A 144,179-nucleotide genomic window follows, 5' to 3' on the forward strand; every position below is an offset into this window, starting at 1 on the left:
TGTTGACTTGACCCACAGTAATAAAAAAAAATTGATTCAAACCAGACATCTTTGTTCCTCCTTGTCTATCTTATACAAACATTCTTTCTACCCTCGAATATGCCAAAACTAACGCGTGCATTCCGCACAGTTTTTAAACTAACAAACGTTATCTCTAAAAGAGTCTATATGTACTTGCATGATCGTAAAGTAACGTTTTTCGCTGATTTCGTAGTAAATAATTCACAATTGTCACTCCTTATTGTTGAACTTCACAATAAGCAAAATTGTGTCGGAGCCTTTGACTCGTCATCCTCGCCACTATGCAATTTAGATATCTTTGTTTTTCTTAAAAGTATTACGTGTCATTTGTAAGCTAGTCGTTTGCATTGCTGATAAGCCGGTAAAAAGTAATTCCATTCTTTTGGAATCAACGTTTTATGGCGATAAAAATCGATATATCGTTTTATATACTGCGTTATTTTACAGTCTGTAACAACCGTGAGGCTGCTTTTTTGTGCATTTGTTACTCCAGAAGAAGCTTCGCTGTTATGAGTTTGTTATGAAAAGCCGGGTTTGTTGAAGAGTTTATCAAGGGTGACTAAAATCGTCTTCCTTGTCTATGAGGTCACTCAGATTAAGAACTTAAAATCACATGCTTTTTTGCGCGTAAAAGTTGATGACAGCTAATGAATGGCATTCAAATTATTGGCAACCTTACCCCATTATTGTATTCTTGTAGGCAAATCCATAACTCGATGAAGCATTCTTCCCATTTCCTAGAAACAAAAAAAAAAATGTGAACGTGGCTTGTATTTGTAATCAAACAGAAATATTTACTCTCTCTACGCAGTTTGTGTTATTGATAGGGTCTCCATTTGATTCAAGGCTATTCAAGCGAGAAATGAGGCAATAATGAGCTAGAAGAAAAAAAATGCTTTGGCTTTTCTTGGTTATTCATGGAACGATCTCGCACATGAAAATGCCGGCCGGTACTCACCTTTAGTATTCTTTGGTTTGGCGCCGAGGTAGGCCAAGTTGACGTTTGCCGTTCTTCCATCGATAACCGGTCTCTTGTTTACACACGCTTTCTCGGCGCAATCTTTATCGTGAAACGTAACCTACAGACAGAAAATCATTTAGAAGACAGTCAGACTGGATTGGGAAATCATAACGGTACACTTCATTTTGAACCGCAAAAGCGCCAATACTTACAAATCCATATCCTTTTGACGCTAGAGTCTCCCTGTCCCGAATCACTACAGCCTCTTTGATCGGTCCATACTGTTCAAAATTACATCGCAAAGAATCATCGTCTGTGTCGTATGGAATGCCTCCCACGAACAGTTTGGTTAGCCTGGTGTCTTCGTGTCGAATCATTTCTGGCTGTGTCTTTCTTCCGTGTACCTCTGTGTGCTACGCGTCTGATCTAAGCTGACTTCGCGACAGGGCTCTGGTACTTTGGTGCCTGATTACCGGCGCCGTTAGGGGTCTTTGTTAAATATGCAATTTACAGTTTCAGTGTGTACATATGACTAATTTTCACGTGTATGATGTGTTATAATAGTGCTTGTCCACCGGGTCCCTTGGGTCAGTCTTATGAGATTAGGTGTTCGGCCAATGAGTCTTGCGGTTGCTTTCTCCAAACGAGTCCAATGGGACGTGTTGATTGATGGAGTGTCGAAATCCAAGCTAATTAACAGTTTTTTAAATCCCTCCTGACAAGTTTGATTTTTAAGAAGGCCTAGCAGCACGGGCGATAATTGTGATATGAACTCCTCTGCACCTCTACGCTCGTGACAATGGTTTCGAACATGACCGGGACTTGGGTTTCGCAATGCCATTCAAGTTCACCCTTAGGCACCACTTAATGAAACACTTCTAAGCACCTTTCAAAACACAATGTTCCTCTGTTATGCTAATGTACTGTTCAAATCACAGCATTGCTGAAGCAAAACGATGTCGTTGACTGAGTTCCGCAACAGTGATCTTAAAACTTATCTTATGCTCTTAATTGGTCAAGATCGTGACGATTGACCGGGAACGACGTTTATTGTGAGAAAACTGAAGACCTCTTTCGAAGAGGTCACGTTTCGATACTATGTATATATCAATGTGCCGGTGAAAAATGCTTCAAATCAATTCTAAACACAAGGCCTAATTAGATTAAACAAGCAAAAATGTTTCTGTTCTGTGATTTGCTGAGATAAAAAATACCGAAAATTGCAGACTTCGTCAGTGAACCGATATTCGTGATATGCTGCATGTTCTGTTCCTGCTCCTGGCATTTTTTCGTCTGAGCTCGTTTTGTCTAGGTATCGCATTAAGAAGTTGTTGATTTTGCATTCATCGCGGTACTATACAAATTAGTCACTACACAATGTTTTTTTCTAACAACTGAATACTTTTTCGCAATGTTTATCAGCTTACACTTGTACGTGTCCAAGAAAGCCGGCATGCGAATGCGGGCAGCCATTAAAAAGCCGGCAAATGTTCACAAAGTTTCTGAAATTATGGTAATATCGCAGTTCGGCTGAAGCCTTTGCATGTTGAGAGCGTCTTTGTTTAATAACCTTAAATAATAGGAGCAAATATTGGCTGAGCACTTTGTTTGTCCTAATTGCGTTGGGTGGCTTGTTCTGTCGACATTAGCATACGTCCATCTTCTTGTTCCAGAAGACAGTGGAACGAACTTAAATTTATATAATTATAGAGCCACGATTAATGGCTTCATAAGTCAAATCATAATAATGGCGAGAAGAATTTAAAAGACTAAAATCAATATTATCTTTTGAGAATGCTGTTGCTAACCAACCTTATCGAACGGATTTTACGCATGTCTGAGTTTGGTGACAGCAAATAGTGTCATGTCGCAGTAAGCTATTAGTTTGTCCATACCAAAACTTATCACCTCGTTGTCGTGCAATATCAAATTGTTTTTAGATGGTTATATGCCATATGTTTATTTTTGAGGCGTTATGCATTCCTTGACGCATTGAGGACGGTTGGCACGCCATTTTTACATCATACCATAATGAACTACTTTTGTAAATAACTTACACATCGCGAACTCTCAAGGCCAGTTCGATTAGTCTGTTTGGATTAAATTTAGTGAAGCTTGTCTCGAATTTTTCCTAAGTTATTGAAAAAGAACAATGTCCATTTTTAGTCTCATTTTCTTCTAGATTTATTTGTTTTCAACCGTTTGGAGCGTGAAAAAGTTACATTTACATCGTCTAGAACTTTCAACCTCTTCAGTCTCCTTGCTGTCTTTCTTGTAAAGAATGAAAGCCTCGAAAAACCAGCCGTCTATTTGAATACAGTGATTGTTGTCATTCAGTGAACGTTCGTGTACAACACGATTAAGACTCAATAACATTATTGACTTGGACCCACAGTTGCCTTAAGCTTTTTATTGCGTTTTTATCGACTACAAAAGCGGCTCTAACATTTAATCATCAAATAGGAATCTCAAGTGTGACTTTTGAGATCAAAGTCTTTAATAAGGATTTGTTTTATTATGATCAAAGCGGTGTCTGATTCTGTCGGTCGAGTGATCATGTACATTGCCCGGGGGAGGGGGGGGGGGTACTCCCTATAATGGCCTATATGGGGAGGCTCCGCCCGAAAGGGGTACCTTTTTCAGGCTTAACCCTATTCAGACCGGGCTTTTTCTGGTCTTTTCAGACCGGGGGGGGGGGGGGGCGGATTCCGCCCCCCCTCCGTAACTTCCAGAATATTTAAGCAATCACAATGAAACTTACAGGATATATAGTATGTCCCAAAATCTATCTTTTGCTATATGTCACGTGGGATGATGACGTCACATCACGTGACAATGACATCATAATGTCAAAACAGCCGCCATCTTGGATCCGCCATCTTGGATTTCGAATTTTTTCAAAACGTCAGAAAACCGCCCAAAATTACTGGAAAATACTCAAAACCAATAAAAATGTGCTTAAAACCCGTAAACAGATGAAAATAATTGCTTTAAAGTTATTTTTCATTAATAGAAACAGGAAAATTACAAATTTGGGAAAACATGCCTGTCAAAATGCCGTTGCCATGGTGACGTCAAGTTCCTGACACAACAACCTACCCTACCAAATTATTCCCAGATAAATTTTAGATAAAGTCTCAAAGTTTGGCAGCGCTTGGTTGAATATTAAAAAAGTTATAAGCGTTCAAAGTCGGCGCGGGCACTTTCCGCCCCCCCCCCCCGGTCTGGATAGGGTTAAGGTATATGAAAGGGTAGGGATTTTACAAGTTTTGGTATACGAAAGGGTATGGAAATCTGTTATTTAGGTATTTAAAAGGGCCTTTAATTAAAATATTTCAAACAGACGCGATTTACGGCTGTATTATTTTAATGTATTAAGCGCTACGTGAAAATGACAAGAAAACGTCCTGTTCTAAGTCTATGCCCTGTCTTTTAGGTATATGAAAGGGGTACCCTTTTTCAGTTAAAGGTATACGAAAGGGGTACAATTTCTGTCAAAAATGGTATATAAAAGGGTAAGGGGTCAGAGCTCGGGGCGGAGCCTCCCCGTATAAAACTTTTTTGAGTGCCCCCCCCCCCCCGGTACAATGTAAAGTAACTCAACTTTTGGTCGTTTGAGCAAGAACGTCAAATTTCGTCTGCTTTTGAAAATGAAGCAAAATAGGTTATCACAGTTGTTGTTTATAACCTGACTCTCTGAAGCATCTTTTAATAAATTTATTAACGGTAGTCTTGAAATGACGTCTCGCATCAAAAACCAAAAGACGCCCAACAGCACGTCAACAAACATAGGAGAGTGTTTGTTATAGTTATTAATCTCGTGATATTGAAATTTTCTCAAACTATGCTTAACTAAACAAACTAAATATTAATTTGTAGCACGAGCCTGGGTGTCAGCTGTAATGTTTATAAAGTTCCCGATGTTAAACCCAGCTGTACCTAGCTGCAAAACCAGCTGGAATTATCATGTATCTACCACAACAAACAATCGGCCCTTTGGGATGGTCTTACTTTTGTCTGCAGTTCTGATCCATACGCAAAGGCAGAAAAAAAAAACAATAAGAAAAAAGAACAAGAAAATGCAAGAAAAAATAGCTTTTTTGGAGCAAAACGCTATATCGAAGAATTTTAGAAAGGCAGTGAACTGTAGTTAAGTTTTAAGAGTCTTTTAAGCCAAGGAATCTTTAATTACTGATTGTTACGTCGTAAGAAGCCAGACGCAGTAAAGCCTACAGGATTACGTTCATTATTTAAGGTAATCCTGTCGGAACAACAGTAATGGTATTGTATTTGGATTGTTCTTTAACGGTTTGCATTCGCTAAGATGTTTACGTCGTTATTTCCAAGTTTTAATTACTTGTTTTTAACAAAGCGTGACTCTGCAAAAACATGTGCAAATGGAGGCTTTCCATGACAGATATGCAGGAGATATGGGACTAATGCTTGCTTGAGACAATAATAAAATCATTTAATTGTTTTTCGTTTGGTCATTGAAGGATAGATAAACAAGACTTAATTCGAGAATGGAACACGTTAAAATCGTTACTATGATCTAATAGCTTGACAATCGGTTGTCATGGAAACTTTGAACAAAAATCGTCAAACAACCTACTTCTTCGACCAGTCTTTTACGGAACTTAAAATTTGGCTCAAACTTTCACGTATCATTTTCTCGGATCATATCATTGCTATTTTTACATTTTTAATCCCACTTTAGGTGATCAATGTGGTAGTACGTAAATACCAGTAGGTAGATGAGTTCAAACCAGCTTGCAAAAATAGGGAAAGCGAAAAAATATAATGTTTTGTTTTGGATTTTGTACTTTACATGTACCCGATGCAAAAAGTTTCGCAAAAATAAATACTAAAACTTTTGGCCGCCATTAAAATCAAGGTAGATGGGATAAGATTACTGGTTAATTGATTCAAGGACTGTAAATGTAAAAAGACGTTTTTGTTACGGTTTGTAGGATAACTACAAACAGAACTCAGCTATCCGAGATGAGGGCTGTCGATAATTCAAAACTCCATTTTTATGAGTTGGGCACAACAGTAGTTCTTTCTTTAATAAACCTCTTAGATCGTATTGTAACTTAGATTAAGAATAGGACAAAAGCAGTTGTTAGTACACTTAGTAAAGAATCTTTTGTATATTACCTACTTTAAAAATATATACCCAAGGCATTGGGTAAAAACTACTTTTTCAAGGTAACAATTTTCATTCAAACCCAATTCTTGGAGCCAAGGTCGTCATCCTTTGCATTGGCAGTTAACATGCACTCTGTAAAATTTGAATACGACGTTCTGTAATTATAGAATATCGCTCTGTTCTTAAATTATTAAAAAAACAATCTTCTGAATGGAAAAAAGGTACGTAAAGCCTAAATTCCAAAATAGATGTTCTTTATAAAATAAAGAGTAAGTTTTCAATTTTAAAACAAAGACCTTTTATTGAAAAACAAACAAACAAACAAAACAAGCAGTGTATATTGCATTCTTATAACTGTGTTGTCCCAATTTTCTGTCTAGGGCTAACTTAGAGGGAAATTCATTTGCTATTTCCAACAGTTCACTCTAAACTTCAAAGTTAAAAATCTCTAATTCGTCCACCTTGTTGCATATCAGTGGCACAACACCTGTAGAACCTGTAGGGTTACTCCCTATAGTGGCTGTGCGAGGAGTCTGCCCTCTCCCCCTAAAGGGGTGCCTATTTTAGGCTGGAGGTATATGAACGGTAAGGAATTTAACGTGTTGGAGTTTTGAAATAGGTATGTAAAACTGCCATTAAGGTGAATTAAAAAAGGGCCTTTCAAAATATCTTGAACCGATCCACCGGACGGTTGCAATTGATTATTCTAAGTATTTTTAAGGGGTATATTCAAGTGAAACCTAAGAAAATATATGCAGTATCGCAACGGAATTATAGTCCCAGCCACAGCTCCCATATGTTTCCATATGGAGCTGGAATTTAAAGCAACCTTCGGGTACGCCTCTAGAGTAGATTAAACGGCGGATGTATATGACCTTATGTGAGATCCTTACGCCTGGCTATGTCATGCTGATAAATCCTAACAAGGACGAAACAGCTCTCCATGGCTGCCACTCCACTGGTTATAGCCTGTGCGCATGCGTACGGGTCTAGGCCAGACCGTGGAGATGTGTAGTGTGACCATTTCTTTTAGATGGTTTATTATGTAAAAGGTTTACTATTTTCTGTCGAAGGTATGCATGTATGAAAGGATTACCTTATAAAATATTTCTGAGTAGTCCACCCCGGGGGATGAACACAACATTACAATAGGCCATTTCCGAGTTACCGTTTGCCTCTGTTCAAAACAAACAAGTGTAAGTGCGAAACCATTCAAATGAAAATGAGTTTGATTTGCATGAAAATGGACCTGTAGGCGAAACTCATTTTCATATGAATGGTTTCGCACGTAGACTCGTCATGAAACAGAGGCAAAAGGTAACTCGGAAATGGCCTATTGTACCCTTCATATCTACCTCGCCCCGACTTACCACTTTAATTACCATAATGATTCGATTTAGCGTCCGGGCGCTTATTTACTTTTGGCACCTCAAGGGAGGGCGCTTATTCGAGACAGGGCGCTTATTTAATTTTTTTTGAGAAACAACCAAATGTTCAAAACAAAACTTTAATAAATTTTAAAATAACTAACACTAACAGGAACTGTCACAGTAAACAAGTTTTTAAAGTTCAGTTACATTAAAAACAAACTTTTCATTTTAACAGTATATACATGTACGGTACTGCCTGAGTACGGTAAATGTTCATGAGTACAGTTTATTTACTTGACGTCGATGTCTTCAGTTGGGGGCAGTTATCCACAATCGGTAGCGCTTATAAGAATGGGGCGCTTATTGGAATAGGGGCGCGTATTGACAAAAACACATTCGAAGGATGGCGCTTATTTGGAAGGGGGGCTTATTGGAAGGAGGGCGCTAAGTCGAATCATTACGGTACCCACAAACGAACTGTTCCCGACAGCTCTCGAAGCACAGTCGGTAGAGCAATATGTTTATAAATAGTAAGGTAAAGACGAAAAACAACTGATGTCCCATTCACGTTTTATTTCCCATTTAAATATATATTTTAAATACATGAAGAACAATCGGTTTACAGTTGCTCAATTAACGACTTTATTACGAACACCACCTTTACTTTTGTACCATGTTGCATTTTAACTTTGAATCAGAACAAAGCCGATTGGCTGATTCATTTATGTTTAATTTCCCCTGGAATCGAACTTTTCAAAGATTTTATAACCAACACCACCTTTCCTTTCATACCTTGTTGCATTTCAACTTTGAATCAGATCATAGCCGATTGGCTGATTCATTCATGTTTAATTTCCCATTTAAATACATATGGTAAAGGGACACTGTCACAGGGATTTTTTTGCTTTTCAGAAAAAAGTGCTAAAATTGGCAAAGTTCTCTTTCTCATACACGAAATGCATCTAGAACACGAAGTTGAAGATATAAAGCAAATTGTGTTCAAGGAAGATGGAAGCCGTTGTAAGTTTTTAGCTGTTTTCCAGGCCACAAGGTTAGGACAGAACATGAAAAAATCAGCCTGACTTTTTTAAGTTAAGTTCAAAAGTTCCTGATGACATCACATAAATATCACTAGTTTATAGCTTCAGTACACTGGCATAGTAACTTTGAACAAAACTGGACCACTCTTCGTAGTCTTTAGGCACTTAAAGCTGATTTCCAGTCCGTACTGCGCAGACTCGGGGTTTGTTTTCGTTTTTGTTTTGAATTCGTTAAAACGTTGCACTTCGTTGACAGCATACATGAAGTGTTTTTAGTCCGCCATTACAGTTCGCTTCGTTCAAGAATTTCCGATGAGCTGAAACGTCGGTTTGAAATAGCGTCAAGGTTCTTCTACTTGTTATTATTTGTTCTGCAAGGATATCTGGCGTTATTAATGAAGAAACAGGTAAGTTTGTCACGTAATTTTTAGTTTTGCTTTGTTTGTGAGGCTCACATAAACATTGCAGCCGAGATTGCGCAGTACGGACTGTAATTCATCTTTAAATGTTTGAAGTAAAGCTCGCGACAGTGTCCATTTAAATCATGATACACAAGGAACAATCGGTTTACAGTTGCTCCTCTGGAATCGAACTTTTCAAAGATTTATAACCAACACCACCTTTACTTTTATACCCTTTTGCATTTCAACTTCGAATCAGATCATAGCCGATTGGCTGATGTCATGTAATATGCATATTACCAAGCTAGAAAGCCATCTTAGGTCTGAATGCCATTTGGCAACCACTTCGGAAGGAGATACGGATAGGTCAGATCACCATTCTGCTGCCGTTTCTCGTTCTCTTCTTCCAAATGAGGCTGAAGAGCGCCCATCAAGATATGATGGAAACGATTGACGACATCCCTGGCCTTGCCGTCCGGTAGTTGGTTGCCGTAGTCGTACAGGGTGTCGTAACGAAATGTTGCCAGGGAGGAAGTAAAGCTAGCCTGGAGCTGAAAAAATTTAAAACATAACCAGCCAATTAACTAGAGTTATAGTAAATGAAGAGAAGATCCTTGCAGTTATGAACACAACTTGAGCAATTGCGAAAAGGAAGCCTAAAAATATCTGGCTTGCCGGGACTCGAACCCGGACCTCTGCCAAACCAGTGCAGCGCTCAAAGCAATTGAGCTAACAAGCCAACTGGGAGCTGGTCATTTAAAGGGAAAGATGAATGAAATTTATCAATATATGAATATATGAAATCATATATTTGAACTGCAGATGAAGAATAAATGCATGAAGAGAAGATCCTCGCAGCTATGAACACAACTTATGCAATTGCAAAAAGAAAGCCTGAAAAAAAAAAAATCAGGCTTGCCGGGACTCGAACCCTGACCTCTGCGATACCGGTGCAGCTTGGTTCGTATTAAATACCCGGGAAAGAGTTATAGTGCTGTCTATTAAAGCCTGGTTTTCACTAGCGACGCAAGCTCATGCTTGTGCTTGCGGAAAGCACAAGCACAAGGATCAAAATTTGTCCTTTTTGCGTGATCGCACTTATGCTTGCGTCGCTAGTGAAAACCAGGCTTATAGTTCAGCACTAAAATTCCTTCGCCGAACGCTACGCTACGAACGTTTGTAGCGTAGAGATCGGCGAAGGAAATTTTGAATTTTCTTAATATTTTCTATCTTTCCCAAATTCAAATGGGTGCACTTTAATCATTTAGTGACGATACAAGCTACTCAGAAAAGTTCCGATCGCGAGCTGGACCAAAAGAAGTCTAACCTGTGAGCTCTCGATCTACGGGACACAAAGATTATGTTTTTAAATAGTTGCCGATCTTAGCTGGCAAAACCTGTGCTTTGTGATCATATCCAGATCTACGTAGTCTCTCCTAGTACCTGACTGTTGCTAAAGGCCTGGTAAAACGAGGAAACATGTACATTTGTAGCACACGCATGTTTCCCCAATTTTCCCCAGTTTTGCCATATGGGAAGCATTGTTCCCAGCTCCAATTTTGCTTCCAGGAAGCAAACTTTGCTTCTGCTACACGGCAGAAACATTTCGTGTTTCCGCGCGGCATGGAAACATGGCAAAACGAGGAAACAATTATGGAGATATGTTCCCAGAATTTTCTGGAAACAGGTTTTCTTGTTTTGCCGGGCTTTAAGTGGCTCAACCTCCCTCTAACAGAGCAAATACACGCGTAAACTATAAACTTACAGAAGCCGTGCCCCTGTTTGGTAGCCGGTAAACAGAGAATTCCCCTTCTTTCACTCTGCTGTCATTGTACATTTTGGTTGGTGAGTTGGGAATGTACGAAGCGTAGTCCACCAGCTCGTAGTTAACCGCAGCGTGCTGAACTGTCAAGTGCGAGATCATGCGGCTTAGAAAGTCACAGAGTTCCTTCTTTGTATTTAACCTTGGAGGTAAACCTCGAATCTGTAAGGAAAAAAATGGTAAGGAATGACACGATCTTCACCGTGATCCCACCCATTTAAGCAATTGGGGAAAAGAAGCCTGAAAAAAAAAAAAAAAAATTCAAGGCTTCAACGGGATCCGAACCCGTAACCACAGCGAATACCGGCCACGTGGCTAGTGCGAATCCCGTTAAAATCCTGAATTATTTTTTGGCTTCTTTTCCCCAATTGCTTAAACAGTAGGCTCACGGTGAGGATCGTGGCATTGCTCATTTCTTTCCGCGGTCCAAATAAGTTCATTTCTGTCAGAAAGAAAAGGTAGTTCGATGACGAATAAACTCTTCAAAAATTTTAATAAAATGCAATTACAAATAATTGAACATGGTGACTGTCAGGTGTGGGATTTCTCATAGCGAAAAACAGATGTTCAAGGAAAATGACGGAATCCCTTCTTGTAACGGCAGTGTATAGAATCTAATTTATGTTTAAGGTAACACGGAAGAAAAATTTGGCGTTTACGTTCCAAGTGAAATTGTGTGCAAAACGTAATGCTAATCCCAATGAAGTATATATTTTTAGAAAGCTTATGCAATATAGATACTAGTTTTGGATTTTGTTTTGATCATATAGACCATAATAAGCAACGTCAGCATTTTGTTTGCAATTATGATGTTGCGCAACATCAGGTTTATTTGAGAACGCGTTTCAGATGAGCGCCTAAACTTTTATGAGGAATTTGATCCACATATATTAGTCCAAAAAACGGTGTCTCAGATTTTTCATTTCTTGCGCAATGAATTGTCTATAAATTTTTAAATTTAAAAATGGCGTTATAGTGCTTCTTCAAGTTAGAAAATTAATTGTTAACATTGATGGTTTGCGCACAATTCCATGTGGAACGCAAACGCCAATTTTCCTTCTGTGATATCTTAAAGGCATCTTAGAAAGACTACGTTTATGAAATCGTTTTTTGACGTGGTATTTACCTTTCCGATGCCACCGTTCGGCCCAGAACCGCTTGCGGACAGCTCATTAATGTACGCCTGAAGTTCCCAGTCGCCTCTTACGTGTGTATCCCATTTATAATACCTAAAAAAAAACAATATTTTTATCTTCTTGAATGGTAAAACTATGGCGATGTAACTTCGAACGCTAGTGGCAACTATTCCACAAAAGATGGGTCCGTTGGTTTTCATGAAAAGTCCGAAAAATACCATGTTATGCCCAACAATTTTATCACGACACAAAAAATGGTTTAAACCCAGGAGTATAAGTAATTCGTATCGTGTGATCGGCCGGGTGAGAATAGTTCTGAGTCAGAGAAGAACTGTTGTTGGTAACTGAGGTTTCGAAAACCTGAGCGGAAGTCATCGTCAAGTTCAAGCGACTTGCCGTTCAGGTTGTCGAAACCACAGTTACCAACAGCAGTTCTATTCTGAACATAACTCTCCCCGAACGATCGCACTATACAAACTGCTATTATATCACAACAAATTTTTGCTATTCCTTGCAAACATTTATATAACAAATGCCGCTAAGGTAATTCAATGCCATATCAAGTACTTTTTTCAACAAACTACTGCGCTTCACAGAGAGCTGTTGCTGATGTGCTTTTATGTTGAATTTTAATTATCCTATTTCAATAGTCTAAGCTGGGATAAAGGAAACATACGTGCCATTCACATTAAGACGTGTTTTTTAATATATTGGGAAAATGACATAAATATATATGACTGGATTTATGAAAACCAGGTTAGTGAAATTTTCACCCTTGTTAGCGCAAAATCGACGTAAACGCGTTTTTTCTCGCCAGAAACTCCAAAAGTAGACGATATAAAAACTAAAGTGAATGTCAGTCTTTTTTCTCTCCTCCTCTCTCTTTTCTACCTTTCAGCGCTGTAGTTCATTTTTTTTTCCTTTCTTGGCATGTTTTTAGGCCACATCGCAGTGTAATGCACTTGGTCAAAAACACTCAGGTCACCGGCTTTTCTTTGACCACGTTTTCATAAATCCAGTTATATATACATAACTAAAAAAAAAAAAAAAATTAAAAAAAAAAACGGCAAGGGGAGAGTGCAAACGGGACGTGTGTACCCGTGCGAGGCGCTTCCAAAATTAAAAAAAACTATTTTGTCGAGAAAGCTGTTGAGAAAAATGAGACACTTGACATGCTAAAGGGGCGAGTAACTGTGCAGATAAGATTCCACAGCTTAACAATCCTGTTAAAGTAAGAAGCCTGAATTGATGTAGATTTGCAAAAACTAGCTTGTTTCACTTACAAGTTCACGTATTCCTCTACCATGTCCTCAATAACCTTTATGAGTTTCTCACCATCATCTCGGTAAGGGAAATACGGCAGGAGGTTCTTGTCATCCAGTCCGCGTTTCTTGTAAAGCAACAGACACGCAAACGTTAGATTGCTATCGGAGGAAATAAAATTGACAGACAAGAAAAGGGCAAAGAGACAAAGAAAATCGATTGTTACGTTGATTGGGATGAAGGGCACATTCAGAATAGATCGGATATTAATTATGGCTGGTGTGGTGATGGCCTATTAACATGAAGATTAAGGCGGATAAACTCAAGAGCGTTTAATCACCCTACAAGCAAGCACGTCATGCTACAAGACCATGACTCCTAGCGAATCCACAGCAACCCGAAGGCGCACCATTATGTTTTAGCGACATGGCAGAGAACTTGATAAAATCCTGAACAGTCAGTCAAATGACGAGAATGAAACAGTTTCCAAAAGCTCCGTTGTGGAAGAGCAGGTACAAATAATTGCGATAAGACAGCCAAGGCAAGAGATCTTACAATCGCTGCTATGTTTTCATCACCATAAATTATAATAAATTAAATTATTTATATAAAAATTATAATAAATTCCCGGCGTATCCAATCGAACGTTCTGTAATCGAACCTAATCGAACACCAATCGTTCGATTGAGTCGGTAATCGAACATAATCGTACTCACAATAAAATTTGGTCAAACGAACAAAATCGAACATTCGATTAACAAACAGTCGACAATCGAACAAAATCGAACATTCGATTAACGAACAGTCGACAATCGAACTCAGTAGAACTTTCGATTACCGAACCCCTGTTTGTTTATATTGCAGACATTTTGTACGGTGTACTGTCCCGCTAGTTAGTCCTGCGTGATTGACTTATCAAGAGACGGATTCCAAACAAAATCGAATCTGATCTATCAAGTTCCATTGCGTTCGATTGTGTTCGACTGGTTCGAAAATCGAACTCACAGCAAAACAGATGTTCGATTTTGTTCGATTACCGAACCCACTCGAACGATTGGTGTTCGATTGTGTTCGATTGATTTTTTGGTTTGATTTTGTTCGATTGGATACGCCGGGATTATTAAAGGCACTTTTCATTGCTGTCATACGTGGAGCCTCTTAAGTATAAGGCACTTTTCGCGCACGAATGGTCAACTATAGGATATATATAAAGAATATATCCTGTATGTCCCTCTATAAATTCAAAGTTTAGCTGCAATATGTTGTAAAGCGAGCTGTACCTTGATGTTGTTTCTGTAATCTGTCACGTCCCATGTCGCAAATTGCTGTCCATCTCGGACAAGTCTATTTGCTCCTTCAGCCCCATATGCAAAGAGTGAAGCCACGAACCCGATCTCGGTTGTGAGTGCAGGAGTTCCAAGTGTATTAGGGACAGTCACTTCACGGCAGTGAAACTTCAGTATTTGCTGCAGGGGGTGCCTGGGCGGCAAGGTTCGTTTCAAGCAGACACAGAATGGCTCTATGAAAAAGTGAACCTGGAACAAGGTCAAATTGAATCAGAGTTGCACAGCAACTGAACATGTTTAATTTAAATCATACGTGGCCATTGTAGGGAGCTGCATTCAAGAATTTAATAGTGTCTATAGGCAATTTATTAAGGGTATAAGAACCGAATTCTTATTGTAATTATACATTAATTCATAGTTAAAACTAATAGGGGCTCTCCTCGTAAAGCCCAAAAGGGTTTGTTGAGATTTCGTTCTGTAATTCTATTACATCACTACATGTCTCTGTAACAAAATGCTACAGTTAAAGCAAATAAAGATTGAATTGATTTGAAACAGTTACCTTATTATAGGAAATTAACGCGTCATGAAATTAACGCGAATTTCAAACATTCGCGTTAATTTAAGTCGCGTTATTTTCCTTTAACGTTAATTTCCGCACCGTTTATAAAGTGGAGTGTTAATTTCCATGACGTTAATTTTCATTATTTTGACCCCAATTTCTCGTTATAGTCGAGACGTTCTTGACTCCAAGGAAAAAGCATTATTTTATCTGCCACTATCATTGATACTGCGAAAAACGCTCAGAGTGGGAAAAGTACCATGAAAATTGTTTTCGTTTAAGATTATACGCCAAAAATTGTTGAAATAAACTTGTTCCTGTTGTGTACGTCGCGTTAATTTTCTTCATTTTGAAATGTTACCTCCTCTTTCGCGTTAATTTCTTTTATTGGGAAGTAATTTTTCCCTCAATCCGCGTTAATTTAAGTCGCGTTAATTTCAAATACCGTAATTAACACAAGCGTTAATTTCCTATAATAAGGTAATATGTACCTTATCAAGATGCTCGACAATTTGTGAATATCCCAGATCCGTAATTTGGACATTCAGTTTGGCAATCAACCAGTTGTCTCCATCTTTGGGAGAATAAACTGCTGAACCTGGAAAAAACCGTGAAAAGGAACATCGGAGACTGGTTTGAGGAAGATTAGTTAGAAGACACCACACATCTACTTGTCACATCACTAAATGGATACGAGCTCTTCGACTGAACAACAACAACAACAACACTGTGGGTTAATGTTACAGGTAAACTCTTTATTATCCATTGTAGTCACTAGCCGTCTTCTCATTGGCTAAGAGCCTACAGCTAATTCTGGGAATCCGCGCAACCTACAGATTAGTGAATAATCTCCTGGCAGAATATTCACTAATCTGTAGGTTGCGCGCGCAATGCATGACTTCCAAGAGCAATATGTGGTAGGCACCTGACGGCGAAGGAAATTCATAGTTCGTCCATTCGCTTCTCCAACTGGAAAATTTATTGACCTAAGTTGAAAAATTGCTGGACGATAAATTCTCAGAAAACTTTGAGGGAAAAACATTCAGAATTAAGGACGACAAACCGGAATTAGCACAAGTGTTGAAACAGGTTGAAATCGTTTGTCATTATTTTCTTTACAAGTAAAACAATGTATATTAAAACAATTATTAGATTCGGTTTTTGTGATGTTCGGAATAATCAAGGTCTCGGTAAGTGTTATCAGCCTTCGGCTGAGGCTAGCAGTATATTCGAAAGACATATTTGCATGCTTACATCAATGGAAACCTAAAAATAATGGTCAACATGACATAATTTTTGTTGGCTGTGACGTCATATGACGTCATTTAAGCCGCCGTCTTGGATCCGCCATCTTGCATTTCATTTCTTGTTAAAGAGTGTGGACATGAGTTAAATATGCACGATCCCAAAACGTCAGCCTGACTTTTAAAGCTCTGGTGTTGTGTCTTTGACTAGGACTGATTCGTCAAAAGCTAATTAAAAGCTGCAGTTTGTTTTCCCATTAGCATTTCACTTGATATCTTCCTATTGGTGCTGTTGGCGCATTTTGGGTATGGGCGAAAGTTCTTCAGTTGTCATAGTTATAGCGCCGTTGTGGCCAAAAATGCATCAAAATCCCCGTGAAAGTGCCTCTTCAAGCTGCAGCATTTCAAATCGCGCCAGTAGACGGACACTTTAATCTCAGTTCATCTGATCTGTTCTGATTGGAAACCTGTCTACTCCATTTCGTTGCATAGGCCACAGATCGAGAAAGTTATTTCAGCCCCCTCTGTCTCTGGCCAGCCGACTGGATTGTGCGTTCCGTATCCCTTTTTGCACTTTAATACATGTACGTTTTGATTGAACGTTGGTAAAATTGTCCATAATATTAACGACCAGAAGCTAAACTTTATAATTAAAAATATGATGAGAGAAACACAATTTTCTTGCATTGGAGTGAGTTTTACACGACAAGGCAAAACCTGTTTAATTAATATAAACGGGCCTTTGATACATTTCGGTAAAAGAAATTCTCACTAGCCTGGCTTGTAGTCCATTTGGATCGCAACGGGCACAAGATCATTTTGTTGACCATTGTTTGCAGAGGCAAAGAGAGCAATAGGAGAAAGAAAATCCCACATGGCCCTATGAGAACTGGAATCTGTTTTGTCCTCAGCCCGCTTCATGTCGTCACACAATTCGTAACGTAAAGCGTAGATGCGACCCTGTTTTATCGCCTAAAAAGTAATATTGCACCACAGTTAGTCCTTTTTTTTAGTGTTCACTCCTAGAGCAGTTTTCAATTGAGTGTCGTTAAACCAAAACCAAAACCAAAGTTATTACTTTAGCCAATCACAAAAAAACAACAACAGACAATTCAGTGAACCAATCAAAACTCAAAGCAAATACATGTAGCCGGCACGTAGCGCGGGAAAACGTGCGCGCGCGAGTCACGATTGGTTTTGGTTTTACTTCTGATTGGCTGAGAAAGTGGAGCGAGATTTTTAAACCAATCACTAAGCGTAGCAATGCAAAAGCAAAGCAAACGCAATTAACTTTCGACACTCAAGTGAAAACCTCTCTATTAAACCTACTGTAAAACAAATTTGGTTCTGTCTACATGGTACTGTTTTTTTCTTTTCTGTTTCTTTTTTTCATATTAATATGAAAAATATGAATTGAATGAATGATAAAACAATTATTGAATTCAGCTTCCGTATGATATAAAGAATTATGCAGATCTTGGAGGGTGTTATCCGTATGCTTTCGTATGATATGAAGAATTATGCAGATCTCGGAGGGTGTCATCCGCCGAAGCCGAAGGCTTCGGTTGATAACACCTCCTCGATCTGCATAATTATTCATATCATACTCTGCCTCATCCAATAATAGCTAATTATGCTGTATATAATCCATTTATTACTGGCAAAATAATTTTTTTTCACATAAAAATTGTCTCGCAATAGGAAAATGCCAAAAATGTTCTTCGATCAAAAAATTCTTGCCGTCCAACTCAAACAAAAAAATGTAGAATAAATACATCTTCCAACGAGTCTCCGGTCTTCAGAGCAGCTTGTACAGCAGCATCCCAGTCAAACTCAGTACTCAGTAATTCCTTTAATTTGTTCCAGTCCAGTCCCACTTGTTCTAAAGGAGAGGAAACGACATCACCTTTAATATCACCTTTATATTAAGACATCGCCTAAAATATTTCTTAATTATTCACTGAAGTGGAAGTGAATAGTGGTGGATATTTACCGAGCCACTTTCGGCTCGGCAAATAACCACCACATTCACCGACACTGAGGTGAATAATTGTTTAAGTATCATCACACTAGTTGAATAACTAGCGGACCAAAACATCACTATCGGTAAACAAAGAGCCACGCGAGGGCAGTTTGTTTCTTTTTAGCTGCTCGAAGGTGAATAGTACTTTTGCTAATCACCTCCGAGTTAACCAATCAGCGCGCGCGAATAGCACTATTCACTTGTGTGGTATATACTAATACTTAACATCTAACGATTGATGATCCGACTCTGCTCACAAGACCATAATCTATTTAAAGGAGCTACTTCACGAGGATTCTGCAATTTTTGGTGTAAACTGTCTGAAATCAGTGGTCTTAACCCATGAAAAACTGATATAGTGCCAACGCCAATTTCCTATTTTTAGCTAGTAAACAGCAATGAAATTTTTGGCCAAGAGGCCCCTCCCCTACGAAGTACTTCTTCTTATGCTTTTATAAACCTTTTATTGTAGATTTCATTTCAAAAATACATATATGAATGCTTTAAATTAGGCTTACAATTGTTATTTTTTTTTACCATCTTTTTAATACTAATAATTTACTTGGAAATTATTGCATGGAAAAATATTTTTCGTTCCCCCCCCTCCCCCCTCTCCCCCTCGCAGGGATGTAGCTAAGAAAACACTTAGCTGGCTCATGAACAAGCCCAGCTGGCTTTTCTGGCCTAGGCAGCTCTAAAAGTTTACCTATGTTTCTTTTTTGTTTCTGTTTCTGAAGATAGAAATCAAACTACGGCTATAAATATCGATTTTTCGAAGATGCGCGGAAACAACTTGAATAGTTTAGCTTTAACTTTTCAAGTTGCAAACCATTTCCATCCTAGCCATCCGCAGCCAAAGGCGCTTGTTAACAGTTCTATTATAGCAATTGTAAATTCAAATAGACCAGTATTTTTAGGTTCCCTGTGACACAAATGCAAATTTTGGCTTTTTAAAGTCCGTGTCAAAGCCCCTTTAACATTATTCCTTTTGCTTGCTTGTAAAACAAACACTTGAGAGCATTGGTTACCTAGGTAACAGCTTTATAATAATAATAATAATAGTAATAATAATGATCTTTTAACAGGAGGCTCCACTCACTAGTGTGGTTTTCAGGAAGGTCCTGAGATAAAAAATAATGGCATGAAAAATGAAAAAAAGAAAAAAAAAATGAATTAAAAATCGAAATTATTACAAAGTTGATTTTAAAAAAACCCCTAAAAGCTAATAACGATACGACTAAAAATATTTAAAATTGAAATTCGCAGGAAAATTAATAAAAATACAATTGATCATTAAGGTTAAAAAACTATCTAGCTTATACTTACCTTGCCCGTGAATGGTTACCCTTCTGATTGACATGGGGTTAGTTCCAGCCAGGCGCTGCTGAGTAAATAACTTGTCACTGATCCATTCAGTTTTGTCGTTATTAAACGGCTCATCTCTTGATGGCAGCTTCGTATAGGGCTGAATACAAAACGGGTGAAAAGTAAGATTTTTTCGCTTGGATAGATTATAGACGCAGATGAAAATCATAACGTTTAAAGGAGCTATGTCGCGATTTATTGTTGTGCTAAACTTGATCTCTATTCACGTCTCATTTATTCCTGTTTTATTCAATTTAGTTCCCAGTCGCCCGCAACAGAACCGGTCAACGGCCCATGACATAAAGCGTTGACTACGTCATCGCTTAAAAATCATGATAGATTTTTCTTGTGTGTCAGCGATATGACACGATCATGCGCGTTTCTTTTCTCTTGTATAATCACGCTATCAGGTTTAAGGTTGTCGGGTTTAGTCTCTCAACAACACCCATTGAAAGTGGCTTAAATTATTCTTCGCAAAGAACGTACACGTGCGTCACCGTTTATAGACCTAGTAAGGGTGCATTGTTTTGGGACTATTCTGGAATATAATGGGAATACTTGGAACAGTCGGTGATCGCGTTCTTTTGGGACCTATTCCCTTTTTTCGAATGGACGGAATGAATGGAATACGGTTTACTCGGAATCGAATAGGCAGAATATGTGTTCTTTCGGGACAGTTTTGGCGGGAAGTCATACGCGGCTGGTCACCACAGGTCGTTTTCCGTTTTTTCGACGTTTTTGCTTGTTTGCAAGCTAAAAACGTAGAATAGGGGTTATGTGGACAAAATTTGGAACCACATATTTGTAAACTCTCAGGGGACTTTTTTAATTTATCAAGGAACTGTTTTAATTTCTCAAGGGATTACTTTCCGCTGTGGGTGATCACTTGCGATCTCGTGAAAAAAACGTGACTTGTCACATTTACAAACGTTATATAACAATTTTAAAAGTGACATGTCAGCTTTCTTATCTCAACGCACGTGTGTCTGAAAGGCGATCTATAAAAAGCGTCGCTCAAACAATGGATTGCGTAGCTAAAACACGAATGAATAATCACTAGCACTTACATCGTTTAAAAATTACAAACGTCAAAAATAAACCATACCAAAAAAACTCGCTCTTTTCAAAGATATTTTTGAAGTTAAAACAAATGCAAGAGATGAGGGCTTCTTTTAGCTTAGGAGCGGTTAAAAATTAGGCCAAGTTTGGTCGCTACATGCAAGCGCAACTCTATTTCGTCATCAGCCTAGGTCGTTAGGGACGTGACCTCGCGTTGACAGGGAATGACAGCAATGTTGCATGAATCGGCTTTACAACATGCGATCGTATCTACGCAGTTCGAGTGGAATTTCAGTCAAAGACAGCAAAATTCTTTCGTATTTCATCTTCAAATATAATTCGAAACCATTCACTGTATATATGGCTTTTGTTTAATCCTGGGTCTTGATATCCGACCCTCGCAGAGCCTAGACAAAACGCAGCTTGAGTGTAACGATTTGTTTACGCCCCAATTATATGCGCAATGTTTTCTCCGACAGTAGTCGGAAATATCCGTATTTTTTTCGTGCTTTTTCGTGGAGCAATCGTTACGATACGGCCTTGAACACATTGAACAGCGGTCTACCCGGCTATAACAATTCAAATATGGCGTCGCAAAAACAAAGCGTCGAACGCATATTTTGCTGTTTCATTTGCTAATTTCGCTGCCGTAATCGACTGCCTCGAAAGGTCCTTGCAATTTTAAAGTATAGAATTGTCAGATCTCGGTGAAATTTGCACTGTTTATTTGTGTAATGTTAAGGAATATGTGTATAAATACCCGGCGCGAACGAGCCATTTTTGACAAAATTATATGGCTGCATTTCCTCCGCGAAGATAGGAAATTGTTAAACTAAACTACAAAGAAACTGTAATGATAAGTTCGAAGAACAATGCACAGGATAAACCTTCGACTCATACTTCATGCAAAAACGTCGACATCTCGAAGAGACTTTGATCAGAATATGCGTTCTCTGGGAAATTGATATTCCGTGCATTCTGTTATTCATAAACCGGAATGAGAAAAGCCCTAAACATGATTATAGATCAGGCACAAAGACCACGGAGCATTTTTTCAATTGGAAAGGCTGACTGGTGACTTGAAGTGGGGGGCTTTATGGAGACTCTTCTCTAAGTAAGTCTTTATTTTTTTGGAAATATTGGGGGGACTAAGTTCCCCCAGCTCCCCCCCCCCCCGGCTCCGCGGTCCCTGAGGCAAGAATTAAAATGAGTATTTACCCCGTTAATACGTGACTGGAAAAACTCTGTCATCGAGAGATATTCTGACATGTCGTTGATTTCCTTTCCCAAGTGTGCCAATGAATACACTCCTTTAGTTACTTGACTCGCAGTTATCATCAGTAGATAGTTAGTAGTGAAGTGGCTCGTGAACGGGTCAGCCATAGCAACGGCAGACAGCTGCACCGGGTTCATATTCAACACGGCAAATCCATGCAAATCCTTTAAAGTGTATACGAATTTGTTGTGGTTAGGAACGACACCCCTGAGGCCCTTACAAAAGAAGTGGTCGTGCTGAGGTAGAGAGATGGGACAGATAGCCGATGCATGTCTAGAACAATAAAAAAAGAAAGCTATATTAAAGTAAGTGGGAGGCGCGGTGGCCTAATGGTTAGCGAGTCCTGGCCGGGGCGCTGCGTTGTGTTCTTGGGCAAGACACTTTACTCTCAGAGTGCCTCTCTCCACCCAGGTGTATAAATGGGTACCGGCGAATTTACTGCTGGGGGGTAATCTCTGCGATGGACTGGCGTCCCATCCAGGGGAGAGTAGCAATACTCTCAGTCGCTTAATGCTACGGAAACCGGGATAAGCTCCGGCTGTATGAGCCACTTGGCTTGGACACAGACTTTACCTTTACCTAGACTATATTAAAGTAATGTAAAGCCTTCCGAGGTTGCGTATACGTTGTTAGAACATTGCATTCTTCACTTGTTTTGTTTCCCTTGGCTATTCTTATTTTTTTTTATTTTGGTGCTTATTAGCAATTGCGTTGGCAAAAACTACCTTAGACAACTACCAAATGAAAGAATGAACCATCTTACCTTGAAGTTGTTATTAAGCCTCCAATTAATGAGGCCAAAATAACGAGAAGTTTCATTTCCAAAGCTGTTGAAGAAGAATAAGTTACGGTTATCTAAAAGTGTCTCAAATAACCAGGGCAACCAGCCTACCAACCAGCTAACCAGCCAGCCAGCCAGCCAGCCAGCCCGTCAGTCAGTCAGTCAGTCAGTCAGTCAGTCAGTCAGTCAGTCAGTCAGTCAGTCAGTCAGTCAGTCAGTCAGTCAGTCAGTCAGTCAGTCAGTCAGTCAGTCAGTCAGTCAGTCAGCCAGCCAGCCAGCCAGCCAGCCAACCAGCCAGCCAACCAGCCAGCCAGAAATACAGAAAATAACGAAAATTGATACAAAATCCCGCCAGAATGCTTATGGATTGTAAAATGGAACAAATCGTACTATTTAATTTTATAAAAACCTGGAAAAATAAAGAAATATGTCAAAAATGATCTTTTTAGGTCAGACTTGCTTGCAGTTACGACGTTGTCATGGCGACGTCAAAGATCGTGGACACATGGTTAAAACATTATAATTTCTGTAAACTTAAGGATGAATAAAAGTTTAAGCATCAAAGGCTGATCCTCTTTTCAAAACCATGAAAAAACTTCAAAGGGAGGTGGGATGCAATCTTAGTTTATTTTATACACAGCGTCATCAGAAGTGCGCAAAAATTTTACATTCAGAGCAGATCTTTTTTTCTGTTTTCCAAAGTAGCTACAACGTTTCTCTTTAAAAGGAAGAGATGGAAATCACTGAGAAATTCAATTTGGCACTGGAACTGCGGTAAACATATGTTAGAATCAAGATCAACCGAGTTTTAATTTTCTCAAAGGACGAGTAAAATATTATCCTGTCTACCACAATATAGGCTAGAGTTCGACAACCGTTTATCAGGCTATTGGTTACATATGTAAAGCAAGCAGTCTTTTTTTTAAAAAGCCAACTTTAACACGCGATCACTCTGTTTCTTTAGAATTTAATCTTGAAAACTTCTCTCTCTGTAAACAGCCTGTTTTGCGTGTATAACGTATAACGTAATGCAAAGCTCTTGGTTTAAGAACGACAAACAGATATGGAACAGGGACATGATACATTCTTTATTTCACATGACTACCAGGCTGTTCCTGAGGAAAAACATTTGAATGTGGCCTTCGCCCAAAGCCCAATTTCGATATTTTAAAATTCAGCCTAAAACAATAGACATCACTACGAGGCTCCAAGGAATAAACCCCACAAGCTGTATAGTTTGAACTGTATAGTTCGGAGCCTGAATTTTAATATATCGAAATTGGGCTATTGCGGCGTGGCTGAATGTGTTAATCTTGATTGGTTTCAGTGGCAAATCACCTGATACGGCGATTAAGATGTTAGCTTACAAAAGTTAGGCGCGGGCACGTTGTGATAACATACGCAGAGAAGAAGAACAATTAAATTGAATTGGGAGGATTGAATTGATTTGCAAACACTTTTGGTCATATATTGGCAGACCCTGTCCGTTTTCTATCAATACACCTACGCTTTAAGTGGCGTTTTGAATTATGCATAGTTCAAAGATAGAGAGTTCTAAACACTGCTGCGTGTTAAGCATGGAACGGTATAACCACTAACGAGTTGCGTCAGAAAGAAGTAACTAAACCCAATGGGCTAGCTATAGTTAGATTGTTTTGTCTTTGAAATTCTTGCGCAAAAAAAATTCATAACCTAAGACTCCTACGTTTAGAAGAAGAAACGCTAATTAGGAAGGTGAAAACAAAATCCTTTATTTTTCATGATATACAAAAACAGATAACCAGTTCGTTGTTTGGCAAGTTCATCGACTGGGTAGTAGAGAAAACGTTTCATGTTTTGTAACCATATTCTTTCTTTTTAATTTCACTTGTGTATATATATTTGTGTTGGCAGCTCTTTTGAAATATGCATAATTATGATAATGTACTTGTTTACGGATTCTCGAAGCGTTTGGCGGTGTGACGAGTAGAGGTGAAAAATAACGAAGCCAGAAAGAAATAATCGTACTCAACAGGCTAATTAAATTTTTACCACGAACTTCTTTGCGTGTAAATTGTATACTCTAACGCTGTTATGGTAAGAAAAAATGCATATGAAGAGGGGTGGTAAAAAGGGCTGATTCATGTGTGAAGGGTTCTTGAGGAATCGTGAACGGTCTTAGACAGGGATATGCAGCATTTTTTGACAAAATAGCGCAAATTCTTACGTTTCTGATCAGTTTTATTCATTTTTCTTGTTTCAAAACTTTCTTTTCTTCAAAGCTTTTTCTTCTTTCAAAGCTTCTTCTTCTTGCGAAAGCGTGAACGGTCTTAGGAAGGGATGTTCAGCAATTGTAGAAGAATTGTGCAAATTGTTACTTTTCACGTCAGTATTATTCATTTCTCTTGCTTTAGAACATCTCTAAATGTATCCTATTGACCTCGTTTCGTTTGATTTGTTTTTGTCTAGAACTATGCGTCTTGCAATCATAGCCAAATGTTTTCGTGTTAATTTTCCGTAATCCATCAACAGCTTTTTTGTTTCTCCTCAAAACAATTCAAGGGCGCTCTGTACCTTGCTACAAACACTGTCGATCAGAGAAGGAGATGTAAGCGCTATGAGAAAAAGAGAAGTGCCATTATCGACTATTAAAGTCCAGGTTACACAGAGTTTCTTTCTTCTCGAAGGGTACTTAAAATGATCGAGCAAGTGGCTAAAGCCTAATAACTAAACTCAAAGACTGTTTAACAAAGTAATAGTTAAATATGAAAGGCAAACACTCTTTTTTACATTGAGCCAGTCCAGCACATGATTACTTACTTACCACCGGTGTTTCTTGAGGTTTTTTTTGAATTTCTCCCTACAAACTGCCTCTTCTCTCTTCTCTCCCTGTGCAGCGCCTTTACGATTTGCGTGCAATTTACCAAACGAAAGGCTCTTATGTTGAAAGCATGAAAGCATAATTTATGTATATGCAACAGGTAGACAAAGCATTCTTAAATTGTACAGCCTGTTGCTAAGAAAAGTTTGGCATTACACCTACGCTTCTGAATGTTTAAGTTTTTTAGTCTTTCTTTGGTTTAACCAATTCCCCAAATAGGACGTCTAAAGTTTAGTTTTTACCACATTTGGGCACAAGCACAATGTGATGACGTACATTAAGTAGAAAACAAAATCGAAGAATAGAACTCTTTTCATCACTGGTGATATTGGCACACCCGGTCCGTAATTTTAACCATACACGTATACCTTAAGCGCCCTTTTGAATTATGCATTGTTTGTTATTGAGCGTGTTTAACTAAACACGGTTTTGTCAACCTGACCGTGGGGGAGTGCAAAGAGTAGCGACCAGAAAGAAGGAAATAGCCACGCTCAGTGGCACTTTTGTTAACAACGACGCCGTGAGAACTTCTCAGTTCTTTTTTGGCAGATGGAACAATTTTGCCATAAAAAACAGTCCGCTATAAAACGGTGTATATTTTTGGCATGTTCTCAACTAAATTCAGCCCAGGGACGATTGTTTGCCAAGCTTATTGCTACGTATGTCAAACAAACACTTTTTTCACATAGCGTCCCTCGACATCGAGTGGGTAATTCAAACAAACAGGGACGATTGTTCAACTAGCTGTTGGTTACATATGTAAAAAAGCACCACTTTTGAAGGCCGATTCTGACACACGACAACGTGTCACTTGTGACTTGACACAAGAAAACCTGTTTTTTCCGGAAACTGTCTGTTTGGTGTAAAAAACCCCGAACTAATTACCAAGTTAAAGCAGCTCTAAGAACAGAAAATGTATATTTAACAGGTAGATAAAACATTATTTTTTCACATCACTACGTTTGCTCAGTATCGCACATGATTGTTTTACATTTTTGGTTTGGCAAATCCCCTGATGTGACGTCTATTGTTTTAGTTTACAAACTTTCGGCGTGGACATGTCCTGATAACGTTTTTAGGGATTAAGAAAACGAAATTTCAGAAGACTTTATTGATTTGCGTTCTCGTGATATTGGCGGACCTTGTCCGCCTTCTAACAATACACCTACGCTTAAAGTGCCCTTTTGAATTATGCATAGTGTGCAAACATTAGCGCGTTTAACTAAACGTGGCGTTTTGGACCACGATACAGTTGAGCGAGAAGTGATCGGTAAGAATGAGACTAGAAATAAATAACAACACTCGACGGGCTAATTAGATTTTTTATCATTGAATTCCTCTGTGCGTAAATTGCCTGATCTAAGGTTCTTAGAGAAAATGTTTATAATGGAAGAAAATTATCTATTTACTATTTCAACAAGTCCGTTTTAAATGCTTAATGTTTTTTAACAGGTTCACTGACTGGCTAACCTCACTGTAAGTTAGATTGTAATGTAACGATACGTGAAATTATTTCTACTTAGATGTTAACCCTTTTCGGACGAGTGGGGTCGAATTCGACCCCGTCAGAATCGAAACATTTTCCCCTCCCCTACACAGGTTATTTTTGCCTGTATGAAGCTGCAGTGACGGGAAAAACTATACAGCGGTTATCAAATTACATAAACATAGAGTCGGCCATTTTACTTTCAAGAAAATTCCCAATTTCTCTTCGCTGTTTCGTCGTTCTACGTTTGTTTACATCTGTGGAAAGGCATGGCGTCAGATTATTTAAATACTGAACAAGCTCTAGAAATGTTTTTGCGGGCTAGAAGTGATCTTGAGGACGAAGAAAGCTAGGAAGACGATTTTGACGATCGTGGAAACTGTATCTGGCTCGTTGTTCATTTATTTCGTGAGACGGACGTTTCTCTGAAGGATCGATTCAACCTTTGCCACCATGTCACAAGCCTTCGCTGCTAGAATAGGAGATAGAGCTAAGAATTCATTGTTTATTTTCTTTAATGTATTAGACGAACTTTAAAAATGGTTGTTTGAACATTTTGGCCAAGTTAAATTGACATGTTCGATTCGAAGCTCACTGGAAGCTGTCCTAGGAGCTGCTACCACGTGTTTCTCCCTATGTTATACTAGAGTGAAAGTCACATTATTTTGTATATAGGAAATCGCTGTTGGCTAAATGATTGTGCTAAATGAATAACATATATAATAGCCTTTTTGATGATATATACATTTCCCAGAAAAAAAATGTAAAACATCTTGAGAAAACTCGTTCAAACCTAAAAGTTTTTATTTTAATTTGCATATTTTCATAAATTATGTATGTTTATCGGTTACCATGGAGACGGATATAAATTATTTGTTTATGTTTTGGGTCAAAAAATATTCAGAATTTTATAAGCTTTCTAACCATATATAACATGTGTATATTACTGCAAAGTGTACTCCTTGATAAAAGTATTTTGTTTTGTAGCCCCGAGAACCATTTTTTGTCTAAAAAAAATTCAGTCTGAAAAGGGTTAATGGGATATCCCCTTTTTTCTGAAGCGGCGCCCATTCGATTGAAGTGTGCTTTTCATGTATGCCCACCCTGAAATTCACCCTGATGGAGTGTGGTAGAAAGAAAACAGCCGAGATAGCCGTTAGAAATACATATATAAAAGAAACACTATTTTTCAAAGACCACCCAAGCAGTTGATTACTTACCACCTTGTATCTTGACACTTCACGCTTCAAACGACTTTCTCTGTTAACAACTTGTTATGCTGCTTATTATCTGATACAACGCTGTTATATATAAAATAACAATATAATGCAGCGTGTATAGAACATTCTTTATTTCTCATAGCTACCAGGATGTTGCTAAGAAAATGCTTTCAATTACGACTGCGAGCATGGGCTGAATATCTCATATCTGATATCTCATATCTGATATGACGTCTAAAGTGCCGAAAGTTCGAGCGCGAGCACGTTGTGGCATCGTGCGAGGAGTTGGAGAAAAAAAAAAAGTTAAGAGGAGTGAATGATTTGCGCAGCGAAAATTTTGAAAGTCGTTGAATTATGCATAGTTTTTAATTGGCGCGCTTAAGTAAACATAGAGCATTGAACGGTGTGAGAAGTAGCGGTCAGAACGAATTAAAAGAAACGCAAGCTAATTAGATTATTGTCATCGTATTTCTCTACTCGTTAAATGCTTTATATACTACAATAGGTTTCGTGTTAAGAACGGGAACATTACTGCTTTGGTACTGAGGCAATTGAAAGCAAATAAACTCGGCTTCTCACTTCCCCTGACAACCAGACCGTTGTTAAATACTGTAATACTGTACTGTACGTTGTTAAATATCGTTTGGCAAGGAACTGACGGGGTTCTACGTAAGTAAAGAAGTTTCAAGTTAGATTGTGGTGTATTTTTTCGGGAACTCATTTCAACACTGATGTTATAAAAGCAACCTCGATTTTCTCCCGTTTTAATTCATGTATACCTAAATTATTATAACCAGAGGGAGAACACCAACCCGAATGTACCAATAATGCATTGCAAACTTATAGCATTATCTACAAAACAAACCAAGTTGTTATTTCGGCCAATACACCATTCTTTGAAAAAAAAAAAAAAAAAACGACAAACGCAAGGCAAGGTTTCTGAATTGTGAAACCACTAGCGTTATTTTTTCTGTGTCCATTATATTCTAGAATATAGGGCTGCTTTTAACACTTGTAAATTGTTTATACGTCACATACACCCAGGGCATCGGGCAAATTATCTATTTGTCGTCCTCTTAACTCTACACCACATACACCCAAGGCTTAACGTGTAATCATTTATTTTTTCGTTCTTTACGCCCCATACACCCAAGCTAACGGGCAAACTATTTATTTCTTGCTCTAAACGATCCAAGGCTAATCGTGCATATCATTATTTTTCGTTCTATAGTTATCACTCAAGGCTTTACGTGCGTATAATTTATTTCTCGCTCTATACACCATTCTTGTTTTTCTCGTTATGTTCATTTGCTGACAGACACCCAAGGCTACGCTTCGTGGTCCAAGGGATAATGTGCATATCGTTTATTTCACGTGCTATACACCACGTACAACCAAACCAAGCCCAAACAGTATTTCTCGTTCTTTTTATGAACTGTTACGTACACAACCGAAACGACCGAAACGAACCGGCTTGATTGGTAGATGGTTAAAGGTGGTCCTGTATTTTTAAATAGTAAGATAAGAAGAGACTTAAGAGTTATTAATATGTCCTAATTTCGTCGTTCTGAAGTTTAGAAAGGAGCACTTCATAAAGTATTAAACTTTGTTTTCTTAATGATTAAAGTTGCTAGTATTCAATCACACTCTGGTTGAAACACTCCGTATCTCCCCTCCGACGAGTGGCCAATATTACTACTAAGCGTATACGTATTACTAAATAAAAAGTGCACTTAAATTCAAAGTATTTTGTTACTAAAGGACGTTGCATTTCTTACACGTTAGTGTTGCAATGGGTTCACGTATCATTCGCTAACATGTTCGCTACAACTGACACGTAAAATTATTTCCTCACGTACAGCCCTGTTCGATAATAACTGACGCTTTTATTATTTAAAGAACATTTGGTTGTCGTGGAAAGTACGAAGTTTGTTTCTCAATACATGATCGTGTAAGAAGTTCTCTTTGTTATACAATAGAAGATGATCTTGTCGAAACATAACAGCCTTAGATTTAGAGAAATTCAAGGGTCAGTCCGTTAAATATGGTTTTTTCCTTTTATTGTTTTTTTTTTCTTTCTGACCTTTTTCGTACCACCGTTCTGTGCTCCACAAAAAAGCCCTGTTTAGTTAAGCATGCTTATTATCATATTATGTATAATTCAAAAGGGCACTTAAAGCGTAGGAGTTCAATCAACAGTGAGGGATGATTTTCCAATATCACTAGCGTAAAACAATTCGCAAATCAATTCAATCCTTCCATTTTTGTCTCTTTCTATTCTTGCGCTATCACCAGGATTCACACCTAAACTGGTCTAAACTTGGAAAACTAACATCTTAGACTTCGTAACAGGGTATTTGCCTCATCTGAAAAAGAAACAATAATTAATAGTTGTGATAAAAAATACAGAAGGGCAGCAGTCACGTTATACAAAACGTTTTCATAACAATGGCTCTTTTGTTATTTCAAATAAGTAACGTTTTCTCTGCCCCTTACATAAACGTTTCTTGTTTTAATTTGTTTTTCCTTTTATTGTTTTTTTTTTCTTTCTGACCGTTACTCGTACCACCGTTCTAGCTCCACAAAGCCCTGTTTAGTTAAACATGCTTATTATAAAAAAAATACATATTTTAAAAGGGCACTTACAGCATAGGAGTTCAATGAGGGTCCTGAAGGGGGGGTACCAAATCCCATTTCCCAGCCTATTTTTTGTCCAAATCCCATTTCCCAGCCTATTTTTTGCCCAAATCCCATTTCCCAGCCTATTTTTTGTCCAAATCCCATTCCCAGTAGTAAAATGCCCAGTGTATGGAAAACCGGACTTAAGCATAATATATTTGTTGTTTTGATTGTCCTAAATGTAGTCCACTTCCTGAACTCTTCCTTCGGTGAACCCAGGTACAGGCCTCGTTGAGCGAGTCCAGAAATATTGACCTGCATGTGCATTCTCAGAAATCTGTCAGCCCCACCCCCTCCCCCCCCCCCTCCCCCCCCAAAAAAGGGGGAAGCTGAAGAAACCAAACCATAATCGACAGCACCTTTGGAAACGCACGAACAGATGTTAAATTCAAAAATTTAGTACTTGTGGGTTTAATACCTATTCATTACGGAGATTCATTACCGTGGAGACAGAAAGAAACCGGCTGGGTTGGTGTTCGTGGGGGGCTGCTGTCGCATCGACGGCGGACCGGGATGGATGGCGCAGTTTTAGTTTTCTGGCCGGCCTCAAGAGTCCATATGGGCCCGATGAGGATAAGTAAGTAAGTAAGTATTACGGCTTTAGACAAAGGTTATGACAATTTTTGTTGTAGATGTCGCGCTAATTTGTTGCGTAGTTGAATTTTTCATTTTAGCAAACTATTTTTACCCTAGCGCACATGTTGCATGTAAGAAACGCCACACGACTCTGTGGTTTTTCATTGGTTTGTTTTAAGCATGCACATCCAAGTTATCCTAGACTGTCCCCGTCTCGCACCTGGGTCGCAGAAGGAATAGTTCAGGGAATGAACTATCCAAAATCATGTTCTGCTAGTTATATTATCACCAATACTGTTGAGAACATCACTTTTCATTTGTTCGTTTGTCTTGTAGAGGATGATAGAAATTTTCAGTAGCTTTAACTAAAGCTATCAAGTTTTTATCCCTTACTTACCACTACCCTGCAAAACTTACTATCACTTATTTTAAATATTCCATTTGTGCCCATGCTCAGTCATAGCAGTTCCGCTGAGTAACTTAATCACTAACACGAAAATTGATCGACGCTTGATGGACACTCGTGCAGTGTAGTGGTTTCGTTTCAGAGTTAATTTTCAGCGTTTTAACTGTCAATGCCGGACTTTGAGAATATTATAGAGCGTAAAATATGCAGGTTTAGTCATGTACTGACATGCTTCCCATTCCCATTTTTTGTTTCCGAATCCCAGTCCCAGTTACCTAAATCTCATTTTCCCAGTGAAAATAAACGCAAATCCCAGTCAAAATAGGCAAATCCCAGTTCCCATTTTACCCCTTCAGGACACTCTTCAATCAACAGTGATGCAGGGTTGCCAATATCACCAGCGTGAAAAGAGTATGCAAATCAATTCAATTCTACCACTCTTTCTTCTTCTTTTCGTACGTTATCACGACGGTTGGCGCCTAGACGTGGAAATCTAACATCTTCGACTTCATTTCAGGGCATTTCTCACACCTAAAATGTATAGTTACTTTAGTAAAAATTACCGAAAGGCAGCAGTCACGTTATACAAAACGTTTTCATAACAACGGCTCGTTAGTTATTTCAAATAAAAAATGTTTTGTCTGCCCCTTGCATAAACGTTTGTTGTTTAATTATAGAAGGCTTGCATTTAGGTTATGAGCGCGATAAACAGGCAGCTTGCATAGATAAATGTTTTACGAGTGAAGTCTCAAGAGACAGAGTTGAATTGCAAGCCGCCTTAACTTGTACTGGAGTTCGTTTGAGGGGAAAAGGGTTCTTGTCTCACACGTTCAACAGTCAGCTTTATGCCTGAGTTTTGTTACTTACTAGTGTTTGCGTTTGAATCGCCATTTCGATGTCGGGAGACGCTTCTGTAGACGCTGAAGTTTTTCTCATTTAAAGAATGGTTGGAAAAGAATAAAACGTTTCCGTTATTACAGTATTCTATTACAGAGCCTACGTATAGTATTTTGTCTCAAACATTTTCGTCACTTTCTCTGATAGCGTTCCACTTTGTTTTCCTTTGTTAAGGTTCGTCGCTCGCGCATCTGAGTTCACGAATCAATTCGCTCCACTATAACTAGAACGTACTTTCCTGTCAGTGAACTCGCCGAAAAGAATATCTAAAACATTTAGTAACGGACTGGCTGTCATGTGAAAGAAAGATTTTTGTTTGCACCTGCCTGCAGAAGCCTCTCTCGTTCTTGCTAAGAATGGAGACTTTACAAACAGGGCAGTAGCTAGAAAAAAAAAAACAAAAACAAAAAAAAACATATGACTGACGCAATGCCCATGGCTAAAATCCCTTTCTTGGTAATTACTTTTCCCATTCAATAGAAAAAAACTCAAAAAAGACGAAAAAATGATGGAGGCAAGTCCCACGGTTTGCCTCAAAAGGGCAGCGGCCATGACAGGGAAAGAAATTCGAACATAATATTCAATTAGCTCATTGAATGTTGTTACCGCCGTTTCTCCTTACATCGTCTTAAGTCGAACAAAGCCTTGTTTTGTTAAACAAACAACCCATTATTCAAAAGGGCACTTAAAGTGTGGGCACATTAATAGCAATTTTAAAAGCAAAGCGTCTACCAATTTTCTTCACTGACGAAAATTATGCTCAAAGCAATTCAGTCCTCCCGAATTTTGTTCTCACGTTATCTTGACCTAACTTTTATCTGCTGTGGAAATCATTGTTTTTCAAAAAAAATCAACTGGTTTGAAACACTCACCAAAAAACACAATTGATATAGACACTTTATGAATAGACATATTGTTCTAGTAGATGGACAAGTTCCACCAATTTCGTCTGTGGCAAAAGGAACGCGAAAATCAATTCAATCCGCTCAAATTTTCTTCTCCTTCTCTACGCACGTTTTCCTGACGTTTCCGCACCTCAAGTTAGTAAACTAACATCTTTAATGTTGTATCAGTGGTTTTTCGAAACCAAAAATACAGGAACAAGTATCCGTACAGATAGGCAGCAGTCACGTATTGCAGAACGTTTTCTTACCAACGGTCTGGTTGTTATGTGAAATAAAGAATACTTTATTTACCTGTTACATAAACACTTCCTTTTCATGGGAAATTTAGAGTTTTCTTTCCACCTGACCGTACAAGCTTAAGCATTTTTTGTTCTAACATAAAACTTAGATTAGGCAATTTGCACGCAAAAAAAATCGAATATAAAAAGTTCAATTAGCCTGTTAAACGTGGTTGTTTTCTCACTAGTTTCAAACGTTCCGACTGCTTCTCTTTTTACCATCTTAAAGACGTTCGCGCATTCTCGTTCCCAGAGCCTTCCGTTTCTTTTGGTCACGTGGTCGGCGAAACGAAGGGCTGTGGTAACACTGACTACCGGATGTCGTAAAATCCACGACATCCGGTAGCGCATGCCCACTGCATAAATGTTCGTCTGCGCCTGCTCAGTAAAAGAAAGGAGAAGGCTGGGGCTGACTGAGACGAGAAGAAAGCGAATTTGAAAGAAGATACGACATTTGAGTTTGGCGTTCGAAAGAGCTGTACAGCAATCCTTGCTACAATTGTCGGAGGACATCAAGAAACAAGGAATGGAACAGGAAGACGGCAGATAGAAAAGTTAGAATCCAGAGGAATTGGAGTCATAGTGTTTAAACACGGAGTCGATGATATCATCAGCTGATAGCCAGCATTCCGACGGTTGATCATTTGATACTGTGAAATTTATTTATGGTCTTTCGGAGGTATTGTAGAAAATTCAGAGCTAAAAAAGCGGATGAGCGATGAGGTATCATTCTATTGAGCGGCGGTAAGAAATATCACATTGAATTTCAAAGTCTTCATGTATTCATGAACTCCATTTAGTGTGTATATCTTGTATAAGCTAAGTTGATAGTGCAAATGTTTGCAATAGTTTTAATGCAATAAAAAGTACAACCGAGTTACACCTTACAAAAGATGTACTTGTCATTTGTTCATAAACAAAGGTCTGCTTCGTAAATACGTTATTCTAACAAACTCCCAGTGTTATTCGGTCTTTTTCCGGTAACATTTTCAAACTTGCCCGCTACATCTTCAATTATTTCGATGACCGGAAGTATAACGAAAATTGCGTAGAAGCGTTTCATTTTTTTACCTAATTACGCATGCAGTTTTTATCAGCCAATCAAAAAAATCATATTTTTTACCGTTACCAGGGCCACTACGTCATGTAATTTAAAAAAATACGCGTGGCCCTGGGGAAGAGGATGACGCAATTTTGAGCTCAAAATTTTAGCAGAAAGGGGCGGCTTATACACACGTTTTTACGGTAGTCTTCTCAAGCTAGCCAGCTTTTAATTATCCAATCACTCATTGGATATCAAACGACGCTATCGTAATAATGACTTATGATTTTCTTATCTGACGAGTTCTTCAAAGACAATAAAACTGTCGCTTTATTTCAATAGTTCCATGCTAAATTTTGTCTTCGTCGTATTCTCTGAAAATGCTTTTTACATGCACATTGTTTTCAATTTGTTTAGAAAGATTCATTGCATCCTTCGATTGCCTCGGGTGTCAACATTTAAACTGTTGATAAAATACGAAGGGGAAAGCGAAAACATTCGTTTGTTAATGGAAGATGCATTGCTATAGACAAGAACAAATCAAAGGAATTGAGATTAGTTAAGGCAAATTTATAGGCGGTTTAAGACCAAAAACGGCAGAACTGATCAGATGAATTAGAATTTGCGGTACTTTTCTAACATTGCAAAGAGTGACTGGCCCAACGTTCGTGATAAGACCGTTAACGCGTCCTCTGATGTTTCCAATCATGAAACAATGGATCTACGAATGGTGCTAAGGGCGTGTTCGATTGCCCGCAAATAAAACTAAACAAACAAGTCTCCGAAAATCATTTGTTGCCGCACGTTTGCCTGCTATCATTCTCGTCCCCAGAGTCCACGATCCTTGTGGTCTGCGCCAGCGATTCCTTGCGCAGACCAAAACTAATCCAAAACTTTGTCCACGCGAAATCAATACATATTGTTACTGAATCGTTGACTTTTGACTTTTGTTACTAAATTGTTGACTTTTTACGAAACAATCATTTCTTTTACGAAACACCATTTGAAAGTCAGGATAGGGAGAATAATCAACCTCGCGCAGAGTGCTTTACATTTATAGCGTAATTAAACAACTCTTTTTTTATTGTATAAGATACGCATTGGATGTCAATTTGAGGAAATATTTTAAAACAGCAATACAGGACTTTTTCCGTGTTTACATAGTGTCATCTAAACACTCGGGGGGGGGGGGGGGGGGGGAGGAGGAATTCTCGAAAGTTATGACTGTCTCGAATTCTCTCAAACCCCTCATGTTTAGATGAGGCTGTATAAACACGGGAAAAAGCCACTATTGCTTAAATCTGTTTCTTTAAGTAGAAGTCAATCGATCCTGTAAGAAGTGCACGAAATTCTATCAGTGATAATAATTGATCATGATCATTATGGGTTAGAGATAGGAGGCACTGTTCCTTATGTGTAACGGCTTTAGGTTCAATCGGTTTAAAGGCTTATTAGCTTTGTTTCTTGTTTAAAGTCCACTGAATCATTGGCTTCAATTTTTGTTTTGTCAAGGATAACGCGTGATCACGTTTCATATTGCTTTTTGCAACGTTTTTGCTAATAAAAGCACGGTTAATGAACCAACCTTTTCCCTGAACTCACAAACAAATTACACTGGAAAAACACTGACAACGTGAAATACTCTGAGATGTTGTTGATCTGCTTTCCGAAGTTTGCCAAGTTATAGAATCCAAGAGATTGATATGATTGATGTGGTCCCTACTACCATTCCTAGATAATTAAGAGAGTAGTGTTGACAGAACGGTACAGTTTAAACGATGGCTTCCAGCTCCAGCGGTCGCAAATTCAACAGCGCAAATCCATTCAAATACTCGTCAATCGTCAGGCACCGTCTACATTAATCCGGATAAATTTGAAAACGAAGTTCCGTCTACACTATCGTTTTCGTATCGTTTTCAATAATTTCACCGTCCACACTTATCCAGATAAATTTGTAAACGAGCATGCGTACATTACTCGAGCTCGCAATAAATTCAAATAAGGGAGTTTGAGGCTTTTGTCGGCGCCGAGGATAACGTCGATCAAAAAACTACTAATTTCCGTTTTACTTAAGAAGTTCGCGACAATCCAGATCAGTCATTCAGCCTGTCTATAGTTTTCAGAGGTATCCTCAGCTGAATATTTTAAAAAAAAATTCACAGAACGCAGAATTTGGTGATTTCACGTTGCTCAGAGAACGGCGAAAGAAATGTACCAAGATTGATAACGTACGTGCAGAGCTATTGTACTGCTAATTAAGCTTTTTGTTTATAGCAATTGCGATTGCTGCCTTCCTGCGTTGTTAAGGTCAGCACACACTAGGGGACTAGTCGCAGGGACGTATCCCTTAGTGTGTACTGAGAAAAAAATGACCGATTTGTGGGACTATTGGTCCCTTCGACTAGTCCCAGAAATTATACCAGCTTAATTCGTGGGACTAGCCGCAGGGACCAAAAATGTGGTCCCTGCGACTAGAATTTCGATGCAAAATACAGGTACACACTAGGGGACTGCTCCCCGAAGCAAGTCCCTGCGACAAGTCCCTGCGACTAGTCCCCTAGTGTATGCCGACCTTTAGAGTTTGAGTGAAGCACAATCTGAGCTATACAAATGTCCAAGCCTAGTCGTAATATTGCATAAAGATTGTAGAGCGCAACGTCCAACTCCAAACAAGTAATCAAACTCGATAACAGAGAAAACAAGCTTAATTAGCAGTACTGGAGGCAGCGTGGCCGAGTGGTTAGAGCGCCGGGCTTGAAATCCGGAGGTCGCGGGTTCAAGTCCCGTTCTGACCACTAGCTGGATTTGTCCTCGGTCACCCGAGTTCAACTCCTCGGCTACGCTTGTAAATAGCCAACTGTTCTGCCTCCTGCCAGTTGGGATTTTTAACCATGTTAGGTTTATTTACAATATTTGTTTCACATTGGCCCTGAAAATTAAAGCCCCATTCGGGGAGTGGTCAATTAAGTATATTATTATTATTATAACAGCATAGGCATCGATTCATTCGCTGTTTTTGGATTAATAGTGGAAAGGATACAGTGACAGAGTGCACTTGGCTATTTGACGTCAGCGTTTTCAAAAAGCTCCGTTTTCGGCCGTCTAATTAATCTACACTACCAAGCCTGTGTTTTCAAATTTGTTTCGGCCTACGAAAGCAATTTCTGACATTTTCTTAAATACGTATTATGCGACGTAATAAACGATAATTAGAGAGAACGAACTTAATCATCTTCACTAGTCGCGGATCCGTTCCACAGACACCAATGGGTAAGCTGTAACTTTTTATTCGTTCATTATATATTTCTTCACTCCCCTAACGAATTGTAATCTATTGACAGCTTTCGAATAACCTACTGTATGAAACATGGCAATAAACCTTACAGTGTAACATTTGAATCCTTGGTAATGCGGCTAGTTAAACAAAATTTCTACATTCTGGAGACCGTCTTCGGAAAGCTCCGTAAAAATACCGAAAAGGTCCTCTATTGTTTTTATAAAATATTTCGCAAAAGTAGTTCGACAAATGAAGGGAATTTTGTTTATTCAATTCTTGATTGAAGTATTTTTTCAGCTGGGTGGGTAGCAATATGTATGTCTTTCTTGTACTGTGGGTTGTTGAGTCAGAACTTTTAACCAATCTAGTGTGCTTCTACTGTAGTTTTCTCCATCTTTTTTGCGTGCCTCAAGGCTAGAATGACCTCAAATTGGCATCCAATTAAATAAAATTATATTAAATTAAATTAAATTAAATGTGTCTTTATTTCAACTGATAAAATACACGAAAGTAGCAAAGATATTAAAAGATATTAAAAGAGCCAAATACTGGAATAAGAATAAAAATTAAAAATTAGTTACAATATTATAACAATTACATTACAAAACTATATAAAAACTAAGAATTAATTGCTAAATTCTACTTTAGTTTCTGACAAACATCTCCAAATATTTCCTCTTGCCGAAGCCCATTTTGAATGAAAAAAAGTTCACGACTATCATTGCCAATGTAACAGTGGATTTTTACGCTCAGAACGTCTCAGAGAAAATACATTTTATACAAATTTGACAGCCAATAGACGCCACCGATCGGCAGTGCAAAGTTTGATTTTAAACATTTACAGCCCGTAGCATATAGTTTGGTGTGCGTATTCGTGTACATTTTTTCAAAAAAACAAAACATATCTTATAGAGAATTTTATTGTAGTACTTAAAGTTTCTATACAGCTTACAGGTTCTGTTGTGGTTTTCGTATCTCTATAAGGCATAAACAAGTGTTCTAAAGGATATTTTTGGATTCCGCAACTTTTTCGCTGCAAAATCGAGCTTTAAAAGTTCCCGCTTCGGCTACGCCCACAGAAGTTGACCGCGTTATCGAGGATTGGTGACGAGTGACGTCATGTCTGGAACCGTCTTCAAGTGTTTGCATTGGCTTATTTGCCAAAAAAAATCTTCGCGTTTGGATGGAATACTCGCACGACAGCGATTTCGTATCTGAAGAAGACGAGACTAGCAGTTCTTTTTGTGGTTTTTGTTTTTTGTTTTTTGTTCTTCTTTTTTCCCTTTTTCCTCGGCTCATAAGGGAAGGGAAAGCCAAACCTAAATGACACTTTTGCATCTTTTTCGCCATTTTCTTAATATTTGTACTTCAAATAACTTAACGAGTTTAGCGAAAGCTTTGAAATGCTTTGAAATTTAGTGTGCCGGGATACACAGAAAGCGTGACGTCACAACTGTGTTTACATACTCTCATCTCATCTAAACACACTTATCGACCAATGAGAGCGCGCGTACTAAACTAGAATAGAATCCAAAAATAGCAGACGTAACAAAATTGTGGTACTAAAAACAAATCGGAATGTTTCATGATGGCGAAATGACATCAGTTTTCCAGTGTAGTTGTCTCGTGATCCTATCAATGATGACAAGACTAAGTTCGATAAACCAGGCTTTGGGATAAAAGAGTAAATAATAATGTTTCGCATCCATCGAAATTTTTAAAACACGCCAATGTGTACCGTTTTTTTGGCTATATCAAACGTTATGATTATAATCTATATCTACCACTTATATTCTATCCAGTGTGCTGGTATTTGAGCAGAAAGTAACAAACTTTTTAACCGTTTTTGTTTGTAGCAACATATGGGTATACCATCCAAACACGAAAAAGCACGTTTTTCAGCGACAAAATTCAATGGATTAGTGACAAGTTATTACTCAACAGCACCTGGCTGAAACTAACCCCATGTCAATCACAAGGGTGACCATTCACGGTGTGTGTTAAATCCAAGATGAAAACTAAATGTCGCTTGTCGTGGCTTGCTGACTCGAGTCCTCTCAGTAAATTTAACGTTGCTAAACTTGCTATACCTACTTGTGCAGATATGCTGAAATTAGCCAGATAACAGTCACTAAACGTCTCTAGACAGCAAGATGATCCTCAGAAAAAGGTACAGGCACTTGACTTTGTGTTGAGTATGAGTGCTCGATGAACGAGCGGATGACATCATGGCAATGGTAAACTGGAGAAATCCTTGTGTAATAAGCTTTATTTTGATCTATATTGCTTACAAAACAAAGGCTTAATATCTAAAGGCTTATAATTTGATTAGAAAATGACTCAGCAGATAAGATTCTTTGTGACTGAGGGCAGTTTCAGTGTTGTAAGTGTTTGTGTTGGCGAGCAGACAAAATAATAATTTCGCCAAAACATGCAAAACCTGATTTTTGAGGTTCGTTCGTTAAATGCCCTTAAATATAAAAGAGCCCGCCACGGAGAGATCTTTACAGTCTTCAAAACAAGGATATCTGTGCAAACTGACTGCATAGTTTCTGGTCTGGAACCGGTGTACTTTTGAAGAAATTCAAAGAAACATCTGGTATGTTTGACTCATCCACCAAAATGGCTGAAACGCACTTAGTTTATTGACTGATTACTCGTTGTGAATTTAATGTAAAACATCGTCCGAAACATCAATATAAACTATAATGATTACTTTATATTTGATCTAAGTTTTGAGTTTCAGTGTTTTAATGGACTCGAGACCATTTTGCAAATCCGGATTCTTGATCCAAAAACGGTTTTGCGTTTCTTTACCTATATCTGAAAATGGATTAATCTTGGATCAATGATCTGAAGAATCCACACTTCGAGTGGATACATCAGATCATATCTGAATCCGGATTTTTAGGATTCATGATTCGTGCGTTTCTTTGGGAAAGGATTCGAAAAAAGTACCTTGGCCCAGCGATCTTTGCTGTGAAAATACAGGTTCGCTCTTTGTAAACACTGCCATACGGAAAGTTTTAGGCGGTTATTTTGATCAAAATACAAAAATATTTCACGATAAAAGGAAACGGTAGCTTCAGATAGGTATGTAGTATCATTTTAAACGGAATACAAGTTTTCTAGAACAGCCACTGTGTGCCTACGGAAGTTGTATCCCTTTGAAATTGTCACGAGTTAAATTTGCACTGATCATTTCGCAATCATTCTTCCCTTTCAGATGCTTTCTCGCCACATTGTGCTTAACGCTAAAGAAGATCTACTTCGACGGGTGGTTTTTGTAAAAGATTGTATGCTTAAATTATTTTAGCTACGATACATTCGACGAAAAATAAATTTGTGCTGATATTTTATGTTCTGTGCGAAATGTGTTTACGGTGTTGTCATGGCAAAAAATCCGTTTTCGGATTCTTCGTTTCTTTGGGAGTAAAGTATCCGTGTGATCTGAGATCAATGATCCAATTTTGGATTTTCCCAAAGAAGCGCACCCTTAGCTAGTGAAAAGTTAGGTTTCGAGACATCAACAAAGGGTGGGTGTTGCCATGACAGCAGTATGGTTGCAACCTTAAATAAGGGCATTTTTGTACATCCCCCTGAATATTTAACTGCATGCAAAATTTGAAGGGGGGTCAAAAATTTTCATTGCCCACTCTGCTTCATACTTACTGAGAATAATTCTTAACTCAGTGGATGATGATAAGCAGTCCTTTTGTTCACATCCGCTGACAATGGCTGTGGTCACATCTAGACTGCTAAGTAGTAGATAAAATATGAGCGGGAGATCTGTATGGGCGTGTACAATGGCGAGCCGATAGGCGAGCCATTGTAGACGCCCATACAGATCGGACGCGAATATTTTATTCTACTTATGAAATGAAAACAATAAATTGAATGCGAAGTTTTGTTTTGCGAATCAGTAGAGATCTGTATCAAAAGTTAATGAATACTAATTAGCTGAGCAGGAGTCTGTATCAAAAGTTAATTCTATTGTTTGATTTGTATTGGGGTTTATAGTTGTGTACATGTGATCTGAATACAGTGCTGGGATTGGTTTGCACCCTCATGAATAGTTAATGAATTTTACAACTATAGTTAAGGCGGCGTTAACTATAGTTAGCTATTTCGGTAATGTGACCGCTTCTCTGTTCGCCCTAACTATAGTTAGAAAATTTACGCCTCGAGGGTCCAAAACAATACACACTAACTATAGTTATACCCAAGCAAGGTTCATGGGTTAGTCTTAAGTATACAAACGAAAAAACAATCAGAATGCGATAATTCTTTTCGCACGTGCGAGATGAACATTAATATGTAAAACAAAGCGTGAAGGGAAGAAAAAAAAAGAAAAACATCATGCCACGAAAAAAACATCACCAATGTTAGCAAAAATAAAGATTGATTTCTTCGGTTTCTAGCATCCTTACTTCATTTTTTTTCTTCAAAGCCAAGATACCGTGCAAAAATAGAAAAAAATGGAGGAACAACTACACACAGATCAACAACAAGGGCTGCCATGAACTAATTTAAATTCGAAATTATTCAAAAGCTAATGAGAACTAACTGTAGTTAACTGCATTGGTGTGACTGCAAAGGCGACCAAAAGCACTAACTATAGTTAGGTATGACGTCACGTAACTTGAGACTAACTTTGGTTAAACTTTAGTTACGTCGTAGATGTGACCACAGCCAATAAGATTACTCAAGGGAATTTATCTTCTCAGACCACCAACTGCTAGATACTCGTCTACATGGGATGTTTCCAAGGTGACTGATTATTTAAAGACTTCAGCTTCTTTAAATGAGCTAAGTTTAAAGTGATTGACTTTGAAGACAGTTATGCTTTGTGCTCTTGCCTCAGCCCAAAGATAGCTAATATTATGTGCATTAGACCTTAATTGTATGAAAGAGTCCGAGAATTCAATAAGTTTTCTTATAACTGAGCGTTTAAAGACTTCCAAGCCAGGAAAATCCCTTGAGTTGTCTTTTTCATAATCAGACTGTACTTTAATTTGTCCTGTGGCTGCATTTAAGGAGTATATTTCTCGCACTGCAGCATTTGGAGTTTCAGATAATGGCATGTTTGTTTCAAAACTGTTTCTATCATATATTAAGCCATACAATTCTATTTCAACAGCAACTGTTGCTAGGTGGATTGAGTCAGTGTTACAATCTGCAGGGATGGACACATAAGTATTTAAGGCTCACAGTGTTAGAGGGGCTGCTACTACGCATGCCTATATCACAGGTGTTTCAATTTCTCATATTCTTAAGATGGCAGATTGGTCTAGCGAGTGTACCGTTCGAAAACATTACCTAAGGGTTCCCGAGAAGAATGTATAAAAGCCAAGTTTGAGCCTTTGTTAATAAATGCCTTCATTTATGTTATATTCCTTGTACTTGTTTTTGCAAGGGTCTTGGTGGCCGCGGTTCTTTGAAATCGCATAATTATCCCATAATACGGAGCATATCAAAAGAGAAATTAAAATTAAACCAGAGGTGGAGCATTATGGGATAATGCTTCCCACCCTTTGTTGTCATTATAGCCTCTATTATTTTATTACCACCCTGCTGCTTGCGGACCTTGGCCAAGTGTACACTCCAAGAAGAGCTGATTTGCCAGGCCAGATTCTGGGGTTTATATTGTCACTAATTTGCATTTGAATTACTCTTTGAAATGTGACCGCTGACCAGTAAGTTGGGATAAAGTATGCATAATTATCCCATAATGCTCCGCATATTTTAGAGAACTGCAATTACACTTCAAGGTAAGTATCTGTCGTCTAATTTTAATTTTTACGAGCATAGTTCTCAAGATATGAATGATAATTTTTTCCCCGCAAACAATTCAAACTTCACACAAGAGTGCACATACCATGTTCATTTCAGACCAAAATGGCCAAATCTATACCCTATTCACGACGAAAATGGCTCATAAATAATACCCTTTAGCGCTCAACGCTACGGGGTTCACGTTAAACTAGTGTATCAGATCAGATAGTCAAGACAAATGAAGGCAAAAGCCAAGTTATGTCCCATAATACCAGTTTTAATTTGTCATCAAAATTCATGTGATTACATAGCTTCAAAAAACACAATCAGCTTGAAGGTGTTTAAAGATTTAATACCCCACACCATCCCCCCCCCCACCCCCCACCACCACCACCATCACCCCTTAGTTTTATGACCATTCCAACTTGTAATCAGGTCGATGTCAATGTAACCAAGACGTCTTAGGTCTGAATTCCATTTGGCAGCCACTCAGGAAGAAAATTTGGGTAGGTAAGATCCTCATTGCTCAGCCGTTTGGCGTTCTCTATTTCCAATTCAGGCTGGACAACTTCCATCAGGTGCCTATAGTACCGCTTGACGACGTCCTTAGCCTTGCCGTCCCAAAGGTGGATACTAGGGCCGTAGTCGAACAAGGTATCGTAACGGAATGTTGACAGGGCATTACTGAAGCTGGCCTGGGTCTGACAATTTAAAACATAACACGCCTTTTAAGTAATATAGCTGCTTAATAAGACATATGTCTACGTACAATGTAGTGCAAAGAGTTAAAAGATGGTTCACTGACTAAAACTGGTATAAATTATTTCTCGATACAACTGAAATTTTCCTAAAATGAACTTTCTCTTACACATAAAGAACAAACCTGGGTAAAAAACTATTTTTACTCCTTTCCTTTTCCGTAGCGGGAGATATTCTAAAATAGCAGAGGAACCCACTCCTTTTAGAAGGGACTCATGACAAGTTAAACTAGGCGACCAAGGACAAAATGGCTGACTAGTGCTTTCACTTGGAACCCTTGACCATCTAATTAATCTCCCACATTTTACGACTTACTAAATACAGTCAACTCTCTCCAAGACGGACATATTCTAGTCTAAAATCTTAACTGTACCCTTCACAAACTGGAACTGACAAGACTAAAATAATAAACACGACCGTGTTCGCTTGTTGAAGCAAAGGTTGAGAGCTTCGACAAACTGTAATACTGTAAGTACTTGATAGATAGATAGATAGATAGATAGTGTGTGATAGATAGATAGATAGATAGATAGATAGATAGATAGATAGATAGATAGATAGATAGATAGATAGATAGATAGATAGATAGATAGATAGAGAGATAGATAGATAGATAGATAGATAGATAGATAGATAGATAGATAGATAGATAGATAGATAGATAGATAGATAGATAGATAGATAGATAGATAGATAGATAGATAGATAGATAGATAGGACACAGACAATCCAATGACCCAATCAGAACTCCAAAGAAATACATAAGGCCAGCACGAATCGCGGGAAAACTTGCGCGGGCGAGACACGATTGGTTTTTAACTCGGAAAATTCCGAGTTTAGTTATGGGGCCGATTTCACTCCTTCCATCCTTCACTCGATTCCTGTCCACAATTTAATTCAATTAATTAATTAATATCAAATTGAATTTGTGAAGCGAGTAGGGGGCTGGGTAAAATGCGAGCCATATCTGTGTTACTTTATATGATGTACACAAATGCTATATATTTGTTTCTGAAACCCCAAAGTTCTCCTTGTGGTATGCATTTTTTCAGGAGTAGACTCAAGCACACGGAATTTTGTGCTGAACGCATGCGCATATATGAAGTACACAAAGGCTACATATTTTCACCAAATCTTACTGAGAACTGGTTAAAACTCAACAAAATTGGGGTTTCAATTTATCGCCGAGTATTTCCGAAAAAAATTCGATGGTACTAGAAAAGAGTTAAATTTGAATGAAATATTCATCTATAAGCCGAGGCCGAGCGATCATCAACAAACGAAAATTATTAGCAAGCGTTTGTAATTTATTCTTGGTCATTACCTTTCATTTTAGTGGCGGCTCTTTAGAAACCATTTGGTTTAATGAAGCAACGTTAGGAATGAAGTTTTTATTCGCCTTTTCTTTGATATTTAGGCTGGAACTCGTCGTCCATCGGCTCGCTCTGGAATATTATTTATTTTGTCGGCGTACTGTGATCGTCTTTTGAACAGACGAGGGCATTCGAAATCCCGCATGTCTTAAACAATTTCCTTGCAATCTCTTCTACAATAATTATTTCTGCCTGAGACTGTTCTTGAGACTGTTCCTTTCCTTCTGTTCCTTTCCTTAAAGTTTAGTTAAATTGAAGAATCACTGCTAACGTGACTTTTCAAGAGAAGAAGGGTCAGGAATCGATCTTTTTGGCTTGTTGTGGCGACACCAGAAACTGACCAATCAGAAGCTGCTGTTCCCGCGCGCTTGGTAAACATTGTAACACGATCTGACAGAAATCAGCTTGATGTAATATTCTTGTTCGAAGCCGAAAACTTATAATACCACGACTTCTCTGCTAAAAGAAACCACTCCAGTAAAGTTTGATTGGATTCAGAGTACTAGACAAATACTGGTAACAGCACATGTTTCGTTTTGATGACATTTAAAGTTCACCCGCTTGATCTGCTTGATCTTTTCGCTAGCAACTTGGCGAATTGCGACGATTTGAAGATTTACTGAATCATCCCGTATTCTCTGGCGATTTTGCAGTTGTTCTGAACTGTCTCTACCTCGGCAACAACTTTCAATTTGAAGGTTTAGTTGTTTGAAAACCAGTAGCTTTTGGCATGATGATCGATAACCGCTTAATTCTTCAGAAGAATGCGTGATTGTTTGAGATAGGATTCTGAACTCAGGTGAATGTTTTGTCACGCTTGTGTACGGTTCTATTAATAATTTCACTCTTTATCAGTGTTTTGTTGTTTTTCAATTACATAGTTGTGATTTAACGAATATGTTGACTGGCTCGCTGTACGTGGATTGTTTTAAAGTTTGAAGGAAAAATTGGGTTGGCTTATAGCCGAGTGATTTGGGTTTATTTTTTGTCAGAGTCTAACTGGTTCCAAAAACTAAAAGTCTAGGGTCTCGGCTTTATATAGCCGAATAAATACGGTACATGCATGCTTAACTACCAGCCGAAATATTGTACTAATGTCAGTTTTCTTGAAATAGACCAAAACTTAATTTTTCTAATGATATTATTATTTTGCCTAACCTTCAAAAAACAAAAAGGAAAAATAAAAAGAAAGAAAACAATTTGCAACTGATGGGAACTCTATCACTTGCCCTTTCGGCCTGCTCTCGATAAGCAGCTAGATGACAATGAAAGGGGTCATGAATGGTCCCTCAAAATGTCGCAGTGCTCGCAATGCTCGCAAATGCTCGCAAAATTTTAGTGGGTGCTCGTTTGCTCGTGCTCGCACAATTTTACAAGTGCTCGCATGCTCGGTTTTTAGTGAAGGTAGGTTTTTGAAAAGTGCTCGTTGCTCGCAAGGCTAATTTTTGTCAATGCTCGTGCTCGCAAAGAAAAACGCTGTGCTCGCATGCTCGCAAATGCTCGCAAAGACCATTTGATACCCCTAATGAAACTAAGCTAGTGAAGTAAACTGAATAGTGGAAAGTTTAACATCATTTGTTTTAGCAAATCTCTATATTTTGTCAGTTTGTTGTTTTCGATTCTTGTTTCATAATAAATTTTCCGAGTTTAGTGGCTCCTAGCCACTTTGAATAGTTATTGTTTTAGTTCTTATTGGCCGAGAAAGGGGCACGACATTTTTTAACCAATCACTAAGAGTAGTAATGTAAAACCAAAGTAAACGCAAATTACTTTCGAAATTCAAGTAAAAAACCGCTCTATCCTGATCCTTAGCATACACTTTACCGTCTTTTCTAACACAAAAGGACATCAAGCATCACTCTCACTCTAACTGAGCAAGTATACACATGAACTTACAGCTGAGGTTTGCCTGTTTGGCAGCCGGTAAACCGAGAATACCCCTTCTTCCACTCTGGTGTCATTGTACAGTTTTGTTGGTAAGTTGGGGACGTAATTGAACTCTGTGAGCTCGTAGTTAATCGCGGCATGGTGAATTGTCAAGTGACAGATGAAGCGGCTAAGAAATTCACTGAGTTCTTTCTTTGAGTTTAGACTTGCAGGTAAAGCTTGAATCTGTTGAAAAGGAAAATATAAAATCGATCAGAACAGACTAACCAGCTAAAAACGAAGGGCATATGTTGACATAAGATGGTACCACTTGCCCGGAGGGGGTGGGGGCGGGGGGGGGCGGGGGGGGGGGGTGCGGACTCTTATATGAAAGGGACGGGGATGCTCATTGGAAAGTTTGAAAAGAACCCCTAAAAGACACCAATCTGGGCGCGGCTGCAGCTTTTCTTTCTAACCCCTAAAAGATGCCAATATACTGAGAATATTATTCATATATGTATATGTCTTGGTGTGCAATCGTAAACGAGACCTTGAGGGCTAAAATTATTGGCATTTTGCCTGAAACACCCTAAGTGAGACGAAAAATCCGAAATTTACACCCTTAAGCGAGACGACGAATTCTTCCCCGGTCACATGTGGCATAAAATGCATACTGAATAGATTAAGTTAATCGAATTGACGGCCGCCAAAAGTAATAAGACTCATTTTTTTTCAGTGTTAAGCCCCGGCTAAACGAGCATGTTTGACCGTTTAGCCGCCTCTCTCAACATTCAATTTAAATGGTTTCCAATGTTTGATCTAGATCAAACATTTTCATCCAACATTTTGCTTCACGCGCAAATGTTTGATCGTTTAGCAATTCAACCTCTGCAAACAAAGCAAGCCCAAGCGGGAAAAAGCAACCAATCATAAACCAAATCTATGTGACGTCGCGCCATAATTTCAGCGGTAATACGCACAAAGCGCTATGTGGACTCACTTTGGTAGATGTTTGATCAAACATTGTTTGCTCGCTTAGCCACCCCATGTTGTGTGTGACAAACACGATGTTGGACGAAAATCTTTGATCGTTTAGCCGAGGCCGTGGTTAACAAAACACTTCCCACAATCCTACTGATGCTAAAGGGCATCCTGTAAACACTAAGCATGTTCTATGGTTTGTCTTGATATTTACCCTTCCTATGCCACCGGTATTCCCAGTGCCACTTGATGACAGTTCATTGACGTACGCCTGAAGTTCCCAGTCTCCCTTAACGTGTTGATCAAATTTGTAATATCTAAAGAACAATAATATTTCGTTGTCATGAGTGATGAAGCTACAATAATAAAAAATCGAAAAGTAATGGACAACTGTCCTGCAAAACTTAACTAAACCGCTTAGTTTTCACGAAAGATCCTATCCTACAAGCACCTGCTATCAGTATGTCACGATACTGTGATATTGCCACTCAACTGTGAACTTTATATAACAAATTCTTCACTAATATTATTCCAAACCTATGTCATGTTTGGAAGTACTCGACCTTAATTAAATAAACTCTTTTGCTTTATAGGGCGGTCGTCCATTCTTCTAAAAGAACCTTACCTGTCCTAGGTCTATACTTATTTCCAAAGGAGTATTATTGTAAAAACGTCAGTTATTCCATGTAGCTTGTCACATAATCAGATCTCCCATTATCCGGGATACTGTCCATGCATGGGTTGTTAAGTGAGGCCAATGTGATTCCATTCCTTTTTCCCCGAAATTCGCACATTTCTGAATATGCGTTATTTAAGTTTAAATACAAAACTTGCTTCTAAAAAACGAATAGACTTCATTCACATTTATAGGTGTTTTGATTTTGTTTCACTTACAAGTTCACGTATTCCTCCACCATGTCTTCGATGACCTTCAAGATTTTTTCACCATCATCTCGGAAAGGGAAATAGGGCAGGAGGTTCTTGTCATCCAGTCCACGTTTCTTGTAAAGCAACAGACACGTAAAAGTTAAATTGCCATCGGAGGAAATTAAACTGAATAAAGTGTCTTTGTTTCATTAAAAAAATATCAAAAGGTACAATGGTAAAAATATTTAAAAAGAGCTAAATACAGGAATAAGAATAAAAATTAATAAATTAGTTACAATATTATGACAATTATATTAAAAACTATGTAAAAACTAGGAATTAACAGCTAAATTATATCTAAAAGCTAACCTAAAACTATTCTTAAAACGCTCAGTATTTAGCCGAGGTAATACAATATTTGCTGACCGTAACTGATGAGTAGAACAGTGCCGCTTTGGTAGTAAATTGTACAGTTGGTGTTTTTGAATGACAAGAGAAGGTTCATCATCATCCTCATCCTCATCATCATCATCATCATCATCATCATCATCATCATCATCATCATCATCATCATCATCATCATCATCATTTATTAGCCACTTAAGAATTGACAATTTACAGCAATAACTATGGTAGGTAGGGCGAGGAGACCTCCAAGAAACCACTAAGCTTATAGGGGAAGCCGCCTCGGTTAGCAATATGTTAGTAATTTAGTTGTAGATCTGCGGATAGGTCAATTCAGACTCATTTCATTAAAAATCCAATCATTTCATTTTTTTAAAAGTAGAAAAGCTAGACGAACCAGTGATCGATATTGAGAGAGAATTCCAAATTTTGGTTGAGTGGAAGAGAGAAAGAAAAGTAATATTTTTGCTATGATTAGGATGAAGGGCACATTCAGAATAGGTCGGATTGGTTTATCAAATTAAAAATATATCGAATTAATTAGGCTCTGTCCCTCTTAAGGTGCATTGTACATTATCTTTTCGTTTAGTAGGTTGTGAATCAAGCTGTACCTTGATCTTGCTTCTGAAATCTGTCTCCTCCCATGTGGAGAACTTATGTCCATCTCGAATAAGCCTGTTAGCCCCTTCAGCTCCATATGCAAAGAGTTTAGCCACGAACCCGATCTCAGTTGTGAGTGCAGGAGTTCCAAGTGTGTTGGGAATAACAAGCTCGCGGCAGTGAAACTTCAGCATTTGGTGCAGCGGATGCTGGATCGCCAAGTTCCGTTTTAAGCACACACAGAATGGCTCCAGAAAATAATGGATCTGAAACAATACCAAAGTTAACAAAAGTTGCACAAGATTTGCATTTGTTTTAAATGAGACCTGGACTAGGGCTGTCCCAAAGTTGCTCAAAATGTTTTGAAAAGATGCTCGAAAGTTGCTCCAAAATCGAAAAAGTTGCTCGAACTGGTTGCTCCAAAAGATCCAAAAGCTCTTGAAGAAGAATATTCTCCAGATATATGCAACAGAAATATCAAAAATAAAAATTTTAAGGCCAAAATGTCTTACATTACAATGATGCCTTTCACTAAGAACAATCGTGAAGATACCGATGACGTCATGTTTGCTTACGAGTTTTTAATGTTGAATGATCCGAACGCTGAAGCATCTTCTGAACTTTCTGGGAAATTTTCGGCAAATTTCGTTGATCTTCGGAGAAGTTCGAAAAATGCTCGGAAACGTTCGTGTGACCTTCGAACAACATTCGGACAATCTTCGGTCTAGAAATTGCAAAAAGGTGCTCGAAAGGAAAAAAGTTGCTCGAAAGATGAAAAGTTGCCCAAAAGTTGCCGAGTATCTTTGGGAGAGCCCTAACCTGGACCATGATCATAAGTTTTTTGATTGTGGAAAATTAAATCACGATGATATAAATACAGTGGAACCCCGATTTTACGATATGGCAAGGGGAGAGCAAAATCATATCGTTAAATCGGGATATCGTTGTAAACGAACTCCTGATTTAGCGATTTTGCGGTAAAGCAACTTAAAATCTCGTTGAATTAGGATATGGTTGATAATTAATTTTCCAATTTTCCAATTCTCCACAAAATCAGTAAGTCTCCGCGATATGATACCTGTACTGTATGTATTTTATTTAACTGCAATGGGTAAATGAATCACAAATCATGAAACAACCGAAACACAACATCATGTCCGTTCACAGTTTGTGCAGTGTGTGTAAGTTCTGAGAATGTTGTGGATTTCCGTAACAGTTGTTAAACGAAGCAAGAAAGGCATTGGCCTAGAAATCCCCGCAACGTATACTTTTCATCACAAAGAGCCGTCAAAGTTGAACAAGCTAAGAAGAACTGCAAAAACGCAAGAAGGACAAGGGTGATGATTTACAAATGGTTCATGCTTTAGCGAGTTATGGTGCACGCGGGAAGTTTGGAGATATCGCCTCGGGCAACTCTAGCTTCTTCAGTGCTCTCCAAACTTCCCAAGTGCACCATAACGCGATAGTGCACAGCTAAAAGCATGAACCAATTGTTTTTATGACATTGCCGATCGAATTATGCATCAAAACCGGCCGCGGGAAAAAAAAAACTAACTGTGTTTATTGTGTGCAGTGTGAGAACATAAACATAGCTATCGAGCAATAAATTTACACATGTACAAGTTTGGACGATTGGAGCAGTTTGTGTGATTCGTGTTATTCGGTGGCAGAGCGAAGGAAAAAACGTGACGAAAACAGCAAATGCAGCAAATGTTGCTGTTGTTTTGAGGTTAGTTTTCGCTGAATTAAATTTAAATTTTTACTCCAGAGTGGAAGAAAATAAAAAAAAAAAAAACAACCTCGAACAGCCGAGCAAATTCCAAGGGTTAAAAGAGTCAAATAATTCGGTCCCATGCTTAGTTTTAAAGTATTTTCTGGACCGATTTCATTCGTGGTTGCAGATTTAGGGTCGTGATGAAAATAAACGTTTTTCTTTTGAAAACGGCAGTTGAATGAATCGCCCGATGAAGTAAATTTTTCCCGAGCGGCAAAAATCACAACAGAGCCGTAGACGCTTTGGTGTAACGCTTAAAACGCGAAAACTTTCGTTCGGTAGCTAGGTTTTAATGCCATCGAACTGTTGTCATTCATGGTTGGCCAATTCCTCCACGTTATGGCCGTGAAAAAAATTATTTTCATCCTTCGAGACTCATGGGTTAGTTGTTGTTTGAATGAAGAAAAGCACACAAACAACTTTGACCGCAAAATCGAAGTTATTTTCTCGTTCGCTCCGTCTCGTAATAAGAAACAGCTTACCTTGTAGCTCGTATCCTTGAAAAAAAAATATTGAAAGGATTCACTTTCCATATTCCGAAGATAAGATGTCATCGCTTTCGTAAGAGACAGCGTGTGAGCTTTACTCAGTGAGACTTTCACTCGTCGATTACGTCATCAGCGTGCACTATGGGAATTTTGAGCACGCTTACGTATACTGAATTTGATTGCGCGGCTATGCTAGCTATGTTAAAAAGTACCTTAGATGCAGTATAAATATCCCTTGCTACGACTAGCTGTTGACAGGAACACTAGTCTTATGCCGTGCGGGACAAAGGAATACTGTAACTAAACAAGAAGCTTGAGAAGCTTAAAATCGGGCGCTTAATAATTAGCTATCTGTTTTGACTTGAAAGGCAGGGTACAGTACAGTAAAAATCACTGGAAAAACAGTCACTTAAACCTATTCAGGCCGGGGGGGGGGGGGGGCTTTTGAGGCCCGCGCTGACTTTGGACGCTTATAACTTTTTCAAGATTCAACCAAACGCTGCCAAACTTTGCGCGTTTATCTAAAATTTATCTCGCAATAATTTGGTAGGATTAGTTATTGTGCCAGTAACTTGAAATCACCATGGCAACGTCATTTTGACAGGCTTGTTTTCCCAAATTTGAATTTTTCGTGTTTCTATTCGTATCAATAAATGGTCTATTGTTGTGTTTCAACTTTTTGGATTAAGCACTAAACAATAGTCCCTTTGTTCTTGGTTGCGCTAAGGGACTTTGGTCGAAGCTAACCGGAAAAGCTCGTGACTGATCGGAAGATTGTCGGTATGACAATTTAGCTACACTGGGGGAGTAGGTAGCGTCAAATTTGTACTCGTCAGGACAAGTTTCCGCGCCTGAAACTAACCAACGCTATGAACGTGAAATTAAACCACGCATAACTTATTATTCATACTTATAAAGACGCGAACCTACGCTTCAAAATCAGACCTTATTAAACTTTTTATTAATACTTATGACGATACGAACCGACGCTTTGAACATGAACTCTCACTTTACTTTTTGTTTATACTTGTGAAGACACAAACCGACGCTTTGAACTCAAACTCTTGTTAAGATTTTATTCACACTTGTGAAGAAATAATAATGAAAATCTGGAATGTTTTCAAGATTGCATTATTACTTAATGACATAATGGTCTCAATTTATAAAAATATATTTCGCAGAATACAAATAAACGATTGAACTAGACGTCTAGAAAATATAAATTTGTAACACTTAGCAAAGTGCAGCCTTTTCGCAATACTTAATAAAGGCGGGGTTTTTACCTGAAGACCAATTTTTCCAACGCTTTAGGTGGCTGACGCATTTCAGTATTTTCCAGCCCTTACACTTTAATGGAACAGTATACAACTCCTAATCAGGTAACTACTATTGTCAAGAAAATGATCACAACTTATTGACCGTTGATTAGGTATTTGTTTCATACCATTACTGTAATAGCAACTGGTGAAGAATAGTAGTACTGACCCAAAGTATAAGGGCTGGAAAACACTGAAAACCATTTCAGCCGCGTTTCAAGGAATCCAAAAAAGCTTTACTTATCCCATATATATTTGTTTTGCAGTATTTTGTTAATTTTTGGACGATTTGGGGGGATGTCTGGGAGGCGATAGTTTTTCTCAAAGGATTAGTAAAATTTAGACAAATAAGAAATATTGGAGATTTAATGTGATTTTAAAATTTGAATTTGAAGTTAAAAATTGGTGGACGGACACCAAACAATCTCCTGACAACCCGGAGTGCTCTTGCGAGGGGGTCAACTGTTTGGAGGTGTTTCCATTCTTTTCTTCAATCCCTTCTTTAAATCTCTTAAAGTTCCATTCAAATTCAGGTAGAACTCCACCTTAAGTTTTGTTCTTGTGAGAAAACAACAGAAGTCAAAGGTTGCGTGATATAACCAAGCATGGATTTTAATTCTCCCTCCCTTTCCATCTCCTTAGCCTTTCACCCCCACCTGTCCCTCCCTTTCTACTCTCATTTTTTTTTATGCTTTCTACTCTCATTCAATTTAATGTTTGTTTACAATTCCTAACCAATTCAGTATCGTACTAATCTGTGCCAAGCAATCAGATAATAACAGAAATTTGCCTTAATTTTGATCTCCCATACCAAGACCTTAGAGTATAAACCGCTAATAAAACAAAACACACTTGATAATAATTCTCTGAGGTTATACACCTTGCAGTATTAACGTACTAACGAACTTGATAACAAACCCCATGTCGTACTAAGGATTTTTACTGATCAACATAGAAAATAATTTCACAATGGTTTGTTCCCAAAACGTTTTTTACTGTACAGAGGGTCTGTATATTGACCTGTAGCTTGTATACCGTATTGAAAAATTCAGAACGAACCGACTTCTGCCCGCTACCATGACATCATGTTGAAAAATTAGCTCGTTCGAAACCGTAGCAAAATCGTTAGAGACAGACAAGGTACAGCCGTTTACTGGCAGTCTTTGAAAATCCTGAATTTCGTCAAAATGAGCCAAAATAAAGTTTTAAAATTTCCTTTATCAATATGGTTCTTATCTTTTTATTCAATTCTATGAACTGCTTTTATGCAGTACTGTCCACAAAGATTTCAATTTCCTCAAAGTTTCGGGACAAATGGATACAAAATATTTCGTGCAGAATGTAATTTGATTAAGCGAATGTTTTCACGTCTATAAATACTTCAAGCAGTGAATGAAAAACCGTTTTGTTTTCATCGATGAGAACCACTTTCAAATAGTTAATGCATAAAAAATAACAATCAGATCAGAATACAATAATTATTAATGTAAGGTCTCGCTATTATGTCTCGGCAGAGATACTTCTTTTTTGCAAGTTCAAATGTATGCAAATTTCGTGTGAAATGTAATTCGATTCCATTGTCTTGTTTACAAACTCTTTCTTAAGAAAGTTGTATTTTCGTGAATAAAACCCATTGGCCTGTTTTGTTTTTCTGATCATGTTTGTCTGTGATTTTTACAAAACATGTGGTCTTTTTTTTCGGAACTTTAAGTTGTACAAAAATTCCAATTTTGAACACAGATGTCACTTCCGGAATTTCTCGTCTAAAATTCAATTGGTATTTAATTATAATTATTCGAAGTTTTCATTTTCAAGTCATCTTTTCATTCGATAGCTTTACTGATCTCGTAAAAAATTCCATTCAAGTTCACACCAATACTGTACATTGCCAATGTTTTGCTGACGTCTTGAGAAGTGTCTTACTAACGTCACTAGTCAAATCTAAAATATATTCAAACCATGTTGTGCAAACATTCTACTCTTTGTGACAGGCGACTTTGACGCCCAACTGTGCGGAAATGAAAATCGACATACTTCTTGCTAAATATATAAAAAATAGTTTTAAAGTGGAGTCCGCCTCAAAAAAATGTACCGCCAGATCACACTGCTATTTGTAGAAACCAGCAAAGCGTCTAGTTTCAAAGTTTCCCACAAAAACATTGCGTGACATGAATGACGTTACCCCTTTTATTTACAAAAATAGCTTCAACTTGTCAAAGCAACTACAGTTTCACAATGGTGATTATTAGTACTTTACCCCTTAAGACGGGAGAGCCATAAATTTCAACCGCGGGCCCACATTAGCATAAATTCGAAAAATTTGAAAAAAATTCACAGCATAGCCCTAGGTAAACTATAACTATAAATATATATTTTACTTCGATTCGATGAATATTTTAGGCGTACGGAAGTGATCTTGATTTTGCATCTCTCGGAAGCGGTTTCAGGGGTCTGATACCGCACACTTCAAACACCTCAATTTCAAAATTAAAACGATCTCTTTCGAAACAACAAATACATCATCTAAAAGAATAGATAATTATACACATTTTGAATGGTTATTTTCTAAGTTTGAATCAATATTAAATATTTGGGAGATTTTTAATTCTTTACATCATTTTGAGACATTTCACGCAAGGCAAAATTGACAAAATTCAGCGCCTAAAATCATTGCCTGGTACATAAGCTAAGGTATAAAAACGTATACCACGTGAAAGAGCATTGTTTCTTCTTTGAAAATCCGTTTTCAAAACCACGGGCTACTAAAAAGACGATTTTTAACGGCCCGAAATGCAAGTAGTACTTTCGTGAAATTTGAGCTTCGCCGTAACGGCTTCGCGATGCTTGAAACTCACAAAGAATAACAAATAAACATATTTAAACAATACAGTTTTAATAATACTTGTCAACAGGTACCAGAACATACTCGCGAGACTATTTGGCGTGGTGTTGTATCATTTCTAAGAAATAAGAAACCATTTTAGCCGTTTTATTTGACCTCGAGTTCCAAAGTAACAGAAAGCAAACACAGGTCACGTAGCGTTTGTTAAGGTCAAAGCACCCTTTATCAGATCAAATTGTAATCAATGAATTTCATTTGTAACACAGATAACAAGAGCTACAATCAAATAATGTTCATACCTTATAATAAGTAGTCAAAGCACCCTGGAAACTTTAAAAAATCCAATCGAAGCCCATCGAAAACAACATCTATTCTTCGCTGGTTTGATTCAACTGTGCTTATCGTTAGCTTGCGTTACATAATGGATAGACCGCTGACAAGCTGTTATATTTTGCGGGCTTGATTCTACAGAAGGACGTTTATCCGTCCTTTACAGTCTATTAAATATTTTATTATTGTTGTTAGTGACCCCTTTTACCCTAAATGTTTGTTAAGTAAACTAAAGCGTGACCTTAACTCGGGTGACTTTCAACAGATGCCACTTAGGAACGAACCTTTATTTTCTTAGGGGGGGGGGGGGAGGGGTGGACATTAGCCAAATAAATTACTGCAGAGTAAAACCGGCTGAAATAATCGTGCAAGAAAGCCAAAAAATTAATTTCGTTAAATGAAAATGAAACATGTGAAAAATAAACATCTAGCTCAGCAAAAATTACCCCTCCCGTCTCCCATCTTCTCAAAAAATAATGGTTTTTAGCTCACTTATCTAAATACATCTCCTGTTGTGTACACACATGTAAATTAGGAGTTGTGGCACAAACCGTGACAACTCGCTCGGCTCGCCCTGGCTCGCCTCGCTCCTTGTCACAATTTGTGTCCACAACTCCTAATTTACATGTGTGTGCGGAACGCAAGACGCCTTTCTTACCCCTCTCGCGAAACGAGTTGCAAAAAAGGCGTTGGCGGCACCTCTAACGGCCCGCAGCAACAGAGAGCGCCACCTGTGTGCTATATTTATTTTTCAATTGAACAAATATTTTTCTTTAGTATATGCAACAGATGGCTGCCGCAAGATATTCGTCAGAAGTTTTGCAAGCTAAGATGGAGGAAAACCTCCGTGAATTTCAAAGAAACCCCCAAAGAAATTTGTCTTTTTCACTCGCCCACACCGATTTTAACGAATGGCTTAGAGTATGGAAAATGGACATACCCGAAACTGACACAAACAACAAAGATCTTTTAATTTTTGCAAAAAAACACAAAAAAAAGTTTTATGATCTTTTGGAAAGCGAAATTGATGACTTACGAAGCTTAAAAGCAAGCTTTGGACTTGAAGTTAAATTTTCGATACAAAGAGACGGAGTTACGCAACACATGAACCACTATTTCAGTGAAAGAGAACCGCACGTGTTTTCAAAAAACACCAAAGAAGAAATCGAAAAAGAGTTTGTCAGATTTATCGAAAAAGCAAAGGGAGAAATTGAGGCTTGGTCAGAGAAGGGCTCGGGGTGGAAAATTGAAAGAATAGAAATGGCGTATATCAATGTCGCGCGTTATCAGCCATTGAGAGGGGGGAGTTATCTGCCTTTACCACCAAAATTGGCAAACAAAAAAGCAGTTATTAACGTGCAAAACAGGGATAACGAATGTTTGAAATGGGCTTTGAGAGCTGCATTATTTCCGCCAAGAGATGGGAAAAATCCGCAAAGAACAAGCAGATACCCAGTTGACGACGGAATAAACTACAATGGAATCGATTTTCCAACGCCTCTAAAGCAGATTGACAGGCTTGAGGCGCAAAACAACAACCTTGCAATAAATGTGTTTGGATGGGAAGACGACTGTGTGATACCTCTCAGAACAAGCAAAAAAGAAAATAGCATTTCCCGTATAAACCTTATGTTAATTGAGTCAGGATTAATTCAGCACTACTGTTTTGTAAAAAGAGTATGCGCTCTGCTTTACGATCAGACTAAATCACACAACAAAAAACACTTTTGCATGATGTGCTTGACCGGTTTTACAAGAGCAGACTTGCTCGAAAAGCACGAAAAATATTGCAATGGAGTTAACGGCAGGCCAACAAGAATCGAAATGCCGGAAGAGGGGAAAAACACTATTTCTTTTAAAAACTACCACAAACAAATGAAAGCGCCTTTTGTAATTTACGCCGACTTTGAGGCATTGTTAAGAAAGATGCAAGGATGTAAACGCGAAACGGCCGAGGAGCGCCAGAAAAGAAAAGACCTTGGTGAAGAAGTGAAAGACATGAAGCCGAGTTACACAGACAAAACAGAACAGCACGAGGCATGCGGATTTGCTTACACAGTTGTAAGGAGTGATGGTGAACACGAAAAAACATTTGTGTACAGAGGACAAAACGCCGTTGAAGTATTTTTGAACTGTCTTTTAAGTGAAGAAAGAAAAATAAGATATGAATTGTCAAAGCCAAAACCTCTTGTGATGACGGCAAAAGACTGGGTAAACTTCAAAAATGCAACCAATTGCCACATTTGCGAAGAAACGCTAATGAAACAAAACTTTTTGGACTCTTTGCCAGTTTGGATTGGAAACAAAAAGGAGCTTAATTACTTTGGGCAGATGCACAAAAAATGTTATTACAGAAAGGAAAAAGAGGAAAAAAACCTGGATACCGAAACCCACTATAAGCTAAAAAAGCTTGAAAAAGAAACACACAAATTAGCAGCGAAAAACCAAAAAAACTGCTTAGCGTGCCACAAGCCGCTTATCCAGCCGAACTACAAGGATGTGGTAAAAGACCATTGCCACATAACAGGCAAGTTTCGAGGAGCCGCACACAACATTTGTAACTTTATGATGCGAATAGATCCGAAAAAGGTTCAAATACCAGTTGCATTTCACAACCTGAGGGGTTATGATGAACACCATTTAATGCAGGCAATGTCAAAGATTTCAAAAGAGGCACAGAAAGAGGTAAAATGTGTCGCAAACAACATGGAAAAATACATCACATTTTCACTGGGGGGTTTAAGGTTTATTGACAGCTTGAACTTTTTACCTGGGAAGCTTGAAAAACTTGTAGAAGAGATACCAAAGGAGTCATTAAATATAACAAAGGATAACTTAGAATTTGAAGAAAGCGAAGAATGTTTTGAACTTCTTTGCAAAAAGGGAATCTATCCTTACGAATACATGGACTCATGGGGAAGATTTAAAGAAACAAGTTTGCCAGAAAAAGAAAAGTTTTACAGCAAACTTAACGACGAGCACATAACAGATAAAGAGTATGAACATGCGCAAAAAGTGTGGAAAACCTTTGGCTGCCAGACCCTGGGCGACTACCACGATTTGTACGTTAAGACAGACGTGACCCTGTTAGCCGACGTCTTTGAAAGCTTCCGAAAACTCGGTCTTGAGAAGTACGGGTTGGATCCCGCGAATTATTACACGACGCCAGGCCTTTCTTGGGACGCACTCTTGAAAAAGACAGGGGTGGAGCTTGAGTTACTTACAGACTATGAAATGCATCTTTTTGTCGAAAGGGGAATAAGAGGCGGAATTTCGATGGTAAGCAAGAGATATGCAAAGGCAAACAACCCTTATGTTGAGGGATTTGACCCGAGCCAGCCAAAAATATACATAACGTACCTCGATGCGAATAACCTTTACGGGTGGGCAATGAGCAAGCCGCTCCCAAAAAGTGGTTTCAGATGGAAAAAGGTTATGCCAACAGAAAAAGAAATAACGACAAAAAAAGAGTATGCAAAAGCTGGATGGATTTTAGAGGTGGACTTGGAATACCCGAAAGAGCTGCATGACGCCCACAACAGCTATCCATTAGCACCAGAGAAAAAGAAAATAAACAAAGAAATGTTTTCGCCTTACCAAAACAAAACAATAAAAAATCTTGATTTGCACCCGCCAGACACCGAAAAGCTTGTTTTAACTCTTGAAGACAAAACCAATTACGTCGTGCATTACCGAAACTTGCAGTTTTATCTAAAACAGGGAATGAAACTCAAAAAAGTGCACAGGGTCTTAGAGTTTGAACAAGAGGCGTGGATGGAGCCGTACATCCGGATGAACACAGAATTCCGAAAAGAAGCGAAAAGCGACTTTGAAAAGAACTTTTACAAGCTGATGAATAACTCAGTTTTTGGAAAAACAATGGAAAACCTGAGAAACCGTGTAGACATAAGAATAGTGCGCAGCGACGAAACAAAGAAAATAAGAAAATTAGTTGCAAGCCCATTGTATTCAAGACATGTAATGTTTTCAAACGATCTGGTTGGAATAGCCATGCGAAAAAGTAAGCTTTTTCTTAATAAACCGGTCTACACAGGCATGACCATCCTTGACGTAAGCAAGTTATGTATGTACGATTTTTATTACAACCACCTGAAAAAAGAGTACGGGGAGCGTTGCGAGCTTTTGTATACAGACACAGACAGCCTTTTGCTTGAGATAGAAACAGAAGACGTTTACGCGGACATGGCAGAAAACATTGACAAGTACGACACAAGCGACTACCCGAAAGATCATTCGCTGTTTTCAACAAAAAACAAAAAGGTGTTGGGAAAAATGAAAGACGAATGCGCAGGAAAACTAATTTCAGAGTGCGTTTGTTTGAGGCCAAAAATGTATTCAATAATGACAGAAGGTGAAAGCAAAAATGAAATTGAAAAAATAAAGAAAGGCTTCCCTGAGGTGGAAATAAAAGAGTGCGCGTGCGCAGGGGCCGGGAAAAGAATGCAGGCAATAATGGCAAACGATGAAGAATTGGTCAAAAAAATAATAAAGAAACATCCGAAAGCAAGTGTGCTAAAATGTTGCAAAATGCTAAAAGTGGACGAAATAAATATAAAAAAGGCAAAGGGGGTAAAAGAGTGTGTGACAAAGAAAAAGATAAATCACGAAAATTTCAAAGAAACACTTTTCCAAACCAAGGAAAGCTTTCACGAAATGCACATGCTAAGAAGCTTTAAGCATGAGTTGTGTTCGATAGTGGTGAACAAAAAATCGCTATCCTCATTTGACTCAAAGCGATGGATAGCGGATGATGGGATACATACAAATGCTTACGGGTATAAGTTTTGCGAAACAAAGCCTACATAAACATAACGTTTAGAGCTTTTCTGAGCCCAAGGGGCTCAAGCACTAAGTGCTTGGTGGTAACTGTGTATTTGGAGGAATAACAAGCAATTCTTCACGCACGAAGCCGCGCTTTGGACCATCGTGCAAGTAATAAAGCACTGGCTGATTAGGTTTAGTAACAGACCTTTCAATGCTGTAGACTTTTAATGACCAAATCGGATCTGTAGCCCTTTTTACGCCGCCTTCCAGCTCGCCAGGTTGGTAGAGGAAGCGCACATTAACGAGAGAGGGGAGTTTTTTTTCTTTCTTGCCAACAGGTCTTGTATATTTTGAGGACGGTTTTGACGAAACAGCCTTTTCTTTGATTGCAGCAGCAGGTTTCTTACCAGTAAGACTGGTTACTTCGTTGTTCAGAGCGGCAACAACTTCGGGTAGCCTTTTTACCCACGCTGTCGACCGCTGGCCAGATGGCAGGTTCATCTCGACACCGTACTGATAACCAAACAGGCGCCCTGCCAGTGTTTGATTAAAACGTTCAACAATAGCTTGATCTCTGTGAATGTTAACACGCCCGCGTCTAATATAGGTTTTGTGATTTTCCATTTCTTTGGTAACAGCTCCCATGAATTCGCGACCAGGGTCAACTTGCAGCATCTGTGGCCATTTTAGTGCACTTCGCCTGTAAATTGTCTGAAAACCTTTTGCAACCTCAGTTGAATCTTTGGAGGTCAAAGGCTCGGCCTCTTTGAATCGGCTGGCAACGTCAACAACAGTCAGAGCGTATTTGTAAACTTTTCGCCCTCGCGGCAGTTTGTCGTGTGGCAGAAAAAGAAGGTCCGCCTGGTGGACCGCGTTAGGAGAAGAAACATCGAATTTTGGGCGAGGAACGTATCGTGGTGCCGGAAGGTAGATCTGCCAAAGGGCCTGCTTAACGAGCCACTTTTTAGCAGCATCTTCGGAAACCTTGGCCGCCTCGGCTAATTTTTTTATCGCTGCAATTCCCTTCCAGTAGCCCTGGGGGCTATAGTAGACTTTCGAGATTTTCTTCGAAAAGTTTTGCTCCGCAAAAATCTTTGCATCCATGTGTATACAAGAAAAAAAGAAAAGTTTAAAGAAACCGAAAGGCAGCGTACCCAAGTGCAAGCGCGCCAGCGCCAACGAACATAAGTTCACCTTGTTTCTGCTGCTCACTTGGCTGATAGAAATCAGAGAACTTGGGTTCTTTCGGAGGAATCATTTGTTTGTCAGGATGTGCCTGGTTGTAGAGTTTGAAAGCGTAGTCTGTGTTCGTAAAGTTTTGTTTCGCTTGCTGTTTGATCTCATTGTTGGTTTCGATCCAGTCGAGAAGCTTCGTGCGGTCGCGAGAGTATTTCGCGTAAGCTGCCTGGTAAGCCTCGAGAGCTTTGTCGTGTCTTTCTTTTTCTTTTAAAGCGGCGTCATCTCCGCCACCCAAAGCTCGAGCAAGGTAGTTGCCGCCAATGAAAGCAGCAGCGTTCAAGATAGCTCCGCCAGCCATAATCGCGACGCTTGCCATTTTGTTATTATACTATTCTAATTTTTTTTTAATTGGTTGGGAGAATTTTCTGGTCCTCGAGATACTGTTTAAGTGCAACGCTGCCAGCCATGACGGCTGTGAACTTTACATAGTTCATAAAACTGCTGCTTGGGTCGGATGTGAAGTTTTCTTTTACAACTTTTTTGGCAGCCCAGCCGATTCCGGCGGCGAGACCTGTAATGGTGGCGGCATCCATGAGCGTTTTCACGAGTTTGTTGTCGGACATGGCGGGTCAGTATAAAATAATAAAAAATATTCAATTGAAAAATTTTTTTGTTTATTCTTCACCGTTTTGCGAAGCAAAGTTTGCAACTTCTTCACCAGATTCAACTTCTTTTGTTTTTTTTATACCTCTTTTAAAAATTGTATCCTCATCCTTTTGCACCCGAATAGCGGTTTTAACGCAAGTTTTGGAAAATTCAAACCAAAGTAATGCAATACCAGCCATAGCTGCACCTTTAACAAGGTTGTCAAGAATAAAACCAAGGGACATTGTCGGTATAATAAATGAAAAATAAATGTTCAAAAGAAATTTTTTAATCCATCGGACGGATTCCTCTTTGTTTGCGAGGTCTAATGGCATTTTGGATTGTCGAAGGCGTGTCTGAAGAACGCGTTGCAACCCTTCCAATACTTTCTGCTGTAACTGGTGTGTCATCAGTTATAAGAGTTGGCGGAGCTTTAAATGTTGGACTTCTTTTTTCGTTTATAAAGCCTTTTATGTCTTCGCGTTTCACATAAGTTGTAACGATTGCACCGCCGATACCAAGCAAAGATATCCATTGATTTGTGGTGAGACCGCTTGATTGCGGCTGAGCCTCGGGCGGAGCTGGTTCCGTTACGTCCGGTGGTGTTGCATTTCGCTTTGCAGCAGCAGATTTCTTTTCCTTTTCTTTTGCAATTATTGCAGCAGCCTCGACAGCAGCTTTTTTCTGTGCTTCACGAGCCTGTTTTGTTTTTTCAGCTGCAAGCTTGCCAGCAGCAACTCGCTTTGGATTTTTGGCAGGCTTTGTTGCTGGAGTTGTTGAAGTAACTTGTTTCTGTTCTTCTTGAGCGATCGGAGTTTGTTCGAGCTCGGCCATTTATAATAAAAAAAAAAATAATATTTAAATAGAAAATTGCTCAGCAAGATTTTTTGCTAAGCAATTGCTAAGCATTGTTCAGTAATTACTTAGCATTTTTTTAGCATTGCTCAGAAAAATCTTCAGTAGTGTTTGTGTCCGCATCTTTGGAAGCGCCTTTGGTTTCGCACAGCGAAGTGTGCGACTTTGTAGCTTCGTTTAAATCAACGTGCTTTGTTGTGATGAGCGCAGCATTTGCAACGGCAAGAAAGCGGCCGCATTTCAAAGCCAGACCGCCTGCCAAAGTGGACAGCTCTTTACTGATAATGTAGTCGTTTTTGAGTTCCTTCTGATAATCATTGACGTTCTTGATATTTACGGCCATACCAACGACTTTAGTAACAAGAAAAATAAAGCTGTCAATCAAGCTGTCGGTTGTTTTGGATCCAACGTATGCCTCATATCTCTTTAAGTACTTTTCAACTTCTTTATCTGTCAAGCGCTTTACCTGCTCGTGTGTCAGTTGCACACCGATTGCTTCTTTGGCTTTTCCTATTGAAACAAGGATTGCAAGCTGTTCACGCAAAGCAGGAATGTCAGGGCCTTGAATGAGTGCCATAGCGCTTTCTGTACTTTCTGGTTCAGCTCCTAGCAGTTCCATTACGGAAGCTAATTCTTGTTCACATGCAGCATCGGGTGAGGTTGTTGCGAACGGGTCAGCCATTTATTACTCTAAAAAATATGTTCAATAAAAAAATTTTGTGCCGTAAGGGTGGCGATGAGAAATGACAAGATGCGAAAACTTATTTTTTTTTAGCTTTAAAATGATTTCTTTGTAATCCTCATTGGCAAGTTCGCCAGCGTAATCCTCAAAGATTGCCTTCGTGGTCTTGGCAGAGGGGGTGTAAAAGAAAACGATTGCCGCTACATTTTCGCGGAATGAGGATGTTATGCTTGTCAATTTTTGAGTTAACACCCATACGCTCAAACCTGCGTGGCGAGCAGAGAAAGCAAGATTCACCAACTCCCCTGTTCTTCCTTTTACATCTTTCGAAGCAGCACAGTCGTCGAGGATGATAAGCGTGTTCGTTCCCTCAAAAAGAAATCTTGAAAGCCTTAACAAAGATTCAACCTCGTGCTGCTCACAAATTAAAACAAAAAATCGAAGATCTTCCTCAGCAAAGCGATAATAAGTCTTGTTGTGCGCGAACGTCGGGCAGATGAGCACGATGTAGTCAAACTTGCCTCGGAAAGGGCCACAAAGCTGATTGACCACGTATCTTGTTTTTCCTGAGTTCGTTGGTCCCACAATGAGGGCGTTGAAGGGTATATTGGCAGGATCCATCTTCGTTCGTATATGTACCTAAGGTACACTTTTTCAAAGAAAAAATTATAAAAGTACAGATTCTAACTGCCTGCCAATTATATTCATTTGGGCGTCGCTGATTACGTAAATGTGGCAGTTCAAATTACCTGAGCCGCTTGCTTTCCTCTCTAGCTCAAGCTGGACACCGTCCTTTGTGTTCACAAGGCGCGTGCCGCTTCCGTGCATCGAGTGGTCAGCCATGGAACGCAGATCAATAAGAAGGCCAAACTTGTCTTCTGTGTAAAACTTTTGCAGAGTCATGTGCTGCGTTTTATTTTTTTCTTTCATGTAGAATCTTTTAACTTCTCCCCAAATGTCCATTCCTTCGATGCCGTTGTTGTACAGCATGTTTGGCGAGCCGTTGACAGTGATGCTTACTTTTGTAAGGTCCGGGTTAATGTACTTTTCCGAGCTCCTTGCACCTTTGTTATATTGCTCAATAAATAGGAGCAAGATACCTTTCATGGACCTCCTCTGCGGGTTGACCCTTAGATTCAGACGTGTGTCGGAGCCTTTTGCAAAAGTCACCACTTTAACACGCTGGATGTGGTCGTAAGCGAACTCTTTGCCGCCCGAATAAGCGCTGAACGCTTCATCTGCAATTTCCTTGCTTCTTATCATCTCGTACTCCAGCTGGATGTTTGTCAACTTGTATTTCAGTTTTGTTGTATCTGAGCCTCTGACCACATGTTCGGCTGCCGCGAGCTTCAGTTCGAACACAAGATCGTTGTATAGTGCCTGAGGATAAAATGCCCCATGGTCAGTTAAAATCTGGTGATCCAGACGGATGCGGTATTTATTACCATATAGCTCATTCAGCTTTTTTTCTGCTTCGACTCCTGAAGTTTTCTTATCGCCAGCATTTGAGCGAATTTTGTTAAGGTCCTCGCTCTGAATGCCCTCTGGCACCCTGTCGTCGCGCTCCTCCTGCGAAAGGAAAAAATCCTCAAATATTTTGTAGATGCCATAGCCAACCGTGTCCTGCACGACGGTGCCTTCGTACTTTACAACAAAATCGTCGACCAGAGCTCGGCTGACGTTGTCAACCAGAAAGTTGTTGGCATGGCCTCCGCTCAAGTCGATGTTGAAGCGCAGCGCCAGCGAGCCGGGCACAATGACCTCGTTTTCGTTCAGCTTGGGCACTGAAACATACAACGTTTCCTCTGGATTGGCTTCTGTGCGGTCAAAAGTGATTCGTTTTACCGCGCGCTCGGCTTTCAGTGCGCCGAGTATTTTCTCTGTGCGTCCCGGTCGAAGGTTTTCTTGAACAGCAGCCATCTCTCGATTGGTTTTATTGTTAAATTGAAAAGTTTAATTTGAAAATATATATAAATTACGTGATGGCGGAAGGTGGTGGTGAGTTTGGATACGAGGACCATGATTTGGACCAAGATCTTGACCACAACAGTGATAACGATGATGAAGAGGAACAAGAGGTCGACACAACCCGACCATTTCAGCCCGGGGAGGCATCCACACCCTACCATGGGGGTGAACAACATGAAATGCAAACGATGCAGCACGAACAGAGCGGGCTGCCAGACACATCCTACGAAGAAACACCTTTTTTGGGAAGCTTTATTCATCAAGATGACAAACCGGCAATGATTGACAGAGCTAAAGATTTTATCAAAAGAAAATTCCCCAAAGTGAACTTCGCAAAATTAGGCCCAATAGGTTTTAGCAAAAAGAGTGGCAATGAAACTACAATTGTATCCTTTGGATCAAAAGGTGGCGAGACCGAAATTTTCAAAAAAGACGGAACTGGCCTTCTCAAAAAATTCACAAACAAGTTTAAAGCCCCCCTTGGGCCAGAAGCGGAATCTCTGATTGCTCAAGACAATGAAGAAATAAGAGAAATGAGACCAAGATTAAGAGAAGCTGAAAGTCAAATACAACAGGCAGAAACAATTGACATGCAGAAAGAAAAAGCCACCCAAGAAGTAGAAGATTTCAGAATAAGAATCGAGCGAATAGATGCCAAGATGGAACAACTTGGGTCAAATGTTGAAAATGAATCAGAATTGCGCAGACTTAAGCAACTGAAAAAAAATCTTGAAAAGGATTTTGAAAACAAAAAAAAAGAAGTTGCTGCTCTTGAAAAACAAGCTAAGCAGAAGGCAGAAGAACAAACACGAGTCGACCAACTAAGGGCAAGCCTCGCTGCCATAGAGAGCAGAAGAAACACTTTGCAAGAAAGGCTCAACGACACAAGAGCGTTGGATGATCTAAAAGAGAAAGAAGCCGAGCTGAAGCAACAAAACGAGGAAGATCAAGCTGTTATAGAGGATGAGAATGCCTCCCCCACTGACAAACAAGCCGCGGAAGAAAGAGTTGCGGAAAGAACCGAGGAGCTCGGGCGTTTACAAACGCAGATTGCAGAAAGAGAAAGGGCGCTTCCACTTCGTGAGAGGATCAAAGAGATCTTCAAAAAACATGGCGTGACATTAACAGCAATACTTCTGGCTGCTGGTGTCACGATTGGTTCTGTTATTGGAGCCATTACAAACGCGTTGAAGGCAACCGGCAAAGCGTTGGGGAAAGGCCTAAGTGATATTGGCTCAAAGGTAGCATCAGCTCTGCCTGGTCTCATTGGCTCGATTGCGAAATTTCTTTTCAAAACCGCTGGTCAAGTAATTGGATTTCTTGCAGAGCACACCTGGCTGCTTATCCTTGCTGTGGTTGCTTTTCTTGTTGAAAAATACATCAAAAAGAGACGTTAGCGCATAAGGGTGTAGAGCAAAGCTGCTGCTCCAACCGCGCCAACAGCGACAGTTGCTTTGTTTATTTCGTGTGAATCATTGGCTACGGCCTTCGTAGGTTTAGCGCTTTGCGCGTTGCCGTCCTTTGGACGGGGACCGTAAAGGTCCCTAGCTTGTGTTTCAGCAGCGCTTGCTGCAGGTGCCTGATTTTTTTTTGCTGTGGCGCTCTTGTGTATAGGATTTGAAGGGTGGCTGTTTGGTGGGTTGATTTTTGATTTTCCTCCCGCCATCAGTTTAAGAGCTGCTTTTTTTGTAGCTTTATTAACCTCATCATTCACTCCTAATTTCATCCCAACAACAGCCTGCTTAAGCTGGTTATTGTAACCAACAACGCTTTCTGTGTTTATCACCATTCGAGCGGGCATCAGCCAGGCACCTGGGCAGACTGCAAGGTTAAGCCGAACCTTAGCTTCGTCGATGGCTAATTGGTATCTTTGGACCGACTTTGCCAGATCAGGTTGCCTTATAGCGTCTTCAACCAACACGAGGAACTCACTTTGCGCTTCCTTTGCACGGCCGCCTGTTCCAAGTATGCTACTTCGAACGTTGACCTGCGAACCGAGAATACAGTAGACAAAAGCCTCTATCGACTGGTTTACTCTCGACAAACCTGCCTGAGTAAGCCCTTCAGTGCCGTTAGGACAAAACCAGTCTGCCTGTGCATATGCAGCGTCGTCTGGCTCGATGTATTGAATCAAGTTACCTTTGCTTGCAGTTCCACCTTCATCCGAAAATTTATCGTAATCGGGGTATTTTGCCCCAGAATTTTTCGGACCAATATTTGAGATCCAGATATAAACGTTACCAAGTCCGTGGTTTGCGCCTGTTGTGAAACGGAAATCGCTTGACGGGTCGACACCGAACTCAGCACATATTCTTTTGTACGAAGCCACGTCGTACTTGTTGTCGAACTGGCTAAAAGTGGGGTCGCCTGGCAAGGCGCTTACGCTCTGAATTCCCCCCATCTGAAACAATATTCGCCTTATCGTGAAATAAACGTGAAAAAGGTAAAAATTTCGCACAATCGGTGGCAAGCTAAGAGATGAGTGTTCTTCATCGAAAATTTCTCGGCTTACCCCACTGCCTGTTGTCGCACACCAAACAGCAAAGTTAAGTTGCTGTGGCCAATAGCCCATATTTTGGCTAGCAAGCCACCTTTTTGACTCTTTTCCTGATGTATGCTTCAGTTTTGTTTTTTGAAAAATCTCTCTTAATTTCGTTGTGAAATATTGGTCTGGTGTGACGTAGATGTTGATTTTGCTGTTAAATATTTTTTTCAAACTCGGTGCGGCTTCGTGAAATCCAACCGCAGGAATTGGCAAAGATGAGCCTTTTGCGCCGCTTGGTGACAGCTGTTGTGGAAAACCGCCTGAAATTTGATTCACCCCCAGTGCTTTTTTCATCTCTGGGCTCCAATATTTGCTGTCAGAGCCAAAAACATTTATCAAATGGCCTTGCCCTGCCTTGTAATAAATGTCTGCCGTTGCTGTGTGGTTGTACGCGAACTCAACCTGTGCAACAAATTTTGTTCGGTCAGCGTTTGGATATTTTGCAAGAAAAGGTTTCCATGCATTGTCTTTTGCCGCTTTAGAAATTGTAGTTGCTTCTGGGGTTTTCATCCACTTCATAAAACCTCTTGTTTTTGCATCCATGGTCCTCTTTTATATTAAACATTTTTTATTTTTATTTAATATAAAAATGGTTGTGCTGACTGTTACCACAAAAGAAAATCCGAACACTGTTTATTTTGACCAGCCTATCCCAAAACCAAGCTATATCCGGCTTTTAAGTTGTTCTCTTTACAACAGCTGGAATAGTTTGGAAAAGGATGGAATAGTTTTTTATAAACAAGTGAACAAGGAAGAGAAGGCGCGTTATATACGGCAAGGAAACTTCTCACTCGATGACATTGGGAGTATTTTTGAAAAAGGATTTCCAGAGAAAAACATGTTTTCTGTAACAAAAGGCATTGCAGGTCGTTCATTGATAATAAAAGCAAAAGAGCCCAATTTAAAAGCTTTTGGACTGAACGAAAGTCTTATTAAGTTCTTTAATTTGCCTGGGTTTGAGAATTACGCAAGTATTGAAAAGGAATTTTTTGAAACAATTGAGGTAAATAATGTTTCAAATCCTAAAAATTACTTCATCAACTGTGACCTTATCGACAAGCAACAAAGCTTGCTAAATGGTAAGCCATCAAGCCTTTTAGCGTTTTTTGACATACGTGGAAAACCGTATGAAAAAGTTTATTACCAAAATACACATTTTAACGTCTTGCGCGACGTTTCTGCTGAAGAAAATGTATCATCTCTGACTCTTTCGATTAGAGATGAGAATGGAAAGCCATTCGATTTTAACGGCACAAATCTTACATATGAGTTGGAATTGAATTAAATTAAATACAAAAATAACTTTTATGTATACGAGGCCATGTCATCTGCTAATGTTCTCCCGAGTGCCCCTGCTTATGGTGATCGCGAGGAAACACAACTTTATCCAAGCCTCCCAACAAATGCCGAGAATTTTCGGCTGACTGAAATAAGTAAAATTGAAAAAGAAATATCCGCTGAAGCTGAGCATTACAGGCTTGTGTTAAAAAAATATAAAAAAGTCCGGAAAGTTATTCACTATTCCGTGGTCTGTCTTGGCGCCGTGACGGCAGCTCTGTCTTCTGGAGCTGTTGCCACTTCACTTACTGGTGTTGGAATTGTTATCGGCGTTCCTGTTGCAGCAGTAGCAGGTATATCTGGCGCAGCTTCCACTGGCCTGTCAGTTATCAACAAAAAGCTTGAACGTAAAGTTAATAAGCACTCAAGAATCCTCGCTCTGGCTGTTGCAAAACATGACTCGATAAACAGCTCTGTCTCACAAGCTCTGAATGATAATCTTGTTTCTGACAAAGAGTTTCAACTGATCACACGAGAAATGCAAAAATATCGCCAACTTAAAGATACTTTACGCTCAAACTTTGCAAAAAAACAAACAAATTCACTCCAGCCAGACATCGAAAAAATTCGGGAAGAAATCAAGAGAGAAGAACGCAAAAGATTGGAAAAAAAACTTCTCGAAAGTGCCACCGACATTTCGAAATAAAATTTCAGTCCAATAAAACATTTTTTCATTTTATAAAAGAATGATTGTCTGCGCTCATCTTGTCGTTTACTTTGTGATGGAAGCATTGTCGTTCGAGTTGCAAAAAAATGTTCGAGACATCACAAGAGAGGTTGTTGTTTGCCTGAACGAGGCAAAATAAAAGGTTAAAGCGTGCTTAAAGTGACTTTCAGCCGAGTCGAAAGGATTAAATCTGAGTGTGCAAAAAATACAATTAAGTTGAAGCGAACAGCGAGAAATTGCGTGACCCACAGCGGCATGCAAATTTTTTTTTTGTGTTTGCGTGCGTGGGTGACAAAGTCGGGGTATTACCCGAATGATATTTTTAGACGGTGTAATATCATGACTCATCGCCAATGACAAACACCGGCTGTGGTTTTTGTCAAATACTCTCTGTACTACTGTTTCAATCAAGAGTCTTTTCTACCAATTTTTAATCTTTTGCCAGTTGATTCTCAATTTTTTTGCTTTAGCCGTTTAAAGCTTGATTAACACATCGGCTTGTTTACAATCATGTCGCTTTAGAATATTCTGGACTTCCGGTACGTCACACGCACATGCCAAACATGCCGATTCGCCATTGATTTTCAGCGTTTTTTAAAAAATTTTTTTTTCGTGAAAAAAAAAATCACAAGCGAACAGGAATGTGTGGTGCGATTTGGAATGTCCTTTCTATTGTGCGATTTGGAATGTGCTGTATAAGCAAAAATAATTTTACGCAGGATTTTTTTTTTTCACTTCTCTGGTTGTTGAAACAGTTCAATTGAATCTGATCTATCTTATAAAATATTATTTTTTGGCTTTTAGGTTCCAAAATTTGGTTATGGTGTTTGCTTAAAAAATACATCCCTGACGCCATTTCTATTTATCGGTTTATATTCTAAAAATGCACCCATGACGGCATTTCTATAACTGAGCTCTGTCCTCTAAAAACTCCTAAAAAAAAACAACTAGATTACGTCAAGGGGGTTTTCCGTTTCTTGACAGCAATACACCCACGCAATCAAAGTCATTGTTGTGTCTTTCTGTGTTGCTGCAATAATTTATGCACTCACCGGAGCGTGCAAGTCTTGTTTAGCTTGTTAAAACGTTTGCGACAACACTGCTGTCTAATTTTTTTAATTTTTCAATCACCTCGTCTGTTAAAAGGATTGTTATTTGTTTTTCATTTTCTTTAGTTTTTTTGTAGGTTGTAAACGCTTTTCCACTAGATCTTTTCAAGTTTTTCTTTACACTCAAGTTAATTTCTCCAGTTCTCCCTCTTCCCATCTTCGTTTACTCAATAAGAGCATTTGTTCAATAGGAATTATTTCTGGCACAGCAATTAAAGGTTTGTTGTAATTTAATACAATGGCGCCATACAACGATTGGTACACTGTCGGGTCCGGCGAAACTGCTTCAGGAAGTTAGGAATGTGAAAGCCACTCACATTTTCCTCCTTTTTTTTACCATTTCCACGCCTGCTTTCCCGATTTTTTTGTTAGTTTTAACCATGCTTTGCATAACGATTGCAGCTTTCTTTTTCTTAAGTTTTCTGGGATTAAACGTCTTTTTTTGCAACTAGTTTCGCGAGGGGGGTAAGAAAGGCGTCTTGCGTTCCGCGCACACTTGTAAATTAGGAGTTGTGGACACAAATTGTGACAAGGAGCGAGGCGAGCCTGGGCGAGCCGAGCGAGTTGTCACGGTTTGTGCCACAACTCCTAATTTACAAGTGTGTTGTGTCATTTGGTTTTACTATCTTTCTGTAATATTCATTGTTATTGGCTATTCCTTTATTTGAAAATATATCCTTTACTCTACAACTTCAAGATGAACTAAATGGGTCAAGTTATTATTAAGCAATTTATCAATTAGTTTTTGCTATATTTATAGTAAATATTGAGTTAAGTATGAAAAACGTTTTTTCGACAAAAGTAGCCCTCTGCAGGTATTGTGTAACCTTAAAGCAGCTCTCCAATCAGTTGCAATAGTCAACATTTAAATCTTAAACCCTCGTGCAAGAACACGACCCAACAATATCTGAAATGAAACTAATGTAAGGCGCTTTTCGCTTTGATGATTGGGCCTCGATGTCCATGTTGTAGAAATCGCAGATTGACCGCAGTTGTGCAACACTGAGTTTAATTTGGTCAGCTTGTTACTAGTATACAAGGAACATATCATATTAAGTGTGTCATACACGATGGGATGAACCAGTTGGCACTGGTCTAGGATGGATGCACGAGCAGAGGTAAAGGCTTCTTCCTCTTGGGCCGCCAGAAGGTCGTTATCATCGGTTACATGAGCTGACTGAGATGTCGCGTGTTTCAATTTTGCAGCGGTACGCGAGAAGTATCCCTGAATCTGCTGCGCAGTTAGGAACTCGTCAACCTGAAAGAGCCGCTGACCATTTTCCTTCCTTGCGTATCGCATGTCCCGAGATACTTTTTCAGGGTCGGATTTGTGGCCAGTCTCCTACCCGATCTGGAACTTAGCATCCAGGTACTGGCGCTGATTGTCGTTAAAACGGCTGGCCTTTTTTGAAACTTTTAGAGCCCAGCCTTGCTCTAGGGGGGCCTCTGGGCACTCTTCATGATCAGTTGTCGTCGGGACAGCTAGTGTTGGCTGAAGGGAACAACCCTCTTAAATCTTTTTAGCGTACGCCAATACTGCCTGGTCAAAAAGGGTGTGCTTCTCAGAAACGAGTTTGCACTTTCCGAACAGCAAATGGCGCTCAAGGTTGTAGTACTTTTGATAGGTGCAGATGCACCCATCCACAGGACACGACAACAGCCCACTGCTTGCACCTTCCTCTTCTTCATCTCCGTCCTCGTCTTTTTCTTCATCCAAGTGTTCGATCATGGCTCGTTCGGCAGGTACGCGCCTTTCTTTAGAGCATGCCACAAAGTCTCCTTTAGACACCTCAGCCTTACACACATCTGGTAACCTTACAGGAACTGAATAATGGACCAGAAAAAAATATTAGAAAAAAGTAAAAGAATAACATGGTAATGTACAAATGAAACAAAATAGTAGGGAAGACTCTTCAAATTATTTGTTTATATATTTTATCTTATCTTATTTATTTTTTTATTTTATATTTTACTGGTAAGATGGGAGTTTCATCCAAATAAGAATAAGATGTTGAAAATAAAAAAAAGACAAGAAATCGGATTGCCCATCATTAAATAGTTTTTTCCGATTTACTTTTTCCCTTGACTTTTTCTTAACACAGTAGTGAAAATATCAGAATAGAGGTATATAACTAATATAAGATATGCATGTATGTTGTTGTTGTAACTATAACCTTGTAATTGAGACCATGGTATATTCTTTCCCTCTCCAATGTTGCATGCCTTCCATACTGTGACACAGTCCTCTTGGTAGAGGAAATTGTTTAAGCTGCTGATACCCTCCCAGCGGCCTGGAACCTCTTGCTGTGGCTTGTTGGTAGCATCGGTAACTAGGACGACCCGCACAGCACTCATGCCCCCGTGAGACAACATGGCTTCTTTGAAGTCGCGCGCCGTTACCACGTCGTGGCCCTGGTTGATGTATCATCGCACATAAGCCTTGATGGAAGCGGCTTTCCTGTCACAAGGCCCTTTACCTCCCTGAGGGTCACTGAAGTCGACTCTTTTTACATCAATCCCCGTCGCCTCTCCCATCAGACGGCATGCTGACAGCATGGCTGCACTGTGATAGCACCCAGCGTTATCTTGCCTTAGTGCTGCACTTGTAATTTCAGGATGCTTGAGCCATGACCGAACACTTGGATGAAGAAGAAGACGAGGACGGAGATGAAGAAGAGGAAGGTGCAAGCAGTGGGCTGTTGTCGTGTCCTGTGGATGGGTGCATCTGCACCTATCAAAAGTACTACAACCTTGAGCGCCATTTGCTGTTCGGAAAGTGCAAACTCGTTTCTGAGAAGCACACCCTTTTTGACCAGGCAGTATTGGCGTACGCTAAAAAGATTTAAGAGGGTTGTTCCCTTCAGCCAACACTAGCTGTCCCGACGACAACTGATCATGAAAAGTGCCCAGAGGCCCCCCTAGAGCAAGGCTGGGCTCTAAAAGTTTCAAAAAAGGCCAGCCGTTTTAACGACAGTCAGCGCCAGTACCTGGATGCTAAGTTCCAGATCGGGTAGGAGACTGGCCACAAATCCGACCCTGAAAAAGTATCTCGGGACATGCGATACGCAAGGAAGGAAAATGGTCAGCGGCTCTTTCAGGTTGACGAGTTCCTAACTGCGCAGCAGATTCAGGGATACTTCTCGCGTACCGCTGCAAAATTGAAACACGCGACATCTCAGTCAGCTCATGTAACCGATGATAACGACCTTCTGGCGGCCCAAGAGGAAGAAGCCTTTACCTCTGCTCGTGCATCCATCCTAGACCAGTGCCAACTGGTTCATCCCATCGTGTATGACACACTTAATATGATATGTTCCTTGTATACTAGTAACAAGCTGACCAAATTAAACTCAGTGTTGCACAACTGCGGTCAATCTGCGATTTCTACAACATGGACATCGAGGCCCAATCATCAAAGCGAAAAGCGCCTTACATTAGTTTCATTTCAGATATTGTTGGGTCGTGTTCTTGCACGAGGGTTTAAGATTTAAATGTTGACTATTGCAACTGATTGGAGAGCTGCTTTAAGGTTACACAATACCTGCAGAGGGCTACTTTTGTCGAAAAAACGTTTTTCATACTTAACTCAATATTTACTATAAATATAGCAAAAACTAATTGATAAATTGCTTAATAATAACTTGACCCATTTAGTTCATCTTGAAGTTGTAGAGTAAAGGATATATTTTCAAATAAAGGAATAGCCAATAACAATGAATATTACAGAAAGATAGTAAAACCAAATGACACAACAGGAGATGTATTTAGATAAGTGAGCTAAAAACCATTATTTTTTGAGAAGATGGGAGACGGGAGGGGTAATTTTTGCTGAGCTAGATGTTTATTTTTCACATGTTTCATTTTCATTTAACGAAATTAATTTTTTGGCTTTCTTGCACGATTATTTCAGCCGGTTTTACTCTGCAGTAATTTATTTGGCTAATGTCCACCCCTCCCCCCCCCCCCCTAAGAAAATAAAGGTTCGTTCCTAAGTGGCATCTGTTGAAAGTCACCCGAGTTAAGGTCACGCTTTAGTTTACTTAACAAACATTTAGGGTAAAAGGGGTCACTAACAACAATAATAAAATATTTAATAGACTGTAAAGGACGGATAAACGTCCTTCTGTAGAATCAAGCCCGCAAAATATAACAGCTTGTCAGCGGTCTATCCATTATGTAACGCAAGCTAACGATAAGCACAGTTGAATCAAACCAGCGAAGAATAGATGTTGTTTTCGATGGGCTTCGATTGGATTTTTTAAAGTTTCCAGGGTGCTTTGACTACTTATTATAAGGTATGAACATTATTTGATTGTAGCTCTTGTTATCTGTGTTACAAATGAAATTCATTGATTACAATTTGATCTGATAAAGGGTGCTTTGACCTTAACAAACGCTACGTGACCTGTGTTTGCTTTCTGTTACTTTGGAACTCGAGGTCAAATAAAACGGCTAAAATGGTTTCTTATTTCTTAGAAATGATACAACACCACGCCAAATAGTCTCGCGAGTATGTTCTGGTACCTGTTGACAAGTATTATTAAAACTGTATTGTTTAAATATGTTTATTTGTTATTCTTTGTGAGTTTCAAGCATCGCGAAGCCGTTACGGCGAAGCTCAAATTTCACGAAAGTACTACTTGCATTTCGGGCCGTTAAAAATCGTCTTTTTAGTAGCCCGTGGTTTTGAAAACGGATTTTCAAAGAAGAAACAATGCTCTTTCACGTGGTATACGTTTTTATACCTTAGCTTATGTACCAGGCAATGATTTTAGGCGCTGAATTTTGTCAATTTTGCCTTGCGTGAAATGTCTCAAAATGATGTAAAGAATTAAAAATCTCCCAAATATTTAATATTGATTCAAACTTAGAAAATAACCATTCAAAATGTGTATAATTATCTATTCTTTTAGATGATGTATTTGTTGTTTCGAAAGAGATCGTTTTAATTTTGAAATTGAGGTGTTTGAAGTGTGCGGTATCAGACCCCTGAAACCGCTTCCGAGAGATGCAAAATCAAGATCACTTCCGTACGCCTAAAATATTCATCGAATCGAAGTAAAATATATATTTATAGTTATAGTTTACCTAGGGCTATGCTGTGAATTTTTTTCAAATTTTTCGAATTTATGCTAATGTGGGCCCGCGGTTGAAATTTATGGCTCTCCCGTCTTAAGCTTTTTTCTCTGTCCTCCCGCCGAAGCAAAGAAGAGAACCAGATTGCAGATTAGCCCAAAAGTCGACCCAGTGTTCCTACAACGATTTACTGTCAAAACTGAAATGAAACCGATTGGCCCAGGCTATCCCCTTCATTTTTAGCCGACAGGAGACTATCGTCTAGGACGCCCAAAGGGTAAACTATAAATCGGCCACGTCCGATTAATAAAACTTTGCGTAATTGCTGGGTGTTTTTCACTTTTTCACGGTATATGATATTAATTATATCGTTGTAACGGAGATAACTTCGTGCTTGGGTCGCTAGATTTCCATCGTTATATCGGGAATATTGTTGAACCGAATATTGTTAAATCGGGATTCTGCTTCATACAGGTTACTGTACGTAACCTTTGCCGGGACACAGAATATTGATGGTTAAATCGGGAATATCATTAAATCGACGATCGTAAAATCGGGGTTCCACTGTATAAGTGGTTGTTAGTACCTTATCAAGATGCTCAACAAGTTGTGCATATCCCAGATCCGTAATTTGAACATTCAGTTTAGCCATCATCCAGTTGTCCCCATTAGCGGGAGTATAAACCGCTGAACCTGTCGGAAACAAATGGCTGTGAGTCTAAAACATGACTAGTCTTTTGTTGGGAAAAAAAAGTTCTTCTTGGCATATTATGGATGTCCCGATTGAAAAGCTATACTATAAGTTAACCTTCAGACGTACGGGGAGGAGGAGGGAAGGGGGGAAGGGGGGAGGGGGGAGGAGCCACGTTGTTTCGTAATTTTGAAAAGGGAATATACTTTAGGATACTTAAGTTTTCAGTAGCTGTTCATTCAGCCCTTGCAAAACGTTTGATATGTCAACTACTTGTCCATGATTTTTTTACGTTGCGGTGGAAACGTCGTAATTACAATCAGTTATGACCTAAAATCGTCATTTTGTGACATATTGCTTTATTTCTCCCGTTTCTAAACATATTGTACAATTTGTTTAATTTTATTTTCATTAACATTTTGGCTTGATTTTGTAGCAATTTTCATTATCTTTGAAATTTATTTTAAGAATATGGTGATTCCAAGATGGCAGATCTAAAGTTGCGGCTCTTATGACGTCATATTACGTCACAGCCAACACAAATTATGTCATCTTGTAGAGTAAGGTAAGGGCGTTTTACTTAGTACAAAATAATTTCGCTGGGCATTTAAGGAACGAAAACGTTGAGGGGTTTAACCCTTGTACCAAGGTAGGAGTGCAAATTATTACGTACGTCCGAGGTTTAATATTAAAATCTCAATTTAAGATAAGTTTAAAATAAAATTTTATAGAACACCTTTATTAACACCATTTCGAAAACTAAAAAATACAAGTCATATTAGTAAAGGAGAGAAACATTAAAATAATGTTCTAAATTTGCAAAAAGCTACTATACTAGTTCACTCAAACTATTGGTGTATTCAATTTGGGTAAAGTGCTTCGACAGCTCGCGAATAGAAGCCTTATTTTACTTTTGAAAACATGCAACAAAATGTAAGCCAGTTTCTTGGTGAAGGCATATCAAGAAGATGCATATCTGACTAATAAAATAACCTAATGAATGTTGGAAGTCTTGGTGTAAATAAAATCTTACTAACCTGGTTTGTAGTCCATTTGGATCGCAACGGGCACAAGCTCATTATATTCCCCAGCATTTGCAGATGCAAAAAGAGCAATAGGAGAAAGAAAGTCCCACATGGCCCTTCGAGAATCTGAATCCGTTTTGTCCTTCGCTCGGGGCATGTCGTCACACAATTCATAACGCAAAGCATAAATGCGACCCTGTCCTATGGCCTGTAAAAAAGCAATGTTGCGTTGCAATCAATACTTTTCTCTTAATACTCGCATGAGGTAAAGAAAAGAGAATGATTCCAATAATTTGTCTTAAGAAATTTCAGTTATGCCAACTCTAGTAAAAATGCAGTATAAATCAATACATCTTCCAACGAATCCCCAGTCTGAAGAGCAGCTTGCACAGCGGCATCCCAGTCAAACTCAGGACTCAGTAATTCCTTCAATTTGTTCCAGTCAAGTCCCACTTGCTCTGAGGAGATAACAGGTGATCATCTCTATCACTAAAGTATTATTTTATATCTAAAGCAAAGAGACTGCCAGGGCCATAAAGGCGTTTTTTGTAGTAAGGCACTCGCTCTAACAACAGGAACCTCTTTTCAACTAACAACCAACCACCAACGACTACTGTAACAGTTCGTCTCGATCGACAAGGTAAGGTAGCTATTTACTGATGTGATCATTACATCTGGAATACATCGGGAATTTAATTTATAAACAACTTTATTGTTTAAGAAAAGTTGAAAAATACCAAAACATTAAAGGGACCCGAATGTTTTCCCGCTATTTTTTTTTTGAACAGGGGCGAACATGTATGCATTATAAAGGCAAAGCAAAACGGAAATCTTTCTAACTACAGCTTTCTTTTTGGCTTTTGCTCCAAATTTTAAAAGGATGGTAGCTGCGTTTTCCAAGAGTATTTAGCTTTGCACAGGAAGGGACTGGGTCTGGGTTTTTTGGAAAGGTTTTGGATTTGAGAATGGGTTCGAGAATTGCTGTGGAGCTCTCCCCAGACCTCAGAAAGACTTATGTAGCTTGCCCACCGCTTTACCCCAAAATCGGGGCTGAAAAGATCTAATAAGCTAACTACCGATTGGTTTTTAGTCCTCTGCCCGGTCGTGTTAAAGCCAAAGACTGGGAAGCATTATTGGTAACCAAGGAAACAGTCCTACCTTCCCCATGAATGGTCACCTTTTTGATTGACATGGGGTTAGTTCCGGCCAGGCGTTGCTGAGTAAATAGTTTGTCACTGATCCATTGAGTTTTGTCGTTAAAAAATGTCTCGTGTTTGGATGGTAAATCCATGTATTTCTACAAACAAAAGAGGAAAATGTTGTTCGTTATGCTCAATACCAGCACACTGAATACAATACAATGAATTTATAAGTGGTAAATATAAATCATAACGTTAAATATATTCGAAGAATTGAGCACAGTGGCGTGTTTTCCTTTTTTTTAAGTTCCTTTTATCTCAAAGCCTGGTTGAGCAAACTCAGACTTGTCGTCAACGTTAGTTAAGATCGCGAGACAATTACACAGGTAAACAGTTGCTGTTTCGCCATGATAAATTATCCCAATTGGGTCTTAGAAGCAGTTTCTTGTTCGTTGCTATTATATTTATTCTTTAACCCTGTTCAGACCGGGCTTTTTTGGATCTATTCAGACCCCCTCCGTAACTTCCAGAATATTTAAGCAATCTTAATGAAACTTAGAGGATATATGGTATGTCCAAAAATCTATCTTTTGACAAACGTCACGTGGGATGATGACGTCACATCACGTGACAATTGCATCATGATGTTAAAAAAGCCGCCATCTTGGATTTCAAAATTTTTCCAAAACGTCAGAAAACCGCCCAAAATTAGTTAAAATTACTCAAAATCAATAAAACGGTGCAGAAAACCCTAAAAAGGTTACAATTTTCGCATTAAAGTTAATTTCATTAATAGAAACGCAAAAATTACAGATTTGGGGAACATGTCAGTCAAAATGCCGTTGCCATGATAACGTCAAGTTCCCGACACAACAACCTATCCTACCAAATTATTTCCAGATAAATTCTAGATAAACTCGCAAAGCTTTGCAGCATTTGGTTAAATCTTGAAAACGTTATAAGCGTTCAAAGTCAGCGCGGGCACTTTCCCCTCCCTCCCCCCCAGGATATATATGGTTAAGATGGCTGATAACGGTTTTCAGTATTTTCCATTCCTTATACTTTGATGGGTCAGTGCTACAACTCTTTATCAGTTGCTATTACAGTAATGGGATTACACAAATACCCAATCATTGAGGGGTTTAGTAAATCTTAACATTTTGAAAATTTAAGGTAACTCTGAACCTTTCTGATAGAATTTTTACTTTGCCAAAAGTTGTATCATGACATGCTGATCATAACTCAATAATACAAAATGGGGGTTACCGAGCTCATTTTTGAGTTATTAGCACTGAAAGCTAAAATTAAGGGTGTTTTAAAAGGTTATACTGTTGCAATGGTTACCACTAAGGTCGAGAAAATGATCACAATTTGTCGACCAATGATTGGGCATTTGTTTCAAACCATCACTGTAATTGCAACTGATAAAGAAGTTGTAGTACTGACGCATTAAGTGTAAGGTCCGGAAAATACTGAAAGCCGTTATCAGCCTCTTTGGGCCGCATAGCGGAGCCTCAGCTGTCAAAACAAGGTATCCGCTGACCTGCATCACATGACCATCTCATCGAGGTAGCGTTATTTTTCAATGTTGAGCGCTGACTAGGTAATGGTTTTCCATTGGATCAGAGGCTCAAGCCCTTATTTTTTCTGTCTATGGCCAGTAAATTCAGATTTAAATAAAGGGCACAGTAAATAACCGAGAAGCTCGACTTTTAGGCTTGTCTAAATCTATTTAATATTTGGATTCTGTTCCTAAAGCGTAAGAAACTCAATCAAAACAAGAGATCTTGATCATTTTGGGACAGTGATGTTAGGAATTACTTTTCTTGTGTAATTGCCTGTAATTCAGTCGGTTTTAGGGATTATCATCATCATCATCATCGTTATCTTTATTGCTATTGTTATTGTTGTTCTTGCTCTTGTTGTTATTGTTATCATTATTATTGAAAGAGACAATATATTTACTCAAAAACACACGTGATATTTACCCCTGTCAGACTATTCTGAAAAAACTCCGACAATGGGAGATACTCTGAGATGTTGTTGATCTGGTTTCCAGTGTTTGCCAAGTTATAAAGTGTAAGCGTTGTTGTGGTCCCTACTACCATTCCCAGATAATTAACAGCGTAGTGTTGAGTAAATGGGTCAGCTAAAACGTGGGCTTCCAGCTCTATCGGTCCCATATCCACCAGCGCAAAGCCATGCAAATTTTCGTCATACTTCAGTCTCCAGAAGAGTTTGGCAGAAGCAAGACCGGTTTTTCTAACGCCCTGGCAGAACAAACCGTGGTGCTGAGGTAGCTCTACGCCACAGAAAGCTGATGCATATCTTAAATTACAATAAGAAGAACTGTTTGATTACCCTGTAAATGTAAAGAACTTTGAGGTTGCATATTCTCCCTATTTTGACTTAACTTTGAAATGGTATTCGTTTGGAAGTTTACGGAACAGCCATTTAAGCTAAACACTAGCAACAGCATGAATTGATTTCTTATGTATTTATTTCTCATTATTCAGGATATCATTTACACCTTCCTTAAACAGTATTTTATTGTAAACTGCCACTGGGAATGAAAATAAGCTGGCGATTTTGAATTCGTATGGTATGTAAAACTCCAAAGTTGTTCATTGTAGTGGAGCAGTGTCGATATGGTGATGCTTCGATTCACTTTGTTGGTAGTTACAACACAAAAGTGTCATCCTAAGCCATTTCTTCACATATACATGGCATCTGGTTGAAAGCTCAATTTCACTCAATTCTGGTTGTCTGATTTCCATGTGGGCAGCTATTTCAACTACTTCAATTTGACATTGTACATCAACCAAACCAAACTAAAGCACTGACAAATGTACACTATATAGTGCATTGCATATTTTGGAAGCCCCCCCCCCTCAGTTATTTGGTGTGTATTTCCCCTGCCCCCCTCCCCCCTCAAATACCATGACTCCCCCTTCCTTCTCCACCACCATCCAAAAAACCCTGATGACTAAAACGAGAAATTTTTAGTCTCAAAGTTAACCACATTATGACAATCGTTTAGTAAGTAAAACTACTAATTAGTTTTAAACTAATATCTAACAGTGTGGGTGTAAAGTGGTGACACTGAACTTTTATCCAGCTCAAAGAAGGTGCAGTACCAGAAGTGGACGGAGTGCCACAAGTTTTGCTTTCCGTTGCGTTTCGTACAAGTTGCCGACTAGCTTCACCACCATTTGGAATATAAACTTAAGAACACGGACTTTCTCCTCCGCAGAGGCCCCCGCTGGTATCCCATTAATAAAATTTTAAATAAAAATTAAAAAATAATAAGCGCGCGGGGAACGATGGGAAGTGTAAAAGGCGCGGTTTCCCTCCTTCTCTTTCCCCGTCCCTGCCTCTTAGTGACGCAAAGAGACCTCTGCGGAGAAGAGAGGAACACGGAATTATAAATAAATGATCTGAGAAAGCAAGCATCAGTGTTAGTTTATTATCCATTTATATCGACTGCTATTTATAATCTTCGGCTATACTAGAACTTCATTTACAGATCCTTCTGCTAAATATGAGTAAACTGATGGTGCGGTTTTTATGGAATTATTATGGTTATGATTTTCTTTGTTGTAACCTGATGAGTTATTAATGAGTTTGAGAAAAATGAATCAAAAACTTTGCTTAATGGCAACCGTAAGGCCCGAAGCGCTGCAATAAAGGCGCAATAAAGGCAGCGAACTTTTTGAAACAATGTTTTGAAACAACTACACACCTACAATAATTCTTCATACCTTGAATGTGTTATTAAACCTCCGATTAAGTAAACCAGGACAATCAAGCGTTTCATGTCCGCAGCTGTTGAAGAAGAATCCTGCAGCGAACGTTTAATGACAGACACTCAGTACTTCAACTGTAAGTTCCTGGTTTCACAAGGAAAACAAGTAGCAAATGTAAAAAACACGAAATTTTATTCAAAACGCGAAAATAGCAGTTATTTCCACAGAAGAAAAAGAAAATTAATTTAGTTTAAAGTGTATATGACATGAAAAATATTTTCTGCTAATTTGAAAGGCCTTTCGAAATACAGAAGAATGGCGTTTTTGTTTTCGAAATATCTTTTTTCGTTTCAGAGATATTGACGTTTTTGTATTATGCAAATTAGATCAGTGATGACGTCACAAGATTTGACTCTAAAAATGGTAAAATACTGAATAAACAATATCTCTAAAACTATTAAAGCAGTGTTCTTGGAACTTGGCATCTCAAATGTGCATCACAAAAGAAACAAAATGTTACTCTTAGGGCTGTTGCCATGACAACAGTTTTGCCGCTGGTGCTGTCTCAATAAAAACTGAAATTCCCAGTTTTTGTCTTAAACCAAGAACCATCTAGCGCAGCCAAACCAATGGTGGGAATTAAGACAATATGGGAACTATGTCTGTTCTAGGCAGGACCCTTTGTCTCACTTTAGAGGTCAGATATGGGGATATTTGTCTTTTTGACAGAGAGAGACTGGAGCTGAAAGAGTTGCTATGGCAACAATACTAAGGGTGTCATTTTGTTCCTTTTGTGATGCACATTTGTGGTGCCAAGTTTCAAGAACACTGCTTCAATAGTTTTAGAGATATTGTTTAGTCAGTATTTTACCATTTTTAGAGTCAAATCTTGTGACGTCATCACTGATCTAATTTGCATAATACAAAAACGTCAATATCTCTGAAACGAAAAAAGATATTTCGAAAACAAAAACGCCATTCTTCTGTATTTCGAAAGGCCTTTCAAATTAGCACAAAATATTTTTCATGTCATATACACTTTAAAAAAATAGCTACAATTTTTTGGTTGGGAGAGACTGGGACGAGTCCAGTATTGGTGACGAATAGGGGGTGATCTGATTGTTTTGTTTACTTCCAAAGTGCTCAGAAACCTTTGTTACGTGGCCATTTTAGATATCGTTACGAACAGCAAGGAGAATATTTTTTATTGGCGACTGAAGAATAGCATTTTAAACCTATTTGGGTCGATTCTAGGTCGCGCCACTAATGAAGTCACTTTTAGCGTGAGAAACAAAGCTCGGGACAAAAAGAAAAACCGTTTTCGCAATTTTCTTAACACTGTAAACCCTTTTTTGACCTTTTGAATAGTGCTTTTATGGAGCGCTGTGTGGCCTATAAGATTATGAAAGGAATAGCGGTCGAAAAGTATGAAACAGGAGAGAAAATAACGAGAGAGATGCTTCTACAGGCAAATGGAAAGAAAACACTAAATTTCCCTTGACAAAAAAAAAACTTTTCATGCAATAACGCCTTGTGTTTGTGTATAGTTTTTTCAACTTTTTACTTCAAGAAAAATTTTAAGTGAACTAACAAAAACACTGATGTAACTGAGATACCACATTCTTGTCGGTACAGCACTCGGAACCCGAAGAATAACGAAAGAACAAAGAAATTACCGAAGATTCCGGTCCGTGGGTCAATTCTTCTTTATGATCAACTTTTGTTTATTTTTAACTTTTCATCATAATCAAAACTTAAAAATTGAAATTAATTTTCAATTTTTGTTCGTAAGGGTGAACTGAAGTTCTGTTGACAACAAACTACCTTTTATTTATTTCAAAGCATTAAATTTGGAAAATAGCGTTTTTTCCAAATAAAATGAAACAAATTGAAAAGAAAAATTTTATTTTCGATTTCAATTAAAAGTGGAATGGATGAATGACCCACCGACCGATTACAGTGGTGGAAATTCTGCATCGATTTGACCAATTGGATGGAAGATATTGAACTTTGAGTGAGATGCAGTCGATAATAGTTTCCAGCCTTGGGAATATTCAATAAAGTACACGTGTTCAAAATTTTCGCAAAGTAATAACTCACCGAAATCGCTTCCGATGGGATGGCAAACAACAAAGAACACGACACATCAACAGTGTAAGTCAATTTTGTTCATTAAGCATTCGAAATTATATCTCCTAAAACGAAATTGTTTTATTCTCATACACACCCTTATAAATTAAGTCTTCTTAGAGTATTGTGGATATTTTCGTTAGCTTGGGCTGCTTGTGCTTTGATCATTTTTCCCCTTTTCGTTCTTGTTGGTCTGATTTATTCGTGTCTTGCCTTATCTATGCACCTTCTGATATAACGATGAAACTTAGTAAGGGAGTCTTGAAGTATAGTAAAAAAAAAAAATGAGTGGAGTGGGGCGCTATCGGAAAAAGTCACGGAAATGTTGGAAACATCCAATACGGAACCTCTGTAAAAAAATTTGAAATCAAGGAAAAGTTTTATCCTTAAACACGAAAAACGTCCGTTAGTACCGAACCGTCGTCCGACATCGAAATGGTGATTCGAGCACAAATAAAACACTCTTTCATACTTAAACGCTGGCGTAAGACACCTACTTGTAAAGCTGATCTATTGTTAAAGTTATGACACAAGCACCCTTTGAAAAACCCAACTCCAGCACAAGGCAGCTTACCACTTTGTCCCTTGAGGCCTCACTTTTAATGCTTCTCTCTTCTCTTTCCTGCCTGTTTTGTGTGCGTATAACCCACTTCAAACCTTTTATGTTTAAAGTAAGAAATGTTTATGCAACAGGTAGGCAAAGCATTCTTTATTTGACATAACTACCATGCCGTTGCTAAGAAAACGTTTTACATAACGTGACTACTGCCTTTCTGCATTTTTTTGCAGCTATAAATTATTGTTTTCTTTTTTAGGTGTGACAAATACTCTGATGCGAAGACTAGGATGTTAGTTGTCCAAGTTTAGGCGCGAATCGGTCGTAAGAGAAAATAAAATGGAAGGATTGAATTGATTTTCGAATTCATTTGGCACTGGCGATATTGTCAATCCCTGTCTCATTGTTGACTGAACTCCTACGCTTTTGAATTATACATAGTTTGATAATGACCATGTTTAACTAAACACACTTTGTGAAACACGGAACAGTGGTACGAACAACGGTCAGAAATAATTAGTGAAACAAAACAAAACAACCCTATATAACAGGCGAATTACATTTTGCCTCGAATTTTTCTAAATCTCAAGGCACGTATACTAAGACAGGTCATCCTCTTTCGGATCAAAGCGATAACTGCTTACGTAAACATGTAATGAAAAACATACAAACTTTGTATTAATTCAAATGACAAACAGTCCGTTTCTAAATTAAATGTTCTTTGAATAAGGGAAACGTCAGTTATTACAGAAGCGTGGCCCGACATCAAAATGGCGGTTTAAACTGACAAACACAAATATATAATTAAACGCAGGCTTCAGACACCTACTTATAAAGCTGATTGTTTAAACTTGTGGAACAAGCACCCTTTCTAAAACCCAACTCCAGCACAAGACAGCTTACCACTTTCTCTCTTGAGGCCTCACTTTTCAAACTTCGCTCTCTGTTAAGTGCCTGTTTTGTGTGCGTATAACCTACTTCAAACCTTTTATGTTTAAAGTAAGAAATGTTTATGCAACAGGTAGGCAAAGCATTCTTTATTTGACATAACTACCAAGCCGTTGGTAAGAAAACGTTTGACATAACGTGACTACTGCCTTTCTGTATTTTTTAACTACTATAAATCATATATTGTTTTCTTTTTCAGGTGGGGCAAACATCATGATACGAAGTCTAAGATGTCAGTTTTCTGAGTTTAGGTGCGAATCCTCGTGATAGCGTACGAAGAGAAGAAGAAGAAAAAAAAAATGAAAGGATTGAATTGAATTTCGTATTCTTTTTACGCTAGTGATATTGGCAAACCCTGTATCACTGTTGACTGAACTCCAACGCTTTTAAGTGCTCTTTTGAATTATACATAGTTTCACAATAAGCATGTTTAACTAAATAGGGCTTTGTGGAGCATAGAACGGTGGTACGAGTAACGATCAGGAGAATGAAACTAATAAAAGAGAAAAACCATATTTAACGGACTGATCCTTGAATTTTTCTAAATCTAACGCTATTATGTTTAGACAAGTTGATCCCTTCCCTTGTATAACAACGAGAACTGCTTACGCAATCATGTTTTGAGAAACAAATTTCTTACGTCCCACGTCAACCACTCCGTTATTAAGTTAAATGTTCTTCAAATAATAAAAACGTCAGTATTACCGAACAGGGCTGTACGTGACTGGAGGAAATATATATATATTTTTAATTCTGGTTGTCAGAGGAAATAAGAAGCCGAGTAAAACTGCTTCCACTTGCCTCGGTGCCTAAGGAGTACTGTTCCCGCTCTTAACAGGAGAGCCCGTATTGTAATAGATTAAGCATTTAACACATAGAGAAATTCGATGACAAAAATATAATCAGTTTGAATGTGTTTTCTTTCTTCCTGACCTCTACTTGGCGTTCAATGATCTGTGTTTACTTAAGCGCGCCTATTAATTAAAAACTATGCATAATTCAAAGACTTCCAAAATGTTCGGTGCGCAAATCAATTCAGTCCTCTTAATTTTTTTTCGCCATCTCCTCACACGATGCCACAACGTGCTCGCGCCCAAACTTTCTAAACCTTTCGACAGTTAAAAAGTCGTATCTGGGGACTTACAAAACAAAATCATGAGGGTTCAGCCCACATGTAGCAGTCGTAATATACAAAGCATTTTCCTAGCAACAGCCTGGTAGTTATGTAAAATGAAGAATACTTGATCTACACGTTGAATTTTATTGTTATCTTCGACAATACCTTCCCCTGGGAAGGTACTAACGGTTAAATACTAGAAATACTATTTGTCGCTTCATGCTACAGAGACTAGAGTTAAGCGCCTCGCTTGTGGGCTGGTCATGTTTCCTCCCAATAGGCTCGAACGGGAAACTTACTTGTTTTCACTTTTTGATTTATATCATCCGAATAAGAGTTGTTTCATAATGGAAAGGATTTAATAACGGGTAAATGATCCCATGCGGAAATGTTGAACTTGTTGTAGTGAGCAGTGTTAGAAGAACTGCGAAATCCTTACACCTCAGATCAGTTCTTTTTCAAAGCTTCTATAATTTTTTGGTCATTTATTTTGATTTTTCCTACCCTAGAACGCTTTCCTGTTCTTTTTCGTTTTTCTGTCGACAGCTAATTTGTTTCTTCTCAAGACTATTGAGGGGTAGCTTAAACCCCCATACATAAATTCGAAACAAAGTGATAAAAACAATTTTTAAACTCAGAAAAACAGAAGGGAATGCGTGAGACAAGATCGAGGACTACCACTGTGCGGTAATAAATTATTAAAGGTATAGTACTAGTTAAACCGAATTTCATTTTTCTCGACGGACCTTAAAATTCAAATCGGACAACAGCGCAGCTTAACATCGCACAGGCGGCGATTCAAACCGATTATTAATCAATGAGACAAGGGACGACTGTTTATTAAGCTAATGATTACATATATAAAAGAAGCACTCTTTTTAAAAGCCCACTCCAGCAGGGTACGTAGAAGAACCCACACACTTATCGTAAAGACTAGGGCATGGAATTCCCGGTGTTGTGGTCTGGATTTTGCGCATTGCGCTGTATATTGTCAAATGCTTCGTTTCATTAGTTGGTATTACTTGCTAGAGGCCTTGCACGCTTCATAATACCGAGGGTAAATAAAGTTTCAGTTTCAGTTTTCAGTTGATTACTTACCACCCTGTCTCTTGACACTTCACGCTTCAAACGTCTCTCTCTGTTAACAGCTTGTTATTCTGCTTATTACTTGAAAAAACACTGTTATGACGAAAATGACAATAAAATGCAACGTGTAGATAGAGCATTCTTTATTTCACATAACTACCAGGCTGTTGCTAAGAAAATGTTTTGAATTATGACTGCCGCACGTGGGCTGAATAATATCACGATTTTGGTTTGAATCACGACTGCCGCACGCGAGCTGAATATCTCATGATTTTGGTTTGTAAATCTCAGATACGACTTCTAAAGTGCCGAAAGGCCTAGAAAGTTTGGGCGCAAGCACGTTGTGATATCATGTGAGGAGATCGGAAAAAAATAATTAAGAGGACTGAATTGATCTGCGCAGCGAAAATGTTGGCAGTCTGAATTATGCATAGTTTTTAATAGGCGCGCTTAAGTAAACACGGAGCATCGAACGGTGCGACAAGTAGCGGTCAGAAATAATTAGATTTTTGTCATCGAATTTCTCTACGCGTTAAATGCTAAATACACTACAAAAGGTTTTTTGTTAAGAACGGGAACAGTACTGCTTTGGCACTTAGGGAAGTGGATGCAGTTAAACTCGGCTTCTTATTTCCCCTGACAACCAGACCGTTGTTAAATACTGTTAATATTGTTTGGCAAGGAACTGACCGGGTTGTACGTAACAAAAGAAGTCTCAAGTTAGAAATTGTGGCGTATATGCTAAGGGAACTCATTGTAACATTGATTTTGTGGAATACAACGTCCTATAGAATCAAAGCACCTTCGATTTAAATCCGGTTTTTATTCATGTATACCTTAATATTGGCCTGACAGATGGAAGAGAGGGCAGAATTATTCACAAAACAAACCAAGTCTGTATATTATTTTGGCCAATACGCCGTTCTCAGGAACAAAACCGACAAAATCAAGGCAAAGTTATAAATGTGAAACCACCCGCGTACTTTCTTTTTGTCTGTCTCTTTCCGTTATTTTCTAGAATACAGGGCCGCTTTTAACACTTTTAAACTGTTTACACATCACATACACCCAAGGCAACGGGCAAATTATATCATTTCTCGTTCTTGGCGCCACATACAGCCAAGGCTTAAAGGAACGTGTATATCATTTGTTTCTCGTTATTTACGCCCCATACACCCAAGCTGAAGAGCAGAATATTTATTTCTTGCTCTGGCCGACCCAAGGCTAATCGTGAATATTATTTACTTTTCGTTCTATACGCTATTCCATTCTTGTTTTTCTCGTTATGTTATTTTGCTGACAGACACCCAAGGCACGCTTCGTGGTCCAGGGAATAACGTGTATATCGTTTATTAGACGTGGCTAATAAATCGGATCATTTCAGTATTTCTCGTTCTATACACGAGCTGTAACATACACAAAATCAATGCACATCAATTAATGCTCGTGCTAATGCCTAACTAACCGACCGAAATGAGCCGGCTTAATTGGTAGATGGTTAAAGGTTGTCCTGTATTTTAAAAGAGTTAGATAAGAAGAGGCTGCAAAAATAAAAGTACCGCTTAGGGTTACTAGTTTGCCCTAATTTCTTAACTTTGAGGTTTAGAACGGAGCATTGCATAAAGTATCAAACTTTGTTTTCTTTATGATTAAAGTTGCTAGTATTCAATCACATTCTGGTTGACGCACTCAGTCGAGTGGCCAATATTACCACTAAGGGTACACTTATTACTAAATGAAAAGTGCACTTAAGTTCAAAGTGTTTTGTTTCTAAAGGACGTTGCATTTCTCACTCGTTATGTTGCAATCGGTTTACGTATCATACATTCGCTACAATTTAACTTTCACGTAAAATTATGTCCTCATGTACAGCTCTGTTCGGTAACAACTGACGTTTTTTAGTATTTGAAGAACATTTAATTTAATAACGGATAGGTTGTTGTGGGAATTAAGAAGTTTGTTTCTCAATACATGATGATTGCGTAAGCAGTTCTCGTTGTTGCACAAGAGAAGATGATCTTGTCAAAAACATAACAGCCCTAGATTTAGAGAAATTCAAGGCAAAATGTAATCAGTCCGTTAAATGGGGTTGATTTTTGCTGATTTCATTCCTTCTGATTGTTATCCGTACCACCGTTCTATGCTCCATAGATACGTGTTTAATTTAGTAAATCATTATCAAACTACGGTATGTATAATGCAAAGGGGCACTTAAAGCGTAGGAGTTCAGTCAACAATGAGGCAGGATTTTCCAATATCACTAGCGAAAAAAGAATACGCAAATCAGTTCAATCCTTACATTTTTTCCTCTCTTCTCTTTGTATGTTATCACTCCGATTCGCATCTAGACGCGGAAAACGCGGAAAACGTACATCTAAGACTTCATATCAAGGTACTTCCCACACCTAAAATTTATAGTTATTGTGGTAAAAGTTATAGAAAGGCAGCAGTCATGATATGCAAAACGTTTTCATAACAACGGGTCGTTAGTTATTTCAAATAAAGGATGTTTTCTCTACTCTTTGCATAAACATTTCTTGTTTTAAACGTAGAAGGTTTGCATTAGGCTATAAGCGCGATAAACAGGCAGCTTTCCCCGCCACAGAGAGAAATGTTTTAAGTTAAGAGTGAGTCTCAAGAGACAAAATGGTAAGCTGCCTTAACTTGTGCTGGGGTTGGTTTGAGGAAGGGTTGTTGTTTTACAACTTCACCAGTCAGCTTTATGCCTGCGTTTTATTACTTATTTATGTTTGGGTTTTTGCGTTTGAATACCCATTTCGATTTCAGTGGCACCTCGGTAGTAGCTGTTGTTTTTCTCATTTAAAGAATGGTTCGCAAAAAAAATAAAACGTTTCCTTTATTACAGTATTTTATTATAGAGCTTACGTATTGGATTTTGTCTCAAGCATTTTCGTCACTTTCTCTGATAGCGCTCCACCTTGTTTTCATTTTTACTAAGGTTCGTCGCTCGAGCATCTGAGTTCACGAATCGATTCGCTGCACACTAACAAGCATTGGAACTTTTTACGTACAGTCCTATCAGTAAACTTGTCACAAAAAAATAAATCATTTAATATCGGACTGGTTGTCATGAGAAATAAAGATTTTTGTTTGCACCTGCCTGCAGAAGCCTCTCTCATTCTAGAGCTTAAGAATAGGCAACTTACAGCCAGAAAAAATTATGACTGAGGCGATGCCCATGTTAAAATTCTCTACTTTCCCCCTTCAAAAAACTCAACAAAGACGAACAATATGATGGAGGCAAGTGCCTCGGTTTGCCTCAAAGCGGGTACGGCCCTGGGACATGGAAAGAAATTCGAACATAATATTCTAAGTAGCTCATTAAATGTTGTTACGACCGTTTCTCCTTACACCGTCTTACGCCCAACAAAGCCGTGTTTTGTTAAACACACTCATGATCAAGCAACCCATAATTCAAAAAGGCACTTAAAACGTAGGCGTATTGATAGAAATTTTAAACGCAAAAGCGTCTGTCGATTTTCGCCAGTGACGAAAAGAAGGCTCAAAGCAATTCAGCCCTCTCGAATTTTGTTCTCACGTTATCTTGACCTAATTTTTTTCTCCTGTGGACACCATTGTTTTTTTGATTATATCAGCTGGGTAGAAACACTCATCAAAAAACACAATTGATAGGCACTTTATGTATAAACCTATTGGTCTAGTGGATGGACAAGGTCTACCAATTTCGCCTGTGGCAAAAGGAACGCACAAATCAATTCAATACGCTCAACCGTTGTTCTCCTTCTCTACGCACGTTATCTCGACGTTTACGCACCTCAAGTAAGCAAACTAACACCTTTAATGTCGTATCAGTGGTTTTTCGAAACCAAAAAATACACGAAAATTATACGTACAGATAGGCAGCAGTCACGTATTGCAGAACGTTTTCTTACCAACGGCATGGTTGTTATGTGAAATAAAGAATGTTTTATCTACCCGTTGTGTAAACACTTTCTTTCATGGAAAATTTATGCCCTGTCCACACTAAGCCGGGTAAATTTGAAAACGCATCTTTTTAAACCGGATAGGCCAACCGTCCACACTGAAACGGCGTTTTCGGTCACCGAAAACGGAGCCGATTATCAAAGTGTGCATAATTCAAAAAGGCACATAAAGCGTAGTTGTTTAGTCAGAAGTAAGAAGGCTTTACCAATATCGCCAGTGCGACAGGAGTGCGCAAGTAAATTGAGTCCTCCCATTTTTTATCCTTCTCTTCGTTCGTTTTTACGTCCTTGCGGCCCATAAACTTGGTCAACTAACATCTTAGACGATCCTTCTCTTCTGCACCGTCAAAATCGCGAGGGTAAATTGCAGTGTTCGACATAGCAAAGCAAATCCAAGGGAAACGCTTTTTGGTTTGGGTTCGCAAAATCAGAGTTTGATAGTAAGCCTGCATACAGGTTTAGTGGCCATCATGCAGGCCTGAGCTTATCCCGGTTTCCGCGGTAGCATGAAGCGTTTAAGAGTATTTCTACTCCCCCTGGTCGGGATGCTAGCCCATCGAAGGGTTCCCTCCCCCCTTCCCCCCACCTAACATTAAATTCGCCGGTACCCATTTATAAACCTGGGAGAAGCGAGGCACTCTGAGAGTAAGGTGTCGTTCCCAAGAACACAACGCAGTGCCCCGGCCTGGGCTCGAACCAGACCGTTCAATCTGGATTCCAGCGCACTAACCATTAGGCTACCACACCTCCCACCTACTGTGGTATACATTGATATAAAAAGCAAGATGAAGAGACAAACTTCTGACTGTTTCGGCAGTTTAATGCACTACGTTTTGGGCTTCGGCTTTCCTCAGGTACAATTTATTTAAAAACTACGTACTTACGATAAAAGGAATACAAAGGGTATCTCAAATCACAAAATTACAATACTAAATTAGTGGACAAACAGTTTTAAAAAAGCTTTGAGTATTGAGATAAGATAAGATAAGATAAAAATTTTTGTTTGTGTTTTGTTTGGTTTGGGGCAAATTAAAATATAAAATATTTAATAATGTAAGTAAAAATTTTAAAATACTTAATAAAAATAAAAAAAAAAAAAATTGAGAGATTCGAACTCTTAACGCCTCTTAAGCCTACGAATAAAAGGTTTTTACTTAGTGCTAACTTAGTGCTTCACCACAACTCCCTTCTTCCCATTTACTTCGATCGTCCCCTGGGCTTTTAGAGATTATCCAAAAAACTATATAAAGAAATTTTTGCCCCATCTAAATTTCGGGACACTGGGAGTGAATTACCTTGGAGAAGAAGCGGTGGAGGGTGCTACAAGAGTAATAAAAATGAGATTTATGTCATAACTGTTTGATTTAAGATGCCAAATTTACGATCTTTACTACGGGCCGCGTTTACAATTTTAATTAGCATCTAAGTCGTAGCCCAAAAATGTTATTTACTTAGGCCCCGTCATACTGACCGGGTAAATTTGAAAACGCATCTTTTCTCGGTTAGGCCACCGTAACGAAACGATGTTTTGGTCAGAAAACGGTACTTTAAAAGCTCTCCAAAGTGGGTGTCGTTTTAAATTTACCCCGGTTAATGTGGACGGAAAACATTTTACGCAGCTTTTTCAAATTTCTCCGTTTTGAAATTTACATGTGGACGAGGTCTTAGCTGCTTGGAACAAATGCAAAAATGAGTACGTTGGCTCTAATTCAACAGAATTCAAGCTTGTCTGATATCAGTGCTGCGTGGCTCAACATTTCATTGCGATTGTACACTTTACGTATACCTTGCTACGAATTACTACCTGAATTACCTAAGACCAGTTTCCGTTGCTTATCGAAATACAAATATTAGCTTAGTACAAAAAAGAGAAATCAGTTTACAGTTGTTCCTCGGCAGCATTTTTAAGATTTTATAACCTACGTCAGCCTTACTTAATACCCTGTTACATTTTAATTTTAAATCAGATTCTAGCCGATCCGCTTGCATAATTAAGGAAAGGCATCCTAGGTCTGAATGCCATTCGGCAGCCACTTTGGGAGGAGATATAGATAGGTCAGATCACCATTGTAAAGCCGTTTCCTGTTCTCTGCTTCCAAATCACGCTGAACGACCTCCATTAAGTGACTATGGTAACGGTTGACGACCTCCTTAGCCTTCTTGTCCCACAATTCGTTGCCGTAGTCGTACAAGGTGTCGTAACGGAAAGTTGCCAGGGAATTAGTGAAGCTAGCCTGGAGCTGAAAATTTAAAACGAAACCAACCATTTGAGTAATAGCGGAGCTCCGGCGCGCGAAGCACGCTAGTGGAGAACCATGGGTAAAATTGTTTTAGCAACCTAATGATGGGAAAAATTCTGGTTATGACGCGATCGTGCTCCCGCCCGTATAGACTCTGGGAGAGGGGGAGGGGAGTCCCAAGGCAAAGTCGTTGAACGGTGTTCACCGTGTGAATTGAATGCGACAAAAAGCGAGCGGGACAGAAGTTTCTTCCGAAATATTCTTCGAACAGTCTCCTCTAACGTAATGGTCGGTCGCTAACGTAGTCGCGTGAAAGACGGTTTACTTACTAAAAACAATCTGAACACAAATATAGTTTTTTAAAGCATTGAACTTTTTCGTTTAACAAGAGTAGACAACGAATTGTTTTTTAACGATTGAGTACAACCCCCCCCCCCCCCCCCCTTAAGAAATTTATATGTATCTTAGTTTAACTTAAAGGGGTTTGGGCAGAATTTTGGAAGGGCTCATTTGATATTTTCATATTTGATATACTTGCTTGGATGACGCTTATTTCAAGTTACACATATGAAATAAATAGAATGACAATGATATTAACCAATTAGCGACCCATCGTACTAGGAAAAATATCCGATTAACCAGTGACCTTTCGCCTCAGTCGGGAGACGAAGATTATAATTAAATAATTAACGATCTTTGCTGAGCAAGACATGTGTTTTGTGATCATATCCAGATCTACGTAGTCTGGCTTATAAATCTTCTTTTAAGAAAAGTTATAACACAAGATAGATCTGCCCATAGCGGTGTATAGCTCTGCAAAGGTGCTTAAGCACGTTGTGCGTGTCCCCCCCAGCCTGGCTCACAGCGACGCAAGCACAAGCGTGAGCAAACCCTACATAGTGAAAACGGCGACGCAGCAAAGCACAAGCGCGCACAGACAAGGATCAGAATTTTTCCTTTTTCTTTTGCTTGCGCTTGTGGTTGTGTTCGTGTGAAAACGAAACACCGCACAAGCACAAGAAAATTGTTTTCGTCTGGCCTTGTCTATAGCCAATTTAAGCACTCGTTCCAGCATTTGAACGAAGTCGCAGAGGCCGCGGTTGATTTTGATAAACGTTTTTCGAGATTTTTCGGAGGAGTGAAGACAAAAAAACAAAACAAAAAAGGCACAAGCGTGGACTCGAGTAGCGAAAGAAATGGAGATGAATGCTTTCTTTTAAAATATCTATAACCCCAAATCGTTTCGTTTTCCTCCTTTTATTGTAGTCGCTAAGCTTTCTTCGTCACAAGAGTAGAGGAGACAACAACACTCGATGCCTGAGAGTTTAGGCCGCAATATTTGCCGAGAGAACGAAGTCGAGAACGGAGCCTGCTAACTAGTTGCTACTAATAAACATCGTATTCTTATGTTAAATGTTGCCTTTGCTTATGTCTACGTTCGTTTTCACTTGGAATAAACTTCTTATTCTTGCGCTTCTGTTTGTGCTTGTGCTTGCGTCTCTAGTTAAAAGCAGGCTTAACAAGGCAATACATAAGTAAACTCACAGAAGATGTGTTCCTGTTTGGTAACCGGTAAACAGAGAATTCTCCTTCTTCCACCCTCGTGTCATTGTACATTTTGGTCGGTATGTTTGGAATGTGCGAAGCGTAGTCCACTAACTCGTAGTTCACCGCAGCGTGCTGAATTGTCAAGTGAGAGATCATGCGGCTAAGAAAGTCACAGAGTTCTTTCTTTGTGTTTATACTTGCAGGTAAACCTTGAATCTGTTGAAACAAAAAAATAGTCTGATGACGAGCAGGCTCTCAAAAAAGAAGAAGCAATAATTGCATATTATTGTCCATGTAGTGTCAGGATGTGGGATTTTCCATGGTAAACAACATTTGTGAACAGATTGAACGACTCAACGTCAGCATTGTAAGTAGTTCAAGTAAAATGGCAGAACAGGTGTAATATAAAACAGGCCACCATAAATGCAAGAAATCGTGTCTTCTGGTACGGCAATGTAACACCTGCGCTGTGCCTGATTAAACAAATACCAGGATGTAACTAACATCCTTAAGTTAGAAACACTACATGCAGTGTCCATAATGTTCACTTGATAAAATATATACTACATGCAGTAGTACATCGTTTGTCTTGGCATTTATTTACCTTTCCGATGCCACCGTTCTCCCCAGTCCCGTCTGATGACACTTCATTCAAGTACGCCTGAAGTTCCCAGTCTCCCGTTATGTCTGATTCTCGTTTATAATACCTAAAGAAAAATAATATTCTTAAATCACTTTGGTAGCGAATACCCTGGTTCCAGAGGTTTTCTCTTTGAGCTGCGAAACGGCGTGAACGAGTAGAAACGAGTCGCAAAGCGACAAACGAGTTTTTTTTCCTTTTTCGCCGCTTTGACCGCCACGAAAGCTTTTTCGTTTTCGCTTAAGTAGAAGAAAGAAGAACGAAGAAAGGAAAACCTCTGGAACCAGGGTAGTAGGTGAAACTAGCGCTATATGAATGCAGTGAAACTATCCTGCAAAAGATCGACCAGTTGCTTTTCGTGAAAAGTCCTGTATATACGCAACTATTATATCACGTTACTCCATTGCTAATTCTTACATGCTTTAATGTAACTTAAGGTGGCCCGCGGGTATTTATTGGTCTGTCAGGTCCCTTTGTAACCATTAAAGTGCTGAAAGAACTAAAAAAACACCTTTTTAAACGTGAAATTAATTTTTTGGGCGCCACAGTGCTGCATTTCTCTAAACTACAGCAAGGAGATTCCGATGAAGATTTCATGTAAAAATGTACAATATGCAAAACAAATCGATATGTTTTTTGTAAGTTGTAATTATATCATATGTTTGATTTACTCAATATTTCGACGATAAATCGTCCAAATTTATTAGTTGCCAAGATTTGATGCAAATCTCCGATCTTTTAAACTTTTACACACAAGTTGTAAGTGACATCAGCCTTAAAAGGGGTGGGAATTTGGTTAAGATAGCTATCAAAATCTATGCGGCATTTGAGGCGGACGGAATAATAGACCAGTTGTCTGAGCAAAATTAAGAAGTTGCTACGGTAAATCTACGTTAAGGATTATCATGTAACTTGCTGTGAGTGAACTTTAACAGTTTGCGAGCTTGTTTGAGTTCCTTACAATAATATTCACCGTGGCATATAAAAAAATAATTACGTTTTATTAAAAAAAGAAGGCTTCAAAAACCGCTCATAACTTAGGCAAATCCGTGCTTGATTGCCACAATTTTTATAATGTTACATCATTTTGGGATTTTTCCGTCAGGCTTTAACTGAAAATTCTAAGAAATCGCTAAATGCTTTTCTTTTCAAAAACGCGATTTAAAAAGGGACACATCAGACAAATAAATACCCGCGAGCCCGCTTAATACTCGATCAGGTTTGGAAGCACTCGACGGAATAAATCCTTGCAATTTACTTGGCACTGTTGTTGAATTTTATAGAAGTTGATTTAGCCTGGTTTCTAAGGCTTTCATAGGAAACATACGTTCCTTTCGCATTTCTACATTCGTCTTGGCGTGATATTGGAATGTAATTTAAAAAAAAAAAGAAATTCTATAGATATAGCTTTCACTTACAAGTCAACGTAATCTTTTACCATGTCTTCGATAACCTTTAAAATTTGTTCACCATCATCCCGGTAAGGGAAATACGGCAGAAGGCTCTTGTCACCTAGTCCGCGTTTCTTGAAATGGAAAAATACGTGAAAGTTAAAATTGGCATCGAAGAAAGGAAAACTAATATAATAGACAGGAGAAGGTACCTACATGTAGAAGAGCCAAAAAGGAACTATTATAATTATGATGCATGCACCATTTTAGAATAAGTCGCATATTTAATAGAATATATCAAAGAAATTTAAAGTTATTCCTTTATAAATTCAGGGGTAGTAGAGTTTAGGGGTAAGCTATAGATGCGACTTAGTAAAAATAGGCCACGAAACGAGCATAATACCTTGATGTTGTTTCTGAAATCTGTCACTTCCCAAGTGGAGAGTTTATGTCCATCTCGAACAAGTCTATGGGCTCCTTCAGCTCCAAACGCAAACAGTTTAGACACGAAACCGACCTTGCTCGTTAGTGCAGGAGTTCCAAGCGTGTTGGGGATAATTACTTCACGGCAGTGATACTTCAGTATTTGGTTCAGCGGGTGCAAGGGCGGCAAGGTTCGCTTTAAGCAGACACAAAATGGCTCCATGAAATAGTGAACCTAAAACAAAGTCAAAGTTATTTAGAGTTGAACAATAATTGAACATGTTTAAATCATTAATATTCTTATGTGATTATATTAAGTGCCGGTAGTAGGCAATACAGTAAACACCCACGAGTAAGAACCTAACATTTAAGAACCTGTTAGGATAACATTTGCAAATTAGATACCATTTTTATAAGAACCTTTTTAGCCTCAAATTTGGAAACAGGTTCTTATTTTCAAAAATTGATTAAAAATGTATACTTTTGGGAGATAATCTTGCACAAAGCATTACTGTGCATGTATATCATGTCATATTCTAAATGGTTAGTGCTTCATTTTTGCATAAGCACTTATGCAAATTTTATACAAGCAATAGGCCGAATACCAATAACATCTCTATAACAAATATTGAAATTTTTTGACATTTACTAAAATAGTGAAATTTTTTCTTTAGAAATTAAGAACCTATAAAGAACCTAATTAGCCTAAATTTTTGTTAAGGCTTTAAGGTTTAGGCTAACCTGAAAAATAATAGGTTCTTTCTCCCGGGTTTTTACTGTATTGCCGATACACCAAATCCCCCCTGGGTACTACCCTGTAAACGACGATATAGATATAAAAGGAACCCGCACTCAATCACATAAAAATATTAATAATTCCTTGTCACCCGGATGCCTCACGGTTCCTATTCTATGTCTATATCTCATGTTAAATCATGCCTGGTTACCATGGGCAAAAATTTCTGATTGTAGGGAACTGCATTCAAGAAACATTTGCTACCTTATCGAGATGCTCAACCATTTGCGAATATCCCAGATCCGTAATTTGTACATTCAGCTTAGCAATCATCCAGTTGTGTCCATCCTTGGGAGAATAAACTGCTGAACCTGGCGGAAAGAGAGTTTTTTTTAATTAGAAACATATGTAGTTTGAAATGAACGTTAATTAAGGGCCCATTACAGTATCTTTTGGGGCCGTTGCTAGGGAAAATTCAATTGGCTGTAACTTGATATAACTTTGCTTTTAATTAAGCAAATTTTGACAGAAGCATTTAATTGTGAGTGTAAGCAGTTTGATGACGTCATCGGGGTACGTCACGAATTTTTCACGACGATGCACAACCTGTTTAATTAAAAATAATTGGTCTTAATATAAGTTGGTGTAAATGAATTCTTTACTAACCTGGTTTGTAGTCCATTTGTATGGCAATGGGCACAAGTTCATTATGTTGACCACCATTTACTGACGCAAAAAGAGCAATAGGAGAAAGAAATTCCCACATGACCCTTCGAGGATCCGAATCTGTTTTGTCCTTCGCTTTTTTCATGTCGTCACACAACTCATAACGAAGAGCGTAGATTCGACCCTGTTTTATGGCCTGAAAGTTAAAAATAAAATTGCGTTACAGTTAATACTTTCCCTATAAACATCGTTTATTGGAATGAAGAAAAATGTTCAAGAAGTTGCTGAACACATTATCAAACTTAAAGAAAAGTGCAAAATAAATACCTCTTCCAACGAGTCTTCAGTCTTCAGAGCAGCTTGCACAGCGGCATCCCAGTCAAACGCAGGACTCAGTAATTCCTTGAGTTTTTTCCAGTCCAGTCCCACTTGTTCTGAGGAGATAACACGTGATCATCTTTATTACTAAAGTAGTACTTTATGTCTAATGCAAATAGACTACCAGGGCTATGAAGGTTTTATTATGCCCTGCTTTTCTATATATCAAAGTCATGTCGAGTATAGTTTAGCTAAATAGTTTATATGTAAAATAGCGAAGGAACGGTTGCACTTCTAACCAGTAACCTATGCAAGGCGTTCTATTAGTTGGGGATCCGTCCCCTTATTTTTCTTTCTCCGTTTTTAATTTAGCAGTTATAATCAATATATTAGCAATTTTTAATTTAGTAGCTATAAGTTACTCTAAAATTCGAGAGAAAATAAAGTTATGTACTTTGTAATTTTTTGGTAATGTTTTCATGTTATTTATGTTATGTTATGTTATGTTATGTTATGTTATGTTGTCATGTTGTTATGCAATAACTTTAACAATAAGGCGAATTTCATAAAACAAAACCATTAAGCACGTGGACGTTCTTTATCTGTTGGCACTGATTTTCATTTTCAAATCTATATGCCCTTTTAGTTTTAGGGTTTTTTCTATTCCGGTCATATGCATGACTTGTCAATATGGGCCGTGATTTAAAACTCTTGAAGGACTCTTCAATAGAACAAAGTTGTGCAAAAAATCTTATTCGTAGAAGGTTTGGTTTCCAAGAAAATGACGGTCAGGAATCTTCCTTGGCAACAACTTGGTAGTTTAAAAGGACACTGTTAACCTCAGTTACTTGACAATCAAGGAAAATATACTGAAAAGAAAGCGTTGTTCAACAGATAAAAAATGTGAAACTTTTTAAACTTCCCACATTGATTTTTTTTGTGCATTGCAATCTGGCGATATTTGGAAGAGAAAGTTGTCTAGCAAAAAAAAAAAAACCGGGGTGTACGTGTTTCGTTTAGCTAGTTTCCTTTGCGCGCGCGCTTGATGTTGGACGTGGCGTGACGTTGCGACGTGAATTACGTGCGTTAAAACAAAACGAATTAAAATACAAAAGAGCATTATCGGTTACTTAGGTAACAGTCCTACCTTCCCCGTGAATGGTGACCCTTTTGATTGACATGGGGTTAGTTCCAGCCAGGCGCTGCTGAGTGAATAACTTGTCACTTATCCATTCACTTTTGCTGCTATTAAACGGGTCGAATTTGGATGGTAGCTTCGTATAGGGCTGAATACAAAACATAGAAAAAAGTTTATTAATTCATCACTTGGATAGAATAAAGGCGTAGATAAAAATAACAATGATTAATATTAACAAAACAACAAGCAAATGACTTATTTTCAAAACGTTGATATATACAAAAAACTTTAGTAAGTCTTGGCTTATTTGTTCGAGCTTGGACATGGCCGTCAATGTTAAAAAAATACTTCAAAACAATCAATCAGGAGAACGGTTGATTTTTCGCCTTGCATGATGAATTATCCCGATTTATTTTTAGCCCCAGTATATCGCTAGGTCTGCTGTTTTCAATTTTTGGATTCTGACCCAATACCTTTTATCTCAACAATGACGAGTAGATTGTGCAAGAAAGTCAATCAAAGACAAAAATAGATCATGATAGATTTACTTGTGGGTCAGCGATATGAGGCATTGCAAGGTTTAACGGCTCTCGGGATAATTAAATATTACAGTGCCCATCATTATTTTGAAGAACGCATGCCCACATTTGAGCCTTTCTATGGGTATTTCCGAAGAAATCTCAAGATTGAAGCGAAGATCTGAAATTGGCCTAAATTCACGTGATCAAAATGGACACTCAGATCTAAAATTGGCAAAACTCGAATTATACTGAATAAACATTCAAACCGTTCCAATTTTTAAAACGAAGATCTGCTTAAAAAACGAAGATTTGCACAAAAATGTCGAAAAAAAAAACGAAGACCGTGGGTACCCATAGAGAGGCTCACATTTAAACTTTGGCAAATTCATATTTACCCAGTGCACAACTGTCTGGACATGGTAAATTTCCCCCAACAGAAGATATTCCGCAATTTCCTTGATTTCCTTTTTTAAGTATGCCAATGAATATATGTCATGAGTTGCTTGGCTTTCCGTTACCGTAAGAAGATACTGAGTCATGTAGTGGCTTATGAACGGGTCAGTTAGTGCAACGGCAGACAGCTCCAGTGGGCCCATATTCAACAGGGCAAATCCATGATCCTCATCATGCTTTAAAGTGTACACCACTTTGTTGTGAGAGGTATCCCTGAAGACCAACTTACAAATGAAATTGTCGTCCTGGGGTAGGGAGACACCACAGAGTTTTGATGCATATCTTGAATAATAATAAAAAAATGGTAGACTTATTACACCAATGTTCAACAAACCGAGACTGCTCATACACTTAAACCCTTAAAATGCTGACATTTCTCCAAAAAACAGGGTTTTTTTTTACCGTTAAACGATTTTCTTGGCTCTACGGTCCTAAATTTCTCTACACTTTGCTAGAAATGCACTTTCTGACACTGCAGTAGGTTTTCTATGCAATTTCCATGTAAAAATGTAAAACATTGTACTTGGCGCATGTGCATAAGCCAAAATGTGGACTGTTTTTTTTTTTTTTTTGCTGAACCGTTCCGATTTTTTTTTCCTTGCTCCTTTCCTTTTCGTTTTTCTCTGCTTTCTTATTCTCTCTATCTTTTACTCTGTGCACCTCTTCTACTGGCCTGAAAAGTGTTGATCTTAATCAATGGAAAACCCTGGAAAGGAGACCATGATCAAATATGGGTATATTGGCCTGTTTTAGCACCAATTTGACACCAAAAACTGATCACTTTTCGATTAGCTCTGTCAGAATGCAGTAAATAGTCAGGACGGACAGTCCTGTGGAAAGATCTATTCAAACTCTATAAGTTGCACGTCACAAAGATCTGCGGACGTGTAAATTGGTGACGTCGTACGTGGTTGAATGGCCTTTCCTCCAAATCCCGGAATAATCCGGACTTAGCATATTAAGGGTTAATATTATGCCACATTCTTGCCCTGTGCCTTGGATTTAATGATTTTTTAAGGAGAATTAAAGCAACGACCATGTGGGGCCATTATTCAGAAACAGTATGTGTTATTTCTTGGACGAGGTGTTATGCACATTGTCTTGAACGATCAACGTACCACGGTGGTCATTATTCAGGATATCATGTAAACCTCCTCTAATAATTACTTAATGGTTTACTCTGGAAATTTTAAGAAAAGGCAAGAGATGACTTTTTTAGACCAAAAGTGTATAGATGAAGCCTATTTTGTTGGTTTGAAGATTTTAGAAATTACGAAGATTTGTATGGAAAACGTTTTTGCCACGCTTTTCCAATCTTAGTTATATCAACACGCTTTTTCCATTGCTGTCATCTATCTCATTGAATTATAACGACCTTTTATGATTGACAAGGTCACTTCACAAGAGTCACTAAAAAGTAAGTGACATAATGTCATGAATTTGGAAACCGGCTCAGTTGAAAGCGACCACAGAGCCACAAAAAGTTGTGCAACTTTAACAAAACGCAAAAGAGAAACGTTGCCAATCACTATTTGGTTTAAATCAATAAATGCTTCAATTATGCATCGGGGTAAAACGTCTTTCTCGAAGTTTGTTCTCGATTACTAACGATTTCGTCAGAAAGTGACCTTTGACTAAAAACTGCATGAGACAAGTGTAAACCTGAAATAAATCACCATACCTTGAAGTTGTTATCAGACCTCCAATTAATGAAACGAGGACAATCACGAGTGTCTTTCCGCAATGGTTTGGAAGTTTCAAAGCTGTTAAAAAAGAAAACGTTGCGATTACCTAAAGTGTTTAAATCATCCATTTAGGGAAATGGTCAAAACTATTGTACTCAGACAGGACCCACCACTCTGCAGAAAGACAGGTTTACTCTTCATGTATCCTACTTTTCCTACCTTAAAAGATGGTTTCTACAGGAGTAGAAAATAAGAAAAAGATTCAAACTTCCTTGTGGCATTTCTCCAGCAATACAAGCTTCATGCACACCGAATTATGAAAGTCTCAACTCAAATTTTGAGGCCAATAAATTTTGACCATTTAGCTAATCAGACAGAGGGTATCTCGCATAGCCCCCCTACCCCTACACACGGTGGGTCCTCATCGAGTATACTTACTATATATGACCACTTCCCTTAATCAATCAACCAACCGGCCGACCAACCAACCAGCAAATTACCCATCACCTTGAACCTAAGGTGTGGGGAACACTTCTCCTTTGTATTTTTAAAAGTATGAACTCAATGATACTCAAACTTAGATGGTGTGTTAAACATCCAGAAATGTTAATTTGAGTGTCAATTTCGTGTCAAAGATTATGTCAAATCATACCAAAATAAAGTCACGCATTTGAAAAAAGTAGACCATCTTGGATCTGCCACTCAAAACTTGATTTGTTACATAATTGTTCATATTTTAAGCGGTGTGATAATGTGAAATAAATATGTTTGATAATTAATTTGTAATGATGGGTTTAAAAATGCCAAATCATTTTTTAACCACACTCAATCCCACCCACATTAAATGGAGTTTATAATAGCCGTCTAAATGAAGGGACGTAGTACACTATCCGGATGTACCTAAAGATTGAATACCTGCAGCATTGTAAAATAAAAAAAAAAACAAAGCAAAAAACAAAAAACAAAAAAAACCAGCATGTATAGTTAAGCAAGAAACACTGGCACAAAGTTAAAATTCTGAAGCAGTAGCTCAGTGCTCATTCAGACTTCATCCTAAGGAAAAAAGAAACTTTGTATTGCAGAAAACGCGTGGATGCCATCTTTCCCTTCCTATCCCTTCGTCAAAGTTTTTCTGCAAAAAGGGGATATGTCTGTGCTGTGACGCTAAATCTCTCAGTAGATGTGCCACGGCAACTGCATTTTCGCATGTTAGCTTAGCCAAATAACGATTTTTTTTTACAGAATTCCTTGTTTGTATATCTGTACATTCTTTTATAATTTGGGATAATTTTTGTAACAATGGAGGATTAATAGAGTTATAACCAACAAAGACGTCATAAAGTAAATGGTTTGAACCCAGGAGTATCAGTAGTTCGTATAGTGTGATCGTCCGGGTGAGAGTAGTTCTGAGAAGAACTGTTGTTGGTGACTGACGTTTCGACAACCTGAGCGGAAGTCATCTTCAGAGTCAAGTGAAAAGTTGTTGTCAGTCGATGATGTTATAAGTCTGGTCCGTTGAAGCTGATTGGTCAGTTAAGCCGTGATGTTATTGGCTGTAAGACTCGTGTAAAGTTTGTCATCAGTAATTGGTCAGTTTCGATCCGTCTATTGTTAGTCTAATTAGGCGTTCTGTTCCGTCTATTGTTAGTCAAATTAAGTCGTTCTGTTGGCGGTTCGTTTGTCGCTTCTGTTTACGTCGTGAATAAGTCGTTTGTAAGGTGCCGGTAGTTGTTGACATCTGTTGATAGGCGTCTGTTCTAAGTTTGTGTACCAGCTTTCCAGAGTCAGTCGTTGAAAATAGTTAGTACTGTAGGTTAAGCATTCAGTAGAGTCCCAGTCGATTTTGTGTTTAGTAAGTCCAACAAACCTAGTGGGGGATTGTCTATCAAGTCCTTCCCGCAACTAGTATCATGGTCGGGGTATGAATTTACTTGTATGCTCGAAATTTGCGAGGTTACAAAAAGTAACAAAAATTCGGTTTTTTATTGTCCTAGCTTCTTTCCACTGGTATGTTACGACCTCTGATGGCAGATAAGGAAACTAAACTTGTAGTAAATGAAAGATACAAAAGAAACTGAGTGGATAAAGATGAAATAATACATAAATGTTTACTTGAGTAGGGTGTTTTTTAGTATGTCGAGCGTGAGGCCAATAAAAACGCGAAAGGAAAAGTGGCTGCTCGTTTTCCATTTTAATTAAGCGTCACCTGAAGAAGCATTTTTTCACGATTGCATGGTCTTCCGAGCGTGTTAAAATGGTCTTCTTTACGGAACTTGGCCAATATTTAGCCATCTTTTCATCCCTTTTGCGTTTTGTCTCACACGCTTTGTCAACAAAAACATATTTATAACACCAACTGAGCAGAAGCCTACAAAAAGGGTAATGCAATAAACAAAAACGACCCTACTCACAGCCATCTAAGCCAAGTTTTTGTACTAAATGCTCCTTGAGGTAAGACCTCCAACTGGCTGTCGTCCAAGTACCTACCAAGAGATAATCATACCATGGCCAGCGTCATTATATCCTTGTCGAATTATGCCGGGCCTTCAATATGTCGTTCAATTAAAAACTTAATAAACAATTAAAATCTTAATAAACTTAATTCACACTTAAAAACTTAACAAACTCAAATGAATCTGACATCGCATGTAAGTTTGCAGATATTATTTATTCCTCATTTCTTAAACCACTTATAACCAAACCAACTAGAGTTACGTCAAATACAGCTACACTTATAGATAATATCCTCACAAATGATTTTAACAGTTATCCAGCTTGTGTTAATGGACTGCTTTGTGCAGACATTTCTGATCATGTCCCTATATTTCATGTTTACATGATTAATATCTTAGAAGTTTTACTAGTGGTGATCCACAAGAACTAGTCGATAGTTACAGAAACAGAGGATTAGTGGTGGATCCAAAACTAAAAGAAAAAGCAACTTATGCGACATTGTTGAAGTTGAATTCGTCCTGGCGAGAAGCGAATTTAAGCGGCTAAACTAATGAAATCGACACGTGACACTGTCTCGAGTTGTTGCGCGAAAAGTTATCACGTTTGTATAAAATACTTTTCTTTTAACAAATGATAGATAGGGCATGGCATAAATTGATAAGCTAAACCGGCTGAATGCTATGTTGAAGGATTCACCGAGTTAAGAAATCGTTCGTAATGAAATCTGACAGCCGACAAACTGAATTATTTGTTTCGATATGCACAGGTGTTATTCAGTTACTTTCAAGGCGCTCGCATCTCGTGTACTTAACATAAACCTTTCTAAACAGATGTTTGATAGCTAGGGTGCTGTGTTGCGTATCGAATGGGTTGAACTCCTTATATATCATACCCAAAATATAAGCAGGTTATTTCGCAGCCATTAGAGCCACGTGTATTCTTAAACGCTTGAAACAGCAAACAGCAATTTCAGTGTCACCGAGTCTGGGATTTTTTTCACATGCAATTATCAACTTCTGAATACCTGAAATTGAAATTTTATTCTTGGCTTCCCCGACCTTCTGGTATCAGAAACATTCGCAACACTCGAAGCACAACATATTTTCTCTCTTCCTTGGTCTTCACTTTCAACAGTGCCTTCTACGTACTTCGATCGTATGAAGTATTCTTTATTTCATATAGCAAACAGGTTGAGCCTGAGAGAACTTTTGTTCCCTTTAGTGTCCGCTGCGTGGCTAAATGGGTTGGAAAGTGCCCTTATGCGACATCTAAGGTGCTAGTTTACCAAGTTTAGGCGTTGATTTTTCACGATGTGATAACGTAGGTAGAAAGGAGAAAATGGGAGGATTAAATTAATTTGCGGGCTCTTTTGGTCATACTGGCAGACCCTGTCCGTTTTTTTTATCAATACACCGTTGTTAGCGCATTTTGAATTATTCGCAGTGTGATAATGACCGACTTTTATGCATGGCTATGTATTAAAAAGGGAAATAAAACTAACCAATTCAAAACGGAAAGGTTTTATTTAAATAAGCACCGCAATGGCTTTTAGCAGCAAACAACTTTCGAAATCCTTTCGTAGCATTTTCAACTCTCTAAAGTGTTTCTTTTGTGCTAGAGGAAAGAAATTCTGAAGGGTATCGTGCGAGACGCCGTTTTACTTTTCAATAGGTTTCATATAAAAGCAAGTCTCTGATTGGAAAACATTTAGCTCCTTGTAGAAAACCATCGGCTGCTTCTTAAGTATCCCGGATATCAAACCCAACAAAACCCAAAAATTTTAAAATCGCTGCTTAAGTACTGTCCTACCTCCTCTAACGCTCCACCAACAACAACCAGAAATAAACTTTAGCAAAACGAGATGATTCACGAATCATGCATTATTGAACTCTTTGATCATGTGTCGAGTTTAAGTCAAAAAATCCGCTCAGGTGCACGTGGAAAGATCTCAAAATTGGGAATCACGAATCAAGAATAGACACACAAAATTCACGTTGCACGGGATAGTAATCTGCCCTAGGCACACTTTCACGCTAAAGTGAGACAAATGTAGTTTCTTACCTTTTTTCTGTTCTGATTTGTCAGTTTCACTCTTTTCTTTACCTTCCATATTTCTTCGTCTGGGCAGCCTGAATTTCTGATACCGTTACTTCAGGAGCTCTTGATACTATCGCAGCACAAGTATCTCTCCGCTCAATTCGTTGCTGCAGTAAATATAAAATACAAGGAAAGATGCTTGGTCTTTATAGAAAAGGTTATTCCGTCACGGTGTTTGAGTAGTCGAGAGCATGAAAAACAGGAAATAACTATACTTACCAACCACTTGCAATTATTCCGTTAGACACGGGAAGTTATAATAACTATGGTAACAGCATGCAATAGTCAAGTGCATAAAAACATTCAAGTTTCTTAGAAATTATCCGTTCATTGATTCCATTAATTCCCACGCCACTGAAAAAGGGAATTCCACCAAAACTCGATTGCTTTTTTTTAATTGTTCACAGACACACGGCAGTGTTCCCGAGTATTCTGTGAAACACAGGAAGTCGCAGACCGATGGATGAAATGACACATTTTTCAAGAACTCTATGTTTCCGTTACGTGTTTCCGTTTATTTTTCCTTTACGTTTACGTACAGCGGAAATGACGCTGTCACAACTCGGGTAGGAGGACTGTGAAATCTGCATGTAAAGGCGGACCATGTTTTAGCCCTCCTCCATGTCAGAAACGGCCAACAAGAAATGTATAATAAATAGACAATTTCCACTGGTCCCAATAGCTACTTACTCAGTATATTGTAACCGGTGTGTGACTCAAACTGCCCGTAAAACATGACCCGCCTTTACATGCAGAGTTCACTGTCCTTCTACACGAGTTGCAACAGATTCATTGAAGCATGTTACAGCTTGGAAAATCCATGTAGTTTCAAATGATTAAAGTAAAATGTTTCTTTTTACTCCACATTAAAGGCCAACCGTCATCAAAGCTATTATTTTTAGTTTCCAAGCTCTTAGAAATTTACCGAAATTTACATTTTTTTAACAGCCTTGGCCACCATGCAGAAATGAATTTGTTGGCGGGTGAATTAGCATAAACCTTCCTAGCTTTTGATCACAGAAATATTTTCCAGTCGAGACATTAAAACTAACATTGTTTAAATGGCACTGTTTTTAATTCACATTTTATTTAAGAACACGTTTGAAGACTTGAAGAATTATGCCGGATAGCCGGGCTAGCCCTTCATGCATAACCGTTAACAAGAAAAGTGACAGTCGCTTAGAATGGTGCCCACGCAAGCAGATAGTAGGGTAGCTGGGTCAGCACGGCTACCCGGTCTCGCTTGTTAACACTCCAACGGGTTTTTGCTAGAAAATGTGTCAAATTTTGGGACGTCCAGCGTAGCTCACGTAGGCGGGTATCCCGGCTTCCCTCCTTCCATGTAAATAGTGTAAACAGGCCCTAATATTAAGCTCTTCCACTCCGATTCTAAAAGTCCCTATTCCTTTTTGGTTCTTCATCTTGGGTGCATCTTGTTAGCATTTCTTTGGCATTTAATTTTACTCTTCGCTAACGCTCCAGAAATAAACTTAAGAAAAACAAGATGATTCACGAATCTCGCGTTTAAGTCAAAAATTTTGTTCACGTGCACCATGTGCACGTGAAAAGAAATAAATGCTTAATATTCACGTTTAGCGGGAAAATAAAAAGGTAGCCCCAGTCACACTTGCCCTGGGAAAATTTAGGATTTTGGTTTTCCCGTTTTTTTTTCTTACACTGTTTCTTAGTGCTCTTATTTTATGGAAATATCGATCGAATTTGGGGCAAAATACGCACGGGAAGACGAATGATGAAGCGGAAATTTGTGCATTTACCGAAAGTCAGTAGTATTTCCGAGTAAGGAACTGGGTGTCCGGGTCGAATGTTAGGTTTTTCATCAAGTTATCGGCCATATTTTCTTCTGCGTAGCAGCTTTGTGAGGTTATTTCAATTGTTCGAGCACTGTTAGTGTTTACTTCGTGGACGATATATTGGATTTGAAATTTGCCCGTATTCCTCAAAAGTCAATCTTCGAGAAGCCGGAAGTCTGGGACAAGTGCCGCACTTAGCAATGCATAAACAAACAAGGGTTTTGAGGTCTGCAAAAAAAAAAAAAAAAAAAAAAAATGGCCGCGTCGAATACAAGCGTGGTTGCGGAATTTTTCGTGTAATCTTCACAATTGAGTCAAATTTGAATTCTTGTTCAGCAGGGTTTCACACAATCACGTTTTATTCCGGAACGATAAACATTTTCAAGTGGAACTTGGCATGTTGTTCGTACTAGTGATGGTCTTCAATAATGTGCTAAACCCACAATCTAGTCTCAAAATTAATATTATGGTTTTAGTGGCATCAGAAGGTGACGGTAATTACCCAATATCAAAGACATTGATCTTTTTGGCAATTTTGCATATCTGATTGGACCGGCGTATCCAATCGAACCCAATCGAACACCAATCGTGCGATAAGGTTCGGTAATCGAACAAAATCGAACATCTATTTTGCTGTTCTTACCAATCGAACACAATCGAACACAGTCGAATTCAATCCGCTTCAATTTTGTTTGGAATCCGTCTTAAATCAAGCAAGACTAATCAGGGGTACGGTGCGCCGTACAAAATGTCCACAAAATAAACAAACAGGAGTTCGGTAATCGAACAATCGATTGGGTACGATTGTCGACTGTTCGGTAATCGAACGTTCGATTTTGTTCGATTGTCGACTGTTCGGCAAGCGGACGTTCGGTTTTGTTCGATTGTCAACTGTTCGGTAATCGAACGTTCGATTTTTGAGTCTAATGCTTGCGTGCGCTTTGCGCATGCGCATTAGACTCTTTGTTATATGAAAAAAGCTGTTAGCAATCCCAAGGGAATGGCTCGGGATCGATAATCGTTCGCTGTAATGTAGAAAACAATGATCAGCTGCAAGAACGGACTCCGTACGGACACGCACGATTAGTTTCAATTAAAAACAGCCAATCAGCGACACGTGTTCCCACGCATAATTAAAAGTTCTTTCTCAAGTCACGATTATTCAACACTTGAACAGGACGAAATAATTTTCCAGTTAAGACATTTGTAAGCTTTTTGTGAAAATAAATCTTCGTTTTCAGTTCAGTTAAGCACTTGTGTTTTCGTCTTGCTTAAAAAGCAAGACGTCTTTGAGAAAAAATATTTCGACGGCGACTCGCGTTTATTTACACAATGCGACCAAATATTTATTTTGTTTTAAAAAATAGAAAACTTTACCTCGGTTTTTGTATTTAAGTCATTCGAATTTTGACCAATTTTTTCTTTACAGTGCAAACAAAAACCTTCAAAAATAAAAGATGTACATGGATAAATGTAAATCAAGTTACGCGACTAAATCAAAATGCGTTTGTTTGGCCGCTTTGCAGTATTACACTGTCCCGGCCTTTGCCATACACTGAAATCGAATTTCATGCTTTTACGACTCTCAGAGATCTTAAGTTCTTCTTACAGCTAGAAAAATCATAAAATGGTTACATTGATATGGAAGTGATGATTCGCGAAATTTGTACATCATGATAAACAGTCTTCGCTCCTGTGTATGGTAGCTCGATAATAATTGCCTAGTTTCCAGCGTTCAAAAGGTCATCATTATATTGACGTGAGCATTTACACCCGTTTTTAGGAAAATCTGTCACTAAGTGCTTACAGTACAATGGAGTAACAGTCACTATTTCAAGTGCTTTTATTGCAAAATCTGTTTCAAGAGTCATCATCAAAATGGTGAAAAATCTGAAAGAAAACGATGTGAAGTTCTTCAACCCTTGTTGTAATGAACATGCTTTTTGTAAATCGTCACGCAATCTTGTCCAAATGTTTAATCGTTTCTGCTTTTACGGACAATACGGAAGAAGTAACATCAACTCCTGTTCATACTTTAAATTTTGTGAAGCATATAACATTTATGACTGTTTCGTTTTCATCCATAATCATCCACGATGCCCCTAGCTTGCTATAAGCATTTTAAATTAAACTCCCGAACACAAACCTCTAACCAATTTTAACCGGCTTACGAAAACTGCGCAATCTGTATCACTATGCCATACGGCATTAGACTCATGTCACCCTTGGTGACCTATTTTTTTCAATTGTCGACTGTTCGCTAATCGAACGTTCGGTTTTGTTCTATTGACCAAATTTGATTGTAAGTTCGATTAAGTTCGATTACCGAACGTTCGATTCGATACGCCGGGGATTGGTCAAACTGAATTTTTGTGTTGTTTGATGATAAAAAAATAAAGTTGAATTATTGTCGAGTAACTAAATGACTGCAATAAGTACTTCAACATGTTAAAATCTTGCTGTTAATATTAAAGCAATTGTTAAGATATTGAGGTGTCATTATATTATACCAAGGTTAGCAACTCGGTCACCAGATAACAGTGACTAGTGGGGAAAGTTTTAAGAATTTTAAGTGAAAATACCGCTGTCTTAAGTATTGTAAAAAATGCCTGCTTTCTCAGGAAAGATTATTATCCACGGTTATTGACTAGTCATGATAAGCATGAATTGTAATCATCAGCCACGTACAAGTATTCCGTTAGTGGCAGGAAGTTATAATAACTATGGCAACAGTATACGATGGCTGAGAGCATGTAAAACAGGAAATAAAATCACCAGCCACTTACAAGTTTTCCGTTAGACTCAGGCCGGGGACGCAGGAAATTATAAAAATTATGGCAACAGTATACAATGGGCGAGAGCATAAAAAACAGGACATATAATAACTAGCCACTTACAGGTATTCCGTTAGACTCAGGAAGTTATAATTACTATGGCAACAGCATGCAATGGTCGAGTGTATGAAAAACGTGTTTGTCTACTTATATATACAGTCAGCTCTCTCTAAGACGGACACCTTCGGGACCGGCCACATTTCTCCGTTAACTTAGAGAGGTCACCGCCTTGTAAAGACGGTCGACGTAACGTGACACCAGTTATTCTGAGATAATAAAGTTAAACCTTTGCACAATGCAACAAACCTTTGCAAACTGCAACACGACTATAATGATATAAGGACCGTATTCGCTTGTTAAAGCAAAAGTTGAGAGTTTCTTCTAACTGTGATACTGTAAGTAAAAAATGACCTTTTTACTGCCCATATATACGTAAACAAATAAGTAATCCGTTAAAGCGTCATTGTTTTTGGTGAGTAAGCTTGGTATACACGTATCTTTAAGCGCTGAATAACTTTGCTTTTGAAACGCGTGACGAGCCCAAAGAACGTATTACAGCCTGAAAATGACTGAAAAACGGCAGGGACTATCACCAGGTGTCCGTCTTATGGAGGTGTCCGTTAAGACTGAGAAAGTAGACTGTGCACCTAATTGAAGAAACGTTGATCCTGCGAGAAGCCGGCATAAACCATGAACGACCCATGAACAATATGATCCAACGGTATTCTTTATTCAAGCTTAGTGATATTCCTTTTGTTGATAATCAATATATTTTCTTTTTTGAGAGTCTTAATGATTTATGCAACCTGTCTTATTATTGTGTTCATTCAGTCACAGACGACGATTATTTTTTCCGATTACCCAGTAAACATTTGTGTCGTATCGTTCGTGATTTACGTTTTTCATCATGTTCATGGGTCAACGATTCTTCAATCACGTATATATTTATACATACGCAATAAATGTTTTTCTTGTTTTCAACATAAGAGGTTATAATTAGGTTATTAGAACGCAAAACGGCAGGTTTACAGAGAGGGATGTTTCAAGAATGAAGTCTCATTCGACAAGTGTTAGGTTGCAGGAGTTTGTTTTTAGAAAGGGTGATTGTTTCAAGAGTTTAACCTGTAGGTAATTAAAATTTTGTGTCTGCGTTTTTATCGCCATTTCGATGTCGGGCGGCGCTTCGGTAGTAACTAACCTGTTTCATATAAAGAATGGTGCGACGAAAACAAAACTTTTTTTTTTTTTTTTTTTACGAAACTTCCGCATTGGATCTTTCTCAAACATTTATATCGGTCTCTGCAAATGTTCCAACTTGTTGTCACGTTCCCTTGTTCCCCAAAACCATTATATCGATGGACGCTAAGGTAAGACTGAAAAACGAAAAAAAATAAACTGATCTAAGAAGTACGAATTTCGAATTCCTTTTAAATTTCTAACCATAACTGCTCCAACTTTGTGGGTTAGTTTATTTATGGGTAGGCATCTATCAAACCATGAAACAACTCTTCATCAGACAATGCTGAGTAAATAGGTGCGTACCATAAATTGCTGTATGCCGGCCCAATTTCCTCCATCCCGAAATTGCAACACTGTAGTTGAAAGTTCGTTTTCTTGGTTATCGTTGCGAGTTATTTGAGTTCAGATTTTTTCTATCGCACACGAGGAGCGAAGGGAATTCATTCAGTTGTCTACATTTTGAATTCTCGAAAGTATCGAGCTACAATAAATCAGAATAACTCCACCTAAATGAAATTAGTCAACCAAAACAAAAGGCTTTAAAGCAAGCTTACACAGTTGTAACGAGCACCACCTCGCAAATTACAAAATGCTGCCTATAAACAAATTCTCGGGTCCCTTTCCATCTTTATCGCGTAGAGGCGAATTTTGCGTCAAGTAACCCTTGCTAAAATGCGAGAATAAGCAAAAGCTGGGTTGAAGTTTTTTTCATTTCGACGACTTATTAGAGATCAGTTTTGAATTTCGAGGTGTATGGAAGAGAACCAATACAATATAGCGTTGTCAATTGCAACTTCGTAAGGAATAAATAGAATACAGTAGACACCACAACGCCGCTTAAACTTACATCTCCCTTACTATAACAAAACTTGACATGGTATCATGTCGTATTCGGAATCAAATAAAGGCAATGAAAAAATAACTTATAGGCTTGCCGTAAGCAATATTACTACTCTGCCGTGAGCACAAGTTAATATCATAAGTCACGTAAGAATGTGGTTCTCATTTCGGTTGAAAACCTCATGCGTTAATATTCAAGTTCGAAAGAACAAACAAACAAACAAACAGGTAATCAATCAATCACTGGTACGTTTACTAAGTTGACATTCTAGAAAATTCACAGAAATTGTACCTTGACTCAGGGTCTTAAGTAAAAAGGTGTATACAACTTGGTTATGATGAAAAAACAGATAATGCCAGGAATAATAAATTATGAATGATGTTATTCTTACTTATGTTTTTGCATGTTGTATGTTAGGAATTACGATTTCACGCCAAAGTTTACTCACGCGTACTGGCTAATTTTTTTTTTCTACCTCTTCAGCTTAGATCATAGACTTGTTTATATTTTGTTTAGAGGTTAATATTTATTAGACAAAAGATCTTAACAAAACGCACAAATCACTCTTCTTAAGTTAGAAATTTGTCGCTTTCATTACAGTCTTTTTGTAACCTTTTGTTTAAGTTTATATTTCGTTTCGTTTAAATCTTTTGTTGTATGTTTTTCTTTGGATTTATTGGAAACTCAATTATAAACTTAATTTTACGTCTTTTTTTCTTTTTTTTTTTCTCTTTTAATTTTGTTCGTAATAAACTGTCCTTGTTTAGCAAAGTGCTACTAGATAGCTTTCCCTCCCACCCACCCTAGGTTTTTTGCAGGAGGGTGGCAGAGAGGTTTATTATTCGCCTCGTTTATCGTTCTGACTGTTAGTGTTACTTTTGTAATAAACTTCTCCCTGTGCCAAATCACAAATTGCGTGTGTTGTCTGTCTTTGAGGGGCTGTTGGGGAATTACAACAAAATCCAAGTTCTCATTTTGAATTCCATTTTTTTCAGTTGATACCTTTATCCAACTTGTGAAAAATTCCATTCAAGTTCCTATTAATACTGTACATTCCCAATGTTTTGCTCAGGTCTTCAGAAGCGTCTTACTAACCAAATCTAAAATAATTCCAAAACATGCTGTACAAACATTCTACTCTTTGTGACAAACGACTTGACGACCAATTGTTCAGAAATGAAAATCGACACAGTTCTTGCTAAATAAAAAAAAAGTTTTACGGCGGAGTCAGGCTCAAAAAATATACCGCAAGATCACACCCCCATTCATAGTCAGAAACCAGCAAACCATCTAGTTTGCTAAAAAAAACACTGCGTGACATCAATGACGTTACCTTTTTCATTTACAAAAATAACTTTAACTTGTCAAAGTAAGTGCAATTTCACAATGGTGAATATCAGTGCAGTATGGGGCCCAGTTCTCGGCCACTTTGTGTTTAACGCGTTTTTTCACACTCCAGTTGACTCAAAAGAAAAAGGTATTTCCTTCAAACGATAGACTGATTCATGTGCTTTAAGTATCTTGAGTTTGATCGTTCAATTCGATATAGAAAGCTCACACGTCGAGTTTACGCGGAGGTAGGTGAATTTGCATTCCCGAAAAAGTTGTTTGTTTACGGCTCCAAATTCATGGATGTAGTTAAATTCGTATTTTATCCAAAAGCCCCCACCATACGAGCTAATTTTTGGCATGTGAAACGTAGAATAATTCAGCTTTCTGCTTTAGTTAACCTTTCGTTGAACCGTTGTATTTTTTGGTCTTAATTTACTTCGAAATTTTTTCTTGCGACGTTTGCGTATTTGCCAGTTCTCGGCCACCCTGCTCGCTATCACAGCTTAGCGCTTGGTTTTTAATATAATTTCATCTGCTGCTGCCAGAATGAAAGAAATAAATGTTTTAAAAATAAAGTTCAATCTTATCTCTAAGTTTTGAGCTGACTCTTGTCTTGTCTATTATTTCTACAACACCTAAATCTTTCAAGACCTTTTCACTGCAAAATAAACCATCTAAATGCACGGGTCACACAATGCGGTTTTGCCAGAACGTGCACATAGGCAACTAGGCGCGTTAAAATCCTTCTTTTCTAAAGTAAAACAAAGCATCATAAAAATAATTTGGGATCGATATAGTATAAATAGGTTTACAGAGAGATTTTATGACTGTGAAAATTAATTGAGCATTTTTTTTACAGATAATTACGCACAAGCTTTTTAGTGGCCGAGAACTGGGCCAAGGTGGCCGAGAACTGGGCCCACAAATGGAGCTTTTATTTTTATTATTGCTCGGGCAAATTAATTTTTGACCAATCGATAGCTTTACACCAAAAAGCTGAATAATGTAGCTAGCTCTGGGAGAAATTTCAAGTTCCTGCGGTTTTTCTGAGGTAAGAAATACAAGTTTACGTCAAAAGTGGCCGAGAACTGGTCCAAGGTGGCCGAGAACTGGGCCCACAAATGGAGCTTTTATTTTTATTATTGCTCGGGCAAATTAATTTCTGACCGGTCGATAGCTTTACACCAAAAAGCTGAATAATGTAGCTAGCTCTGGGAGAAATTTCAAGTTCCTGCGGTTTTTCTGAGGTAAGAAATACAAGTTTACGTCAAAAGTGGCCGAGAACTGGGCCCCATACTGTACTTTGCCCCGTAAGCTTTTTTCTCTGTCCTTCCGCCGAAGCAAAAAAACACAACCTGATTACACATTAACCCAAAAGTCGACCAAGTGTGCCTGCAACGATTTCCTGTCAAAACTAAAATGAAAACCATTGCGGTATGCGTCACCCGTAGCGGTTTTGTAGCAACCCCAAGCTATCCCCGTCTTTTTGGCCGCGCCAGGAGACTACGCTCTAGGACGACCAAAGGGTAAACTATAAATCGGCCATGCCCGATTAATAAAGAATGCTTTATTAACATGTTGCATAAAAAATTTTCTTTCAAGGAAGATTTAGGCCCTGGCCACACTAACCCGGGTAAATTTGAAAACGCAACTTTTAACCTGATAGGCCAAGCGTCCACACTGAAATGGCGTTTTTGGTCACCGAAAATTGAGCAGTTCTCGTTGTTGAACAAGAGCCTGAGGTGATCTTGTCTAAAAATAACAGCCCTGGATTTAGAGAAATTCAAGGCAAAAATGTAATCAGTCAGGGTTGTGCTTTTACTGGTCTTAATCTTTCTGATTGTGACGTGTACCACCGTTCTATGCTCCACAAAGCGCTGTTTAGTTAAACATGCTTATCATCAAAATATGCATAATTCAAAAGGGCACTTAAAGCGTAGGAGTTCAGTCAACAGTGAGGGAATATTTTCCAATATCACTAGCGTAAAAACAATACGTAAATCATTTCAATCCTTCCATTTTTGTCTCTTTCTATTCTTACTATACGCCATTACGAGGATTCGCGCCTAAACTGGTCTTAGACTTAGTAACAGGGTATTTGCCCCACCTGAAAAATAAAACAATAATTTATAGTTGTGAAAAAAATACAGAACGGCAGCAGGCCGGCGTATTGCAAAACGATTTTATAACAACGGCTCTTTTGTTATTTCAAATAAAAAATGTTTTCTCTACTCCTTGCACAAACGTTTCTTGTTTTAAATATAGAAGGCTAGCATTAGGTTATAAGCCCGATAAACAGGCAGCTTACAGAGAGAAATGTTTTACGAGTGACTCGCAAGAGACAAAGTGCTAAGCTGCCTTAACTTATGCCTAAGTTGGTTTGAGAAAGGGTTCTTGTCTCACACATTCAACAGTTAGCTTTAAACCTGCGTTTTATTACCTATTTGTGTTCGTGTTTGAAGCGCCATTTCGACGTTGGGCGACGCTTCGGTAGTAGCTTACGTTTTGTTCTTATCTAAAGAATGGTTCGAAAAGAATAAAACGTTTTCTTTGTTACGATATTTTATTATAGAGACTACGTATTGGATTTTGTCTAAAACATTTTCGTCACTTTCTCTGATTGCGTTCCACCTCAGTGTTTTGATTTTTTTACTAAGCTTCGTCGCATGCGCGTCTGACTTGGCGAATCGATTCGCTCCACTCTTACTGGCATTGAAACTTTTTACGTACACTCCTGTCAGTGAACTCGTCAAAAAAAATATAAATAAATAAAACATTTTGTAACGGACTGGCTATCATGTGAAAGAAAGATTTTTGGTTACACCTGTCTGCAGAAGCACCTCTCGTTCTAGAGCCTTAGAATATGCTTTTTTTAAATATATATCTTTATTTGTTTTCTGCATGTGTTTACAAGTACAGTATTTCCCTTGTTACAAGTGCTACAAGTACAAAGTGTTACAAGTATGTTTACAAGTACAGTATTTACATTGTTACAAGAGCAGTATTTACATTGTTACAATTACCTATTACTTATAGTGCGTTGGGGAGGGGGGGGGGGCGTTTTTTCTATTCGATTATTTAGAAAGATGTTCTGTTCGGTATTAGGATAACACTTTATCAACGAAAGTAGAGAGGTGAATAGCTTTATTTTGCATCTTACAAGTGTAGATGTAGAATCTCATAAACAAGGTCGTATAATTAAGAAATTTTCGTTTTGCGGCTTCATTTTAAAAAGCTGGTCAAAATGAAATGCAGGAATCTATTCCTATATAGAAACGGAAAAATCCTGCGGGAGCCCGGAGTGGAAAGCCGCTACTTTCCTCAGATATCGAGTTAAAAAGTTAAAAACACGTGCTGATTATTTACGCGGCACTCACATCTCGAAGAAAACTTCTTTCGCTCCGGGCTCCCATGAAAAGTTTCTTTCATACCATAATAACAAGCCACGCGAATTTCAATCACATACGATAAATCTACTACTTTATTCTTAAAATACCTCTCAGTGCGGTCTGTGTAGGTCCTTAAACTGTAGTAGTTTCTCGCCGATATTTCATCACAAGATCGTGTTTATCGGGCGCAGATCGGGTGCCATTTTGAAATATTCCTAGAAAACCGCTGTCCGAAGTGTTTGTGGCAACACATGACCAATTATAACGCGAAGAATGCCGAAAATCTACGATCTTATCCGTTCTTTGACGAAGTTTAAGATATACAATTACGTAATGCATAGCAACGATGTGAACTTGAGACCTCGGCTAATGGGCACAGCGGATAATAGGCGTACTGAGTTACTGCGCAAGTCTCCCGTGAAGAATCTCACGAGTCCCAGAAACGAAAAACTATGATTTAACCATTAAATGGAGCCAAAATATCAAGGAACCACACAAAGGACATAAGTTAAGTTTATTTCTACCATCAACTTTAAATTCAAGACGTGTAAATTCATCTGAACGACTGATTTAGGCTTATAGTCGATATTTCACAATGATCGATAGTGTAACACAACGCCGCTTTCTAAATCACGTTCGTTCCATATAATGATCGTCATTTAGCTACTTTTGTAGAATATATTGCAGACTACTTCACAGGAAAGGTACAGCGGACCTGAACTTGCGTCTTCCAAAACGTATGCGAGACCCAAATTGTGATATACCGGTATATAGGCACTCGCCTTACAACCAGACGGGAGAGTACAAAACACGAAATAAACCCAATTACATTCCAAGCCAAAGAAGGTCCGCGATGAAGCACGTGTTGATACCCGCTTTTGTCATGAAATGAGGTTCGAAAATGGCCAGCGAGGCTTGACTGGGACAGGCTGCGACCATACTTGGTGAAGGGAGGGGGCCAAAAGAAGGGGAGGGCCCCTGCATAATAATGCATAGAACAATATATATAACATTCGTGGATGAATTTTCGGCGACTGCAACAACTCTTGCGTGATACGAGGAAAAACAACCATAAGAGGAACAAAAGAGAGATACTCGCGTAAAACAAAAACCGAAAAGGGAACAAGCAGGGAAACCCACCCCTTCGTTGACCCCGAGCTCCGAACTAGGTCCGAAATTGAGACACAGAGCAGGTCCCCCCAAGGTCAACGAAGAAAGCGGATGCGGGAGGATGAGGGGCAAACAGAGACAGGCAAATCCAGAGAATTTAGCAGTTAATTGAAAAAACAGCAGCAGGCAATAACTTGCCTGACAAGTCTGTAAAAAGTGAAATAAATGAATGTTTGTCCAGCAGTAGCAATGAAATATATATATGATAAATGCAAATACGGCCTTACACTACTGAAGACCTGAAAAAAAATTTTCAGGCTCTGAGCGGGAGTCGAACCCACGACCTTTGCGTTGCCAGTGCAATGCTCTACCACTGAGCTATCAAAGCCACATGAGAGCGGTCGTATATGGGTAATCCCTTTATGGTGGACATGATACTCGGCCCAAGTATATGTGAAATAAATGAATGTTTGTCCAGCAGTAGCAATGAAATATATATATGATAAATGCAAATACGGCCTTACACTACTGAAGACCTGAAAAAAAAATTTTCAGGCTCTGAGCGGGAGTCGAACCCACGACCTTTGCGTTGCCAGTGCAATGCTCTACCACTGAGCTATCAAAGCCACATGAGAGCGGTCGTATATGGGTAATCCCTTTATGGTGGACATGATACTCGGCCCAAGTATATGTGAAATAAATGAATGTTTGTCCAGCAGTAGCAATGAAATATATATATGATAAATGCAAATACGGCCTTACACTACTGAAGACCTGAAAAAAAAAAATTTCAGGCTCTGAGCGGGAGTCGAACCCACGACCTTTGCGTTGCCAGTGCAATGCTCTACCACTGAGCTATCAAAGCCACATGAGAGCGGTCGTATATGGGTAATCCATATACGACCGCTCTCATGTGGCTTTGATAGCTCAGTGGTAGAGCATTGCACTGGCAACGCAAAGGTCGTGGGTTCGACTCCCGCTCAGAGCCTGAAAATTTTTTTTTCAGGTCTTCAGTAGTGTAAGGCCGTATTTGCATTTATCATATATATCTGTAAAAAGTGTTAACGCAACAGCAATAACAGTTCACAGTCATACAATAAAACTTTGACCTTACTATAATAATTGCCACGGGAAAAGACGTCACCAGTGGTATGCAAAAAGCGCGCGAACGAAAAATGCATAACATAAGACCCGCGAAGGGTGTCGAAAAAACGCCCTAACACAGCTAACAAAAAAAAACAAAAAAAAAACAAGAAAGCCTAAATTGCGGGAGCTAAAAATAAAACAAAGGCTTAGAGATATGCAAAAACACAAATAAACAATGCTAAAAAGCGCGCAAAGCGGACAGAAGAGAAAATAACAAGCACGTGCAAAAGATCAAATGGCGGGCAACTAGCAAAATATGGAGAACTATGCGGCGACGAAAGCGCAACACTAAACAACCCAGACAGAATATATACAGACCGAAAACAAATGCAGGCGCGTAAGCCACAAGCAGCGGACAAAACACGTAAAACAAGGCTAAAGAACAAAGATGTTACCAGAAAATTACCCGTTCCCCTGCTCCAACAGCCGGAGCCGCGTGCAAAATCGGTGCTTGCGGCAGAAAAGGTTGCGGTTCGATAGCTAGCGGTTCAACGGCTGATAGAGGTTCAAGAGCAGCAAGTTCCACGTCCGCAACGGCGACAGGAGCAGGCGGAGGAAGAACTTGTTCTGCCAAAAACGCTGGTGGCGGTTGACTGTGGGCTATAAAGCGAAAGTTGGCCGTCGTGCCGTTAAAATGACCACGTTTCAAGCGAAATGACAGGATTTATACCCTTAGACCGCAAAGCATCAACACTGCAACAAGCATGCGCCAAAACGAAGGAATTCGAGCAAATAATTAAAACTTCTGCTATGAGCTAATTAATTATGCAGTGAGAATAGTTTCTCTTCCATTGTTGGAGTAAAATTCGAATTATTGACCGCATTAAACCAGCCGATGACATTTCGAATATGCACTATTGCAGAGAAGGAATTTCGAAATTCTAGTTAGCTCATTGAATGTTGTAACGACTGTTTCTCCATACACCGTCTTACGTCCAACAAAACCGTGTTTAGTTCCACGCACTTATGATCAAAGGGTACTTATAGCGTAGACATATTGATAAAAATTTTAAACGAAAAGCGTCTGCCAATTTTTGCCAGGGACGAAAAGAATGCTTTAAGCAATTCAGTCCTCTCGAATTTTGTTCTCACGTTATCTTGACCTATTTTCCCATTGTAAAATTTTTTTTTTCTTAAAATCAGCTGGGTAGAAGCACATACCAAAAACACAATTGATAGGCACTTTACTTATAGACGTATTGTTCTAGTAGATGGACAAGTTCTGCTAGTTTCGCCTGCGGGAAAAGGAACGCGCAAATCAATTCAATCCGGCCGCTCAAATGCTGTTTTCCTTCTCTACGCACGTCTTATCGACGTTTCCGCACCTCAAGTAAGAAAACTAACACGTTTGAGAGGGTCTCAATGGGTAAACCGTTAGCCGTAAAACGGCCAAAAATTTAGCCGTATGGCGTAAAAAACGGAAAATTTTAACAGTTAGCCGTAAAATATGTTAACCGTTAAAAACGGTCGGTAATTATAAATAAACCAAACTAGTTTACTTCATCGTCCCAAAAAATGGTCCTAAGACCTAAAATATGTTTCTCAATAATGGAAATTAATTTAAAAAACAATGAAAATTAACTCAGTTTAAATTCTGTTAACCGTAATGGAAATAAATTAACCGTTAGCCGTAAAAAAGCCAAAATTTTAACCGTTAACCGTAAATAAAACCATCCCATTGAGACCCTCATTTAAATGCATTTCAATGCCGCTGAAAATTTGAATTTTTTACTGTAGAATATACTAAACTGATTATATATGTAAGTGCACATCTATGTTTATTTATTTTTGTTTCTAAAGATTATCAAGAGTAAAAAAAGTGACGTTTTAAGCTAAGACAGACTTATTACATCTATTTCTTTTCCCTTGTCGATTGAGCACAAGCTACTAAACAACCATCCCTGATATTGAAAGAAAAAATGGTCTTCTTTTGTAGTTTGATGATAAATTCTTTCCAATTCTCCGCAAAATTCCTAGACAACCATAAATACGTGATATTAATTAGTGACCAGCTTTGGTCGTAAAGGGTTTGTATTTTTCTCGGAAAGATCAGTCTATGTTTGCCCATAGCCTGGAGATTTAACATCGACTTTCATTCGCTGACGGCATAGTGTACCTTTTCAGCTGGATCTACACCTAACACAATTGGTAAGAGATGTTTGAGTTTTAATTTTTATTCCGATATGCTGCCAGTCAAAAATTAAATATACAGCTTGTAAACAGGCCACAATATATATATATTAGTTGATTTGCAGAACTGATGTCAGAGTGCTCAATAGAAAACTAGAGCATAAAAATTAAAAGACAGTCTGATCAACTGAAGATACGACTTGGCATTTTATTACTAACTAGTTTCGTACCGCACAACTTGTACGGCACTCTTCAGATAAAATTGCCTAATGTAAAGATTACAACGCTACGCTGGTATATATAAGGACGCCGGATGAATGAAAAAGCATTAAATTACAACGTTAGAATACTAAAAAGGTTTAAAATAGCAAGGTATAAAATTACAACGGTTTCTGTTTTGAAACAATAAAAGCTTAAAATATGCGTGACACTGCGAGTTTACAAATTTTAAACAAACAGTGACGTGAAAGCTTTTGAATTTTTAAGAAGGAACTTGTTTGCGTGTCTACAAGAGGTTATCAGTTTATTTCGTTTGTTGAGAGAAGCGAGGTCGGATCTGCAGATTATGAAATACTTCTCCCACAGGCACAAGTTGCAGCGATTAGTCTTATCGGTTAACTTAGAGTCTAAAACCTCGCTTTCATGTTGCATATATAATGAGGGATGACGTCATCATAATTAGATGAGGTAGCCATAGCAACCGAGATGGACCGGAAGTGAAAAAACCGGAAGTAACCAGTAGTAAGGACCGCTTACGTAGCCGCCAACCAATCAGAGAGCAGTATTTGTACGCATCACCCCTCTAATAACTTTACCTAAAAATAACTCTTTGTTAATAATCCATTTCTTAATTTGTTTATATTCTTATAAATAAATACAAAAAATACCTGACTCGGAAATAAAAACAGTTTGCAAATTTGGAAATGATTCCTGATTTGGGATATTGATTTCAGTGAAAACTTATCAACAGTAGAGGTAAAATACTATCAACAACTTCAGACAGTGATTAGAAACAAGTAAACAAAAGTTTTGTAAACATTGCACATTAAAAACCTTTCTAAATCCCACCGGCTTGCTCAGGAGTTTTGAGCATATCTCCGGCTTTGCTGTAATGATCTGAGCAAAGAACAGTTGGTTTAAAGAAGAAGAAATTTTCCTCACCATGCTGAAGTTTTATCAGATTATAAACCTTGGATTTCTTCGCTGGATCTCCGTGGGAAACCAAAACAACTGACGACCCGTGAGAAGCTCGCTCGCATTTTTTACAACCAAAAGCGATCCAATGTTTTCCTTACGATCTTCCTTCCTTCGCGATCTCATGTAGAAATTCTTTTTCCATATCTTTTTATTCGCATTCATTGGCTTATTATAATGTACTTCTGTTGGTAACTGTGCATGCAGTTCTGTTGTATTTTGTGGCTTTCATTGCCGTGTTGACTCTTAAATTTTATTGATTCCATACCTTCTGTAAAAAAAAAATAAATAAATATATAGAAGGAAAAGCTCACAACACGCATTTCGAGTCGGGCACCCATCCAGATGTTAACCCCGCCCGGCAAACCTTAACTTCGGACAGCTTGAATTGAGCAAGCGCTTTCATTGTGGTTTGAGCGAGAAAAAGCGTGTTGTGCGAAATCGACATGAGTTCAAATTCGTAACCGCAACAGTTTACACCTTTCAATGTAACAGGTTGCAACTGAAGAGAAGTAGTAAAAAATACCGATTAAAAAAGACTAGAGTAAAATTATTCTGTTTTGTTTTTTCTTTAATACCCAATGAAAGCGCAGGCTCCATCCGACCTGGCCAAAGTTAAGTCCTGTCGGGCGGGGTTAATACATGCATGGGTGACCAACTGGAAATTACCCGTGTAGCGCCGTTTTCCTCTTGACTGCTCCGATTTTCACCTCTGATGATCTAAAAAAGGCAAAGGATCTCGAACGATCGTATTGTTTGTGCACCAGACCCGGTGGGCCTTTACATTTTTGGTGTAACGTTGTTAACCAGGTAATCTACTTTTCTTGAAGTTAAGAAATATCTTTTATGGCCAACCAAGGTTGGTATCCTGTATGTTCTATTTATAGCATAAAATCTAAAAAAATCTTTAAACCTGTAAAACTCTTCAATTTAATGCAATTCGTTCTATTAGTGCATTTAAAAATAACCCTTTTTTATTTGAAAATAATATTTTTGCGACAGTTGAAACTATTTGATGCGCATCAGGCCATTATATGTTCGGTGACAGTTTATGGATTGTGTTATATATATAGGTACAGGAAATTGTAGACCTATACATGGGATTGAAATAGCAAAAAAACACAGAACGTTTCTTTTATGTAGTTAATCTCAATATTTCAATTTGCAGTTAATTTAATTTTGCAAGAATAAAACCATCATCCCAAAAGAAGCGATGCATATCCAGTTCATGACATATAAAGAGCAAAAATCCTTATATTAAGTAATGCAGGGGCGTTATTAACTTTTAAAACCATGGCCGTTTTTATGCATTCATGTTAAAGAAGGTGCAACAAATCACCTACACTCAAATTGAATTGTCTTCAACAGACAATCACAAAAAACTACATTTTAGGCATATACAAACCCTCATTTATTATCTTCCACATTTTTGCGCGAACCGCACGTTTGCCGAAAACGGGTTACGTTAATCTAATCTATTTTTCAAGCCAGATCGAAAAGAGCGATGCCCAGGGGGGGTACTTGCAGTATACATGACGGGGGGGTCCGACGGAGCTTTATATTGCGAACCCAAAAAAATACATGAGCCTGATAATCAAAATATTTTCTTTTGGAGCCTTAAGAGCATGATTTATGCAACCTGTCATACCATGATGTTCACTCTATCGACGTCACACATGGGGGTTACTTTTTCTGATTTCCCAGTAAACATTTGGGTCGCATCGTTATTACATGTAGTTTATGTTTTTCACAGGACAACTTTTCTTCAATCAGGTTCTTAGAAACAAACCTGACTCTTGCACAATGCTCTTAAGAGCAGTGAAGTCGTTGTTCTCACAGGTTCCTAAGATCTTATCCATCATCGCCATTTGTAGAATCCAGTAACGGAACTTTTCAATGAGTTCACCACGACATTTTGGCTCACTGATTAAACAGGTCAGAGCTCTCTGCAGGAATAAATTAATAAGAAAACGGTCTTGCTTAAGAGACGATATGAAAAGAGATAAAAGTGTAAGTCGTGAATAATCATGAACGAGTGAGAACTGACGTTGTTATCTCTTCCAGGTTATTTTCAAGTTGAAATATAGCTTAAGAAATAAGTTATGCTAGAAAAACATGATTTGTATGTGGCGGAAATAACTGGACAAATAATGCTTCTCTTTATTAAACCTTGACCCATTAATCTCTTCATACCTCCATTCTGTAGCAGTGGCCTCCTACGCTTTCGGAAGTAGCGCTTAGATCTTTTTGGTATCCTTTTATACAACGATTCATCAAAACAATCTGGCATCGATCCGCTATTGCAGATGCCAAAACAACTGACATGAAGAACAGACTGAACGCCATCAAACAAATTTTACCCATTTCTGCAAGGAAGGAAGAAAGAACCACAAAACTAACTTCAAACTATCCGGACAAATCATAATTATGCTGAGGTGCAACGTTTAAGAGGCTGTGTCCGTAACATCGCTCCCCAGGGGGGGAAATCACTGGCTCGTCGAAGCTTCATGATATAAGCGTTGAGCGGCTTTGTTGAAAAAAAAAACAAGAATACGTAATGTCGAAGCCATGGATGCCGCCAACTTAAAACCTACCGGTTTTCCATATCCGTAGGTAAACTAAAATATTAATAAACTCAAGTTAAATGACTAGTAACTTCATTTCTGGGAAGGTGAACCTTTTCGAGCTCTTGGTAAACGTTTTCAAATTACAATTCTCGCGCGTTAAAATTCAGACATAATTACACATAATTATGCAAATAGTTTTTAAATCAAACAATCAAAATCACTACCCGCGGTTTTCGGGCAGTGACGTCACCGGACGGCATTAGCGGCCGATTATTTTAGACGTCCCTTCTCGGAAGCAAGCGACCAGAGAGGAACGTCTGAAATTCAGACTAATTGGTAATAGCTTTCTTCTTTTTTTTTAAAATTAGACGTATTGCTGATCACATGGAGATAAATTAAAGGAAGATTAGAAGATAAATTAACCCAATCAATATCAGTTTTATGTTTGCCCCAAAATTTCAGGCGTGTTGTAGCTGAGAACCACGACTAGAACGCTTAATATAAATCCATCAGATTAAAAAAACTAACTAACTAACAAACTAATCAGAAACAATTGTAATAAACTATGCCAATTTCTTTGACAGAGTACAAAACTGAATGAATGAATGAAATACTTTATTAAAGTGTCTGAAGTATTTAGCTTAAAAAAAAAACTAATTGTGGACCCTATTTACATTATTATATATCTAAGCTATTTAAAGTTAAAATATTTACACTTAAATTCTAAGAAGAAGAGAAACTGAAGAATCGTACTACATAGATTAATAAATAAATAAATTACAATAGAATATAAAATTTTATCATAAAAGTAGGTGAAAGATAAAAATTGCAGTTAAGAGTTAAAAATTAAAAATTTAAAAATGTATATCGGCTAGCTGCATATGTCACATTTACACTCAGTTTGTATAAGACGGGTGAGGTCTTTCCTCCCAATACTGTTTTTAAAACTCGTGACATTATGTTTTTCTCTATCACTGTGGTCTTGTGCTTTGACAGTGCACAAGAAGTGTCTGCGCTACTACCTAACTTTACTGGTAAATGATCACGGAAAGCAATGTGAAGATAGTGAGAAACTCAACAAGTGTTACAACTCCTACAGCAAAAGCATCAATTGCAATGCTAAGATTATCCAGGAGTACGCGAGCATGGTTGAAGGCGTGGCTCACAGAGTCTTCCAATTAGTTGAGAACCATATGAAATCTTTGTGTAAGGCAGATCTGTAAGCAAATATTTAAGGTTTTTTTTTTTTTATGCAGTTTTCGTTACGAATTTCAAATGTGCATGTATTGAAAGTACTGATTTAAAAATCTTCAATAAAAGTTGGGAATATAGCTGAGGTAAAAGTGTTGATCCTGATTCTGAGATATAAACTCCTAGTTATACTTATTCCGCTCGCTTAGTTTTGTTTTATAAGTTTAGTGCTCTCAAAAAGTATTTGCTTTTCGTACCCAAATCTCCTCTCTCTTTGGGAGGGTAGGTCTTTTCGAAATCCATTTCGATGATTACCACAATGAAGCGGTAAACAAAATACTCCCCTTAGTGGAGGCCGGGCATGGGGGTGGGGGGCTTAGGTTCAGCTGAGGTATACTGTTCCACAAGCCATTTGTGGATGGCTATATTCGGCGGTGGGGGGGGGGGACTTATAATCGGATTTATTTTTTATGTATGTATTTTTTTGTTTCCAAGTAGATTGGCCTATAACCGGGAGGCTTACAAGGGGGGGGGGGGGGGTGCTTATTACCGGAATTTTACGGTTTATAAGTAGACAAACACGTTTTTCATGCACTCGACCATTGCCGGATCAGTACTGAACAGGGCTAAATGTTGCTTTATTATGCGTTTTAAACTTAAAAACGTATCTCGATCAACACTCCCGCGGCTCGGAATTTTACTATACACCTAATTGAAGAAACATAAAAAAAGAGAAGCATAAACCATGAACGATATGGTCCAACGGTATTCTTTATCCAAGCTTAGTGATATTCCTTTTATTGATTATCAAGATATTTTTTTAGAGTCTTGATGATTTATGCAACCTGTCTTATTATCATGTTCATTCTGTCACAGACGACGGTTATTTTTTCCGATTACCCAGTAAACATTTGTGTCGTATCGTTCGTGGTTTACGTTTTTCACGGGTCAACGATTCTTCAATCACATATATATTTATATACATACCAGAAGAAAATTTATTATATAGCCGCGAGTGTTTTACTGGAAAATAGACCACTCGTAAAATTCATACGAAACTGCATCCGGGACTGTAGTGGCGTATTTTCCATATCCTGACTAGTGAGGATATTGATGACGTCATTTCCCGCCTTTGCACGGTTGTTTGTGCAAAGCTGCCAACGCCGGTTGGAAATGGCGAGCTATCGAGATCGATTCGTGAAGTTCACTGAAGCAAAAATGAAATCTTTTACTGAGGAGCAGGAAAATGCTAACACGAAGAAGAAAACTTCATATGCCTTGAAATTATTTGAAAGAGCTTCTTGCTTGTGGAGAGTCAAACGAAGGGAGGGAAAATCAAAAATTCTAGCTGCCGAACTGCAAGACTTCGCGATCGGAAATCAAAAAAGCGGCGATTTTTCCTTCCTCCATTGCCGCCATGTTGACTTGGTAACCATGTCTTCTTGTTTCCAGGCTCCACGGATATTATGCTGAGGTGCCGGGCCTCCTATTTCCAGACTCCTTAACCACTTTTTTGTTTATTTTTATTAATTCCGACCGACCGACCCAAAATCAGAAAACACATACGACGATAAACGAAAAAAAGGGGATGGGCTTAGCAGGAGTTTGTTTTTAGAAAGGGTGATTGTTTCAAGAGTTTAACAAAGAGCTTTACATGTAGACAATTATATTTTTGTGTCTGTGTTTTAATCACTATTTCGATGTCGGGCGGCGCTTCGGTAGTAACTAACGTTTTTTATATTTAAAGAATGGTTCGACGGGAATAAAACTTCCGCATTGAATCTTTCTCAAACATTTCGATCACTTTCTCCGCTAGTGTTTCACCTTGTTTCAATTTTATTTTTACTTATGGTCGTAGCTGCCACCTATTTCTTGAGTATAAACGAATTAATTGTGATACGTTCGGCTATTATATGAGCCCCTCTCCATGTTCCCTTGCCCCCCTCCCAACAAAGCTCAACAAATTCCCTTGGGGGTGTAGTGGGGGAGTCAATGTTTCTTTGCCCCCCCCCCCCCCACAAAGCTCAACAAATTCCCTTGCGTTCCCTTGTTTTTTAAAAGCATTTTGTTTTGTGATCCCTGTTCCCAAAAAAATTCAGAAACACAGCTTTTTCTCCCGTGTTTCCAGCTTTATTTTCCTTTTCTTACCTTGTTTATTTTATGCCCATGTTTCCTTGTTCCCCGAAACCCTTATGTCGAAAGACGCTAAGGTGGGACTAAAAAACGAAAAAAACGGCTGATCTAAGAAGTACGAATTTCGATCTCCTTTTACATTTCAAAATTAACTGCTTAACCTTTGTGGATTAGTTAATTTATGGGTCGGCGAATCCATCAAACCATGAAACAACTCTTCCACATACAATGCTGAGTAAACAGGTGCGTACCGTAAATCGCTGTATGCCCAATTTCCTCCATCCCGAAATTGCAACCCTGTAGTTGAAAGTTCGTTTTTGGCTTTCGTTGCGAGTGTTTTGAGTTCAGACTTTTTCTAGCACACATGCCGTACGAGGAGCGAAGGGAACTTATTCAGTTATCCACATGTTGAATTCTCGAAAGTATTGAGCTACAATAAATCAGAATAGTTCCACTTAAAAGAAATTATTCAACCAAATCAAAACGCTTTAAAGCAAGCTTACACAGTTGTAGCGAGCACCACCTTGCAAATTACAAACAGCGGCCTATAAACAAATTATCGGGTCTCTTTCCATCTCTATCGCGTAGAGGCGAATTTTGCGTCTAGTAACTCTTGCTAAACTGTGAGAATTAGCAAAAGCTGGGTTGAAGTTGTTTTTCATTTCTACGACTTATTAGAGATCAGTTTTCAATTTCGAAGCGTACGGAAGAGAACCAATACAATATAGCGTTGCCAATTACAACTCTGTAAGGAATAAATAGAATAAAGTAGACACCACAACGCCGCCTAAACTTTCATCTCCCTTACTATAACAAAACTTGACATGGTATCATGTCGTATCCGGAATCTAATAAAGACAATTAAAAAATAACTTATAGGCTTGCCTTAAGCAATATTACTACTCTGCCGTGAGCACAAGTTAACATCATAAGTCACGTAAAAATGTGGTTCTCATTTCGGTTGAAAACCTCATGCGAAACTATTCAAGTTCGATAAAAAAATAAACAAAAGTAAACAATTAATCACGGGTACGTTTTCTAACTCGTCATTCTAGAAAATTCACCAAACTTGCACCTTGACTCGGCGTCTTAAAAAAAGGTGTATACAACTTGGTTACGATGAAAAATAGATAATTCCGGGACTAATGAATTATAAATGATGTTATTCTTACTTTTGTTTTTGCATGTTGTATGGATGTAAGGAATTACGATTTCACGCCAAATTTTACTCCCGCGAACTGGCTAATTTTTTTTCCACCTCTTTAGCTTAGACTTGTTTGTATTTTGTTTAGAGGTATATTTATTAGACAAAAGATCCAAACAAAACGTACAAATCACTCTTCTTAATTTTGAAATTTGTCGCTTTCATTACAGCCTTTTTGTAACCTTTTGTTTGAGTTTATATTTCGTTTCGTTTATATCTTTTGTTGTATGTTTTTCTTTGGATTTATTGGAAACTTAATTATAAACTTAATTATACGTCTTTTATTCTTTTTTTTTTCTTTTCATTTTGTTCGTAATAAACTGTCCTTGTTGAGAAAAGTGCAAATTTTTTAATAGACTTCACTATCGATTGGAAATTTACTTGGGCCACATACTTTTAAATTATTGAAACCTACGAACTCATTGATTATCGTATTACTTACGCAGTGGCCAATGAAACGTCAGATTTCCATTGGAATAATCTTCTGCCCACCAGTTTGTTAATTAGCTCTCTTTACATTACAAAGAAACGGGTCGTTTTTTCAACAAAAAGCTCTCATCTACCTGCGACATACAATCCGTAAACAACTCTATAACAAGAAAGCGAGTGTTAAATTACAAGGAAAGCTCGGACATGTGGATACGGACGATGAAGAGTAATTTATTCAAAGTGTTACTTTTCTGTCAGGCGTTACTTATTGTTCAAGCTGAAGGTAAATTTATCTTCTTATCTTTTGTTTCGATTAAGAAGATATATACTCTGTAGACATTGTTGGGAAATATTCGAAACACCACTGCAACTCGTTTTTGATTTTGCATATGAAAACATGTTCGAGCACACGACCTACATTTAATACATTTAATTGATGTCGCGTGCCTTTAAAGGTCGTGGCAAAAGAGGACACATTGTTGACCGTGTTGTTTCGTGGGTGAGTAAACGAACGGGGTTCAAAACAAGTGTTTTGTTTCCATGCTGTGCAAACTGGGAGACATGTGTTGCTGTCGACAAAAAATGTTTCTGAAAAACAAAAAGATAGAAACATTTTTGTGTCTCGGCATAAATTTTTTGTTCGCAACAAATGTTGCACGCGCCAGCAAACAGGGAAACGTTTGTGTCTGCAACAAGTTTACCACGGCCTTTATATATAAAATTACGTGCTGTACCCACGTCCAGAATAGGGAGCTTAATAAACGAATTTCTTCACCTGGTCGGGATCATGTGTACTTTATAAGTACCGTCGACCAACACTATCGGCCGTCTATCGACCGACATATTGGTCGACTCTCGACCAACCATCGACCGCTATGTCGGCCGATATGGCTTTTGCCGCAGTGTCGACCTACAGTCGAAGGATTTGCAGATCGGCCGACACTGCCCATCAAATCATAAAATCCAAGGACTCATTGTATAATCAAAGGTATGTCATTTTTCTTCTGAAGAATGTGGAGAATCCCTTGGGATGGAAAGTGGCAAAATTAAAGATTCTGAAATATCAGCCTCTTCTGAATGGGATGCCAATCATGCTGCGCCACAGGCCAGGCTGAACTTCCAGGCAGGTCAAGGCAAGACAGGTTCATGGTCAGCGAAATACAATGACCAGGCCCAGTGGCTACAAGTCGACCTCAAAACTGAGGCGAAAGTGAATGGTATTGCGACTCAAGGAAGAAATGCATTATCACAGTGGGTGACGAGTTATAAGTTGCAGTACAGCAGTGATGGAGTTTTCTTTGAGTTTTACAAACAACAAGATGGTCAACCAGAGAAGGTTTGGATTGTGCTAATGTTTCTTCGGTACAATGTTAAAAAGACTAAAATTTGCAAGTGAGAAACGATCTTCGCAGTGAAATTTCCAATGAAAGAAGCTTGAAATTAAAGAAGGCTGAAGGAAATTTAGGGCTTCGACATGATTCCAACCCGTGATCTCCGCACACTTGGGGCCAAGGTCAATTAATTTTGCTCGCAATGTGTGACTTCAAATCTTAGAACAGTTTGTAGAGCATCGCACCAGTATCGCCGCAGGTCACGGTTTCGAATTCCGTTAAAGCGCTGGATCGCTTTTCAGGCTAAATTTTAAAGTTTTAAATTTTTAATTTTTAATTAATTTAATCAAAAAACAGTCACTGCATAGATCGTTTCTTTCTCACTTGCATCTATATCCGCAGTTTACGAATGAATCGTTTTATAAACAAGATACAAATTTGTTTCGCAAAACCCCAGTCCCACCGTACGATTCGCCACTCTTGCTTCAGTCGGTGTCCAGGGCTCGTATTAAACCAGAAAGTGCCGGTTTGGAAATGAAATGGAAGTTCAAGTATCTCTTTGAGATACTTCAATGATCCTTTATTTTTAGTTTATTAGTTGCTTTTTTTCAGATAGAGTGATTTCATTTAACCTGTGAAACAGTATCTACAAGTTTGTGCGTAATAGTCGAAAGTAAACAAAAGAAAACAATAGAATAAGTGTCTAATAGTATCTAAAAGTGTAAAAACTATTTCACAGGTTTACTGAAATCACTCTAACAAATAAGTTGTCTAAAATTAATTTTTCTTAATAGTCACATCTTAAGACTTAACTAACGTGTGTTATTGCCATATTAGGTATTCCAAGGAAATTCTGATCAAGATACCATCGTCTATCACGCAGTCGACCCAGCAATCAAAGCGCGCTACATCCGGGTGCGTCCAGTCACTTGGTCTGTTCACGTATCAATGAGGATGGAGCTTTATGGTTGCCATGGTAATGTAATGTTTATCCTTATAGCTAATAGTGTTTTAATTTCTGTTACGGCCGTCGTACATAAATTGTTTTGTGAGCTTCGTCAGTAATTCGAAGTTTTCTTCATACATATGCGATAATTTCTACTCACAATGGGGGACTGTGACTTTCGATTTTTTTATGTAAGTATTTGTGTATAAGGGACTCCGATTCAAACATCAAACAACGGGTGAATATATTTGGCTTGAACTATATGAGTGTATTGAAGTAATTTCTATTTCTTTTCTAATGGTTTTTGCGTTAGATCAGCTAGTTGGGCATCCGTGTTTGTGCCCTGTAAGGGTTGAACAAAGCACTATATTCTCATGGTTCCTTTTTTTTCTACCCACAAGTCATGGGTTCTGATGAATTGTAACGGCACTCATGTGGACAAGAATCCTATCTAAGGGAATAAAGAACAAGTCATATTTTAATAGTCTTAAATCTCTGCTTGTCACTTAGAGCCATGCCGGGAATTACGATTCGTTGTTTCCAAGAAAAACAAAGCGTTTAAAGGTCACGTGATCAGAACAATTGACGTGATGGACGAGTACTTCTGCGGAACGCAATGCTTTATGGAACCCAACTGCGTCAGCTACAACTTCATGGATTCCGCATTTGGTCATTATAAATGTGACTTGAACAATTCTACGCATTTGAGACATCCGGACAGTCTCAATATTCAAAACGGAAGCAAATACCGTGGAACAAAGGTAACTGTGAAAAGAAAAAATTAAACTGATATATTTATTTATTTAGACAGTAAATTTATTCACAAATGCAATATTACAAATTACTCTACCATGAATATAACAAGAAGTATTTCTTAGAAAGCTGAACGGTGCAAACGTAGTTCAGTCAGTCCATCTCTGAGTGAATGAAGTCTAGAATTAGAGCCGGAAAATGTTACGTTGATGACGTAGTTGGCGGGGTACACCTGAATGCGGTTTATCCACTACTTTACTTGGATTTATGCGATATCTCGTTCTCGTTTCGAGCAATCCCAAAACTCTATGCTCAAAACACGAATCTATGTTTTGCGCTGTTTTGTAAATTTTGGGGTGATTTTTTATGATGTTTGGGAAGAGATAGTTTTTATGAAATGATAAGTAAAATTTAGAGAAATAAAGAGAAAAAAAGAGAAATATTGGAGATTAAATGTGATTTTAAAATTAGAATTTGAAGTTAAAAATTGGTAGACTGACACCAGACAGCCCCCCTAAAAACCTGGAGTGCTCTTGCGTGAGGTCAACTGTCTGCTGGTGTTTCAATTTTTTTCTTTCTTCAACCGCTTCTTAAAAACTCTTAAAATTCAATTCAAATTCGGGTATACCACCGCCTTAAGAGAGGTTGTCTGGTGTATCTGATTGGTTGTTGCTTGGTTTTGAATATTTTCCCGCCAGTAAAAACCAATGCGAGAAACCGCATGTCACCCGCTACCTAACGTTTTCGCGCCAAGTAATGAGTAAGGCCTCAGAAAACAAATAGGATAACTGTAGTTAAGAAATAAATTTGAATAAATTTGGCGGTTGGATCTTGGACGTTGTTTTTAAGAAGTATGATATTTGAGAGAACGCATTCCGTAAATAAGACAACCTTCGTTCAAACGTTGAATGTATTCGATTTACCAAAAAAGTTGTACGCCACTCAATGATATTAGAATTCTTCTACTACAAAAAAATAAAATAATCTTTTACGGGTACGTTAAATAATTTTAGCTTATTTGAACATTTATTTAGTAAATCCTCATTTTTGCTTTCTTTTCAAAAGAATCTCTGTGATAGTGAACCCTGTATGAACAAAGCAACCTGTCAGTCCGGTTATACAGCAAAGGGATACCGCTGTCAATGTGCTGCTGGATTCGAGGGCGCATTCTGCGAACTCGGTAATGTCACGTACCTAGCTATTTTAACAAGGGTTAATGTAAATTGCTGTAAAACTTTTACCTAACCAAGACCGGATTGTCAGTGGTATGTCTGTTAACATATCCCATAGTGATATTGCTTGTAAATAATTTCCTGACAGTTCATGTGAAAAGATATATTGAGATATTGGGATATACTTTAAGAGTCTTCTTCTGATGATTTGTTTACTAACCTTTTCAATATATCATTTCCTTTTCCTCTTTCCCTTCCTTATAGAAACTGATGATTGAAAAGGATTGGTCTGCAATAGATTGGTGACGAGATTAACAGTGTTTCACTTCTAATGTACTCGTCTCGATCTGCGTGGAAGTTTTGCTTCTCTTAGGTACGTTGACACAGAAGGAGTATATATGATATCCCATCCGGATACCCAGATCGCCTCACTCTTCACACCTTGTAAAATTCGGCATCTCGATGAAGTACTAGACAAGTGTAAAAGACAAATGAGAGAAGTGATGTTGGTTAACGGGAAAGATCCGAAATAATTGCGGAACTTAACATTACATTCCTAGTACTAGTCAAACCGCGAACCCGCGATAGATCAAAACTAGAAAACTAATTGTGTTGCAACTTGCGAAGATGAACTCAGAACCCATGAATCGCACTGAAGTTAAGGAAAGAATAGCTGCAGGGATGACCACGGATGAAGAGAGAAGACTGATTTTCGAAGATAATTTTACTGTTGGAAGGAAGATATTAGACACCTAATGACTGTTCCCGAGGGAAACAGCCAATTTTGTTTCCCGAGAATCTCAACATTGATATTCGAGGGAAACAAATTTACTGGTTTCCCGAAGGACCAGTTGCGTTTTTTTATATAGCAAAACGTAAGATTTAGAAAAATGGCGCTCGTCGCTCAACATTTGCGGGCAACATTCCAATGTTACCCTCTGACGTCATAGATTTTGCAATGTTGCCAGCTCAGAGACGTTTGGCGGGAAAAGGTTTTTAATCGTTAGCTGTCATGTGACTTCGAATTAGGCAATAAATGCGCGCGCTGTTGGAAAAAAAAATGTTCCAGCCATATAACAATATTTGATAATATACTTATAGCTTTGTTTTGCTTGAATTGAGAGGACTTGTCCAGATATAACGTAAAACATTCCACTGAATTACAAAGCCTGAATAATGGTGAAGCACTCTTTTCACTTTCTGAATAAAACTGTGGTTTTCTGATTGTCCCTTAAATTGTTCAAAGCCGTTCTGTACATCCACAAGTTTTTTGTTGTATGTTAACAGGTATTTTCGATGTAAATGTTTTAAACCGCGTGCTACTCAGTAGAGTTAATTGTTCGTTTTCACTAGAAAATGCTTTTTACATGGGGGGAGCAGAGATGGCGAAGTGGAGAAAGCGTTCGCCTCTCACCCATTTGGCCCGGTTCAATTCCGGCCCGGTGCCATACGTGGGTTGAGTTTTGTCGTCCTTGCTCCGAGGGTCTTTATCCAAGTTCTTCGATTTTCCTCCCTCTACAAAAACCAACATTTCCAAATTCCAATTCGACCTGGATAGAGGACCCGCATGAAAACCAGCTACAGCTGATGTGGGTTCCCCTCTTAATATAGTAATAATATTATATATTATAGTAATAATAATTTACTTGCAATGAATTTCTTGTCATTTTTTGTAAATTTCTTATCTTTGTGAGCCAATTCACGTATAATTCGGTTAGGAATGGATGAACTGTAATAGCACTTTTTTTTAAAAAAAAAAAAATTAAAAACTGACAAAATTTTAAGAACATTTTAGCCTCAAAACTTCGAAAACGTTGAGAATGTTCAGCCTTGGCCGAAATAAGACGTTCTCATATAAATAGGAGTGTATGTGTATTTTTTCATTTATTTTCTTCTATCTAATACCATCAATAGAGTGATTTTCTAATGTTTTAACCCAGTGAACCACCAACAAAAATGATTAAAGCTATTGCCAGATAAAAGAGAGCGAAATGCATGGTGATAATCGAAACATTTGATCACACCATTAATATCGTCTTTACGTGATTTCGTGATTTTTTTTACCACGCCTGTTTGAAGAGCCCCTTTTTAGCTTCCAAACCCTTTAACCTAGGGGTAAAATCTGCATACGACATGTACGAGCCGAGTGGCCCCACAGACCGGAGCTTTTCCCGGTTTCCGTAGCATGAAGCGACTAGAAGCATTTCTACACCTCCCTGGATTTGCAAGGTTACTCCCCCACCCCCAGCAATAATACGCCGGTACCCATGCGTTTATAAACCTGGGCGAAGAGAGGCACTATGAAAGAGTACAGTGTCTCTTGTCCAGAACGCAAGAACACAACGCAGTGCCTCAACCAGGGCTCGAACCCGGACCGCTCGATACGTACTAACCATAGGCCTCCACCCCTCCCGCTAACCTCTAGGGTAGCCGCTTAATAAGAGCTTTGGCAGTACTACAATGTTCTAAATTTAAGTGTTTGAGTATATCTGGTAGGTTTGTTAATGTATATTTTGGTAGACAACTACCTTCCCAAACCATGTTAAAGAAAAGGTCGTAGTTGTCAATCAATAGGTTCAAATCGAGTGAGCACAGCGAACGAGTGAGATATCGCTTTGAATACGAGAAGAGAAATCTCCAAGCAATCATGTATTATTTTGTATATTACATACAGTATACCTACTAATAACGGGGTTTTTAACGATTTTCCGAAGATTTCCGAAGATTTTCGAAATGGTTTAAGTCCGAAGGTCGTACAAATGTTTTCGAAAATTTTGTGAACTTTTCAGAAAATTTCCGAAGATTTTCGAAGATTTCCAACAAAGATCCGAAGATATTTCGATTTAATATCGATACATTTTGGCTCATCGAGCATTTAAACACGGCAAACTCGTAAGCAAACGTGTCAAAATCGATATCTTTACATGTGAAAGATATATCTTTTACAGTGTAGAGATATGAATTTTCTCAGCGAGAGAAATCCTGGTAGTTCACTCTAGTTTGTACAATAAATTTATTTAATATCACGCATGTTACAGGAAGACAAAAAACACACTTACAAAATCAAAGGAAGACATAAAGTACACCGATTTACATAATTTATATAATTAAGTCTGAACTAATGTTTTATGTACCCCGGTTGACATGAACGGTAAACATTTTGACGCTTAAACGTGCTTCTGCTTATTATGGCGGATTATTCAAAAGTTATGTATATTGACATACAGGTTTGTTTAATTTCCATAGCCCGGTTGACATAAAGATTATTGTCGAGTAAAACGCAAGAATTATATCCATATCTCTATGGAATAAACAATAACACATTTTTTTTATCAGCATAAGATTTTTGTGTTTTATATAGCTCAATAAACAGCTTCACATGCAATTATCGCAACATGCTAAAAAGTTAATTTTAAATTTTTCGAAAAGATATCACCTATAATGAAAATAAATATCAGACCTGGATGATGAGTCATTAGTCTGACAGAGCAGGTGTTTGCGTCAGAAGTCGGCTTAAATATTCCACTCACGCACATTTTATTGGAAAGAAAACCTTCGTTGGCAGTGAGACAATCGGTGTAATAACGTATTGTCCTAGGAATCAAACTGTTTCCGATGCTTGGACCATGAAACGCTAGTATGGAACAATTAGCTGTCCTTTTCGTCCTACTTGTAACACATTTAGTCTGTTGCGAAGGTGAGTTTTAAATGGACAGATGCATGTGAAATATTAGCTAAATTTTTGACACTTGTAAGGAATTTCTGTACTTTCTAAAGAAATCCCCTTTTAGCCCTTTCATTCAAAATCATTTCTACAGTGAAAATGAATTTTTCAATGTCCAATCAACACTAAGGCGGGTAAACTTCTTTCTGTGGCGGCTAAAATTTTTAAGCACAAACAGACGTATATATAGTGGTCGGGAACTCATTTTCCCTAATTTTAAAAACTAATTTTTCAGTTTCCAATCAACATCAACGTTTTTCTTTGGCTGCTGAAATTTTTAAGCATAGACAGACGTATAGTGGTTGGGGACTCATTTTCCCTAATTTTTCAAAATGACAAGCCGTTTTGAACAATGTGCTAATCAACATGTTCCAGCTACT

At 38.5% G+C, this 144,179-nt stretch overlaps 7 protein-coding genes across 12 annotated transcripts in view; 1 reads left to right on the forward strand and 6 right to left on the reverse strand.

Moving 5' to 3' along the window:
• LOC144666972 (uncharacterized) overlaps window positions 1-1,796 on the reverse strand; it is a 3,426-nt gene extending 1,630 nt beyond the window's left edge. Inside the window, exons 1-3 of the mRNA XM_078528425.1 lie at window positions 1,195-1,796; window positions 980-1,100; window positions 701-758 (exon numbers count right to left, since the gene is read on the reverse strand). Coding sequence (XP_078384551.1) covers window positions 701-758; window positions 980-1,100; window positions 1,195-1,359 — 344 coding nt within the window. The 5' untranslated portion in view covers window positions 1,360-1,796. The remainder of the gene's footprint in view (window positions 1-700; window positions 759-979; window positions 1,101-1,194) is intronic.
• A 6,263-nt stretch (window positions 1,797-8,059) lies between these two features.
• Window positions 8,060-91,079, reverse strand: LOC144666955 (polyunsaturated fatty acid 5-lipoxygenase-like). 3 transcript variants are annotated; one of them, XM_078528403.1, is made up of 12 exons: window positions 91,061-91,079; window positions 22,742-22,805; window positions 21,921-22,251; window positions 19,605-19,743; window positions 18,031-18,137; window positions 17,032-17,227; window positions 15,503-15,609; window positions 14,444-14,698; window positions 13,184-13,290; window positions 11,891-11,993; window positions 10,708-10,926; window positions 8,060-9,493 (listed from the first exon to the last, which is right to left on the reverse strand). In XM_078528403.1, the coding sequence occupies exons 2-12, from the start codon at window positions 22,795-22,797 to the stop codon at window positions 9,260-9,262; spliced, it is 1,854 nt and encodes a 617-aa protein (XP_078384529.1). In that variant the 5' UTR covers window positions 22,798-22,805; window positions 91,061-91,079; the 3' UTR covers window positions 8,060-9,259. The 3 variants fall into 3 exon arrangements, with proteins under 3 accessions (XP_078384529.1, XP_078384528.1, XP_078384530.1); XM_078528402.1 differs by lacking the exon at window positions 91,061-91,079 and adding an exon at window positions 28,326-28,393; XM_078528404.1 differs by lacking the exon at window positions 91,061-91,079 and adding an exon at window positions 25,563-25,657.
• On the reverse strand, window positions 44,440-88,882 carry LOC144666954 (polyunsaturated fatty acid 5-lipoxygenase-like). 2 transcript variants are annotated; one of them, XM_078528400.1, is made up of 13 exons: window positions 88,801-88,818; window positions 87,916-87,998; window positions 85,227-85,355; window positions 83,454-83,793; window positions 81,485-81,623; window positions 80,678-80,784; window positions 80,339-80,534; window positions 79,197-79,303; window positions 51,023-51,277; window positions 50,034-50,140; window positions 49,354-49,456; window positions 48,189-48,404; window positions 44,440-44,861 (listed from the first exon to the last, which is right to left on the reverse strand). In XM_078528400.1, the coding sequence occupies exons 3-13, from the start codon at window positions 85,280-85,282 to the stop codon at window positions 44,622-44,624; spliced, it is 1,866 nt and encodes a 621-aa protein (XP_078384526.1). In that variant the 5' UTR covers window positions 85,283-85,355; window positions 87,916-87,998; window positions 88,801-88,818; the 3' UTR covers window positions 44,440-44,621. The 2 variants fall into 2 exon arrangements, with proteins under 2 accessions (XP_078384526.1, XP_078384527.1); XM_078528401.1 differs by lacking the exon at window positions 87,916-87,998 and having other exon boundaries at window positions 88,801-88,882.
• LOC144666618 (uncharacterized) lies at window positions 75,045-75,907 on the reverse strand. The gene is made up of 2 exons (XM_078528016.1): window positions 75,709-75,907; window positions 75,045-75,358 (listed from the first exon to the last, which is right to left on the reverse strand). Exons 1-2 carry the CDS (start codon window positions 75,905-75,907, stop codon window positions 75,045-75,047), a joined length of 513 nt encoding a protein of 170 aa, XP_078384142.1.
• Window positions 91,080-96,572: 5,493 nt separating the features above from the next.
• On the reverse strand, window positions 96,573-111,464 carry LOC144666344 (polyunsaturated fatty acid 5-lipoxygenase-like). 3 transcript variants are annotated; one of them, XM_078527754.1, is made up of 12 exons: window positions 111,330-111,464; window positions 106,769-106,850; window positions 105,030-105,369; window positions 104,123-104,261; window positions 102,985-103,091; window positions 102,658-102,853; window positions 102,256-102,362; window positions 101,236-101,490; window positions 100,860-100,966; window positions 99,406-99,508; window positions 98,799-99,017; window positions 96,573-97,253 (listed from the first exon to the last, which is right to left on the reverse strand). In XM_078527754.1, exons 1-12 carry the CDS (start codon window positions 111,334-111,336, stop codon window positions 97,020-97,022), a joined length of 1,896 nt encoding a protein of 631 aa, XP_078383880.1. In that variant the 5' UTR covers window positions 111,337-111,464; the 3' UTR covers window positions 96,573-97,019. The 3 variants fall into 3 exon arrangements, with proteins under 3 accessions (XP_078383880.1, XP_078383879.1, XP_078383881.1); XM_078527753.1 differs by having other exon boundaries at window positions 111,288-111,458; XM_078527755.1 differs by lacking the exon at window positions 111,330-111,464 and adding an exon at window positions 109,184-109,251.
• A 13,631-nt stretch (window positions 111,465-125,095) lies between these two features.
• LOC144664998 (uncharacterized) lies at window positions 125,096-130,737 on the reverse strand. Its single transcript, XM_078526186.1, has 4 exons — window positions 130,543-130,737; window positions 130,139-130,295; window positions 125,432-125,625; window positions 125,096-125,104 (listed from the first exon to the last, which is right to left on the reverse strand). The coding sequence occupies exons 1-4, from the start codon at window positions 130,711-130,713 to the stop codon at window positions 125,096-125,098; spliced, it is 531 nt and encodes a 176-aa protein (XP_078382312.1). The 5' UTR covers window positions 130,714-130,737.
• A 5,131-nt stretch (window positions 130,738-135,868) lies between these two features.
• LOC144666398 (EGF-like repeat and discoidin I-like domain-containing protein 3) lies at window positions 135,869-141,775 on the forward strand. Its single transcript, XM_078527829.1, has 6 exons — window positions 135,869-136,156; window positions 136,884-137,209; window positions 138,042-138,180; window positions 138,661-138,911; window positions 139,969-140,083; window positions 140,340-141,775. The coding sequence occupies exons 1-6, from the start codon at window positions 136,078-136,080 to the stop codon at window positions 140,351-140,353; spliced, it is 924 nt and encodes a 307-aa protein (XP_078383955.1). The 5' UTR covers window positions 135,869-136,077; the 3' UTR covers window positions 140,354-141,775.
• Window positions 141,776-144,179: the final 2,404 nt, after the last annotated feature.

The sequence above is a fragment of the Oculina patagonica genome, chromosome 9 (assembly GCF_052425735.1).
Source record: "Oculina patagonica isolate OP01 chromosome 9, crgOcupat, whole genome shotgun sequence".
In the NCBI taxonomy this organism is placed as follows: domain Eukaryota; kingdom Metazoa; phylum Cnidaria; class Anthozoa; order Scleractinia; family Oculinidae; genus Oculina; species Oculina patagonica.

Coding starts and splice junctions, on each gene's coding strand:
- LOC144666955 (XM_078528403.1), bottom strand. CDS start 22,797: ATGAAACTTCTCGTTATTTTGGCCTCATTAATTGGAGGCTTAATAACA. Junction 17,228..18,030: donor CCGGAGACTCGTTGGAAGAT/GTATTTATTCTA, acceptor ATTACTTTTTAG/GCGATAAAACAGGGTCGCAT. Junction 11,994..13,183: donor GTAGAGGAATACGTGAACTT/GTAAGTGAAACA, acceptor GTTTTTTTTTAG/GTATTATAAATGGGATACAC.
- LOC144666618 (XM_078528016.1), bottom strand. CDS start 75,907: ATGTTGTCTCACGGGGGCATGAGTGCTGTGCGGGTCGTCCTAGTTACC. Junction 75,359..75,708: donor ACCATGGTCTCAATTACAAG/GTTATAGTTACA, acceptor TCCATTATTCAG/TTCCTGTAAGGTTACCAGAT.
- LOC144666954 (XM_078528401.1), bottom strand. CDS start 85,282: ATGAAACGCTTGATTGTCCTGGTTTACTTAATCGGAGGTTTAATAACA. Junction 83,794..85,226: donor GGTTTAATAACACATTCAAG/GTATGAAGAATT, acceptor TTGTAATTTAAG/ATATGCATCAGCTTTCTGTG. Junction 80,535..80,677: donor CTGGGGATTCGTTGGAAGAT/GTATTGATTTAT, acceptor GCTTTTTTACAG/GCCATAGGACAGGGTCGCAT.
- LOC144666344 (XM_078527753.1), bottom strand. CDS start 111,336: ATGGAAGGTAAAGAAAAGAGTGAAACTGACAAATCAGAACAGAAAAAA. Junction 106,851..111,287: donor CAAATCAGAACAGAAAAAAG/GTAAGAAACTAC, acceptor CTTTTTTAACAG/CTTTGAAACTTCCAAACCAT. Junction 102,363..102,657: donor ACAAATGGACTACAAACCAG/GTTAGTAAAGAA, acceptor TCTTTCCGCCAG/GTTCAGCAGTTTATTCTCCC.
- LOC144664998 (XM_078526186.1), bottom strand. CDS start 130,713: ATGGGTAAAATTTGTTTGATGGCGTTCAGTCTGTTCTTCATGTCAGTT. Junction 130,296..130,542: donor GCCACTGCTACAGAATGGAG/GTATGAAGAGAT, acceptor TTATTCCTGCAG/AGAGCTCTGACCTGTTTAAT. Junction 125,626..130,138: donor GAGCATTGTGCAAGAGTCAG/GTTTGTTTCTAA, acceptor TTCGCTTTATAG/CCCACAGTCAACCGCCACCA.
- LOC144666398 (XM_078527829.1), top strand. CDS start 136,078: ATGTGGATACGGACGATGAAGAGTAATTTATTCAAAGTGTTACTTTTC. Junction 136,157..136,883: donor ACTTATTGTTCAAGCTGAAG/GTAAATTTATCT, acceptor TTTCTTCTGAAG/AATGTGGAGAATCCCTTGGG. Junction 138,912..139,968: donor GCAAATACCGTGGAACAAAG/GTAACTGTGAAA, acceptor TCTTTTCAAAAG/AATCTCTGTGATAGTGAACC.